The following is a 115,484-nucleotide window of genomic DNA, read 5'->3' on the forward strand; positions in this document are numbered from 1 at the left end:
TTGGGGAAGAGGAGGCTGAGGGGATTATTACTTTCTTCAAATGCCTCAAAGGTGATTGCAGCAAGAGCAGGGCTGGTCTCCTCTCACTGCTGACAGGTGACAGGATGAGGGAAAATGGCCTCAAGTTGCACCAGGGGAGGTTTAGGTTGAGTATCAGGAAAAACAACTTCACAGAAAGGGTGGTTAAGCACTGGAACAGGCTCCCCAGGGAGGAGGTTGACTCACCATCACTGGATATGTTTAAAAACTGTTTGGATGTGGTGCTCAGAGACCACTGTTAGAGTCAGGGTAGTTGTTTTGTTGATGTTGGACTTGATGATCTTTAAGGCCTTTTCCAACTGGAGCAATTCGATGATTCTGTGATTCTATGTAAATTTTATTTAATCATTAAACTTGAGCTAGTCTTGTTACTTTGCAAAATAATTTAATAAGTTAACACATTCACTTTGGAAGAAATATCCAGAATACTGATGTGCTGCTGACGAGTTTCATAATTTTCAGCTACTTCAAGGTAAAAATGTATCTATTTGTGCTAGGTTTCAAATCATAACAGTGTCAAAGTTTAACTTAAATTATGGCAAGCTCAAGTCATGGCAAGTAATGTTATTCATTTGGCTAAACACAATCCTGAGAACAACAAAAAATATGCTGCTGTGCTTTCAGTTTTGATAAACAAATTTGAGAAAGAGTTTAAAGATTAAATATATATATATATATATATATCTGTGTGTGTGTGCCTGTGATTTTGCAGCTCCATTTTCAGTTGACTTAAAAGCATTACTGCTAATTTTCAAATGGAATGTACAGAGTTGACATTGAACTCAAAGTAAAATTGGATCATGTCTCTTTACCAGACCTTTATAAGCCATCTCTTAGCAGAGAGAAACACCTCTCACTTCACAATTGCGTCTTATTCATGGCATTGCTTTTTGGCAGTACATGTATTTGTGAACAATTGTTCTCATCAAAAATCTTTGAGAGCTTACCAAGAATAGCAGCCACTGGCATTGAACCAGACTGATGCCTTAGTTTCAAAAAGCTGGGCTGACTGTCCCACTGGTTTTGTGTTTTCATTGTCCTCTTTTTATATGTTTTAATATACAAATTTATAAAAATCAGTTTTGTTACTTATATACATTAACTATAACATACATTTTAAATGCAGCCCAAGACAATTCCTCTTCACTTAACGCAGCCCAGGCAAGAGAAAAAGGTGGACACCCATGCTTTAGAGTGTTGCATCAAGAGTTTCTAGTGAGATGCTTTCTGCAAACCCAATTTCCCAAAATTTTCCATTTATACTGTTCTAGTGGGCTTTCTGGATGGAGGGAGGTCTAGCACAGTCTCTCTGTGATGAAGGCAGGACAATTTCTGTGCTGCCTTTAGTTGCAATATTATTTCTCACCAGCAGTGGGCTGCTTTTTGCCACTGTGGCTTAGATTTGTGCTGTTCCATTGGCGTGCATATGAAAACAACACGAGTTGTGCAACCCAAATGTGTGCAAAGCCTCTCTGTATTCAGCGTGACAATCTCTGTGACCTTTGTTTACAGTATGTGCAGGCTGACAGTACCACCAGCATACAAGCCCTGTGATCAGCGTACCAAGCCGGCATGGAATGTCCCATGTGGAAATGATCTTCCTCAGCTAGTTTTTAACTCAAGGGCGTAGGACTTTATTTATCTCAGCTGCAGAGGATAAAAACTCCCACAGGGATGATGCAACTTTCAGTTTTGTTATTCCTTGGTATATGCATACTGACTCCCTGAGTATCAACGCTGAGGACAAATTTAGGATCCGTAGTAACTATGACTGATTTCAATGTTTTTGTTAGGATGGAAATTATACACTTGCCATAAATTGTGAAAGGCCAGGAGATTCTGAAATAGCTTTCAAGGATGGCAGCTAGCCAGCTTTAGTGCCTGCCTGGTGGGGACTGAGTATGTAAGCTACATCAGCACTCAGTAAAAATAGGATAGACCCCTGAATGCAACTTTATAACAGGAACACAATATTAATCAGAACAGAATGACTTATAGTGGAGATTAGTTTACTGTACTGTGAGGGAGGAAGTTCCTTTGATGCTACAGAGTGTTTTTGTTTCCTGTGTGATACCTCAGTTGGTTACTGGAGAGTGGGAGAAGAAGCAGGGAAAAAATCTCACTCTAAGTTTTTGTAACAATAATGATGAACCAGGATGATGTTGACACTACTATCTATTTTTTATGTAGAGATGAGGTTCTCAATTGTTTGATAATCAGATTTGTATTAATTTGGTTAAAGAGGAAAATTCTTAAAATTATCATCATGAATAGACTATCCTCCCCATAATTATCTCCATCTCTGAGAACTTGTCTCCTCTGTTCTGATATTCTATTTATACCTAATTTTTAATCATGGATGCCAGAATGGTGTAAAAAACATATGAGGAATGTATCAATGCAATAGAAAATGATGCCTTTTCTCATTTGTGTTTGCTTTCTCAACAACTTTGAGAATAAATATTATCAGTTTTCTTGGAGATACAGTTAGTCATTTATTGCTACAAATATGCTGCAAACAGAGATGAAGCATTTTCTATCTTTTTCTGTGCACCCACAAACTTTATAGCATGAGCAATTAATCTCCAATAACAGTGAAGATAATACAGTTCACGGCTTTGCTTTCAAGTTTGCAAGAATATTTATTTGAAAGTTTTTAATTGTTTGGAGTGTTGGTCTTGAAAGCAGTAAAACTCATACATGCTTTGACCATTCAAAATTCATAATCAGTAATCCAATTAGAAGCCTTCTGAAGTGTGTGAGCTGTCCAAATTACAATGAAATGGAAAATCGACTTTGTAGTCATTAATTACCACATTAACTGGGAACACTTTTACACCTTTAAGCCTTAGAGATTTTATTACAATATTGGAATAAATAACAAATATGATTAACCTTTCCTCAAAGGGAGAAGTGAAGTACATAATATTTTCAGGAAAAGCTATTGCAGATTTATCTGGAATATCCAATATTTTGGATTTCAAGGAAGACAAGTCTTAGCATCAGCCACGTTCCATGAGTATTACTTCCATTTGAGGAAGCAATGTTCCCTTTTAAAATATTTGCCAAATTCTTTGGAACCGATGCCCAGCTACAACATATTTTTTCTATGATGTGCTAAATGTACTTGCTCTTTTTGTTTTTCTGTTTCTCCATATATCCCAAATTAAAGAGTTCGGTTTTCTTCTCATGCTATGTTAGGCCAAGGAGAACTTTCCTAGAGGCACAAAAGGGGAACTTCCTCCCTTCTGTTCTGTGCTCTATGAGTACTTCTCTGTTTTCTAGGAAAGTGCTTTCATAATATCCTGAATTATTTTGCTTTCCTTCTGCCTCAGTGTGTCCACATTTATGAGAACAAGGCTATTAGTTACTTTTAATTCAAAAGCTGGGACTTACTTTCCTTTTATACTGCTAGAATATATAAAAATATAACCTAATTACTATATTTTTTAAGGGGGAGAAGCTTACCACTATGAGATCTATATTCTACTGTTTATCTTCTATTATTAGTGGTGTTTTATTAGAAACTCTGCAGTTTTGGCTATCTATCATTTTTTAGCTGGATGCTGATGCACAAAGCAATGGATTCCCCATTTGCTTTCTAGCTGACACCCCACTCACCTCCTGGTACAACTTCTGTGAGGAATTAATCATAACTAAATGAGGCTCACATCATCTCTTTTTTGATGTTATGCACTCTGCTAGTGCAGGAAACCTCTGCAAAATGGCACAATGTTCTGGATTTTTTTTTTTTTGCTTCTCTTTCTAGATAAGTTTTTGTGGGTCCTTAAGTTATTCTTTTTTACTTCAGTGTTGAACTTTATATTCCTAATTACTCAGTAGATTTGAACTGATACCTGAGTTATCCTTTTATTGATATTTTGAATTTTCAGTCATGTCTGCAGAATTAGGCTTGTTCTGGATTGAATAAATCTTTAATTAATGCTAAACAATAGGCCCAGATTTAAATCTAAACCTACCAGCACTCTCAGTGTTTTCTGAAGTCTTTTAGTTTTGTCCTGGATTTCACTGCTCTTTTTCTTCTTGAGAAATCAAAATTGATTCTCCAGTTTTCACTGGGCCACAGATAGATCTAATGTAACCCAGATAAAACCACATTTCCGTGTTCCACTTTATGACACAGCGATTTTGCTTCTTATATCTCTATACTGCAATTTCTCAGCCTTCTTTGACTTATTTTATCGGGGAATGACAAAATATACCATATATTTCAGCACCAGCCACCATAAGAAAAAACAGCATTCTCAACATCATATTTTCTTTTGATGATACCTATTGCTTTTGTATTCACAGTATAACTCTGTATGAATTTCCTTCACTGTCTGCTGTATATCCAGAGTGTTGCAGATGTGACCGAGCCTTTGGGATATGTATTTTAATTTCATTTCTAGTGTCATGAAACATTAAGTAAACTCTGGGGCACAAGATGCATAGCAGAGAGATATTACATTATGTACTTTGATTCCAGCAGGGCCTGAATTTCTCGAGCTTCTCTATTTCAAACAATAGCACAAATTTCTCAGAGGCACAGTTCTTCACAAGGGGTATCACTAGAAGCACAGAGAATGCAGGGGAAGTTCAGAAGCCAGGGAAACAGGAAGGTTCATGCTTCCTGCTTAGTCCTGTCATGTGTGCATTCTTGGGTAGCTAACAGCAACACCGGTGAGAAGAAAATAGCTGCATTCTCCCAGAAAGAAACAGATGATGCAGATTGTAGACAAAAGAACAGTCTACCTTGATCCTACATGCATTTTCATCATTTTTATTTTCTATTTTTTATAGCTACTTAATTCCATTTCCCTAGTTCAGGCTGAAGCAAATTGCTCTTGGCCAAGGAAAAAGAGTAACCATAGCTCTCTTGATTGAACTGGAGAATTCTCATAGAATCATAGAATCACCAAAGTTGGAAAAGACCTCCAAGGTCATCTAGTCCAACTGTCCACCTACCACCAATATTTCCTCACTAAACCATGTCCCTCAGTACAACATCTAAATGTTTCTTGAACACCTCCAAGGATGGTGACTCCACCTCCTCCCTGGGCAGCCCATTCCAGTGCCTCACTGCTCTTTTGGAGAAGAAATTTTTCCTGATAACCAACCTGAGAAAGAAGCCAAGACAAGATTATTTTTTTACCTTTCTTTCTTATTTTATTCTTTTGTCAAGAGCCTTAAATCCTTCTCTTTTCTTGTGCAATAGCTTGGGTTGGCTCTTTACATCAATTTCCTGTTGTAGTATTTTCCTAAGATTCAAATTACCTTGAAACCCTTCCTTATCCTGTGGCTGACAGTCTCTGACTTATTTCTGGTGTGCTGCCCAGTCATAGAATGCCACTTTTCCTTCTGCAGCTATAGGAGAGTGAGAAAATCCTGTGGTTATGTCAGCAGACTTATCTTCTATTTCTTCCTGGTTACAAACTTCCAAGCTTGCTGCCAGTTAAGCACCAGGATTTTGACATGTGTGCTTTATGTGCAGCCTCTGAAGACTGCATTTAACGTAGCCTTTTTTGGCAAACTCTCTGCTGCACTCTTAGATTGACACTGGAGCAGCTCCACCTCCCCTGGGAATCCTGAAGTAGACTAGGAGCTTGTGTTGCTACCAAAGTGTTGTCTAAACTTGGTTAGCACAGATGAAGCTGGCAAAAGAGAGCAATAGCAACTGCCAAAGACCAGTGTGATGTGACAGTACTGGTTGTTAGCTGTGAAAAAAACTAAAACTCTTTCAAACGGTCTGGTTAATTCTTGTCTTTGTTTCTGCCTATCAGCCCCATTTCCCTCTGTCAGCAGCAGAATTCTATGTCCTTCTCTACTAAAAGCAATATGGATTTCATTTCTGGCATGAATGAATCTCAGGTCAGATTAAACTAAGATTAAGTGGGCTATGTTTTCCCATATGAAGTTTATGAAGTATACTCTGTATGAATGTATTTTTATAGCTTTTAGATGATGATTTTGTTCAAGCAGTCTTCTAAAGAAGAAAAAGAGGTGCATGATCTTTTGAAGACTTTTCCTGTTCCGTTTGATACCTATTCTAAAAACTCAGATCTTTTCCATATGCTTTTCAGGAGATGTTTTGTAAATTGTGTCAAAAACTCATAGAAATATTAAATCTGACACACAAATATTAAGTCTAAGCAAAGCCAGCATTGGATGGGGAGTCTCAGTTCCTAGTTAGACTCTTCAAAGCTGTATGACATTATTCAAATTTCTAAGTCTGGTGACAGTTTGAAAAAGTTGTAACAAGTTCATTTTTTTAGAGATTCAGGATCTGTTTCATTTGTTTGGTGTTCACTTCTCCTGGTCAGGATTTCCAGATGCCCCAGAATCAGTCCCTACTTTTTCCCCAGTAGTACAGTAAGATTAGACATTCCTTCCTCAATTTCATACAAACAGGATGTCAGAAAAAGTAAAACAAATCCGTCCACTCTTCTGTGTATCTTATAAAGAAGGAAGAAATTCCTCTGTGTGCAAATCTCTAGTTTCTTGCTCCTATTGTCATTTCAGGTTGTTGGTGTCTGGAGTCCATTTTATATCAATGCTCATGACTTTAATAGTATCTCATTTTTTTCTGCAATCATAGCCCTATTTTTAGGTGGTAGCATGAAATCACCATAGTAGGGGAACGTTTATGATTGATTGAAGCTGGCAGAGCTCAGAGCTTGGAATGCCTGGATTTGTGAAACTGCAGCTAAGGAGTGCCCATCTGAAGCATCCTTTCTGAAAAATAACAAGGTCAGGAAAAGCTAAACTGAAAAATGGCAGCTTCCTGAACTTTTAGTTTGTATGTTCAAAACAAATAACATTCATTTCTACCTTTGACATCAAGGCAAATGCTCTCACATCAAGCCACATACCTTCAGTTTTGCAGAATAGGCTCTCAAAAGTCAAAGATCAAAGCTGACAGCTCTGGTTTTGGAAACCAGAGATACAGAATCACAATTCAGCTCTTTGCATATTTGAGGTTGTCTCCACTGGATACTCCTGTCAGGGCTGAGTGTGATGGGAGAGAGAAAGCATCACAAGCAAATTCACTGGAGGAGGGAAAAAAAAAAAAAAAAAAAAAGCCTGTCTCTTTCTTTCCAGCAAACAAAAAAGGAGTAAATAAATGACTTTGTCAGGCTTTTGTAAACTTCAGTTTCTAGTGTTCTTCAGAATCGCTGAACAGTCGATTCTGTGCTGTGGTCCTGTGGAACATCACGTTGCCTATCCATTCTGTCAGCACTGGACCTCCAGACTGCAAGAGAACTCGCCCAGCACTTGCACTAAATAAGGCACTATGTAACATGCTCCTTTTCAAAAACAAACAAGCTAACTAACAAACACAAAAAACCTATTGCATCGTGTAAATAATTTATGCTTTTCACAAGCTATTGTTATTTTGGTTAACAGGCAAATTAAAATCAGTGGTGAACCCTAGCAAATAAATTGCCATCCCTAGCTTGGGAGAATTACAGCCATAAAACATTCTGGACTTAATCAAAGTATAAGCTCAGAGATTATAAACTCACAAACTGTAAAAAAAAAAAAAAAACAAACCACAAAACAAAATACTTTTTACTGCATTTTACTGCCTTTTACATGATTACTTGACTGGCTTTTATTGGTGGGAGCTAAAATTTAGAACTAAATGGCTAAATATCTTTCACTAGTCTATTGAATTTACAACAGATTTATTTTGATAGCAAGAAGTCATTAAATTCAGGCAAGGGTTTTGGTCTAAGGTTCATGTACTACGTGTTAACATTACTTGCAAAAAGAAGGTCCTATTCTCTACAGCTTGCCCAACTTCTAAAACTTTGTTGTGAAAAAGGGACTGAAAGATATGCTTGTATTCATACAGCAGTTTTAGAAAGTGTTTGAAATACACTCCATCTTTTGACATGTTTGTTTATTTCTATAAAAAATAAGCATATTAAACTACCTTTGAGTATTTCTTATGCAGATCTGTAGAGTAAGAAGGAGACAGTCATGTTGCATATGAAACTTGAAACTTGCAGAGTAGAGTCTGAAACTAGTAATACATAGAACCTTTTGCATAAGTAGTTGTTTGAAAGTTTTAGCCTAATTTTTCTCCTTGTTTTTACCACCAAAAAAATAGTAATGTTTCTTCATCACCAGTACACAGATCTTCCCTTTTATTTTTTTTTAATCTCCCATCCCACTGTGATACTTCATAGATGCTTCATTTAGAAAGTCAGTGGAAGACAATCTGGGTGATTTTACAGTGTCATATAGCATCATGCTTTATGAATAATAAATGTTGGAATCTGACACATTCCATGGAAACGGTTCAGTTCTGCAAAAAGTGGCACAAAAAAGAGCCCGTGTACAAGTCTGAGAGCTGATAGAAGATAGCAGCAATGAGAAGAGTCAGTCTGGTGTAAAGTCTGAGTTTGACCCTTAGAGGAATGGTGTACTTTTCAGATCTCTAAACGTTTAACCATACTGCTAGAAAAACATGGGTAAAAGTGCCTGTATCATGTTAACATTTGATAAATCAACATTTATCTGTAATTTCATAACAAACCTAAAAAGGCTTCACTTACTCAGAAGGTCATGATGGATAATCTCAGTGTTTTCTTCTGGCCTTAGTGTATGAAAGAATCTATTTAAAGAGCTGTATTTGTCACTACCTATAACAACTGTTCAAACATAAGTTGGCACAGAATAAGGCTGTTCCCAATAGCTAAAATACACAATATATACTGTGTGTGATGTTTACGCTCACCTAGTTTCTCTGTTCACCAACTTTCTATTTGTTTCCAGGGCAGTTCAAAGGTTTAACTCTAATCATACAGAAAATATTCTGCATCATGGTTATCACACACGTCATTTCCTTATGCTCATTTAATGACATCCCATGCAAATATAAGCAATATAAACTAGTATTCTCTCCACCTGACCATTTGCATTCCAGAGGCTTGCAGATGTTTTGATCAAGTTCTGTTTCAGCTGGCCTAACCTGCAAATTACAGAGCTGTGAGTAAACAAGTTATTGTAAATCTAAATGTGGCAGGCAGCACAAATCTCAGCCCAAATGAATTTGTGATGCCTAGTGGCAGAGTGAATTATGTTTCAGTCAAGACTGTGTTTCCTGAACTAGACTGTTTCTGGCAGCCAAGGTGGTTTGGGCACTAGTGCCATATGCTGGTTTCCCTGTCATCAGCTTGAACCTCAGTGAGAGATGGTCTTGTTGGTGGATGAGAAACATCGATGAGAAACTGCTGACAGCAAGATGAAGAGTGTCAAAGAAGTATCTTTAGTACACTTACAGACTTACAGGCACCAGGAAAGGAGCATAAAATGCATACTGATGCAGCAAAACTAATGCTAAAGTTGGCAGACTGCAAAATGAATGGCAGCTTCTCTGTGTCCTCCAAATCCGCAGGTCAGAAGTGTGCATGATGTGCTGGTTATGGCTAAATGAAACCATTATGTAAGACAGATCACAATAGTTGTATTATGATTCTAGTACTATTTCATAGAAAGGTCAGATTAGAGAGATCACCGCTTCTTTTAGATCTTCAAGTCCAGTAATGTAGGGAAATAGATCTGAGGAAGGACCAGAGAACATTCTGTTTCTCTGCATTGTTCCACCTGCTGCATGTGTGCCAGCTGCACTCAAGCTGTGGCAGCTGCAGTAGGCTGTTGGGGAAGTATTAGTGAGAGCAGCCTTGGCATGAGTGTGACCATAAACTAATCTTTAGGGACTGTGTCTGATTGTCTGATTCATTCTGGTGCTCACAGCAATAGGAGAGGTGTGCAGTGGCATGTTTTTGCCTGCAGTTCAGTGACATCTGGCTTTACTCTTCTAAGCTCATGGGAAATGATGCAATGTCTCAAGAGAACTCTGTAGGACAAGAAGGACGAGATGGAAAAACTGCAGAAGCCTTGTGTCATTTTCATGGAATAGGTTCAGTGCTTGAAGACAGACCAGGCAAAACTAAGTAGACCCCATTGTTAGAGAAAAGCATGTAGGAACTCCATCTCCCTATGATTATGATTGTTACAAATTGTATGGAAAGCTGGTGGGGAGAGAGGGCAAGAGGTAGAAAAGGAACATGGAAAATAATTACAGAAAACTATTTGCTAGGAGAACATTAAAAAGATATAGAAGCCCAAAACAAGATGACTAGGAAACAGCAGCAAATGGGCTGTGAGATGGCCTTGTTCTGTGTGATGTAACTGTGTAGCTTAGCAAAGGATCACAGAATGCGGAAACTTCTCTGTTTACCGATAAAAGCAAACACAGATGAATTTGTTATCCTGTCAGATGTTCTGCTTTTCAGAAGGTGGGATAAATAATGAATCATTTTGGTTCTTATGGTACTTAAAGAAAGATGCAAAATTTTGGTTTGACCACAGAGTGAAAGTAACATACTAGAGGAGGACTGTGAAGTAGTGGCTGTGTTACCTTGGAAACAGCAAAAGCCTTCATTAGGTAGGTCGCTGTTAATAAATCGCTAATTAAGAATATTTGTAACAAAGCATAGATCATGTAGGATTGCATCAGACTAACTCAGGGTTTATTACTCTGAAGAGTAGCTCTACTGGGACAGATCATTAGCTGGGGGAAAAAAACACAAAAGCAAAACAGGTTCAGTCATTTTGGAAAACATCAATGCCTTAAAATAAGTGAGAATAGAGGATTACTGATATCAAGATTGCAATGAAAGGTTGTCCAACTCTGTCACATCACAGCAGTATGTACATACCAGGAAGGAAAAAGGAATAAGAAAGTTGGTTATAATACAGTCTCATTCTTAGATATGATGCAAAAACAGCACAGAGTGCCAAGGTTGGAATCAAAAAGATCTCTGGTTAACCAAGGGCAAGAAATCTTTAGTATGTGAATTACAGATCACACTGAAGGACTGCATGGTCCATTTCTTTCACTACTAGATGCCTAGAGAAAGATCAAGAACAGCATAGGTATTATTTTATCAATAAACACTCTTCAAAGCATCAGAAGTTTAGGGTTTGTCTGATCTTCGGATACTTCCAAAACACTTTGGACAGCCTTGCTTAAAAGTCTTTGAAAACAGTTATCAAACTGCTCTTTTATTCTTCTGGACATTTGGCATCTTGTAACAATGACTTTCACTTTTAGAAATCATGTGAAAAAGTATTCTCTTGTGCTTATTTTAAACCAGCTCCCCCATAGCTCTAGTTTCATGAGAAATATACCCATTAACCTAAATACCATCCTGTACACAGGTTCTCTCTTTTCCAGCAGAAAATCCTGTTGAGCTAGCTCTCTCCTCATTACAGAGTTGGGGCTCATTACAAAGTTTCTCTTTCTATTCCATCCTTTCTGAAGGAATGTTATTAATGCAGAGTGTACATTCACTGGGTGTACTATGGATTTATATAGCAGCATGCTGATATTTCTGTTTTCCTAATGAGCTCATCCCAGCTGTTTGCTTGATTACCCTTGAACACTGAAATGGGGTTTTCAGAGAACTACTTAAAATGACTGTAAAATAGCTTCCCTGGGAAGCTACAGTTAACGTATAGATCATATAAATTAGTTGCTTCAGTTATCATTTTATCAGCAAATTAGTCACTACTGTGAAATTTCTGCTGTTTTTTTTTTTTTCCTTCCAGTTGATTCTTGTTTTAACTATTATTGAAGGACTAATGATTTTAGAAGATACTGGGTAACATAGATCCCAAATCAGAGTAGCATTTTCCACCATTTGAAAAGTGGCCATTGACCCCTCTATTTCGTTTTCCCCCTGTTAACCAGCCTGCAAGCAGTAAGAGGACCTTGTATGCTATCACATCACACAGACCTTCTTCCAGCAGTGAGGTGGTTTGAGATTTTGCAAAATTCTCCTGGGGATATGATATGCTGGCAGCCCATTGTCTCTTCTGTGTCAGAAACTCCCTCGTGGGAACACAACTGTTATTTGGGTTTTATTGTATAGAAAGACATAGAGAGGTTTCTGTACAACTTTATGAGAAGGCTTCTTTTCCTGACATAACTCTCTTCTAATAAATTCTACGGAAGACAGAAAAAAAATATCTTATTTCTTTATAATATAGAACACACACAGTTAATGGGTTGCAGTGGCTCGTGGGAAGCTGTGGTGATGACACTGCTACTTCTGTAAAGGATTTTGTTCCACTGTTGGGGGCTGTAGCTGTAGCTGATGATGAGAAAAATGAAAGCATTTCATGCTTGTCACCAGAGAGCAAGGTCTGAGCTTCCTGAAGGAGAATGGATCCTTCATTCCAAGGTCTTCTGAAAACTGTGGCCATCAAATTGATGGAGGTGAGTCCAAGAATAAGGATTTTCAGATTGTAGTCGCAGTTTCTTTCTATAGTGAATAAAGACTGGGGAATTTTACATGAATATTTAAGTAATAGCTCTGCCTTGAAAAATTACTGTCAAATATTCTCTGTTTTAAAGAAAAACTAAGCTAATAATCTTTGTCTGTGCTGCAAGAGATGTACACTAAATGTTCCACCAATGAAAGGCTAAATTAAAATTCAAGTTTCCAGACTGCAGTGCCTCAGTATTTAGCTACAACATAGAAGTTTAACTACCCAAAATTCAGGATCGAGTTGTCCAACATTTCAGCTAACCAACTACAACACATATGGTAAGATTTTCTGGAGAGAAAACTGGGAGAATCTGAGCAAGAAGCCCTCCTGTCTGGTTTGTACTGGAAACACAGGCCTCTAGTTGTGAGAGTTTGGAAGGCCTGAAAATCGTCAGTGGTGCAGAATAGGGGATGGCATATGAGATTTGGTACAGTCCAAAGATCCCTAGAACTCTAGCACATGGAAGCACACAGCTTTTCAAGGGGTTAAAGTACAGCACTAAGGTTGGTTCATTCGTGCTTCGTCAGTCCCACTGAGACCCTCCGTATTTCAGGTCTCCAGTTGCAAGATGACATAACTGCATGTCAGGTGTGCTGTGAGGATGTGTACTGTAACAAGGCTGAGGCACTTGGCTAACACAGCAAGGCTGGCTGTGGAATCGATCTGGGAGAATGTAACCACACAGCTCTGTACCTTGCTGACTGTACAAGGACCTGCTTGTCTTTTTGCAGTGATCCTAAACGATCTTAAATCATCCTCTGTCTTCAGGAGATGCAACTGAGCCCACAAAATATTTTCTGCAAAGCCTAGATCGATGGTAGAACTGATGCAATGCGCCGATGTACGTGAAAGGACAAGAGGGAATGGCCTTGAGTTGCTCCAGGGGAGGTTCAAGTTGGGTATTAAGAATTTCTTCTCAGAAAGAGCAGTGAGGCAGTGGCACAGGCTGCCCAGGGAGGTGGTGCAGTCACCATCATCTGTGGAGGCGTTCAAGAACCGTGTGGATGTGGCACTGAGGGACGTGGTCTGTGGGCATGGTGGGGCTGGCAGTTGGACTAGGTGACGTGAGAGGACTTTTCCGATCTTAATGACTCTGTGACACTACGGCGTCCTGCAGCGTGCCGGGGACGGCTGTGGCACCGCTGCTGCTGGGCACACGCATCTCGGCGTGCACCGCGCGAGCGGCTCGCAGACAGCCGCCTCCTCGGTGCCACGCTCCGTGGCCACGGGCACTCGCGCGCATCCATCCGCACCGAGAACCGCCCCCCTTCCGAGCGTGGCTCTCTGCCGGGCGCAGCCTTCGTAGCGCCAGGGCCGCGCGCCCCGGCACGCGCTGTGCGGCGTCGCAGCGGTACGCGCGCAGCCCTGCAGGGCCGCCGCCCCCCGCGGCGCTCAGCGCGCAGCCAGGGCACGGCCCAGCGGCCGCCCGACGCCCCCCGGCCCCCGGCGAGGGGCGGCGCGCGGTTCCCTCTCCCGCCGCGGCCCGGCCCCTTCTCCCCCGGGCGCCGCCCCTCTCTCTCTCCCGGCGCCGCCCGTGAGTCAGGGCTTTGCCGGGCGGTAGCGGCGGCCGCGGCCGGAGCGGGCTTGCACCCTCCGCCGCGGGGCTCCATGGAGAAGGCGGCGGCGAGCGAGGGCGGCGGCAGCAACAGCAGCAGCCGCAGCAGCAGCCGCCCCACGTCGGCGGGCTCCTCTCCCTCGTCCTCCTCCGCCGGCCGCGGGCTGCCGGGCCGGGCGGCGGCGGCGGCGGGGAGGCTGGATGGAGGCGGCGGCAGCCCCGGCTCGGCTGCGGCCAGCCCGGGGGGCGCGCAGGCGCCGGGCGGCGTCGGGAGGCGTCGGGAGCCGGTGCTGGAAGGGACGCTGAGCAAATACACCAACCTCCTGCAGGGCTGGCAGAGCAGGTAATGCGCCGCCGGGCCGCGGCCTCCCGGCCCCCGCCGCCCCCAAGATGGTGCCCACAGCCGCCGCCCCGGGCCGCCCCCTCCCCTCCCCGCCCTGGGCAGGTAGGCCGGCGCGCTGTGCCGGCCCTGCCCCGCCGCTCCGCGCCCTTCCCGCCGCCTTCGGTGTTTATCTTTGTTTCGTTTTGTTTTATTTTCCACACGAAGGAGAGGCGCACCGCTGTGTGGGCGCGGGAGGCTCCCGGCTCCCTTTCCGCCGTCCTCCCCGGGCAGCTTACCTCCCTCACGCCGGGAAAGTTGGGCGGGATGAGCGGAACGGGTGCGAGCCTCACGGAGCGAGCGAGGCAGGGGTGCCGTGCTCGTGACCGCAGTCACCGGTGTGATTTGTTGGCTTCGGGGTGGGCCGCCGAGGAAGCGGTTAGCCGTGTGCTCGGCGAGCTGCCGCGCTGCCCTTGCTGCGGGACAGGTGCTGCGCCGCGCCGAGGTGGCGGCCGGCTGCGGGCGGGACGGACGCCGTGCGCCCCGCTGTGCGCCCCGCTGGGCGCGGGGCCTCGCCGCGGGTTGTGGGACTGAGAACCGCGCGCTGGGGTCTGTGGAACGCGGGCGGTTCTCCGTTGCTGCTTTACTTCTTGCTGAACTTACTGGGTGGGTGAGGTTGGGTGTCTGTACCTCAGCTTTTTAATGTACGGCGTCGCGGTGGCTGCTCTGAAGAGAGACAGTGGCTATAGAGAGAATGTCTGCAGGTCCAGCCACAAACCTTTGGAAAATGAGACATAAAACCAGAAAACTTTGCTTACGTTGAGTGATCCCAAGCAGTGAGAATGCCGGCATAGCTCTCTCCTGGATGCTCCGGTAGTAATTTTAAAGCATTTCTAAGTGAGAAAATTAAATGGTACAGATGCCGAGGATGCTTTGATGCTCACTCTTGTGGAGCAGGGCTGTAGCAATACTTGCTGAAAAGTTTCAGAAACTGATGTGATTTTGTGCGTGGGAGGACATGCACAGGTTATACCCACTGTGGGTGATAGTGAACATGCCAGGTCCAATATGGATAGGCACTTCTCTCCCTAAACCAGGCACCTTTCACATACACGTATAGGCTGCACTCATGGAGACATAGGGAAGGCCCTTGACCATGTCTTGGCTACTGCTGCTCTGTGCTAGATTTGTGTCAGAATCCTGTCACTGATTTATGCAGACCTTCTGTCGTTTTGTTTAAGAACCAAATAAACACATTTGATATTAAAATGAACAACTGACCCTTCCTCCTTTTTCTTTTTTTTTCCTGGTACCGCCATCTCTTTTGGTAGAAGCAGTAACTTTTTCTAATCATGTGAGTGTTGCTAAGGGTCACGTTCAGGTAACCTGATGGAAATTGCAAAATTGAGGTCTTCGCATGTAAATCTTTGGGTCTAGAACTGCCTGTCTGTTAGTTTGGGGCAGCGTTTAGCACTGATTAGATCTCTGATAAGGACGGTGGTTTAAGACAATGTGTATGATCTACGTATGTCTCAGAAACTTCTGTCTGAAAACATCACAGAGATAAATGTCGCATGAACAGTTCCACTGTAGCACTTGGAAGTTAATATTATTTTACTCTTAGCAGTCTATTGTAATCCTGCCATACAACGCTTTGTCAACCGCTGATCTTATTTTGTGTAAATCTGGCTATTTGACTGCGTGGTTTATGATGAGACAGCTTCTGGGCTAAGTGATGTTTCTAGTTTATTCAGGTGTTCCTTGATTTATGTGTATGTTGGGGTTGGTGATGCCAGTTTTAAACAAAACAGTTGCGACTGGAAGGTTACAAAAGTCGGTCTTACTATAATTTCCAATAAACAAGTATGCGTGGGTTAAAGAGTGGTTGTTTGGAAGTGGAATGATTATAGAAATTAGTTCTGAGTTTACTTCATTTGGAAAAACGCAGGATTGTTTAACTTCATGATCGATACAGCCAGATGGCACGAATATAAATAAAATGGAAAAATAAAGAGGAAACTGATAGAGTTCAGTGATCGTGGCTTTGAAATGTTTTAAAGTACCTTATCCATTAGCCTAAATAATTTAAATGTGTTTAACATTAGCTTCTGCCATGAGGTATTGAAGTAGAAAGGCTTTCTTTCCTAAGAGGGTGACCTCTAAAATTCTGAAGACATTTTTGTCTTGTTTGAATTACAATAAATTGGTGTGGCTTTTTATCAATTGTCCTTTAAGAGGAGTATGCAAGATATTCCTATTTTGGACGGGGCAATATTGAAGCATAACACTGCATTGATGAACAGTAGCTGAAAGAAATGAAGGCCTCCGGTTCAGCCAATCTTGAGAGCTGCATTAATTTCTATTTTAAGAATTTCTGAGGGTTTATTGTCTATTACTAAATAAATCTATTTGTTCTCTTCCAGCAGATTCAGGAACAGCCTGTTTTGGAAAAAAGCTAATACATATATATTTTTAACCCTCACACCAACAGACGAAAGGGCTGGGTTTTTTTGTTTGTTTTGAGGCAGTTTGTTGCACAGTAGAGTTGTCAAGGGGGCTGGGCTTTTAGAGTGTCTCTGCTAAAGTCTGACTTGCCATTGATTTTTCACAGGTGTGAAGGCAGAGAGCAGAACAACCTCAACAACAGACACTTTAATGTAAGAACATTTGTATCTGATCTGAGGTACTAGAATATCTCGCTGTCAGGACAGGTCAATAATTGGCTGCAGGACTGGTGTTAGTGACAGGGGGGCCTGCATGAATGAACAAGGTTCTCCTGGCCAAACTCAAATACAAAAAGGAAGAACAGAGAGGATGAAAGCAAGGTCAGGTAACCTGGAAGGAATGGAGAGAGCAGCTGGGGATGAAGTTAGGATAGCTGAAGTCCAGATAAAGTTGAATCAGGCTAAGGATGTAAAAGCCCTTCCTGTTCCCATTAACAAGTACATTAGTGAACACTAGGAAAATGTTCCTTAATGAAACAGGAGATCTGGTTACCTGAGACAGTGCTAAGGCTGAGGTACTGAATGCCTTCTTCAGCATTTGTTGCCTTCAGGAACACCGATATCAGAAGGAAAGGCTGGAGCAAGGAAGTTGTAAGTTTAGTGAAGGAGGATCAAGTCAGGGAACACTTAAGCAAACTGGACATTCTTAAGTCCATAAGCCTTGATGGGATGCGCCCATAAGTGCTGAGGGAGCTTGCAGATATGATTGAGATACAGCTTTTGATATTCTTTGCTCAGTGCTTCAAGGGAAACTTGGAGAAATGCCGGAAGACTGAAGGAAAACAAACATTGCTCTTATTTTCAAGAAAGACTAGATGAAGGACACAGGTAACTACAGGCTGGTCAGCCTTCCCTTAGTCACTTGAAAGGTGATGAGACAGCTGATCCTGGAAACCATTTCTAGACATGAAGGAGATGATCAGGAGTAGTCAGTGTGGATTCACCAAGACGAAATAATGCCTGACAACCTGATAAGCTTCTACAGTGAAATCACCAGCCTTGTAATTGTAAATGAGGGTGGAGATGTGGAAGTTACTTTCCTGGATCTTTGGTAGTGTGCCCCATATGCTCATCATTGAGAAGCTATTGAAGTATGGTCTGGATGAGCAAATAGTGAAATGGATCAAAAACTGACTGAAAGTCAGCACAGAGAGTAGTGGTTAGTAGTGCAAAATCTAACTGCGTGCAAGTGCTGAGCAGAGTACCCTAGGAGTTGATTCCGAGAACAGTCTTGTTCAAAGTCTTAATTAAAGATGTGGATGATGAAGTATAGTAAACTTGCAGATGTCATGAAACTGAGGGAAGTGGCTTACTCAAAGGAATGTGCAGCCATCCAGAGTGACAAGGACAGTCTAGAGGTAGGTTGATGTCGAGTCCAACAAAGAGAGATGGCAAGTCATTCTGGAGAGTAATAATGCCAGATGTGCTGGGGACTACCCAGCTGATTGTCAGCTGGGTGGCCCCCAGCAGAAAAGGAGTCCTGATAAACACCAAGATAACTGTGAGTCACACATGTGCAGATAAAAAAGCTAAGGGTATTCTTGGGTGCATTAGTAGGCAACATATTGCCTAGGGAAAAAGAGTTTGTCCAACTCTTCCAGTCGCCTTCTGTCTGCTTTCATAAGGTACTAACTATATAGCAAGTGCTGCAGCCCAGCCTTTCTGTTTGTTTCTTCTCTGTCATAAGAGAGGTGCAAAACATGTTGAGGGTCAAAGATTAAATAGTCTAGTTCGGTGATGGCTGCTCCGGGTTCTTTCATTGGTACCATTCAAGGTCTAGGAATGAATTGTGACTTTTTTCCAGTGTAAAAAGCAAGTAGGTGGTTACTGGAGAAATATGACTATACTTGAATATGTTATTGAAAGTTAAGTGTATGTTGCTAGTTTCAAGTAAAATTGAACTTAAAATGTCAAAAATCACTTATTAGTAATTCCTGTTTTAGATTATATGCTAATCATTTTTTTTCTTAATCCGGAAATCTAGGTAGCAAAAATAATAATATTGAAATGTGAGCTTTCTTTTTTTTACTCCTCTATTTCCTTCACTTTTTGCTATTGAAACTTTTTGCTCCTAATTATTTGTTGTTGAAGGTCATTGTTAGAAAAAAAAAAAAAAACCAACTAAAAAACCTCTTTGTTGTATACCTCTAATTTAATTGTAGGAAAGTTAAAATTTTAAGTGAAGATGCACCCTGTCTGTGCTAAGGTAATGGTTAATTAAACCTAACTTGTTTGATCACTAACTGCTTGATTTATCTTGAATAGCCTTTTCGTTGCCTCAAAGCAGATATGTCAGGAGAATGGAGAAGGCTTTTGAAACAGAGGAATGAAGTTAGAGAAGGGCTTTTATCAAGGTAATGGCAGGAAGAGAAATCGATCATTCTGTCTCTCTGCCCTTCAGTGATGCTCACAAGAAACATTTTGAAGAAAAAAACCTTTGAATGTCAGGTTGAAATTCAAAAGGATGGTCTTGTGGTTTGGACTTTGGAGATGTCCGTGGCAGTTCTCCAAGCAATCCACATTTCTCTTGTCCTCGGGCCGGTAACCCAAGTTCTCTGTTCTTTGTCTGCCCATATCACATAGAGTCACTGCTACTTATGCCTACGTAGAGGATAAATTCATATAATGTATGATAATTTACTATGTAAGATGCTTGATGGCATCGTAGGCTTAGGAAAAGTCTGTTTAAAACAAAGGAGACTTGAGCACTTTCACTCAGTCAGTGTGTTTGGGATTTTCAAGTGCACTTCAGAGCTGAGCAGCAGTCTTGGTACCAGAGGGAATGAAGTGACAGACAAAATAGACCGTGGTCTCCCTTTCACCCAGATGTCACACTTTGCTTTCAGACAGTGAAAAGAAGTGGCAGTTGGCTCTAGCACTTACCCTTATCTGGATTTAGTTATTACTAGTTCATCTCACTGCTGTCTTTTTGAATGGAGATCTCTGTGCTTAGCAACGCAGTGATAAATGTGGTTAGAGGGAGCACACATGCTCTTGCTAGCTCATCTGAAAAAATGCACCCGTTTGTGCATACGGATTTGTGTTCAAGTAGGGGAAGTGACAGTAAGTTGTTAAACTAAGTAATGTGCCTTGGAGTCTTTTTGTGAGCATATAAGAAATGTATTCAGGAGGTTTTTCACATCGCTTTATACTTAAAAGCAATTATTAAATAAGAAGAATGCATTTGGGCTTTAGCTTCTCTTTGCCTAAGTAATATAATAATTCTTACCTTGTTCTTTATGATATATTTAAAAGGGTTTATTGTATTTAAAACCTTTCAAGTGAAAAGGGTGCTGAAAATTACTGTCAACTCTTAATGTAAAATGACATATTTTAAATCAGCATTATAATGGATGAAACAGAAAGCATTGAATTTGATACAAGTAAAAAAGTTGAGTTTCTTTTCTTGGCCTAATATACTTCCAGGACTTTTTTTTTTTTTTTTCCCCCATGTATCATGTCGTTATGCTTTAGGTCTTTTAGGATTTTGGGAATATCTTTCTGAGATGGCTGAGCACATTTTAGAACCTCATCCAGAGAGGCAAGGCTTCTTATTTTTTTTTAATTTTTCTTTTCTGTTGCAAATGTATTTCAGTAAACACTGTTGAAATACTACTGTACTACTCGTTCCAAGATGGCGTTTCCATCACACCAAGAGTAACATCTCCTGTATATTTCCATGGAAACTACAAAAGATACAAAGAACACAGTAAGACTGGTAGAGTAAGCTATACCTACAAAGCACTATTTTTTCAGCATACCCACCACCATTAGCTATGAGTTTTCACCAGCGATGAACAAGAGCCAGCATGCCTTGCTTGCTAAAAAAAACCAAAAAAAACCCAACAAAACAGCATGCACCAGTGAGGTGACCTGCTATTTCACAGCTGCTATGATGTTGTTGTTGCTGGGGAAATGTTGCCCATGCAGTTCATCTTCCATCGACCTGAACAGATGGAATTCAGAAAGTGCCAAATCTGAACTGTATGGTGGGTGTGGTAGGACAGTCCTGTACAGATTGGCAGTTAATATGTGTTAACCTTTTATTTTTATTTTTTTTTACTCTAATATTGTTATGTGTACTGTGTAGGAGACAGAAAACACCGCTTACCAAATTTCATTTCCTTGTGCATTCTTTTTGGAATGGTGATGTTATCATTTCTCTGTTGATAGCTGAACCAGTGCAATCTTCAGTGGAGCTGCAAGTCAAGATTCCCAGCAATTTTAATAGTTTATGACCTTATGATTACTGTTGGCTATTTCAGTGCTTTCTTCAAGTCTGGACACTGGAACTGTATACAGTTAATTGTGACTGCACTAGGGAACAAATGCAAATGTAATACATCCCATTTTCTCCAATTCAGTATTTCCTGCTTAAAATGTCCACAAAATCAGCTTTTAAGGTCTCCATTACAGTTTTGGGAAATTAGCTTTGTTCTGACTTGTGAGTTTAACTCTCATTACACGCAACACTGATACTTCATGTTCCCTGGTCTTGCTCTGGTTCTCCAGACAGACACATCCGTACCCCTTCTCTTGCAACTTTCTGCTTGCCTTGCTTGAGTTGTATGTGGTCTAATGCCTGTTAGGGTTTTCTCTAAGCTGTATGTGGTGCTTTTTATTCTTCCTTCTTCTGATGTCCATTAGCATACTCATTTGGGAAGAACTGTGATGCTCCTTTTTTTTCCAATAGGAAGGTGATAAAATGTCTCCCTGCTGTATGCTCTATCCATGGTTAGCACATGGTTTTTCATGTTCCCTAGTAAGTCTTAGAGTTTCTCATGGTTTGTGGATGCCTTATTTTTGTAGGGGGAAAAGTAGTAATTATTTGTTTAAAAACCTTAGAACATTTAAGAATTTAAAAATATAACTGTTGAAACGGATAATTAGTTGAAGAATTACTTTGGAAAAATGTATTAGTGTGAGGATTAGTGTAAGGATGTATATATATGTATGTATGTGTATATATATATAGATAGTGCTTTTCTAGGTCAATCTTCTTTCTTGTAACTACAGCTCCTTTTGTCACTAGATGTATGATTTTTATTTTGACGTTATTAGAATGCATGCTATTTGCTGAGGATAGCTTATTTTCATGTCATCAGCAATCTTTATGGAGATTTTTTTCATCTTGGTCATTGCTAAAAACTTTAAGCCAAGAACTGATTGCCAAGGAACGCTATTATAAATGCGTTCACTTGAAGGTCCTTGTTCAGTTATATTTTGAGGCTGGCTACATCCTTTAGCTGTTTTTCAATGCATTTAATGTCTCTTGCTGAAGTAGAATTGTTCTGGGGTCTCCGTGCTTCTTCTACTCTGGTTATGGGAAGAAAAAAAATGAATTGGCTCATGACTAAGTTACCTAGGTGTAGGCAGGATGGAGCAATAAAAAAAATGTGTTATTCATTGCTGCAAGCATTTGGGCATTTTGCACTGGCACAAAAACCTCTTCTGAAGGTTTTTTTTTTTTTTTTTGGTGCCTTATCACTGTAAGCTTTTTATAGAAGCTCATGCTCTTAAAAACAGGAAAAAAATCTCTCTTTCAATTGGAAGGCTTGCCTTTCACACCATTGGCATAGTTCTTTTTTTTCTTTTCTTTTTTCTTCCATTGGGCACATTTAATCTTACCTGGTTATTAGGCTTTGATTTTGTTACTGTTGGGTTACATATCAGTCTTTTAATCTTATTTTTATTAAGCAAGTGGAAGGAAAGGGTGATGTGACAGTAGAACAGAGGAAGAAAGATGAGGTGTACAATAGTGGGAGAAACTTAGGAAAGGAATAAAAGCAGCTGGAGGAGGATTGATGGAGGGAAAGGGAGCCATGGAGGAGGAGGAAACGAAGGAAGGAATGAAGATGTAGATACAAAACTGAAGACAGTATAGGGGTAGGTCTTTAGAGCAGTTTTTTTAAAACTGCGAAAGGAAGTCTAGAAATCACCTGATATATATATTCAGAATGATGTTGAGGAAGCCTGAGTGAGAAAATTTGCTTTATTTCTTAATTTTAATCCTACTTCTAAGAACGGCACAGAAGAAGGCAGAAATTATTCTTTTCTACTTTGCAGAATGCTCTGGGCAGTGCCAACATTTTTCTGCTTTCTTACCTCTCCCACCTTCTGTGGCAGAGCTTGTTCCACGTTAATAGTATGTGAACTGCAGCCAGGGGAAGCTACTGACAGCGCCCACCTGGATATATAGTCCTGTGCCAGGCTTATCTTTGCCCTTCTAAACACAGTATTGTTCATGTGTAAATTCAAGCATATGTGATGATTTTTCTTTTTAAAGGTCATACAGACCTTGTTTTTGATTAAAGAATGAGTATCTGGGTTTTTGTGCATATATAGGACAGAGATTTTAGATATAAAGCAGCAATTTAACACGTAAAGGTCTTTCAAAGTAAATGTTGCTTGCAGATCAAAATACGCTGTCTCCAGGGGGATCATGGCTAATACTCTGAATATCTCACAGCATATTGATGAAACCACCATTTGGTGGACTGTAGATTCTGTGCATATGTTTCTAAGAAGCGCTGTTGACAAGATGCTGTGTTGTGAAGAGGGCTGCACATCAGCTGTCAAGACCAAACACAGAAGCTTTAACTTCTCATCTTAGTCAATGAATCAACAGTTCCAAGAGAAAAGGTAGGGCCAACCCTATTCAGAGCATTGTCATGGAGAGCCGAGAAATTCCAGCTCTCATAAGGTGTAGCAAGAAAGAAAGATCTGGTTTCTGCAGAGCTTTGTTTGAACTTGTTGAGATGGAGAAGAGATAGAAGTAAGCTGGATAAGAGATGGAAATGAGCCAGCGCAATGGTAACCAGGAAGCAGCTTCCTTACTTTGTATGTCTTAGTTTCATCCATATGATGTATGGAGAAGGCTCAGTGTGGTCTTGAATATGTTTGTAATTTCAAATTGGGTATTTGGTGATAACAGATTTTTTTGTTGTTGTTGTTTAAAGCTAGGAAAAACAAGTTGTAGGGAAGAGAGAAACTGAGAAATACAAAAATTCCAGAAGCAGGACCTCCTTAAATTGCCCATTGCATTATTTAGTTTCATGTAAATAAATATATTTAAAAAAATACAGGCAACTTCCAAAAATGGCATTAGTGTTAACATAGCTGAGTTCTCAGCCACTTGTGTATGAGCACAGAATAAATATTACTTGTTCAACAGGTTCTGTGGGTGAAATAGTATTTTAAATGAACATTGCTGTTGGGAGAAGTGCCAATATTCATGAGGTTCAATTTGGAGAACCCAGATGATAAATTATCATCTTGAAAGTGAAAAATAACAGCTGCTTTAAGCAGTATAGTAATCACACAGAACAAATTTGATGGAATAATATATCTGGTTTTAACTTGCATGAAAATTATTGCCCCAACAGGTGTGTTCAGGAAGTGTGTGTCTGCCTGAAAGTGTCTGATAGTCTGTGTAATCATACAGAATATATTATAATAATTTGTGTTTGGAGTAACTACAGAGAATATACCTTTATGAATTATGTAAGTGATGCTATGTGGAATGAGAGAGGAATGAAGAATTGGTATGAGGACTGCTGTTTCCTGGCATCACTGTGTATGCCTTTCTCCATCTGGAAACTGCCTTTGAAATCTTTGTGTTTATTGCTTTTGTAAGTGGTGGTCAGCTCTTGTTATGTGTTCCAGAGTTGGAAAAACATCTAAAACCAGGCTGTTTCTCCTATATAAATTACATGGGTAATGTACGCAGGTCCACATCTGCATAAAGATCTAGATAAACATGAGAATTATCAGGGGAAAAAAAAAATGAAGGAGCCAAATTCTTGTATGCACCAGATTTGTATTGGCATTACAACCCTGACCTACATGATGTAGACAAGAACATTTCAGATAAAAGTGAATTATGAACTGTTCTAATTTACTGCTTTGCTGGGAATGTTATTATCGCTTGGAACACATTACAACACATACAATTAAAAAAACCTGACAGTGAGGTTGTATCCTTGTCAGCTTTGCAATACATTACTCTGTAAAGTAGTTTCTAGAACTAAGTTGTAGCATGGCTGTTATCTTTTTTTCTTAAAACAACAACAACAACAACAACAAACAAAACTCAACACACACACACACACACACACACACACACAGCCAATATTTTACACTATGGTGTTTTTCAAAAAACAGAAGCCAACCCCAATATTGTCTATTTTATCAGGTAATACCATAGGTCCTCTGTAGAATTTGGGCAAGCCTTAAATGAAGCACTGTCTACTGAGGTTAGAGGAAGAAGCGCTAGATCTCTAATAAAGAGCCTTTCCTTGTAAAATCATTGTCAGAGGTTTAGATATGTGTTTAGGTTTATCTTTTGCTGTAGAACAGAGATCCAGAAGTGGCTCTCATTGATTCTAAGATGATGTGGTTTTCAAATTGAAACATTAGTCTTCCAGTTTACAGGAAAGTTATTTCATCTTGAGGTCTCTTATTCCTTGATGTTCCAGTACATAGCTAAAAACATAATGCTGAAGAGTTGCTGGCTTCTGGCAATGATTCTTGCTGAGGACAGGGCATTGTAAAACAAGGTTGAACTATGAAGGTCTGACAGAGAAGTCAGTGAACTGTGATACAGCCTCCATAAAGCTCAGCTGACTCAAGGCAGCTATATTTATGCTATATTATTTGTTGATGGGATGTGAATATGCTTTGTACCCTGTTGGATTGTGCTGTTGTAATGCAAATACAGTCAGTATGTTTCTCTGGATAGGTTCTTTTTAAGGGGTTGGCTTCTGACTATTGAAAATATGTCAGCTTGAAATCCAGCCAATATGAAAATAAACCAGGATTACTTGTGTAAATACTTTCTTGCCTTTTTTTTTAATGTTAATACATGGACTGCTTAGTCTTGGCAGTTCTCAGTGCAGAATGGCCTGAGAAGAATCATAGAAAATCAGAAAAATAACACAAGAAAAGACCAGAAACTTTTAGGTCTTCAGGTTTCTTCTATCATTAAATAACTTGCTAGGAGGACTGCTAGTTCCAAACCCCCTTCACCTCCCCAGTTATTATATTTTGATAGCAAAAATGTGATTATGCTGGGAAAATAGCACATTACTACTTTTCTTAAGTAAGGCACTAATTGAGATTTAGCATAAGAAGGTAAGAGAACAGCCACTATCTGAAAGCAAAACTCTTAGATGTGGATATATATGTAGGAATTAGTTGCAGGCAGTAAGCAGGTGGTGCCTTTGGGCAGTCTCCTCCAGCTGTCCTGTCTTTCCCAGGGGCTTGAAGTGTCAAATATTATTGCTCAGAAGAAAACCTGTAACACATACTGCATTTCTACTAGGCTTTGGGAGGCTGGAGGATTGTTCAAACGTAGGAAGAACTGAAGGTTCCCCTTTCACACTGTGACTGTGCCACACTGTCAGTGTGCGAAGACTGTTGGGACTGTCTCTGTCATGCATGAGCTGTAATAGAGGGTGCAGACGACTGTGAAAATTGGTAGGAGGCTCAGGTGGGTCTTTCTTGGGCGCAGATGTTCTGGTGGGAGGTCTGTGTTGAAGGATGAGTCATAGAAAATAGCAAGACCTTCTAAGCAGGTGCTGGAGCAGCTTAGCACTGTTAGCTTGATGGCTTAGGTTCATGTCTTTTCTAGTTTTTAAGTGGAAGAATTAAAATCTTGAGGAGAAAGTGTTGAACAGGTGCTGAATCTAGTCTTGATCCTTCCTGTGTAGAATTGCTGGGTTGGCAGTTGAGTCTGAAGGGATATGAAGTAGGATCAGATAAGTGGCATGAATCCACCTGTCGTCTTTCTTGTGTTTGAAGGATCCCTCTCAATGTTTTCCCCTTTATCTGATCTTTTATTTGATGCTGTGGCAATGAGTGTAGGGTTGGTCGGTGTTCTAGGAAGTGAATTGGAGAAAATGCTTGAAAGTAAAGAGATCAGTTGTAAAAATGTTGCATTTTCTAATAATTAGCACTGGACAGACTGACTGTCGGTTCCAGAGATTAGGCCAATGGCTTGAAACCTTTTGGAATTTTATTCCTCTTGAACTTAAGACTGGATTTTTCACAATTTATGTCTGAACAGATTGAACACTAGGGGTGTGGAATAGGTATCTCAACCGAGGGACTTGGACAGCTTAAGTGGAACTGTCAGTGATAATAGAGAAAGCAGCTGGTACAGGAAGAATATACAGTACAGTTTCTCACAGATTGCATTTTTGAGATGGTGTCAGGACATCAAGAACAGATGTCTAAGAGACTGAAAATGCCTACTGTACTCATATGTTGAGTTTTGACTTTCATTACATTCCTTCAACTGGATTTAGTTATTGGAATACTGAATTGCACACTTTTAAAAAGGAAACTATAAAAATTATGGAACTGTAACTAAGTTCTGGAAATCTGAAAACTACTGGAGCTCTGCTTTTGTGCCTTATCTATAATGATCTACACTTGTTCTGCTTGCTTCTTTTTTCCCTAGTAGTACTGTCATACTTTAGTTACTTGAACTAATTATGATGGATCTTCTCTGCTTCAAAGAGTATTTAAACTTAGGAGTTGGTTTATTGCCCAGTGTTTGATGCAGAAGTTCAGTTACGTTGTGTTCTTCTCTTTTTTTTCCCCCCCTTCTCTGTAGTGGTTTCATGGACTGTGTGGTAGGCAAGCTTGTGATTGCAGTTTTAACAACAAGCATGGGTTACTAGAGGAATCTAAGGAATACCTTAGTATTATTTGCAAGAATTTTAGTCTATTATTAAGGACTTCTCTCCAAGTGTATTTAGTGTTTGTATTTTTTCTCCTTCTATCACACTATTTCCTTGCCATTGCTTTTCATTTCATTCTGAGCAAAGAGGGTGCAGTGCTGGATCTGGTGTATGACAAGTGTATGGGAGGCAGTAGGGTAACAAGGGGCACTGCAGAACAGGAATGACCTTTCAGTATCAAATCATTGCTAGGAAAACGTGTTAGTTTTTGCTCTCTAAGTTGAGAAGTATTACTTCTTTACGGTGTTTTCTTGCAAGAACTAATGTGTGTGCAATGATATGGCTGTTAAATGTATGACTTGTAGGTTCTATTTTCATTTGATACTAGCGTTCCATTAGAGAATTTTATTTTCTTCACTTGAACATCTCCAATTATAATGTCTTAGATGCAAGTTGTTTTGTTGAAGAGAGGTCCAGGCTATCTTGGAAATTTCTTTCATATCAAAGCACTAGCATACTGCAACAGTGAGGAATTTAAACTTCTGTTTTCACAATGCTTGATCGTAGTTGTTCATACATCAGTTATGGCAAAGGTACTCATTTGTGTGGGAGGGTGGATTAAATTAGAAATTCCTGAATTGCTTTGTTATAAATGGCATGGCTGTAATGCTAGGAATGACAACAGAAATCATGTTGTGCTTGTAAAAAGTTATTGGTGAGCCTGTGCCTTTTTGTAGAGTAGCCTGATTGCTTCTGTGTTAACTCTTGTCAAATTTTATTGAAAATTGCTTACTTGCTGGCTGCCCAGCAAATACGGTTCTGACCAATTCAGTAAGACATAACAAGGGATTTGACAGAAGCATATGCTGTGTTGGAGGTCCCTGCAAAATGCCATGTTTTCATGACTTTAAAATTGAAATTGGTGTAGTACTGAGTACAGTGGAATCTGACTTGGCAGGACTGCTGATGCTGAGTGGTAAAAATTGTTCTTACAGTCTGCTTTCTTTGGTCATAAAAGATTCATATTAGTAAAGTGGTTGTTAGTGTGGGAGAGGCTGTTTTCAGTGTGGGAGAAAGGTGTTGCATGCAATTGCATGAAAGCTTAGTTTCCAGAAGTCTGGAATAGTTGAGGGTTCATAATGCAGCAGTAAGTGAGCTTCACTGTGTGCAGGACAAACTGAAGTGAGTTCTGCCATGTACGGTACTTGAGATCTACGGCTGAAAACACCAGCTTGTGGTTTCCATGTAATGCTAGTAGCTGGCAGAGGCAATGGACCACTGTCCTACCAGATGGATGATTCTCTGAAGTTCCTCTCCTACCCAAAGACTGACCTGGCAAGTTATGTGCCATCTTTTTCTTTAGCTAACAGTGTTTATTATTGTACAGGTTCTGCTGGAATGCAGTGCTCAGTATTGCTGTTGGCCAGAGACAGGAATTGAAAAACAAAGGTGACAGGCTGGTAGTTCTGATCTAATGATGAATAGAGGAGGGTTTCTTCAGTTGAACTAGGCTTTTTAAGTGGTCATCCTCAGTTCTTACGACTGTTTATGAGACTCTTTATGGATAGTGATAGGACAAGGGTGAATCGTCTTAAACTGAGACAGGGCAGGTTTAGGTTAGGTGTTAGGAGGAAGCTTTTCACACACAGGGTGGTGATGCACTGGAACAGGTTGCCCAAAGAGGCTGTGGATGCCCCATCCCTGGAGGCATTCAAGGCCAGGCTGGATGTGGCTCTGAGCAGCCTGGTCTGGTGGTTTGTGACCCTGCACATAGCAGGGGGTTGGAACTAGATGATCTTTGAGGTACTTTTCAACCCAGGCCATTCTATGATTCTGTGATTCTTCCTTGAGGAGCAGGATTGAGAACTAGAATTGTTTTTCACTTAAGTTTTCTAAGTGCAGTTCACTTTATTTTGCCCAATTATGTGAAATTTAGGAGGCACATTGTTGTTCATTTTTGTACAATTGCTGTGGACTGTGGTGTAAATGTCCAAGATATTGTATTTCTGTTTAAAAATAAGTAACTCAGATTAAAAGATCAACATTAGATATTTAATATTTCCAATTTACTGATCATAGAGGAGTTCTCTGTATTAAGAAATACCAGAGCTACTTTTTTTTTCTTCTTATTTTCAGTGTAGTTGTTTTGGAATGGAATTATTCACGTAGAATCTGAACAATTGTAAGAAGACGATTATGTTGGTTGTTTTTTTCTTTTGGTCGTCTTCCATGGAAATACATCACATGCAAATTAGATGAAGAGTAACTTTTGGAAGGGCTTTGGCTTCCAGCAGATGTCATGTTCTTTGCAGTCTCATGCAAGTGCAGTCTCATACACAAATATCTGCTACTTTCTTCCAAATAACAACGTTTGAAAAGCGGATCAGTGCAAGAGATGCTGTCACCCAGTGTGAGTCCATCAGTTTTAATTTCACTGAGGACAGGTTGGTCCACTGCTCTGCAGGGGCGATGATCTCTAGCAGTGAAGTGGGAGCAGACATAACAGCTTCGCCTGCCTGGAATACATTAATGGCACCTGTGATTTGGAGTCTGCATGTATTCAACAATAAAGGTGACTTTTGATGTTTTCGAATTGTGTCTGTCTGAAAACTTTCAAAATTTATGGGGTGATTTAGCTTCCTGTGTACCTTCGAGTATTTTCCTGCTTGCTCTACCTGCATACATTTTTGTATTTATTTATTTATTGTCTTCTGGTAGTATTTCTGTCACATTACTCTCTCAGGAAGACCAGAGAAAGCTGAAGCTAATATCTCCAGGCTCATATGACATCCTGGCTGTTTCTCATACATCAAAAAAAAACAGGATACTTTTTCTACCTGCTGGTCATTTTTAAGCTTAGCAGAAGTGACATTAAACAGAGCTTTACACAGTGTGCCTGAGGGTGTTGAAAATAACGAATATACTGGATTTGTGCTTTCACTTGTAGGTTTAATTTTTCATTATATATTGTTCTTTAGATTAGCAGATGATAAGCCAGAGGTCGAATAAATAATATAAGGTAGAAATGAATGGGGAAAAGCTTGTGTTTATTCCTCTCTTTGAAGAAAAATACTCAGACAATAATACTCAGTACACAGTCAGTTGAGATTCTTAGTAGTGTTGAATATAGAAAAGTCTAAGCATCAGAATTGTTCTCTGCAGTTTTATCCATGCTGATAAATACAGCAACACAACATGTCACTAAAACAGCCTTCCGATGATACGGTTTCACAAGGTTTTCTGAACTGAGTTAAGAACACACTGTCACCTAAAGGAGGTAAACTTCTTACTTATTCCTCACCGCACTCACTCATGGCAGTGGGATTCCACTTACGAAAGTGACAAATAAACTTGACAAAAAAAAAAGATGAAAAAATTATAAATATATCTTAAATGTCAATATCTGTCTTGTAAAGTACTCCAGCTTCAAGGATAACAGTTACATCTTTGCTGTCACCAAAGTGCTTGCTTAGTTTATTGAAGCTACAGGAGAAAGTCTAATGTTCTGAATAACTTGAAAGAATAACATCAATATATTATCAAAATATAGTCCTAGAGTGGCGGTTTCCCCTCCTCTCCGTCAGTCATCTAATAAGCCTAGGAAGGGGTAACCAACTAGTTCTCATCTTTAAGTTGTTATTGATGGGCTAGTTTTGTTGAGAACTTGTAAAAAGAAAACTGCCTTCACCAACTTACTAATTAATCCCTAGTAGGTGTAGTCCAGGAGGGGACTGTATGCTTTGCTTTTGTTTGGGGGTGGAAGTCAAAGTAATAGTGCTTTATACTCAACTATAGTGTCTCCAGATTTCTGTTTACTTAGTTTTAGGTATATCTACTGAAAACCTTCTGGCAAACCCAGTGACCAAACTGTTCTGCTCGTCTGCTCCTTAATTGTCATCTTCTTCTGCTCTATAAATTGTCCATCGCTCGTTGGCAGCAGAGTGGTTGTGATAAAAACCAAGTTTCTGTCTCCATAAACCATTACATGAGTGACTGCTCTAATTAATTTTCAGTAATATCTTTCTAATGAAAACTTCTAGGCTCTTTTAATAAGAGATTCTACAAATCCCTTCTAACTTCTTGTATTGCATGTTTAAATGTGAGGGAAGAACTAACTAAGAGACAGTCCTGTTTTCCAGTAGGTATTTTTTTCAGTAAGTGTTATCTACAAAATAGAGCAGCATTTATAGCATAAAATTTAACTTTCCTGTGATTTCAGGGTTTTTTACATTCTCTTAAAGTGACCCAAGTATCCCCTAAGCAGTAAAAAAGAATTTACTTGCACTGGTATTTACTCTTCATTCTTTATATGCTGGTCAACTCCCTGAAGTTCCCGGACTAACCACTGTGCTGTACCTGTTTTAAGTGACAGGCTGTCGCTGTAGCACACTTCACCTATTATGTTTCACCTACACAGACAATTTCCATGGCTTTTAACTCTAAGACATTGCAGCCCAAATAACTTCTGAGTTAAGACAACAGATTCCTTTTCTTTGTGAAATTGGCTCAAGCTATGATTGAACAGTATTTCTAATTTCCGTTCTCTCACTGTTAAATTGAACAAAGAAGCAGGCACTTAGAGTAGCTGAACTACTCTATAGCTACTCTAATTGAAGTCAGAGTATTCTTGTTATTTGAGCTAGCTCTATTTGCAGTCCATTTTGTGGTCTTGATTACTTGAATAGTTTCCCAGAGTTCCAACTTGGAGGTGTTTGGGCTTTGGCAGCCAGCAATTGTCTCTTCCTCAGTTTCAGTGCTCTTGCTTATGTTCAGGGTCACTCTCTGTGCCTTTGTTATTTGATGTATTAATATTTCAGTCCCTGAGAGTACTTCATTTCCAGGTGACATCCAAACTAATATCAGATCTGACATAACAACTCAGGCCCACAGTGGCTGTCCTATGCTTAGGTACTTTTCTGCGTGAAACCAGTAATTTTTGGTAATGAAGGCTCTCAAAGTTCAGCAGATGGGTGAAGGTGCCTCCACTAGGCAGGACATAATATCTAGTCACAGTAATGCAGGTTTGAGAACCTTACAGGTTGTCGCAGAAGAGAAAGGAAGAGTTGGGAGATACAGGTTAGAGAAATATTAACCAGATTTACCTCTGCAAATATGGGTTGGATTCATCATGGGCATGCAGTACGAGGGAAGTGATAGGACAGTTCAGGATGGGACAATTGGAAGGTATTGTGTAGTGGGAACCTGTGATAAATATTTACTGCTTTCTTCCTTCCTGCATTTTCTGTGCTTTTGGTAATAGTGTCTGCCTCACTTAACATAATTTAGAGGGCCGGAAAAAGGGCGTGTGGGTACTTCAGTTGGATAGATGTTCTTAGTTTGTTTTCAGCAGTCTTTTTTTGCTGTGTGTATCTTTTGACATCACTGAAGTTTACTTGCAGTGAATAGCAGAGAACTTAGATTATGGATCATACCGAGTAGTTGGAGATAAAATTGTGATGTAGACTTGACTGTCTGACACATGTCTGTGGGATGTGGTTTTCTTTAAATTTTGCTGCATGATCATGCTGACATAAAACCAGCGAAGCGATTTCAGACTTCCATTCTGTGGGCATTGTGGAGATAGGATGCAAGATGTCTGAATTTGCCACTCTCCCACTATGTCGTAGGAAAACCAGCTTGTCAAATGATTATTTTTCATTGATTTATGGATGTTATAATAGCGAACACCAAAAAAATCAAGGTAATGTCATGTCTTCTCTTTCAATCTATGAAGAATCCTGCAAAATGTGGCAAGTAGTTGTCAGAATTCTCTGTAGTGTATTGGCTCTTGGTCAAGTTTAAATTCATTATTGATCTGTCATCATATGTGATCGTCCAGAAAATGCATTCTCTGTGTGCACATCTCTGTGTAGATACTACTGAAAGAATATGGTATAATAGCATCAGTCAGACTTAGACTTGTCAGTTGGAGCAGCTGTGTTCACTGGCTACATTCAGTGTCATCTTTTTTATTACTTTCATTCAAATAAGCCTCTGAGATTCTTAGGTTTTAAGGTCATTCATAGTATGTTTAATGGACATAATAAAGTCTTCTAGTTCAAAATTTCAGCTTTCCACAGTCTGGTATTTATCTTGTTGGAGAGATGTATTTTTTGTGTGTTAGGATATTTTATAAACTGCTTATTTTGTACTGAATTTTTAAGTACTTTGTGGAAAAGGAGTTTGTTAGACACAATGCAATTTTTGATGTGAAGTGTACACACCAAACCTATGAACTTCTATTGATTGTGTTGCTTCTGGAGATGTTTAAGACTTTGTGGTGATGTATGATTCCCTCAATATTTAGGGTTTTTTTTGTGTGTATGATTTATTGTATGATGAAAGCAAATGAGTTGATTTCTTTCTTTTTATGTCTCACCTAGTTGGATCATAGGTTCTCCAAAGAGTTAGTTTGAGTACTGTTATGGCACTTCCCAGCTAGAATATTCTGTGACTAAGCAGAGTACATGCATTGTATTTTCTTTGCATCCTCTTTGTATGCAAAATCTAAACAATGTAAAACCCACTGAATTTTGGGAAAACGGAGAAAGTAAAAAAAAACTTGATCTCTGATGGCTGCCGACTAACAAGATAAACATTTTACTAATAGTTCTTTTCAGGAGGGTCTTTTTACTTCATCAGGGGTCTCTGATAGTCTTTGCATGCTCAGCAGATAGGTGAAGTAATTTATGGTCACAGAGATTAGGTAGATGGAGTAATTTATAGGTAAAAGACTGCAGCTCTTGTCTGTCCAGCCATCTGGAATACCTCTGAGCCTTGAGTTAAAGACAAGTTAGACTCCCACTCCTAAGTGAGACAAGGATATCAATAGGCTTGTTGTGTAGAATGACTACTGGACAGTCAAGACCTGAGTGATAGAAAACTTAAGGAGGGGAAGTTAAGCAATTAGCAATACATGTATTTAGATAGCAACTATTTATGCTTAACAGGTATCCATATGTTTAGTTAAGTGTTGGGAAGATTTGTGAACCTGAAGTAGTGCACGTGCAACTGTTTGCAGGATGCCCACCATTGTAGTTGTGAATAAAATCTGCTTTTATCAGAGATACTGTCCTGATAAGTTATTTGGATATTTCCAACGTTTTCAAGCCCAATTTCCTTTTGGTTGTAGTCCAGCTATTAGAAGTAACATGGAGTTGCTCTGTTCTTGTTTTGTATCAAAGTTGTTTTCCTTGTAAATTTTATTTTTCTATCTGCAAACTCTGTTTTTCATCTGTGATGTGAATAGAACTGGATAATAATACTGTTGTAATTAAGATTGCACTGACCTGTTTATTCCTCCCAGTTATGTCACTGTTAGCCTTTTCTCTGTGATCTGCAATACAAAAGTGAAGTCTGCTAAATTATTAAATAGTGGAAAATTTAGAACAAATTAAAAAAAAAAGAAAGGAATATAGGAAGGATTGTTAAATGTCACAAATAGCATTGGGCAGCCAGCCAGTTCACTGGAGTGTAAGCTCTAAGTGCTGCTTATGGTGTCAATCTCAGTTGTATACCTTTTGTTTATCTGTTTGCTATAAATTGCTGTCCCTCAGTGTGGTGATGTTGGATGTGCTGAAGCATGTATAAATGCAATTAATGTTCTTTTTCATAATTGGTATGAATTCCAAGCCTGATGAGTGAAAAATAGATGCATTATCTTTAAGGCTATATTTTCTTCACAGTCCTAAAAAGCAACCCCTAAGCAAGTCCATATGAAATTAGAGGAGTATGTAGTATTGGCTTATTTTTATTGTATTTTCATTTTACAAAATAAGAGCAGCTGACCATAGTCTGTTGCTGTCTATAGAATTTCAGACTGTTGAACAGGGGAAGGTAATTAGCTGAGGAAGCAAAAATGGAACTTACGAAGCAAATGTAGCTTCTTCAGATGAAAAGTGACATTTCTGTTCATAAAGTGCACTCACTTAGATATATAGAAATTGACTGGGACATGACAAAGCAGTAGAGATTTCTCTTGCGATTTTGTGGATCTGTGGTTAAAATCAAGGAGAACGTGATAATTGGAAACAAGTCATCTATTAACTGTTGAGTAATAATTCTATTTTTTACCTCCATTTTAGACATGTAACGCTTCCAAAAGTTCCCAGTTGCAGTTCAACTTGATTAGTATAACTGTTTTTAAAAATTGAATTTTCATTCTGAGTTGCTCAAAGTCAGTAAGTTTTTAAAGAATACTGCAGTTTTTATTTTTTCTTACTTAAAAAAATGATAAATTGAAGAACTTCAATAAAGGATGTTAAATGTAACCAAAATGTAAGCATGCTCTTCGAACCACCAGTCTTCAAATGATGTCTTCAGAGATGACTTTCAGTAGCAAAGTCCTTGATTGTCAAAAGTGTACGCCAGGCTTCTTTACTGACACAAACAATTCCATTAATCTTATGGCTGAAGGTAAAAGAGGGGGCAAAAAACCCCAACAACAGATAAGTAGATGCATACGTATCTCCAAGGTGGCCTAACAAGACAGTTTCCTAAAAATGAAATATTTCTGTATGACTTTTTTCAGTTAGAACCATAAACTTTCCGTGGATGCAGTCATTTACTTTGTCATGCAATTCTTACATAGAGTTTTTAATTCAAATACATTAAAAAAGGAATTGTAGAATAGTTTGATTATTTTTGAAAATGCCATCTTCTTGAGGATTATTGAAGGACATGCAGCTGGTTGGTAGTTGTTGGAGGTGAATTGGAATGGACTGAAAGGAGAACTAGCACTCCTACCTAGAGAACTTCCTGGCATTACAGAGTAATGAAAACTTATTTTCAGATAGTTGGGTGTGTTCAGAGCAGAGAAAAGATCGTATCTATTATAAGAGGTGTTTTTCTGCTAGAGGCACGCTTTTGTGTGAGTTGAGACTTCTATTCAGTGTCGGCTTCAGCGGGCAATGTGCCATGTTGTGGATGTGAAACTGAAAGTTAAAATGCCTATAAATATATGAGAATACTAAAAAATTTTCATTTAAGTGGAAATGTGTAAGTGATATTTCTTGAAAATCTGTGAAGTAAATAAATTATATGGGAAATGTTTGTATTGTTCTTCTGATAGCTTTAGATGTTTTCAGATCCTCTCAAACTGGGGCAGTATAAGAAGTATGTTGGCAATGTAAGAGTGTTTTTGTTTTTTTTTTCAGTAAATGCTATACCTGTTGTTCTCTGACAGGTTCACATGGTAGACCATTTTTGTCCTAATACACCACAAGCATTTTATTGTTCCCTAAACCAAAACTATTTGTTAAATTCTTCTTGAATGGGGAAGCAAAAGTAAGCTTTCCATAGTTTGCTATAAAAATACACTTAACTGTAAATGTGAAATCCAATTGAAATAGTTGATTTGTGCAGTATTTGAGTCTCTTTTTTTCAGCTCCACAAATTTAGACAGCAACATAGTTGTGCTTCCTAGTGTGTAATGCTTGCACTGCTTGACTTCTATTTTATTAATGAAATGACTGTCAAGGTGGATGGATAGAGGGGTTAGAAATGGAACTGAAGGATGAGTGTCAAGGTAGGTAATTACAAAATTCATAAGGCTTGGGATTTAGTTGGAGAGGAGCAAGTAAAATAGAAATTGTGTTGTCATCAGGCCTTTTTAACAAACTCATGACTTACATTTAAAAAAAATCTGATTGTCAGTCTTTTTTTTTTTGCTCGAGCAGAAATACAATTCTTGATTGCTGAGTGTTGCTGAATGTTTTGCCTTGTAATTGGTATCAGGTTGTAATGCATCTGATGTACTCAGTTGTCAGGTATTTATGGATAATGAGAATTAAATGTTTGAAAATACTCTGCTGTAACTAACAGTAGTACAAGCTGTATCTTCCACTTGTTTGATACATAGTGTACTTCTGGGCGATAAACAAAGAATCACAGAATATCCCAGGAGTCCAATCCTGGCTCCACACAGCACCACCCAAACCCAGTGTGTGGGAGCACTGTCCAAATGCACCTTGAGCTCTGGCACTCGGGGCCATGCCCACCGCCCTCTGGCACAGACCCTGTCCCGAACCCTAGCCTGACTCTCTCCTGACACAGCTCCATTCTCTTGTGTCTGGTTGCCTTCACACAGAGCAGAGCTCAGCGCTGCCCCTCCGCTCCCTGTGAGGAGCTGCAGCCGCCATGATGCCTCCCCTCAGCTCCTCTGCTCTGCGCTGAGCAAACACAGGGACCTCAGCTGGTGAAGTTGAAAGTAATTCCAGAGTAAATATCAGAAATATGGCCAATTCATTTTGTGGAGTTGTGTTCCATGGATGAAGAGGAAATGTAAGAGTTAATCCCATGAGCAGTGAGGTTTATGGCAAGTACCCTGAAGAAATGGGGGAGGGAGGGGAAGATCCATGGTGAATCTCAGGATCTTAATGGAGACTGCTGAGCTGGGGCTGGGCCAGAGGAGCAGGTATTTTCCAAACAGATTTGAGGTTAAAGCATGAAGTCCAGTTTGTATCAAATTTGAACAGTGCTTAAGCAGCTGTGGTGTTAGAACAATAGCGGTGGTCTCTTCTAATGAATATTAATTTTTAAAAAAGATTTTTTTTTTCCAGTTGTAGTGTAAGAGAAAAACTAAGGGTTCTTTTGGAAGTGTGTGTCAGTAAGAGTTATTTTGTAACTTCTGTATGACTCTAGCTGTTTTATGTCTGATATTTCATAACTCAGCTCTGCAACCTCCTGCCTGGCTGTTCTCTTTAGAGTATGCTGAAGTTTTCATCAGTGGTAATCTGTAAATTAATTACAGAAATGCGATGTCCTGGGTAACTGTGTGCTCAGTGAGCAAGCCCAGTAAAGTAATAGAGGAAAAGATGACAAGATTAATCAGTTCTAAGGAAGTTAATGCTGTTATTTCCCTGGTGTGCAGAACAAATGACTTGTGGAACTCAAGTTACAAGATACACTTCTTCTTTTGATTACAGTTACATCAGGCTTCTAAAATGGGACATGTAGCATCATTACTTCTCTCTTGCTTTATATGTATTGCTTTTCCATCCTCAGTTAATGAAAGAGTCTGGTCTCCATTTCTTCTGTGTTTTTCTGATAGGCTTATCTGGATTATTTGTCTTGTGACATAAGAAAATGTTTTTGGAGGCTGTTTCTGTTTCTTCTATCTTCCCCCCCCCCCCCAAAGTCTTGTGTTGCTTGATTGAACATTTATCCCTCATTCCTTCTTCTAGCTCCTTTTTATCACTTTAATCTTTTTGAAAGTGTTATCCACCTGTCTCTGTTGTGAGACTGTAGATGTCTTATAGATGTCTGTGCAGCTCCCTCCTTTTTTTTTTTTCCTCTGGGATACTGCTGTGAGAAAGGTGAGGAGGGGAGTCGTGCATCAAATACTTTTCTGTTCAACTTGAACAAGGTCATGGTTAGAATGGATGACTATGAAAAGTTCCTGAGTTTTTGGCCTCTCCAAAATCAGAGGAAAGCTATTTTGTTGACCCTGAACAGTTTTTGCTGAGTGGTTAGAACTCCTCTTTCTATAGATAATTCTCTTTGCTTTTCTGGCTTTCAGAGTTGTCAGGCATAAAAACTGATTCATCTGGGATGACAAAAGAAGGCACAGTACTTGAAGAGAGTGATGTGAAGGCTTGTGAAAATTGGTTACTCTTTTTTCCATTTAGTATTACTGTCCAAGTTGTACTGAAAATGTTCTGCATGCTTTTACAAGCAACTAAGAAAGCATCTAAAAAAACTGAAGGGATGAGGCCAGTGGTAATGTTCTGTTTTTCTGAGACTATATATATAAAATAGGTTATGGTTGACTAGAAGGTCAAATTAACACTGATGCTATGGCTATGATGACAAGCATATGGAAGAATGCCCATCGCCTTTGCATATGTGGAATTTCAAAAGTTACTACTGCAGGATGTCATAGTGCTGGTGAAAGGGTACTCGGTACATGAATGGCTGGTTTCCTTCTCTGGGGTAGCTTTATGCAATGCAAAGCGTGTCTTTGTGGAGCTTATGTTCATTGTGGGGGTGCTTTGCTGGTCTAATATGTGAAGATTTCTCAACTGAAGTGCTCCTGCTGTAGATGTAACTTAATAGACTCTGTTCTAATAGACTCAAAGGATCTTTTTTCCTTGATAGGAGGAGAGATTTTTTTTTAATGCAGTTGTTGCTTTTTTTCTAAGCTGTGAAGGTGCAGTGCTTTACTGCATGTGATGTAGTTGATAAAAGATGGCCTGATAACAGGGGTGAAGTAAGTGGGGCAGTTATAATGTGGATGTCACAGGCTCAGAATGGACTTGTTTGCTAAATCTAAATAAATAGAAAACTGAGAACTTATCAGTTGGATAGAGGGAAACACTTGCACTAGGTCAAGCGACCATATCATTTTCTCAGGGGCATAGCTTCACTTCTGTCTGCTTTATCTCTGTGAATATGTAACAGATATTTCTGAAGTGGACAAGAAAAACTGAGAGTAAGTGAAACGAAAATGTGCTATGAAATGTGCAGTCAGAATATTGATCAGATGTTTTTCAATTCTGCTGTTTTTACCCACTGTTAAGTGCATCATCTCTCCCTCCAGAGCAATCAGAAGAAGGGAAAAATGCTTTGTAAGTGAGGAAGCAGTATTGTAAAATCATTTAAAAGTCAAACAAAACATGGAGATTATAGATTGGTGTAATAGATGGCAATAAGTTAATCTTTTCAAATGTTGGCAATTTCTGTTTAGAGCTCCCTTATTTTTAGCACTGCTGTTGAAAACATGGTGGTTGACATTCAGTTTGCCATTGCTCTAGTCTTTTTTATGCTGTGAAGATAAACTCTGTAGAGGATAGGTGAAAAGATGATTCATGATTACAAAGAGAGGGTTTCTATTTGTTTAGTGAGGGGAGGGTTGTGGAGATACTTACAGGAGATGGAGTCAGGGCAGAAGTGTGAGCTTAAGATTATTTGAAGCAAGGGTTGTTTATCTATGAATAATTTAAAGTAAAGGTGATCTTTGTTCTGTTTTGGAGGCAGTGGGAGTAGAGTTGTGTTTAAAGGTGGCAAAGGATGCTTGCCCAAGCAAAATGTCTAAAGCTCTGAGGATCTTAGGCTTATTAAGTCTAAGTAGTTACTTATTATACTCAAACTTACTTAGCTGGAAAAAGAGAAGCAGGAAAGAACAACAGGAACGATGGCTGTATTTAAAATAATGTTTCTGTCTCACTTGAACTGCACAAGTAATTTCATCTGTATGGTCTTACAGTCCTAGCAGTTAGTTTATTGTAGAATGGCTGGAGCCAATCGAAGATGAACGAATGAAGACTGAAGTAGAATATTGTTGGCTGTTTACTCTTCAGCAGGAGGCTATTGCTCCTTCCCTTTCCAAAACAGCTATGTTGGAGCACAGTTTTTCATACCATACAAATGATAGATGTTTGGCTTAATGAGTTTAGAAATGAGTAAGGACTCTGATTTTTATACTCATTTGTTTCTAAATGTTTTTTTTTGTTGTTACATGAAGCATTTGTTTTTTTGTTTCAACCTCCCAGGGCTTTCCTTAGAAAATTGCAAAAAGCATTTTATGAATAGCTAATTTGGAAATTAGATGATCATCAAACATAGCACCTTCTGTTTACTTATTATTATTATTATTTGCTCCCACATCTTAGCTGTATTGTTGTAGATAGCTACTGGTACTTCCTACTTACCCAGTGCTTAATGGGAACTGAATGTTCAGTTTCCTTTGCTTGACTTTCAGAACTAAACTCAGAACAACTGCGTGTGAAATGAAATACAATCACAGAAGTGAAGATACATAACTTTAATTGTGCTCATCCTTCTGCAAAAAGAACTCCTCCTTTTCAGAAGACTGGTTGCAGGGAATTAGCATGTATAAAGGTTGTAAATGCAAAGGGAAAAAAACAACCAACAGAAAAGAAACTGTCTCTGTCTTCAGTGCGTCTCTTTAGTTAAAGCCTTCTTTCCTTGCTTTTGTGACTTGTATGAACCTCACTGTTAATCTGGAAGAAACCTGTGCGAAAGAATAAAATTCCTTAAGAAAAAACACCCCAAACCCCCAAAACAACTATTAGTCAAAATAATACTACCTTATAAAATTGGTTGATTTACTAAGTGGCTTAGCCTTGTTTGTTTATGATTTTTTTTTTTTTAATTTTATTTTAAGATAGATATATGCTCCTCTAAGTAACTGCTTGAAAAACCCTTTCACAGAAACTTTGTATTTCTTTGAACAGGTACTTTGTGCTGGATTTTGAGACGGGAATTCTGCAGTATTTTGTGAATGAACAAAGTAAAACCCAGAAGCCTCGAGGAACCTTGTCTTTAGCTGGAGCTATAATATCACCCAGTGATGAAGTACCGCACATGTTGGTGGTCTACTCAGCTAATGGAGAGATATTTAAGCTGAGAGGTACAGTGCTGCTTAAAGTACCAGCTTCCCTTTCTTGCTTCTGCATCTCCTCTCATTTATCTCTTACTTCCCTGTACTGGCAGAAGGCAGTGGTTGTACAGCTTTATTCTTGCATACTACGCTATAAAACACAATGGAATCGTAATGTGGAGTTAAGTAGATATGAATTTACAATGCATATTGTCTATGGGAGGTACCTCAAGATAAGTTCTCTAAGTTCTTAGAGTGGCACATTGATTGTTCAGTGCATCTAGTTCGCTTCTGAAGGAAGGAAAAGTTATTTTTGTTGGTGTCCACATCATAGCATTTGATTTCTAATCTTCTCCCCTGCCACTATCGTGCCAACAAAATGTAGTAGTGAATCTCCTAGAGGGTTGAAGAAGAAAGAATGCCAGTGAAATACTATTAAGATTCTCAATTTTTAAATTTAAAATTTTTCAAGGATGGCCAGGGGATTGTATCTTTAAGAGACATACCAGCAAAATACAGATATAAAGAGAAGTTCAGCTGAACTGCACTGAAGAAGAGTTGAAGTGTCTGCAGAACTTGTAGCTTGTCTGGTTGATGGGCCTGGATATAGAGTTTTCACATATTTAAATGTCCTTCATGGACAGCGATGATTAAAGGAAAAGTCAAAAGCCATCTTGAGGTATTTCTGCTTTTAATATTGTCTGAAACTGGTAAAGAGTGTCTCAAATCAACATGAGACAAATAACAACTGGTAGAGATAACCATGAAGAAGTGTCATAAGCTTATTGTTTCCAACTGGCCACGGCATCTTGAGATTTACATGTATTGTACTTCAGAAATTGCACATACTTAAATTAGAGTAAACTAGAATGTACAGTCCCAACGAGTAAATAACCTCCCTCTCTCTTTCTTCCTTCTCCATTCCCTCTTGTCTCCTCCTCCCTTCATCTTCTGTTACCCAAAAAAGAGTTCTTGTGTGATCCCTTGCATTCTCTTGCTTCTGTTCTAGCTGCTGATGCAAAGGAGAAACAATATTGGATCAATCAGCTTCGATCCTGTGCCAAACATCACAAGGAAGGTAATTCGAAGGTAAATAATTAAGAGGGAAAAGTAACGACTGTTTTAAGTGATGTAGGTGAGGAACAGAATTATCTGGATGACAGACTGGCTGCTGTAGTTCTTTAAGTCAGTTGGGCTTCTTTATTTTTAAATAAACATTGTCCAATTCATGGGAAATTCATGAAGTGCATTTTGGATGTTGTCAATAGATGGTTATTGAAAAATTGACCATCCATTAATAAATACCTGTGTGATATGCAGATTAGTATTTAATGGCTCTTTTTAAGAAGCTTTGTGTATATGTTAGCAGCGGTCAGTTTTGCAACTTCTTTAACAAAGTTGGAAAGTGTCGTCATATGAAGATTAATATTAATTCCTTCTCTTTAGAAGTGATGTCTGAATTTTTCTCCTCAAACAGACGAATGTTTTGAACAGGTACTTTAAAAATAGCAGAATGATGAGTTGAGTGTTCTCTGCCTCTCGGCAGAAATGGTTTTAACCTATTTAAATTCCAGTAAATCTTGAAGGTGAGAGAGATTACAAAATAAATAAAAACAATTTCAGGAAAAAGTTGTTGTTATTTTTATTTTGTGTGCTTTTAGTGTAGATACTGAAAGTCACTTAAAAACAACCAGCAATTTCTGTTCTCACCTTCAGTCTTTTAAACGCTTCTGTTAATATATTTCCAAGAATGAAAAGATTGCTTTCCTGCTGCAAATTGCTTGCTATATAAATAAATAAATGCATTTAACTGCAATTGGAAAGGGCTCTGCCCTGCCACATGATATATCATCATATGTTAGCTGAACAGCTGGATGGTATTTTTAAGAGCATGGCATTCACTGCAGTGTCTGAAGTGAAATAGAAGTATTTTTTTCTGCTTTTTTTTGAGCGATGGTGACTTGGTAGGAAGTTATTCTAGTGCAGTAAAAGCCTTTTCTGAGAAAAATAAGTAACTTAGTTTTTCATTAATCTTTTTTCATTTTTATGCCAGACATTTAAATGTTGTTTTTGTATGACTGTGACCTAGTGCTATTCTCAATGTATTTTATTTATATATACTATATAATACCATCATGTTCTCTAATAATGATATCTTATAATAATTTTGATAATCTTCTTGAATCTTTTGTAAAATTTGTGTTCCTTTACTGAATTTTCCTGAAGTCCTGCAGGTAAACAACACATAGTTAAATCTGAATCTGATTATATCCCTTTCTCATAACACGTTATGTTCTTATTGCAACACAAAACAGTTGTATGAAAATGTTGCTTGCATACTGACTGAATATTGTCTGAAGGTGAGCTGCACGGCTGACAAGTAGACATAATACAAGCTAAGTCTGTTGCTGTGTTCTAATTAAATTTTACATCTTAATGATATAAAAGCAATAAAAGGATAATGTTCTGGCAAATAATACCCGTGCTGTAGGATAATTCCAGTGTTCTCAGTATCCCCATAGAAGTTTCATTTTGCTTAATTACAGAGCACTTAGCCTCCAGAGAGTGCCAAATCACACTCGTTGGAAGAAGTCATCTGTGTCTGGATAGGATTGCTGCTTTTTTTTAAAGACTATTCTAAGTCAATTGGATTGTCCGTGTCTTAATTAAAGTCAAATTGGAGTTTGGAGAGAAAGTGAATTCAAGAAGTAGGCCCATGCATGATTTTTTTTCTGATAACTTCTGAGAATTGTCCAAAGCTCATTCAATTTTCAATTTCTTTTCCCTTCTTCTTGAATGTTTGATGATGGTGGCTGTAAAACCGCTACTAAATACACAGAGAGCTTTTTATACAACTCTTGTAATTTCAGCATATGTATCAGTTGTTGGATTGGCATATATAACCCTTGTTTTTCTCAGCATGTATCAGCAGCGTGGCAAGGAACAAAAGCCTTTATCTTGTGAAGCAGCTTGTGCTTTGTATTGTGGTGAGATGGAAACTCTCACTTAGGCTTGTAGAAGAACAAAGGACTAGACTCCTTGTTCCAACACTCAGCTCAGAGCTGAGCAGTGAGCTGCTGAAAATTGGATGGTGCAGTTTCTTATTTCACCTCATACCATCTTCCAGTTCTCTGCAGCTGCACACAGCAGTCTAGTTCCCTTCCTTTTGCTGCCACCTTTTGTGCAGGTTCTGCTGTGTTTCACGCCTATGGGAGCTTGGGCATAAGAAACTGGCTCGCTGAGGAATCAGGTGAGCGCTGATAAAAGGCAAGCAGGAGACATGACACTGCTTATCATATGGTAAAGCCCTGCTGTCTTCCTCCTCCTGAATGGAGAATGGTCAAAATGAATCTGGCCAGAAACTAACTTTCCTCTGGTTTAGTTTCAGGCTATGTGTTTAAAACTGAGCCAACCGGATGACTGCTTGTCTCTGAGAGATTTTCTGGCTCTCCTTCCTCTCAAGCAGTGTTTCTTGTGCCTGTTACAACCATTGTCTGGCCCTTTGGAAAGGCTGTTTGGTGAACTAAATTAGCAGAAAATTTTGTTTACTTTTCTGTCTCTCCTCTGGTTTAACTCCCTGATGTTGTTGTCATTGGAATCAAATGGGCATCATAGCCTGTATGGAGAGAGAGTAAAGAATGAAGATCAAAACTGCTCCTCCAGGGACAACTGCAGTGATTTATCTGTAATTTAGAAACAGCACCCATAGTAATTTCTGGATGTTTGAAGTCAGTACTTGCCTCAAATAATTGAGGCGGATATGTACTACTTCCTCTGCAGCTGGAAGAATGACTGTCAGATCTTCGCTCTTCTTCAGTTTTCTCAGGTTCCTTTTTGCCTTTCCTTCTGCCTGGTATGCTTTTCCACTTCTCTCTTTCTTGATCTGGAGAACAGTAATAAAGCATCGTGCTTCTATTTAAAACATGCTTTGGAAATAGTCATTGTAGTGAGGCTGAGAAGGATGCACGCTGCTTGACTCTAGGTATGTGTTTTTCATTTCCCTTCAGAACTTGCATGAAGGTAGAGTTGCTCACATCTGTTTTCTAAATCTTTGAAAGAATTCTTGGAGAAAAAAATTCAGGGCTGAACATAAACATGCTGAAATGATTCTTGACAAATAAAATATTTTTATGAGCAAATAAATGTTATTCTCTTGCTTAAAAGCAGACAAATGTATCGCCTTACCTAAAGGTGATAAAGCGTGGTAATAATCTGTCAGAAAAGTTTGTGCTGGAGATAAAGCTCTACACAAATATGCAGAGGATCCCATAAGCTCATCCCTTTTCAATGCTAGGATTTGGATTTTATGTAGTTTGTCATTTGCATTTTAATATTTCTGAATGATAAGAATGTAGTTTAAACAGATCGATGCATATTCTTCTTCAGTATTTGCTTACTTAGGATGCATTGGAGAAAGAAATAGATAGGAATTAAAATACTGAATGGTGGTGTCTCAGTTGTAATTACTTTCTGACTGCATGACTTCTCATTGCTTTAAAGCTGTACACAGGGATTTGTGCTGTGCTGTATATGTATACAGAGGAGTAGAGGAATGTCATTTCAGTATTTATTATTCTGTAGAAAACATCTGTGGCACGGTGCCTCTGAAGCAGATGATGATTATCATCCATAAACAGATACGACAGTTCACTTCAAAAATTAGTTTATTGATCTCTGGAACATTGCATTTGCTTTTGAAAATAAACAAAACTGTTTGCTTCTGGTAAATGGTGAAAAACTCTTCTCTGTGAGGAAAAAGAGTAATCTCTAGGGAAAATGAGTCATGAAACATTAGCAGAGTTGAAACGTTAGTATAGCTGGAACTTGCTGTACTATGGTTACATTATTTAATTGTTGGGATTATTCATATCCAAATTGAAGCATTCATTATATTGCTTTTTTTCTCTTGGAGATGGACAGTCAAAATAAGGAGCTTAACCCAGGACTGTATTAGCTAGGTGTACTTTAGAGAGTTTTAGGTCATAAAACAAGGATGAATGTGAGTACAAATAACCTTTTATTATCTTCTATATTTTTCTTTTATTGAGTTCATTTTATTAGCAGTCAAAGTGTTGGAGCCATGATAAAGTGTAGCCTCAGGAAAGGGTATTTGTAATCCCTTTCAGATGCTTCAGCTTGTGGATTTCCTGGCTCATTACTAGCACCATGCATTACTAATTACTGAAGTGCTTACATCTTCTTTTTGTCTGTCTTTTCATTATTTTTTTTTCTATCTACTTGCAAGCCAGAAGGCAGTGGCACCAAAGAAGAACATCTATGGTAATAGAGGAAAGAGCAGGAAATTAGGAATGAAGTTCTGTCAGTTTGATTTCCTGGGAGAGTGAATTTGGGAAAATGACTGCTGCAGTATGTTGTGTAATTAGATGGCTTTCGGCTGTTTAAAAAAAAAAAATTATATTGATTTTAACATTTTTAACAGCAGCACTACAGTTGATTTTTGCACAGCTGTGTGTCTAAATGCAAAAGAGATGCTTTTCATTCCCAGTTTTTAGTTTGAAGAAGTTCTGCAAAAGAAGAGTCAAGTACTTGGCTGGGATGTAAGTGTTGACAACGTGTTGTAAAATTAGAAAGTACATGAAGGGCTGAGTGTGTCATTCCAGGAAAGGTCTCTCCTGGAAGTTGCAGGAAGAATCTGGCAGAAGGAGTTGGCAGAAGGAGCCCCATGTCCTTGGGCTGAGTATGCACAGTGCTCTGCTGCTGGTACAGATGTCTGGGGTGGGTCTGCTGCTTCCAGCTGCTGAGGAGTGCTGTTCCACTTCAAAAGGCTTTCTTGAGTGATTGTAGAAACTGCCTACTGCAAACATTCATCTGCATTTTGCATCTTTAAGTGTTTCACACTTACTAGTATCAGTTCCTTGCAGTTCTGTGTCATTTTGGTCATTGTTCACGTTTTGCACAATCTCATGAATTAAGGCATGGAACAGAAAAAAGGTTACTTGCAAGCTGAAGTTTGATGTCTGTCTTTGGGATGTGCTTAGGGTGAACTTTCTGAGTAGCCATTGGTTGTAGTGTAGAGTTCATATGGGTTCTGTATGTTGTGGACATCTTCTAAAGAATAATTCCAAGATTAGATGCGAGAGGATTTGTATGGTGGGCTAGCTGCAGCTTTTGTGCTAATGGCGCCCTATCAAATTTTTGACTCCCAGAAGTACGTTTGGTGAAAGGGGTGTTGTGTTAGGAGACACTGTCAGAGAGAGCGTGTGGTGTCAGCTGCATTCAAGGGGCCTGGGAACACTTTCAGCCTGTTTTGATCCATAGCCCAGCTGCAAGCAAGTTGCAATTGTGGTTTGCAACAAGTCTTGAAGCAAAATAAAATAATTGTGTGAAATACATATACAAGTAAATTTATGAATGTCTCTCAAACCATGCAAGTTAAATGGGATTATTTGGACTACTGTTTTTTTCTGAAAGCTTATTCTCTCTCATTCCTTTCTGATTCTGTGTTTAAACAGAAATAGTGCATGGATTTTTCCATATTTATTTTATGTTTCTTTTGTTATTTACAGATCTATATTTTTTTTTTTCCCCAAAAGAAAATAAAAACATAATAAAACTAAACTTCTCGTGGAGTGTTGCTTTCCTTCAAGTGAAACTAATGGCTGGACTCACTGTTTTAAATTGCTGCTGCTTATCTATGTTTTGTGATCAGTGTAGCTATATGAAGGTAGCAGTCATGGATTTTTTTTTCATATTGTGATAGCATGATGCTAGAACATCAGTGATTCTCAGAAGATTTAATTCTGAAAATAACTTTTATTAAACTGAAGGATACGTTTATCTTATGCTGAAAAGTGAGATTATTGTGTTCTTCCTCAGCGCTCAAAATTTCATTTAGAAGTATTTTCATGCTAGTCAATTTAGAAAAGAAAAATGAGTAAATATGTTCTGCTATCATGCTAGGGGTAACCCTTTTCTGTGAGACTTCTATTTAGAAAGAAAATCCGGTCACATCCAGTTTTACTCAACTGCTTTTCCAAAATACCTTTTTCTCTGTTATTTTAAGTTGTAGTTGTTTCTAAACAATGCTATTTCATATGAAAGATGAATTTAAAAAAATGGCGAAACTCAGTTTCCTTTATGATAAATTCCACCCCTGTGCTCTATATTTGACAGTGGGTGGCAGGGGGAACATGCAACATAGTTAACTCTTTCATCTTGTCAGAGCCAGGTAGTCTACCTCATCATCTTCGGTCACTGTAGTGGTAACATAATGCATGACTTCAATTCCAGTGCTAGCTGACACTTGTCCACTCCTGTATTTTGTCTTCTTTTAATAACTAGAGAATTGCAGTGCTTGTGAGTAACTTGTTAATGTATAGGGAGAAAGACTGTACTCAACTAATACTTGTGTGCACTTGCCAACAGACTCTAGGAATAGTCTCCCACAGTAACTCTCAGAAATGTTGAAGGCTGCCATCATTACTTGTGCAGAGCTGGTAGGAGTTATTAAATGTTTTTTCACCCACTGCACTGTGTATTTACCTCACTTTCTTAAAGTGCTGGTAAATGTCACTCTCTGAATTGGCTTCTGTTTTATGAGGTAGAAGTTACTCTGTTTCAATTTTAACCTTACAGATGCAATGAAAAGTTTAAATAGAAGAGAAAAGCTTTTTTATATTGCACCCATATATGATATGTCAAAGTGTTCTAGTGCATATCTGAGCTTGGCAACAGAAAACAGACAGAGGTAGCAACGCTGATTAATGATAAGATAAGAACGAAGAAAGTTCTTGAATGTTGAGATGAATTTTATAGGTTGTATGTAAGAAGTATTCATGTTGCAAACACTGTTGGAAACTTGTTTCTAGCCTTTTTTATTGTATTTTCTGTTTATCCTAAGCTCACTCCAACACCTGTTAACAATTTAAGCCATACTTTGGATAGGTCATATTTAATTGAATGCATTGTGCATTGGCTTTGCCAAAATTGCAGCTCTTTTTGTGGTAAAATTTCAGCGCTGTACTGTTTCAAAAGCTTATCAGGTAAAAGCATTATTATAAGATTTCTTCCTTGCTATTCACACTCAATAGTTTGAATTATGGGTCAGCGTCTTCATTAAAAAATGTTTGTGTTGACAAATGTTATTATTTAGTCTTCAGAATCCTTCCTAATCTTTCCTAAAAAGTGTGCTTGTAGGAGTCTAACAGTGTGTTCTCACTTAAGATTTTGTGGAGATTTTTGAGGAGGCCAAGTTCAGATAATTCTAGAAAGGCAGTGGCCACAATATTTCTGAGAAGATCTGTGCTGAGCAATGCAGATGTTTCAAAAGGAATAAGTCAATACTGAGCTGTTAGATTTCCAGGTCCAAGTCTATGAGGAAGGTAGAACACTGCAGATCTATAGCCTGAACCTCAGATTAGTTATTTGCATAAAGATTATTAACATCAACATTCTGTTGCTTGTTTTAGAGCATTTCATCTTCCCGAAGTAGAAGCTCATCTCTGCTGCCACCTGGGACAGTTAATTCTCCTAGTGGCCAGAAACATATGAATCAAAGTGGGCCAACTGTTGTTACCATCACACATCACAAGTCACCTGCAGCTGCTCGAAGAGCTAAGAGCCAGCGTTCTGGCCAACTCCATGAAGTTAGAGAGGTAAGAAAATCTGATAAGACTTCTTGCATTGCTTTGGAATAAACAGTCTAATCTGACAAGTCAATACTTCTCTTTGTTTCCTACTCTCTATAACTGTTTTGTTTTGATCCCTTTGCTGAGCAAAAGGCTCTCTTTAGTTCTGGTTCAGCTTGAAGTCTGGTGTGTATAGGCTTTTTATTCTTTGTGCACATACATTAAAAGGTGAAGTAGCACCCAGACTTTGCAGTGGTGCTTCAGTGCTGGAGGAACATCTCTTTTAAGCTGCATGCAGCAAAACTTCAATTGGAAAAAGGACCATAAAAGATCTAAGTGTAACTGGAAAAGAATTATTCTGATGAATGAATGTGAAAGAAGGAGCAGCTGCCCCCCATCAGCAGTTTGTCTCTGTACAGCTGCGGTCTTAACTTCGTTGACATTTTGATGTTGTTGGTCTGTGATGGAAGAATGCTGTGTTCTTAGGAAACAAATAAAAATAAAAATAAAAATAAACAAAAACAAAGAAAAAATGTTTATTTAAATGTGTGTCTACCACAGTTTAAAAGCTGTAACTCCTATACTGATTTAAGTCTGTCTTCTAGACAGCAAAAATAGTACAGAGATAAAGCTTAATGTGGCAGACATTCACAGAACTCACTTTCATCTTTCATCCCTTGTTATTTTTGTTTTGTCTGAACTTCTTGCTATTCTCTAATAGTGCCTTTGTAAGTCCCCTTCCCACCTTTTCTACCAAAGAAACTGTTGGCAGCCTAACTTTAAAGCATTCTTTTATCACATTAGTTTAAAATATCTGCCTTCATCCTTTAAGTTACAATCTGAAGAATCTACTTTTAAGTTTTGTCTCCTGGAACGCTTTATGAATTGAGGACTTTTAAAATAAGAATTTGAATAAATTGTCTTTGTATGCTCTAATAGTGAGGACTTGGATTACACATTCTAGTGAAGAATGCTTTTTTTCTGCTAACAGTAAAAGTGAGAATTTCCCTTGCATTCGGTACTGTATTAACAATACTTGTTCCCTGCCCTGAATTCAGTAAAGTCACTGATTGTCACTGATATTAACTTTATATTACAGAGAAAACACATCTATTTGTTTTTCATTAGCATACCCTGTCTTTGTCATCTCCTCAAGTTGTTTCTACCCTACTAAATGTATTTGTTCTTATAGGCTGAATCCAGAGAGTACATTACTTCAATTAATAGAATAAACAGTGGGAGCTGTAGCAGATTCATTGAATAAAACTGAATGAGACTGAAAGGAATTGAAAAAGAGAGATTTAATGTGTAGTGTTCATAATAATTTGGAAAGGGACAAAATCAACAAATCTGAAGAACTGTATTTGGGAAGGAAATGAATACTAGCTTATGTTAAACAGAAAAAATGTCACGATACTATATATACAGAAAAGGCCTGGTGAATGCTGACTCATTTGTTTATAGAATATTGCAGTGTGATGTCATTGCTTAAAGGTAAATATGACAGGACTTTATTTTGTAATTATAGATAATAACTTCACTATATTTTATGTGAGTCACAGCTCAGGTAGAGCGTCAAGTCCTGTGAGAAAAGCTTAGAGAGCAACATTATAAAGAAAAAAATGATAGATACAGAGCACGTGATAAAAGTTCAAAGAAATGAATATTTTTCAAGGAGAGAAAATTGAGCTAAGATAAACATAGGAAGCTTTTATAAGGATGTTTTTGTGAATTAAGAAATGTGGCCAGAGGCATTCACAAAACTGCCCTTAAATCTGTTCTGGTCCTTTTTTATGTGAAGAAAGGAAAGGTAGGATGTAAAAGTGCAGAAAGAGAGTCAACAATCTTTGCTTTTTATTTGGACGTTGGTATGGTTACAGTGATAAGACAAGTCTGCAAGAGGTTTACAGATCTGTGTGTTAACGTTCCCTCCCTGATGAAGTAATTGAAACTTTGACATCCAAATAAGCCTTTTTTTTAATGTGCTATAAAGAGGACTATATTAGCATATTACATCTTGTAAAATGCAGTAGTTGAATCAATGGAAGGAGCTGATGTGCTTCTGGAAAATGAGAAGAAGCCTTTTTCCTTTTCTTTAGAGAAGGGAAGTATTTTAAACAGTGTTATGGTAATGCTGTGATTTCATCTGTGAGACCTCTGAAAAACGGGAATGCAGCAGAGGAGGTCATCCTTCACTTGGGATGTACACTCTTCACTACCTTGTGTAATATCCTTGGAAATTTGAAATTGTTGCTCAATTCTGGACCAATTTATTTTGATTTGATGAAGTTATTTGCAAACAGTGAAGTGTATCTCTGTGTAGCAAATAGGACGAATAACTCTGACATTTTGCAGTGATATTTGGTAATACGTGGTTGTTCTTTTTCCTTTCATAGTTGAAATTAACAACAGATTGTTTTCTGTTGTTGCTTGTTCCGGCTGACTTAATTTTTTTTTGGACAAAATAGAATACTATACCAAAGAGGACTAATTAGAACCAAACTGCTGTGCAAAATTTTATAAAAGTTGTAAAAGTGATCATGTAGATACCCAAAATGACTTATGCAGTAAAGTGTTTCTGTTCTGAAATTAGAAGTTTTCAAAATCAAAAATTAGATCACTTTTAAAAAGTTTTGGTAAGTGTAAATCTAAGCAGTAACCTGGAGCTTTTGACTGCCATAGAACTTAATACTTCTGCATAGTGCTGAGTTGAAAAGAAGCTAAGGATCATTGGTTTTCATTATGATGTATTTTTTAATTTAAATTCTGTTATTCTCTTAAATGAGATCTTTAACTTGATCCTTATTGTCCAGTCCAAATTGATTTTAAAATACTTCATCAGAAGTGAAATTCATCATGTATTAACTTGGAAGAGCTGGTATGTATGTGTATATATAAATACATAGTTCTGCATATGTATATATGCAGAATTATTCAAGATCTGACCTCTCTATTTGGCCATAACTTACCATTAAAGGAGTGATTTCGACGACTGTTTTATAGTAATCAAAGTGTGTTTAGTCTTGACATCACGTTCTGTTTTTTAAACTGTACGTATCATTGTCCTCTTTGCAATTTGTGGTAAGAGCTATATCTGCAGAATTCTTTCCTATAGGTGGTTAAAATTAGCTGGAACATAAAGTCAAGTGGCTGCATCATGTTTCTTATTAAATTTTAGCTGCCACTGAACTGAGTAATTGTGGCACACTTTATCTTGGAACAGTGTTCATTTTGGCTGAGAATAAGTGATTAGAATCTAACCTCTGCCAGTGTAACTGCTGTTGTTGAAGAACAAGAATTGCAGTATGTGAACGTTTTATAACAACATACGTTAATAATTTACAGATCATTGGAGAAATTAAATAGGGCTAGCCAGCAGAAATCTAGAGAAATATTTATTTTCCATCATTTTGAGGAGTTAAAAGAAAACTTTGGATCCCTCTGGAATATGGTGTGTTTAACAAGCTATGATACTGTATAATGGACTTATCATTGGCATGTGTTCTGAGCACCTGTAGTGAGATCTGGATTTCATTTCATGAGGCCTCCACCAAGGTGATATCCATTGCAAGTAGAAGTCCCTGACTTTGGTGAGGACTGCTTTTTGGCAAGATTACAATCCTGCTGCTTCTTGCCTCTCCATGGCCATATATTATTATATTATATATTATTACCTTTTGTTCCCTGCGGGAATTACACAACTGACTAGTAAGTTATTTGCTTCCTCTAGAAATCTGCGTTCCTCATACAGAATCACAGAATTGCCAGGGTTGGAAGGGACCTCAAGGATCATGAATCTCCAACCCCCCTGCCACATGCAGGGCCACCAACCTTCCCACCTAATGCTAGACCAGGCTGCCCAAGGCCCCATCCAATCTGGCCTCGAACACCTCCAGGGACGGGGCATCCACAACCTCTCTGGGCAGCTGTTCCAGCACCTCACCGCTCTCACTGTAAAGAACTTCCCCCTGATGTCCAACGTAAATCTCCCCTCCCTCAACTTAAAACCATTTCCCCTTGTCCTGCAGTTATCAACCCTTTCAAAGAGTTGATTCCCCTCCTCTTTGTAGGCTCCCTTTAGGTACTGAAAGGCTGCAATGAGGTCACCCCGCAGCCTTCTTTTCTCCAGGCTGAACAAGCCCAGCTCCCTCAGCCTGTCCTCATAGGGGAGGTGCTCCAGTCCCCTGATCATCTTCGTGGCCCTCCTCTGGACCCTCTCCAACAGCTCCCTGTCTTTTTTGTACTGGGTGCTCCACACTTGGATGCAGTATTCCAGATACAGTATGAGAAGTGCAGCATGCTGCACTTTCTTCCTAGCTGTCCAACAGTGTTGGTGTGATTAATTACTATCTATGCTGTTGTAGACAAAAAGTTAAATTAAACCATGTAGGAACAGATACAATTATTTGATGTCTTCCAGGGCAGTTTCTTTGGAGACTGTTTGATTTGTCTGTAGATGTGTCATCTCCTAAGGCTGTTTGTTCTACCTCAACTTAGTGTTGCATAACTTAATAAAAAAAAAAAGTCTCCTTAGGGAATAAATGGGATGCTTAAATCTCTGTGGGTATCAGGCTAAGTAGTAAATGTGCATGTGCTTATAAAAATTACAGTACTATAAATCAGTAACTATTAAGTTGTATAGGCAAGAGTGGAATACTTTTATTATGCAAATCTTCACCTTGCCTTTGTAGTTCAATGCATACGAGTTGCACCTTTCTAAACTACACTTTGTTCTTAACTTTTCTTGAATATGAAATCAAATGCAACGTTACCTTGGACTCCAAATACACAAGCAGGGACAATTAAGGTTGCTATGGGAATCACAGAGCAAATATTCTACTAAATTACACCATTTGCCCATGTGAGTAATGTCAAGAGTGAATGTCATTTGTTATCTGTTTGATTTTGTTGTTGTTCCAAATCTGAAAAATATTAATGATGCAAACATGGCTTCTTTTTATTAGATTTTTCTCAACCAGTAGTTTAGTAGTAATTGAGTATGTGGAAAGATGATCATTTTCAATCACTTAAATGGCAATTTTCACTTAAATGGCAATTTTATAAATTATGGATAATGTGTGTATGATAGCTACGTTTGGAGGCTGCTGCAGCATTTGTTTTCTAAAGCAACTTTGGAGTTTTTAGTTCTTAGAGCATTTTATTAAATTTTAACTAAACAGAAAGCTTCTAAAGGAGCTTTAGAAGTGAAATTTTAGGGGAAAGTTGGTCTTCATCATCTTCACGCCTTCAAAATTCTCAATTAATGTTGAATATAAAGCAGAATTCACCTGCTCTGTGTGAAATAGGGTTGTACCCATCATATGCTTATCTACATTTTGAAAACCAACCAGGCTGTTCCAATTTTCAAATGTTAATTACAGAAAATATTTAAGTAAATGATCTCCAGGAGAAAGTAACCATAGAAATGGCTCATATATTTTGTGTAGTGTTCAATTTATATTATTATGTAAATTTTGGAAGGACTTACAACCTTCAAATCTTTGCATAACACCCAAGTTCTGCCTGCTGCACAAATAAATGCAGGACATTTTGATTTTGCAAGTGGAAGATGGTAAACAGTGTAGCTCTCATCTTTAACAAAGACATGATCTATGATGTTTGTGACATGTTCATGTGATTTCCTTTGCTTAAGCTTGGCTTTGAGGTTTTCAGTGCCTTTGAAAGTTCTGTATGTTACACTTACAGTTTTAAGAAGCTGCTTGTCTGCTTCTTCATTACAGGTCTCCAGTTTTTGATGGTACTTTTAAAATGTGATTAATATGCCAGATGGCTAATGTCCATTGGGCTAAAAAGAGCTATATCTGGCTAAGTTTGAATGCACTACTTTGTAACTTTGTTACAGCTATTAGATGTATCATTGTAACTGATGTGTAATACAATACAAAAATGGTTCCTTTGTTTGTCTGGCTCAGGAAACATAGTCTTAGGTTCTTTTAGTACTTAATGCCTGCTGTGTTCTGGGCTGACTGCTTGCAGTTTTTCTTCCCAGAGATTCCCACTTATCCAATTGTTTGTTTTTGGTAGGTCTAGGCTGGTGAATGCAAAGCATGTGAATTTGCTTAAAAGTTGCAGTGTAAGTACAATACAGCTGTATTATGGTGCGTCACAAACTGTCTCAAAACCATGGCAGTGCATGTTGAATCACTTCAGTGCTGTGAAGCTGATGTTATCAAACCAGTTGACAGTCTGCTTTGGGACAGTGGGGTAAGGCCAAGGGTGGATTTATTGTGCTTTGTCTCTGTGTGACTTGTCATAAGCCATAGGGATATGCTTTATCCAGGGCTTCCCATCTGGAGTTCAGAAATAGCAGGTTTAGATAGCCTTGATAGTGACAGTTGACTTGCTTTTCAGAAAACATGAGCTGAATAGATTGCCAGATGGGGAGGTAGTACCTACTTTGATGAAAACTGAGGGTCGTTCCGCTGTAAACTGTGCCACCTCTGAGAGTTGTTTAGAGAGTACTTAGTAATCATAAGCAAATCTTGTTGTCCTCTGACACAGAGGTTTTCCAGATTATGAATTTGATGTGGGATGTGACAGAATTAGAATTTTATTTTGCACTTACTACGCCCTAAGTAACCAACTGGGCTGCGGGTGAAAGGAAGTAAATGTAAGAATAGATACTAAAGGCAAGAGCATGGTGCCCTAAATCTCAGGGTTGTTGCCTTGGGCCCCATTAAGGTCATCAGTAGGATGCAGTCCTTCCCAAGTTTCTCCAGTGCGGGTTTGCAAGGGTTCTTTCAGGACCAACAGTGATCCAGCATAGGTCCCTATGGGCGACAGCTCCCCTGGCCCTCCTGGTGCACTGCAGGCTCCTCTCCACTGGCTGCTGCTCCTGCCGGGGCTCTGCATGGGCTGTGCCTCCTTCAGCCTCATCCACTGCTGCACCACGGGCTCCTTCATGGCTGCACATGGAGATCTGCTCTGTGTGGTGCCCACAGGCTGCAGGGGGAAAGCCTGCTCCTCCATGGGCCTCTCCTGGGCTGCAGGGAAGTTCTGCTCAGTACATACAGCACCTCCTGCCCTCTTTCTGCACTGACCTGGGTGTCTGCAGGAAGTTTCTTCTGGGGGAGTTGGCTCACATCTGGCATGGGGCAGCTTCTGTGCCCTTGCCACCTAAACCCATTATAGACACATTAGAAATCTCCATAAGAATTACCTGTATGGTGTATTGGGCTACTCTATATCACCAGAGATGTTTCTGTATATTCTGAGGTGAAATTGAATGTTTTTCTTTTAAAATCCGAAATTGTTAGTGATGTGTTCTGAGAAAATCACCTTGCTTAAAAATCTACCTCTGAGATGTATAATTTATCTTCTAGAGCAATGCAGCTTACGTTACCAAAAATAGCTTTTGTCAATAGTATGCTATACAGTGATGAACTAACAGAATATTTCTGTGATTGCTGATGTTAACTTAATGACTAGCAGCAACCTTTTAGGTGTCCTTTTAAATGCTTAAACAGTCACAAATGTGCCTTACTTGCCAGTAATCAAAATATGTTTTCCAGTTTTGTGCTGTAACTATTAACTGATCCTTATTTAATGTAGGAGAAACTGCGGTTTGGAAGAGCTCATAGGATAACACGTACTTGTGAGTAACACTTAATCATTAACAGTAACAGCTTTCCTCACAGATTTTGAGCTAATCCATATAGTGAAATGAAACAATCTAATTTTCCACCAGAAGCTTTTCAGAAGCTGTGTTCTCAGTGCTATGTTCTGTGGTTTAAAATACAACAATGCACTTCCTGCTTGGCTGGATGGCAGCCTTTTGCTGTCCAAGATTTACTTGAAATTGCAGGCTTCTTCCTTTTGCTTCTCAGTTTTTGGTTCTTGATCACTGGAAGCAACTTGGGTGAAAAAAATCCTCAACAAAACATCACCAACCTTTGCAACTGCTACGTGCTTTTATTCTTCCGTGTGCTTTTGCCTCAAGATCCATATGTTCTGCTCCTCTAGAATTATCTTTAATGGCAAATGTTAAGTCTAAGTAGGTGACTGTTAATGGGATATAGTTAATTTAACAGGTAGACAAACAAATATGCAAGGAAGGAGCTCTTAAGATAGCAGGGAGAACCTGGTAGGTACTGTATACTAGTTGTATTTTTTGCTTCAGTCTTATGTTGGCAGCAAATGGCAAGCATTACCTGTAGATGTATAGATTATCCAAAGGGAGCTTTAATAAAACAGGCAATGAAGAAAACCGGTCATTATCTACTGCCATAAAATAGATCCTGATGCTGAGACAGCTCCCTCCAGTGGCGAAATGGCCTTTGCTAGATTAATGCTGTGTGTTTTGGAGAGAGGAAGAAAAAAAACATAGTCCACGCACCCTGATTTGTGGAGAAAAATAGTGCTCATTGATACTGTTTGTCTGAATCATGTTTTTTCACTTGAGTGTTTATTACAGAAACCAGATCTTAGTAAAAAGCTTTGACTTCTCACCCAAAGGCTTGCTTAGTGGCTCTTTGAAACATTCTCAAGATAGCTGATGCTATCAGAACAATTCTTTTTATTTCAGTTTTTTAGTACTTTAGTTTGTTTCCAAATCTTCCTTTTATGCAAGGAAAAGAACCTGAAGTGTATGTTGGTTTAGAAGGGAGAGCTGTTGTCCTCTCTTGATCTTAAGGAAAAAGAAGAGACTGAGAACTGGCAATTTTTTTTTTAATAGCTCAGTAGGGAGCCAACAGAAGGTAAATATCTCAGGATATTGATTAAGGTGGAAAGTATTTCCTCTTTCCATCTTTCCCTATCTCATTTCCCAGGTGAGGAGTAGGGGCAGACTGTATACAGAAAGCATGTATTTAATCGTAAGTCTGAAAGTGTGATCTTAACAAAGTATGGTAGTAAGTCTGCCTGAGACAGCAAAGGAAAACACCTGATGTCTTTTGCCCCGAAGTAGGTGGGCTGTTTTACTGAGATTTCTGGTAACATTCTTGGGAATTCTGCCAGAATTGCTGAATCCTCTCAGCAAAGTTGCATGTATGTTGCAAAGGCTGTGAACCACTCTCTGGCAACCTCTCTTTTTTCCCCTCGGATCTGTCTTTGCATGTGGAGAGAAGCAGAATTTCCTGGAAACTCAAAGTATTTGCATCCAAGTAAAGTATTTGCACTCAAATAGAGTCCCAGAGAACATTAACAATTACAGATTTTCATATAGTTCTTAGTAAAGAGAGATCTGTTGAGAATATCCTGTTTTTTTTTTTTCTGAACAGAGAAATGCTTTTATAAAACAGGTGGCTAATCAGCTCCTTTTCTTGCTGAGCTTGTGCGTGTTTTAAAACTGAAGGAAAGGAGGAGGTAAGTCCTATATGCCCAAGTTGCAATAGTCTGAGAATTTGTCAAGGAAGAGGATTACTTTTTCTCCTCCTGTGCTGGAAGCAATGTTTAGAGCTCCCAGATCAATAACCAGAAAATACTCTTCTCTCCCTTTTCCTTTCTCACTCTAATAGCCAACAGCCTTCTGGGCTTAAAAAAATTGTTGTGTGCAGACCTGCTAGATACAGTCAGATTGCTGTAAATGTACAATTAACAGCAAATTAGCTTGAATATGTGAATAATAAGCTAGTGGAGAAGAGGTCAAAGAGTAAGAAGTCTGTAGATAATCAAGTAACGATTCATGTTTTCAAAAAATGCAGTGATATTGTCTTGTAAGGATATGTAGCAAGTGACCAGGTTACGGAACTTAAAAATATAAACCATAGATTGAATGTGTAGTGCTGGTGAAGAGTGGAAAATAGGAATGTTTGAACAGATTAACCAGTCAGTTTTGAAAGTAAATGGCAGGAGGTGGCAGTTAAGAGCTAGCTGCTCCTTGGTGTGTACATCTTGTGCCATGGTCCCTGGGGAGCTCACAGCCCCTCCTAATGGTTACCAGTGGAACAGTGTCCTCATCAGTGGAAACAGCAGATTGGAAAGAGTAGAGCAGATTGGAAAGGGAGGAAGCAACCAAGTCATTGTTTCCTACTGGTTGTCTTAGGCCCTGCTTTCAGAATCGGTCCAGTCTAATAACATTTGTTCCTCTGTTCTTTAAGGGTTTCCACAGAAGGAATCACCCTGTGGAGTGCCCTGCAAGAAGACTGAGCAAAAGAAGCAAAACAAAACCCTAAAGGAAATTATGCTATGTCAGTGGGGACAATAGGATATGTAGCAACTGGCTTTTCCTGCAACAGATTATGTGAATTTCTGATTTGGGAAAATAGAACAAAATAACAGATGGGAGTGGGGAGGCTTGTGCTTTTTATTTTCATTTTATTTTTATTTCTGCAAGGAAGGAAATAGAATTGTGGAAAAAGGGGCGAGGACTGCAAGGAAACCTTGTCCTGGTGGTTAGCTCCTGTTGCAGTTGTCAGAGGTGTAGTTCTGTTTGTTCTGTCGCTTCTTGTGCCTCTGTCTGCAAATTATGTGCCAAGCGAAAATTAACTTGCTCCTTTGAAGCTGCTTTGATAGGATGTGTGTGTCTAAGCCTTAATAACTATTATATAACAGAGTCATTTCAGTTTTACTCTTCCTTGTTTGCATCTTTGGAATAATTGAGGTCAAGCTGGTTGCTATCCTGAGGTGACAATAATGGAGAATTACGTGCTTTTTCTTCGTAATGGGAAGGGAGTATTAATCAAAAAAGGGCAGTTGATATGGATGTCATTATCCTGTTCCATCTTTCCAAGATGCTTTCAGAATATCTCACTTAGTGTCCTAGGATCCTTCTGCAAAATATTTTTTCTCATTAAAATAACAATGTTCACAGAGGCTGCTGTGTGTTTTTATCTAGATTGAAGCTTTGTGGGAAGAATTTCTTTCTGTCTACAGCTCAAGAAAGCCCTTTTTGGTCAATAACTGAGTTTCTTATTGTAAGCAAAGTATACAGGTCTGTTAATTGTGGAGTAAGCATGTCTGTAGTCATATGGTCTTGTGTACCTTTCTACACTAAACAGATTCAGGACTGAAAAGCAGAAAGTTCCTTAATAAGAGATTGGCGTTACATATTGCAGCGCCTTTAGCAACAACTCTTGTATATAAATCTTTTACTTCAACTATATATTAAACTCAAATTTTGCTTTTCTACCTTGCATACTGTCTATGGAATCCCACTAGAATATTGATGGATGTGACTTTACTGAAGGGGTAAAGCTATAAATCCTTGTCAGGAAATCTTTCATTAAGTAGGAAGGTGCATGTATCGAGTGATCATGAGTAAGTTGGAGGAGAATTTTCAGAAGTTAGGCCCAGGGAAGAAAACTTCTCTTTCTCTGCAGTGGTTATAACTCAAAATAAGAACATATCAAATGGGGAAAAAAAAACCCCAAACTCCACATTTCTACTGCAACTGTAGAGTTTATCTTCATTTGACAGACATTTCAGTAGGAGAGGTATACTTTCTGAGCTGGTGATTGGCAGCACTGAATTCTCCAGATGTGGCTGAAAACAAACTAAAGAAGGAAGTAATATTTGTTAGGTTGGGTTTTTTTTTTTTCACATGTATGTTTATGCTCTTTCCTTTTTCAGAATAAATAATTGAAAATAGGAAAGCTTCATGGAATACCATGTGGGAATTGTGAAGCTGAGGTGTTAACCAAAGTGTCACATGAGTGACTGGCATGATTACTTTAGTGACACTGGAGTTCCATGTGTTTGTATTACATTTTGATATATACGGTATATGAATCTCTGTATTATGCTTTGATATAAATTGATTGACTGTTCTAACTTCTAATTTTTGTAATATGATGATTGATATTGTTATTGATGATATCTGGGTCAAGATTGTTGATGATACCTGGATCAAGCCAGGAGTCCTTGCTTAAGGTCAGAGTCAACTTTATTAGAATTAAATAACAATCAAATGTATTTGATTTACAACAACTTAGAAGGTTTTTATTTCTGTGTGGGCTTGGTTCTTCCTTCATGCCTGCTTTTCTTTTTAAGAAAAGCAATGCTTTACATTACAACAAAAGAAAAAACCAAAAACCCTGTGGAACACACTTGTTTAAAAATGAGAACCAAGGTCTGGACTCATATCACTTTGCACCTATTCTCAGGAGGTTTCAGAAACTGACCTCTCCTTTTGTCCTTTCCAAATGTATTTCAAAATGCTTTTCTTCTGTTGTGATTATCCAAAAGCAGGAAATTGATGGTATTAGGAGGTATTTGGGACACTCCTCTCCCAAACACAACTTGATATATTTCTGGTATTTAAAAAAAAAAAAAAAAAAAGTGATGTGCATTGAATTTCTGTTACGTAATTGTCTTTCCCCCGTGACAGGTGTCTTTTTCTGTTGATCACTTGTTTATTTCTATGGATGCTCTGATTTTCATATGAACACTGTTGTTTATTTTCCAATTTTTGGGGGATCGTTTTCAGCTGTGCAGCCGGCAGTGGAAAAGCTTTAAAATAAATAAATCACTGCATTGAATCTTCCAGGAGAAGTGCCCAGAGGTAACTTGGCAGACAATGTGCTGCTAGCAGTAGTATTGCTGACAGCCCACACAGGGAATGCTGAAGCAGAGAAAGGGCGCTATTAACTGACAGAGCAAAGTGAGTCCTCAATGAATGTGCCATGATCCACATGGCCTTATGATAAAGGGAAGGTGTCTGCCTGCCCTTTGAGGTAAAATGGCTGATGTCACTCTTTGTTTTCTTCAAGGAGCTTGAAATCACTGTGTCTTAGGTTGCTGAGAATGCTTGTTTGCTGGAATGGTTATTTGCTTCTTTGAGTCAGTTTCTGTTCTTTCTTTTCAGTGCACTCAGTGTAGCCTTTTTTATCAGTCTATTTGCAACAGTGTAGGGAGGTCACAGGAAGCATACTATACGTCAGAAATGTAATGATCAAAAACCTGATGAAGCTCATATATATATATATATATATATTTAACGTGGTATTAGCTTGGACAAAATGAATTTGAATCTGTAGTTTACGAATCTTTTCTTTTGAAAGCTTTGATCATCTCAAGTGTGTGTGTGTGTGTGTGTGTATAATATATATTTTAGGGGAAGTATTCTTTTTGGAAGATACCGTGTTTAAAACACTTTACTTAGCAAAGTAAAGTTGTGAACATCTCAACATCCTGAATTCTCCAGAGTGCATCTAGCTTGCTTTTATAGTCAAGCATTACAGCATCACAGACTGCCTTTTTTCAAACTGTGACTTTGCATAGCAACATCTTTCATATCTATAACTATGTTATAACTTTCTTGTGGTCAGTGATAGTGTCTTGCTGGTGTCCTCAGGTGCTCTGATCTGGTGGGGTTAGTATTTACTTGCATTAGAGGAGAGATGATGACTGTTGTGTTAAATGCTGCATATATGTAGAATAAGGAGAATGAAGATAAGTTAACCCCAAATTGAAAGCACCTACTTCGAAAAGCTTTCTTTGGAATTGAGTGGATTTACAAATTTTTGCATTAAATAAAAATCCACATCGTCCCATAAATCTTGTAATAATTAAGCCAAACGTGTTTGTCTAAGCTTGGTTGGAGTCGGTGAGCTAATACAGGAACATTGCAGTTAACATTGGTAAATTGCACAGTAAATGGGTTCAGTGCTGACCCATTCTGTAATCTCAGCCTTGTATGATTCATTCACATAGCTGAAGGAGATGGACTTTGATTTATCTCTAGTCATGTTTAGAATTTGAACTTTAGATGTGAGATTGAATTAGCATAATAAACCTATTAAGCACTGATCTTTTTTTTTTCAAGTTTGTATTCTTCAAATAGCAGTTTCTTAGATTACGTAAAAACATCAGATTTAGCAAGACAGACTCTCTGAGAAGGGAGGGAAGGGGGATGTAATGAAGAGATGTTTGTGGAATAAATGTCATGTTTAGTTTAAAAAATCCTCCTATAGGAATACATAGAGATGAATAGAGTAAATGCGTTCATCTCCTTTTGGGAAGAATGACTGGCACATGATTATCCTTTATTTTTTTGAAAGCTGTTTATGAGATGCTGCATGCTTTATAAAAGGACTTTTCTCTTGTATCGATCTGGCAGAGGATGGGTAGGTTGTTTGTACTGTGTCCACCTTTTAGAATCATAAACTTGCAGTTGTACTGAAAGTAGAAAGAAATGAACGTGAAATTTTTCAGGAGAGGGAAAATGATTCAACACGTGGCAGCCATTAATCAGTGTGGACTCTCACAGGTAATTGAATCTTGGGTTTATATTGATAGGTTTTGCACCTGCAGGAGAAAGGGATACTGAGCAACTCAGTTTGTGTTAACTGAGTTGTCTGTCTGGTAGTAGATACTCTTTCTGCTGTATATTGCCAAAGGGTGAAGAGGGGGAAGTGTAATGCTCCATCAGTAAAGAAGTATTGCAGAGGCTTAACTAAAGTTGTTGTCTGAGATGAGGTATATGAACTATCTCTTTAGGCATAGGCTGATAGTATCTCAGGGTATTAAAGAAAAAAAATCCAGAGTTAATTTGAGTTTTGGCCCAAGTGGGTATGATTACAGGCATTGATATGATTTTTTTCAAAGACACTGCCAGATGCAGTGTGATACATGAAGGTGGCTTCTCACTTGAAGGAAAGGTAAGTGAAATAAGGAGGCCTGTCGATGTGCATGTACAGTTTGCTATGGACTGTAAAAATAGAATTTTTATAAGCTCTTTCTTTTGGTTATAGGAATGACTTTGGAAACTTGCCAGTTTATTTAAGAACAGCCTACTTCTATCTTGTCTTTTATCTTCACTACTAGCATGCATTTTGTCTTCGTCTGGTTTGTCCAAATCTAGAAACAGATTAACTTTCTCCCTGACAGCTGGTATTCATATCTGACAGTAAATAAGTATTCTAACTTGCATCCCATGATAATGCTTATAAACTTCCAAGTCACTGTGTTTTTTAAGAGCAATTCCTTACTGAAGCATGAGAAATGAAAAATATCAGTTCTTAAACTATGATTAGATGTTTTATGTAGGAAAGGAAGAAGATGGATGGTGTATCTTCCTTGGGTGTCTCAGATCGTATTCCAAGGAAAGAAAATGTAAATCTAAATTAGTAATGGAGAAGGAGATAGAAATTTCATGTATTTCCTTATGAAGACTTCTGAACAGTGTGAGCCATTATTTAATCTATAGTGAACCTACTACTTTAAGTGACTGTTCTCTCTAATGTAGTCTTGAAGGTTTGATAGGCTTGTGGTAGTCTCAAGCCCTACGTTTTTGTAAGTAAGTTGATGGTTTGTTTGGATCGTAATGTTAACATTCATTTGAGGCAGCTCTTTACATTTAGTCGTCATATTGAGCTGTAGGAATTTGTGATATTCCTGTGACATCAGATGTTTTTGCACCTTTACAGATGATGAGCCAAGTTGAGGGACAACAGAAGAATCTTGTACAAGCCATTGAAGCTCTCCCAAGTTCTGGCCCCCTTTCTGCCTTGGATCAGGACTTGCTGCTTTTAAAAGCTACCTCTGCTGCCACCCTGAGCTGCCTTGGAGAATGCCTGACTCTGTTACAGCAAAGCATGCATCAAGTGGGCCAGCACCATAACAGGACACTGTCCTCAGGTGAGCATAGTCTCTCTTAGTTATTTTTTTTGAGTGTCTTAGTTTTTTGTTTTTTGTTTTTTGTTTAATTAAGCTACTAAAGCAGGCAAAATGAACCCTCCCTTAAAAAAGCAAGTTGGATGGAGCAACTCGTTACAGAACCTTACATCAGGCATCAGGATTTTTCTTTTAATTTAAAAAAAAATTAGCTGCAAAATCAGTTGGAACGCAGGATTGGTGGTCGATTGTTTGGTGAGCAGTTCAGGCACTTCAAAGCCTTAGGAGGATGGAGGGAACTGCAGAATACGATAAATACACTTGGAGATAAAAATCCCATCAGTAACCTTGTCCCCAATCTGAATGAAATAGATCCTTGGAAACAGAAGAGGGGAGAAAAAGATGTCTTGAGTCTTCCCTGGGGAGTCAGATTCTGAAGATAGAAAGGCAGAGAAGGGATAATAATAATAACAAAACAAAACAAAAAAAAAGATGGTATGGAGAACAGGTACATAAGCCTGTATTCTTAATGACAGTGCAGAACCTTTTTTTTTTTGTAGAGAGTGAAATCACAATACAGATTTGTTTGATAAAAATGCTGGTGTTTTCTAAAAAAATCATATTACCAGTTTTCCTATGTGAAAGGATCCTATTCAAGCGGATTTATTCCAGTCAATGGTTTTACTTAAATCTAGGAGGAGATCTTCTTGCTACTATTAAGATATAGATACATATTTGGCAAATTTTTATGAGCCTAAAATGTGAAAGTTAGATATTGCATTTAGCTCTGTAGGCATGAAGCTCTTGATCCCCATGTAGCACAGTTTTTTTTTTTAGTTCACGCAGTTCTAGAACTCTGTCCATAATATAAGAAGTTAGACCTTTCTGAAAGGGTACTTGTTACTTTCTTATTGCACTGTCTACCTGAAGCACAGGACCAGGAGTTGATATAAGAGGAAGAGCAACAGCAGTATTCTGGATATGGGGATTCTGTGTGTTTTCTGAGGTGAATCAATAACAAAACCCAACTTCAAGTAGGCCCTTAAAAAAAAGATTAAGTCCGAAAAGGCAAAACATTCTTACTTTTACAGTAGGTTTGCTTCTGGGCAAATACACCTTCAGAGCTGCTGAGACAACTGGTTAAGAAGTCAAGCCCTCTACAGAGTTCCCCTGTGGAGAAAGTAGAAATATGAGAGGATCAGCTGAGAAGTAGGGAAAAAAAAGGGAATTAAAAACTGTTATGCCTATACTGTGGTGTATTATGACTTTCCCTAATCCAGTTTCTGATGTTTCATAGGGGACCAGGGGAGAACAACAAAACTCCTGTTGTCTACATTTTGGTTTTAATTTAGAAAATTTGTGTACATCTTCATAGTAATGATGAAGGGCATTTAGTAGATTTCTTTGATATAATGCCATTTCAAAACAGCATGGGTTGTATCAAAGATGAAAAGCATCCTTCAAAGAAAGGTCAGTTTCCAGTTTCAAGTTCTCTGGATGTTGCTTCCCATGTTCATGTGATCTAAGTGAACTGTCAGAGATAGATGACTTGAATTGTACATGCTCTTGAATTTGTGTCCAACTAATGTTCTTTTAAATTGGTGTCTACTTTGACTTAATAATGATTTTTGTAGATATGTGCACAACGGGGAAAAGCTGTGGAATTCCTTTATTAAAGTTTTTTTTTAATCCCTCCTCTAAAAAATTCTGGAAGCCACTACTGTGAAGTATTTTAAAAAGTCTAATAAATGTGGTTGTTTGTTTCTCCTTAGACTTTAAACTTATACGAGAATTCTTTCAGGAATTCTGTAGCACTTGTTCATACCAGAATCTTCAGTGTAACTGTGAGAATCGAATACAAACAGTTAATTCTTCAGTGTGTAGGTGTGCTTACCACTTGGTATGTAATTTAGAGGGAAGAAGGGGGAGAGGAAGGGGCTAAAACCTGCTGAAATATTTAGTCTATTCTCCTTAACCAAAAGTCTGCAAAAATTATTGTATTTTTTCCCTTTTCCCTGGGACTTATTATGCAACACAGTTGCCTGAAACATCATGGCCTGAAAGTCTTGATTACTGATTTTCCTACACTTAATCTTTTTCAGATGTACTTTGATGGACTTAATGTTTCTACTGAGTCGGTGGAGTTTGAGTCATCAAAGCTGCATAAACTCATACCTAATCAGACTAGTGCTTTAAGTAATCTAGGAAACTCTAATTCTGAGAGATAATATCTTTCATTTTGATTGTGTCCTCCTGGCGATTTTTTTAAAATTGCACCAGAAGGAGCAACCAAAGAATCACCTCTTGATGCTGCCAGGTGAAAATCACTTCTTATTTTAAAGGCCTCAGGTTCCTTTGATAAGAAGTCTAAAATACCTTTCCCATGTGATATGATGGTGCTATGCAATATATTGCCAAATGTTTCCATTCAGATGCTGTCTAATTACCTGCTACATGAGGTCCAAGATAATGCTGAATAACTTCTATGAGAAGGCAGTGGGTATCCTGGGCTAGAATCTCCAGGCTGTTGTATTGCCATACGAGATATAGGTATTTGATAACATGCTTGTCTCTAGCCTACAGTTCATGAAAGTAGTCCAGCAAAGCAGAGCAGTACTGCTCGTGTAGAGTGTGAGAAATAAGCAGTGACTTAGCTTTGTTGAATTTAACTTATCCTTGAGGTTACCTTTACTTCAGCATCAGAATCTCTCACTGTTATGTTCTAAATAAGGAGAACTGTCTGAAGAGTAATATGTATCTATTTGCTGAACAACTTTACTCTGCTTCTGTTCTTGAAATTGTTACGGCCAGTTAGATAAGGATTGTTAACTTCTCCTCTGTGCGTTGTAGGCCTTACAGTCTTAATGCTTCTACAGCAAGGACTTAAGGTAGCTGAATTTCTGACATAATACTCAGGAACTTCAATCGCAAAGAGAGTTATTTAGTAATAGCTACTTTAAACAGATTTGTGGGCTGTTATTGTTAAAAAGAAAAAAATCTCCTTTTTAAATGTAATTTATTTATTGTTTTGTTTTCCAGTTGTGTAAATAGAAGGAAAGCATTTTAGCAATCAGTGCAATAAAATCATATAAAAAAAATAGAATTATGTAGGTTTTTAAATATTTTATGATATTGTTTGGCATGGAATAGTTTAAGGAAGATGTGATTTTCTGCTCTTCATTTTAGTGTTTCTCACAAGTTGTCAGTCACATAACTCAAGTCTACAAGCAGTTTTAAAGATTAAACTGAAATCTTCAATCTTTTTTTGAAGGGTAGTCAACACATGTTTTAGTCTTGCTGTAAAGATTCAAGGAAAGGTTTTTGTGATTCTCTTTTTGTTAGTGCTTGATTTTTGGAAATGCATCAACAAGAACAGTCAGTGAGACAAAAATCCTGTCTGTTTCTACTTTTGAGACAAAATAATGGCAAACATACCTAGCTGCCTTTATTAAAGGTATGTGTATTGATCTCTGGCTAAGTTTTCTCATTTTTTTTCTTTCACTGAAAGACATGCCGGAAAAATGTTATTAGCTTGACGTATTGTATTGAGTTTTGGGTTTCTGTTCTCTTTGTAGGGAGGAGAAATGTTTCGAAGATTTTCTTACATGCTGTCTAGCTCCAGTTTTTGGAGGAGATGGTTTGACATTTAAATATCTGTATCTATCTATCTATATATATCTGGAGAAAGACTAAGGCAGTAAAAGAAGACAAATGCTGTCCAGTTGATTTATTGCATGTTCTAAGCAGCTGAGAAATATGGGGAAGATGGAGAAGTTAGTGATAGTACAGAGTGAAATCCTAGCAAACAGTTTATAAACAGGGGATAGTCACCAACAGGGATAAGCAACGCCTTGTTGGTTGCATGACCACCCCCATAAGCCAGCTTGAATGCCCAAAATGAGCAACAGCTGAAAATGGTTTCTCCTCATCACCCAGTCGCATATGTTTCTCTTATTGCTGTGCTCATGGTAACCGTTAACCTCAAAAGCTTGTCAAGCAGGTTGTCTCAGATGGGTGCTGCTGAACAAGCTTAGAGCCAAAAATTGTTCCAGGATGTCACCTAACAGAGTAGTGTGTACTACTCAGCATTAAGTGCCATATGACAAGATTGAGTTTATTTAGCATGCAACAGGAAACAGATGGCTTTCAAACTAAAACTACAGAGAACAAACTTTTATCTCTATTTAAAACCTTCAATTCTTTGGTGTTACTTTCTTCCTAATGTGTAGCCTTTGGCAGAAGAGTATCTCTAGAGCCTGTTGACTGCTGTGGTGAATGTTCTTTCTTCTATTCCAAACTAAGAACGCAGCAAATTTGAGTATTTGTTTTAAAGCTTATTTATCACCTTACGTTGTGCTTTAGGTCTGTTCTTTATTTTACTATTTTTGCAATTGGAATCCTGCCTTGCAGTCATCAGCAGCATGTACGGATATATCCCTTATTTTGAACAATCTTGCATCACATGTTCACTTACTGAACAAAGCATCTACCAGATATGAATTCTTTGACATATTTTTAAGTCTCTCTTGCCCACTTTTCTGGATAGAAAATATAATGTTTCTTATTTTCTTCCTTTTTGAGGGGTAATTTTTGTTTTCTCTTCTAAAAACAAAAGCCAAAACCCAAACCACAGAATCGCAGAATTGCCAGGGTTGGAAGGGACCTCAAGGGTCATTAATCTCCAACCCCCCTGCCACATGCAGGGCCACCAACCTTCCCACCTAATGCTAGACCAGGCTGCCCAAGGCCCCATCCAATCTGGCCTCGAACACCTCCAGGGACGGGGCATCCACAGCCTCTCTGGGCAGCTGTTCCAGCACCTCACCACTCTCTCTGTAAAGAACTTCCCCCTGATGTCCAACCTAAATCTCCCCTCCCTCAACTTAAAACCATTTCCCCTTGTCCTGCAGTTATCAACCCTTTCAAGGAGTTGATTCCCCTCCTGTTTGTAGGCTCCCTTTAGGTACTGAAAGGCTGCAATGAGGTCACCCCGCAGCCTTCTTTTCTCCAGGCTGAACAAGCCCAGCTCCCTCAGCCTGTCCTCATAGGGGAGGTGCCCTCCCTCCTGCCCCTCCTCCCCCAAAAGCCTGAAGGTGCAGGAAAGAATGAGGAAAGAAGACAGGTGAGAAACAATTATTACCTGTGTAACTTAACTAAATTCCATAGTCAGTCAGGTCTCCTTTAAATGTATCAGTGCTAGACTTGCTTCTGCTGGGACTAACCAAAACAATTTGCTCTTCTATCTATATGCTAATACATTATTCCTTACGTGCTCATCTTGCTTTGCAAGATAACATTGTTTTCCAGCCCAGCAGGGACCAATTTTGGCCTCTCCTTGAGAGCTAGCGTAGAATTCTTAAGGTAATATTTATTATAGTGTAGTTACAATGTATTGTAAGAGTTTTATCAATAGTTGTTTGTTTATGATTGTGCTAAGGGAAAATGATGTTGTTTTTTTCTGTCTATAAGCCAAGAGCAGAGAACTTAGTCTCTTTTGTTATAGAATTGATGTAGGTGCTAAGCATATTTCATACATCAATTGCAATACAGAAACATAGTTTGAAGGTACATAGGAATAAAAAAAGAAAAGAAAATGATAGTGCTTAACTGAAAAATCTCATCCAAACCTCTTCTTCTGGTAGAACCTCCTGCTGTGTGCAACTCTTAAGGGGTAAAGTGTTTATCCTGAGGACACTTCAGTAGAATACTCCGTATTGTGCCACCTGAAATGGTTGATTTTTCTGAACTGCGGCATTGCTAAAGGGAAAGAAGATCAGGTTGTGTCTGGGTGCTGCACTTAGCTTCCCTAGAAGTGTTCTTCTCTGTTTTGTCAGAAATTACCTGCTGCATGTTAAGTGCAGTAGAAATTTGAGTCTTTTTTAGGTACTTTCTATGAGAGCTATCATATTGTGTGTACGTATGTGCTGAACTGCCAGAGTAATTGGGCTTAGAATTGGCTTTCTCTTTTGGAACCCAATGCCATACAAGTGGAAGAGATCTAGTTGATTATACAAATACCATATTTAATATATCCGTTCTAATTTCTGCATTATTTACTATAGAGTAGTAGATATTTTGCTTTAATTAGCATTGTGCTTTTTGTGTCCTCTAACTTTCTATGTGTACAGATTATATTCTTATCTTACTTGATTTTCAGACTTTTTCTAATGATTCTCTCTTCATACTCTGCATTTGTCTGGGAAGTAAAGTTCTATAAGGTACAAAGCATCTTCCTTGGAATGACCCAAGAATATGGATGTGTCAGTGTACATTTGCATATTAAATGTGATGTTATTAGATGTGATTTATCCTTTGGACCTCTTAGCATCTTCTTGTAAAATGTGGTTAAGATTGTTTAAAAACTTGACTAAGCTGACAAGATGCATCGTTCTCTGAAGGAGTATCACTGCCCTTGGGACAGATGGAAAAACATGCTGGCATACTGCTAATAGCTGCTATTTCTGTGATAGAGTTTAAAATGTGCAGAGAAAGATGAAGATAAAATAATCTTTTTTTTACTAGGTGTGTTTGTACTGAAAACTGATCCAGTGTTCTAAAAAATATGTAAACGACAGTTAAGTAAATGTTCACGCTTGCAAATTTCCCCTGAAGTGTGGTGTTTATTCAAATGGTGTTTTCTTATGGCTATTTACAGAAATGAGCTTTTTAAAAAATGTTAGTTAAAAAGCGTAATTCTTCACAGCGAAGGCAAAATAGATTGTGTGTGAAGAGAGAAAATTGATAGCCCAAGGAAATGAGTGGATGACTTATTTTCAAAGAGTTGCATAAAGAACAGTCAGTTCAATTTTTTTTTTAGTTTCTCTGTAATAGGAAAATAACAGTAATAATTCAATATTCAGCTGCTTGACAGGGAGAAATGGAAAAACAGATCAGTTACCACATTACAAAGTAATGAAGAATAAGAAGGATAGCTGTGCTCTATGAAACTGTTGAAATGAAGCAAGTTTACTTTAACTTCTTGATGTGGTTTTCTCTTTGAAATCTGTATCAATTAACATAAAGAGTTTAAAAAAAATAATTATCAATTTATAGCCTCACACATTCCCTCCAAGGAACTAACAGTTTATGTAAAGTTTTCTGACTTCATATAAAGTTTTTCTAGGTTTTCTAGATTAATCTTAAATGCTAAAGGTATGCTTCCTTCCTTCCTTCCTCCCATGCAGAGTCCGTTTTGGATTTGCCAGAACAATCATCAGATTATCCTCTGAATCAGAGCTTATTTTGGGGGATCTGGGATTGCCCGTTCTTCCTAACAAACAGAGTGCTGCTATGACTGCAGTCACTGAGCTCTGCATTCCTTGCTATGTATACCAGTATTGTGTAGATTTAATTCAGATTGTTGAAATGGAAGCAAGTGTTGACTTTGTAGTGTGTTGAACTAATATATATGGCACGTCAAACAAAGACCATTTTTTCCTAATGTATTCACATAACTCTGCTTAATCTTAAACATATCTACTGACATAGTACTCAGAATTACTGAAATCCAGAAGTCTTTGCAGCATGTAAAGGTAAAGGCCTGATATTAGAGCCCCAGAGATATTCATCCTTTGTTGGTGGGAAATTTGAGTTGTCTGAAATACGTTTGATTTTTTTAATGTTTTATTTTCTCCCTGCTAATTTATCTGATCTTTGGAAATCATATTACAGATCATTTGCTTATGCTTTCTTCAAAAGGTGGTACAAAATCCTGCTAAGCAAGTAGATCTGAAGTTTTGTCATACTATTATAACTTGGTACCATCTGAGATGAGAGGAATGTTCTGTAATTGTTTTATCTTTGGAATTCAGGGGATTTCAGCTATAGGACTTCTGACCCATTATAAACAATACAAATACTAAGTTAATGTAATAGTACCCAGATTATCTCACCAGATCAAACTATTTATCTTAATTAGGAAGGAACCTCTGTTAACCACCAGTGATATGGAGAAAAAGAAATAGCATGATCTTTAATGTACGTTTTGTTCTTTAAGATCATCTTAAAATGTTGGCAGTGATGAGAGGAAGAGATCCTCCTGGTGACACTAATTGTATTGTCATGCACTTATTATGGTAGTGACTGAAAAAACACAATTTTCTTATCCATATCTCTCTATTTTGTAACAGCATGTAATTGATAGCTGAAATTTAAGCACAATAGTGAGGGCTGCAGATATGAATGGTGATTACTGTGTTTTAGAGCAGTGAGGGAGGAAGGACATTGCAGCCTTCTTGATAGGTTTTTTCTGTCTTAGCATCCCTCAATACTGGCCTGTCCTGGAAATTAGGTGCCTCCAGAGGTAGGGGTTGTCTTGATGTCTAGTTCTGTTTGATTCATGTATAATGTGCCTCTTTCTAATGAGAACTACTCTAAACTGTCCTCTTGGTACAAGGAAAGCATTTTAGCACTTAATCTAGGGAAAGCTTTGGGGTAAGTTCTGGCAAAAATGAAATACAGCTGTTAAGCTTAGAACTCTGGTTTCACACACATTAAATGGAGAGGTGGTCAGCGTATTACCTGAGCTAGTCCTGGGCCTGGGGCCTGATGCAAAAGCTAGATGGTTAGTCATCTTTATTCTGGTACTGATCTATGTTTAAAAGATGTGGCAAGCACCTGCACTGTATTAGGTGCAGTAACGTTGGATCATTTCCTAACTATTAAAATATTGGATAGAGAATGCTTACTTAATTACAAAAGTGTGTCAGATTGAATAATCTTTATGTATAATTATGTATAATACTTTATGTATAATTCTGTCTGGCAGTAAGAATAAAACTGTAAAATATTCTTCCTTCGTTCATTTATTACAGAAGTAAAACTGTGCATGGCAACAGGGAATGAGTAGCAATTCATTAATATGAATAGAATGCTGAGAGCAGTGCAGAAATCAGTCATCTGCCTCTTGTAAGTTGATACCTGTTTTCTGCTTCAGATGGTATCCTGGGATGGCCTGGTCCCAAGTCACATTCCTCAGAGCAACTGAAAAATGGTGCCCTCAGCTCCTTATCATCTGCTAGTGCCAACATCACATGGGCCATAGTTCCATCTGCAGCCCAAGATGGGCAGACACTACAGCCAGGTACTGAGGTAAGCAGACCATTTCTGTTGTATTTGAGACTAGACATTGATTAGATGCAAAGATGTGCACTAGTAGATGCTTCTATGAATTACTTACTGTACTTTTTATTGTTCTGTATGAAATAATTGTTAAAATGGTATTTTATGCAAAAATGTACTCTGAAAACTAGAACAGAATGTTTATGTATTGCTCTGTGCTTTTGCTTCTCTGTGATACTGAGAGACAGTGGACCGTGGAAAGCATATAATCTCCTAGTTGTAAAACCTATTAGTGGTCTTCAGTATATGTATCTATCTTTGATGATAGAATAAGCTGTTTGGTTTTTATTCTGCTTTGAGACAGGAGACATTGGGACCACAAGGTTTGCTTGCTACCCATTTTTCTATGTTGCTAATTGCTTTTGAATGCCTCTGGGCACAGCTTCTCTGAGTTCAAAATTGTGCATTGCTTTCTGGCCCATTTTCATGTTAAGTGATTATAGGCAAACTTGTTCACATCACCTGCACCAGCCTGTTGATTTGTGCTTTTGTGGCATTTACTTGGTAAAGGGCAGTTCTGAAGCATCGACTCTTTGAGGAGGCTCATAGCTGCGTATCAGGCATCTGGGGCACTGAAACTCTCTCACCATGTCAAACTTCTCCAGCTTCTGCTGTCTGCTTTGGATACCAGTGCTGCCCACCAGGAAAACACTTCACACTGAGACTTCACAGATTGTTGGGCACCTGGAGCACACAAGACTTGGAGAACTGGAAAGACGTTTTTGAGAGCTGAAGAAACCCTTTAGTACAAGTGAATGCTCTGGCAATTGGAATTGCTTAAAATATATTGCCTTTAACAAACTTTGTAATGGCTGGGGTGATCAATAAAGCTGTTTGTTTTTTCTAGGTCTTTTGTAGTATCTTGAGTTGAATATAGTTTAAAAAATCCTGGGCTAAACCAAAGTAGATTTTTTTAAATATTACTTGTTACTTTGGTTCTCCTTCAGTTCTTTGTTACTTTGGTTCTTTTCCAGTTCTGTCCTTAAAAAGCAGTTTCAAGTTCTGCTATTTTACGGTGTCCAATAATCTCAGTGTTTAAACGAATTATATTTGCTTTTTACTAGGAGGTTGTATAATTCCTTTTTTAGATGAGCCAACTGCAATTCTTACAGCATTTTCTTAAGAATATTCTTTTGAGAGCTTTCTGTACTCACTTTATAAATATATAATAAATAAACATGATTTTTAGAGAGCATCATTTTTGCAGTTGAATCGAGCCATTTATGATTTGTTTTGAATTACAACTATTTTTTTCAAAGACTCATCTCTTCTTTTTTTCTTGCTAATGTGAAATACTGAGTTTTGCATAGGGCTTGAGGTATGGGAGCTTATCATTTGTGGAGGAGGGAATACCCTTCCAGAGATGGATATTAGCAAGGGAGCATAATACTAGTTTTAATACAGAATACTTGGTGCTTTGTGGACCATCTTTCTGAAATCAGCAGCCTGCATTTGCATCCCCTGGGGGCACTATCACTTAAAAAAGGGAAGAAAAAAAAAGAAGAAATAAAACAGATTACAGAAAGTTCAGGATGTTGGCTTTGGCACAGGCAGTGTTTGGAAGTTAGTAGATTGAAGCAACAATAAGCATCTTTACTTGTGCATGTAATTTTTGTTAGGGTAGTACAATTTCTCAGGCAGAAATTCTCTTTTGCCCCAAAAAAGGACCTAAATCAGGACTCATTCCTGGAAGCTCTTTTCAAAGCTATATTCCTTCCACAGAATCTTTGTGGTTCAAGTTGTCCAGGGTTGATACTATTGGCTCACAGATAGAAATTGTCTTCCAAAAGGGGCTGATAGATTTTCAATTTTGATCAAGATATCAGTGTATTCTTGGAAGGCTGAAGCACACTGCAGTTGGATTTTTTTTGTTGTTATTGTGTTCAACTTCAGATCTCGCATGCTGTCATGGCCTGTTAAAGAGGTTACACATGTCTTGATTGCTGTGGTCAGATTCTTTACTGGGACAGATGCTCTCAGAGAGAGCTGCAAGTTTTCTGCCCAATTGTGTAAGCTGAGCAAAGTGTCAAGTAAAAGACAAAGCTTTCTGTTGCTGTGACTATAGAAAGGAGGGCTGGCTTTGTGGAAAAGAAAAATAGTTTGAGTAGCATAACTGTTAGCCCACTAAGGATGCTATCCAGCAGTTACCCAGTAGATGATATCTGACTTTTAAAAAATTTGTCTATTTTTTTCCCCAAGCTATCAAAGATGTTCTGCTTAAAACTCACTTTCACATGTACTCTTGATATGCTGTGTGTCTGAGGCAAGAGTGAGCGACACCGAGTAGTGAGTTCGCGTTCAAAGGTATAAGAAGCAGAGGCTCAGCTAATCACTTAGTATGTGAGATTATATATAAAAACAATTGCAAGTCATCACGCTCCAATTATTTCCTAGTGCAGATATTAATTCCTTGTTAGTAACTGTCGTGGCATCAGTAGAGAATGAGATAATCCATCTATAGGTGTCATTGTTAAAGAAACTTGTGATGTGGAAGACCATGACTTCTCATTGTCTAACTGGCAGTTGCTCTTAGGTGTGGGAGGAAAAAAAGAAGAGGAATCCACAAAGCGTCATTCAAATGATGTTCATTTATCTCAATGGCTTTCTTGAAAAATTAAACAAAAAACCCAAACCCTCACACCAAAAAAGAAAAGCAACAAATTGAGCCCTGGCTGATCTTCATCTCTGAGCAAGTTGGTAGTGTGTAAGTTGGGCCAGTTTTCAGAAGTGCCTTAATTTTAAAGAAGTTCTGAGAAGCGAGTGCTGTTTCCTCTTTCAGTGCTATCAAGTTAATTCTGGTTTCCTCTTTGGCCATGCCTGGATTTTTATGAAAGAATACTTTATTTTTTTGATAGTATCTCCTCTGTCTCTTAGTCAGAAGCTATGCCCCAAAGGAATGGGAGAGAGCTTTTTGGCCGACATTCAGCAGAATATATTAGATGTAGCAACTAAACAAATTGTGAATTGACCTGTAGTCTGAAATAGAAAATGCCATTAAATTGCTGCCCTTGAGGAGCAAATGACTTAGCTGCTTATGTTGTAGGATGTTATTTATAAAGATCATTTTAGGTATGTGAATCAACAGTGCTTTTTAAGAAGAAAATAGAGATGTTTGTTGTGTTGGAAAGAGATTGCTAAGGAATTGTTCCCAATAGAGAAGGCTACAAACCGGCAGCAGTTCTTTGGCTACAAGGCCAAGTTAGTGATAGTTAATTCTCAGCATAGTAGGTAGACTCTTTGTAGCAGTGCATTAAAAAATGTCATTAACGCATATAAGACAATTTCTTCTTTTTAATGTTTACAAAGAAAGCATGGACAAGATTTATCTGATGCAGTTTTAATACCTAATACCTTGAGGAGTATAGTAAGTTGCAGAGCTGGGTTTTGATGCCACATATAACTAAGGGGAAAAAAAAAACATTCATTTTTGTTTTGCTGCCCAATTAAGGTTTCAGGTTCCAATTTCTCCCCTGGTGAAACAGTGTAGCAGCTAGAGAGTCTTATTTTTAAACAATCTGTTGCTGTTTACTTGCTTTTGTTATTTAAAATGTTTCTTGTTTCCAAGTGCAGGGAGATGTCATTTGAGATACTTCTTTAAGTAGCTCATAGGAAAGGAAAAGATCGTGTAGCAGAATTCATTTTTCATGTGTATTTACTTGCTTATTTTGTCATCTCCTTTGTTGTTATTGTTGTTACTACTGCTTTTTCTACCTACATGAGAATTTCCTTTCAAGTTTGTGTTATAAAACAGCATTAGGTTAAAGCCTGTCTTATCAACTGGAAGAGGTAACCACTGATAGTGAAATGCCAGATAGCTTTTTCATATTGTTTTCATCAGGGCTAAGGGCTGATCTGAACAGAGCTATTCTACATCTGATGTGAAATGACTTAAAATACTTTTGTGCAACCCCTAACGAACCTGCCTGGAGTTCTTGGTATAAGTTATAAGGTATTTTACAGAGTTTTCCCCTTAAAGCAGAAGTGGACGAATATGCCTTTGTACATCTTTCATAGCTGTGATGTGAACTTGATCTCTGTAAAGTCTGCAACAAACAGTGACCTGCTCATAATTGTTTACAACTTGGAAATTCCTTTTTTGAAGTTCTGAAATTGATTAATTTCAAAATATTGAGTTTTGTAATAAAGTTTGTGCCTAAGTAGAATAAAGCTGTGAATCACTTCCATGTGTGTGCTGCTCTTCCAGTTCAACTAATTGTAATTTGGGGTGTCAGAAGTCCCCCTCTGAGCAACAAGAATGGGACCGCAGGCCAAATGTTTCCCCTGGTAGCCAAATACAAATGGTGGTTCTTAGGGGGGACCTGAGAGGGAAATCCTAATTTTCTTTAGATCTAATAGTTTGATTAAGAACTATTATGTTGTAATATGCTGAATCTACATCTGCAATTTAGCTCTGTTCTTGTGATTTTTTTTTTTAATTCCTTAACTTGCCATGCCAGCTGATTCTTGCTGTCCTGGGGATTTGGCATCTTTGCAGTCTCTCTGCTTTCCTGTCCCTAACTTTCCTTGCTTACGTGCCTGAGGAACTGTACGCATGTTCCATACCAAAGTATGTTTTTAATAGGATTGAAGTTTCAGCACTGTAGGATTTTGAGGCTTAGCTCTGATTATCTAACTGGTAAACCAGGTTTTCATTGTGTTAGTGATTGCAAGTGTAGTCAAGTCCTGATCATTAAGGATATTTATGTCCCCTGGATGGTCTGAACCTTGATGTTTTCAAATGCAAGAGGGAACTGCAGTATTTGTAGGAGGCACAGAATTGTTTTCTTCTTAGTTCTTGAAGATATGTTTTTGTCCAATCGGTTCAGGAGACTGTGTCTTTTAGGCTGAAGTTGCTTTCTGTCTTTAATATGGATCCTAATATGATGGTGCTTCATCCTCTGTAGAGTCCTTTCTCTTTTAGAGCCATTACAGGATGATTTAGAGATGGTAAGAAATAATTTCATGCATTTCTGTCATTTTAGAAGCAAAACTAGATAAGGGAAATAATTTCTAATTTGGTATTACCTTTTCTGTGTACGTCTGTCTTGAGGCAGTCTTGCCCAAGACTCTGAATTATTTCCTGGTATCAATTTTACCTAGTGTTTCCTGTTTCCTTTTTGTACTTAAGTGTTTGTAATCGATGCTGGGAGGTCAGCTTAGCAATGAACATGCAGTGCTATCTACAAGTGCAGTAATGGAAAGAAAACAGATCAGTGTGGGAAAGTAATATTAGTGGTACTACACAGTCGCTTCTCACTGTTAAGCATCGATGTTACAGAATTGCTAAATGTGCCCTGTGTTTTGCTTTCTGTGTGATTAAGTACTTTTGGGCTGAAGAGCACAGTAAATGAACTGTAATGACTTAGATAGATAAATTTAACCTCTAGGTAAAAATGGTACCATTAATCTATTCTCTATCAGGCCATCTGAAAAATGAACTCTTGAGATAATCGACTGAAAACTTCCAGGGAAAGGTATGCTTAGGGATTAAATACACAACTATACTAAAAGTAGAATTATGACATAGACCTGCTACAGCAGCACTGACAGAAAATGACTAAGATAGTCTAACCAATGTTGGTTTTATTTTTTTTTATAACCTTCTGGAGTAATTACTGTGTCAGCAAAGAATCTAGTAAATCTGTTTATGTAAATAACAGATGCAAATTGATCTCCAGCCAAAGCCATTGCGTTTTGTCAGCTGAAGGCCCCAAATACATGTATTCCATCTCTGTAAAAAATACTCAGGAGTAATATTCTGCTTAAAACAAGAAAGGAGGCTTTAATACAAAATTTATATTTAATATGAATAAACATGAAGTTCTGATTATTTGACATTTCATAATTAGTAGTGAATTTCAATGCAAATTCATCATTATAAAATCAGATTCACTTGCAGTAAGACTTAAAAATTAAGTTAAAATAGACAGATAGCTTATTCTACTAATTATAAAACCTGTGCCCCCTTGCAAAACTATTTCCAAAGGCAATATCAGTTTTATTTCAGGATTGTGCACTAACTGATTTGTTTTCTGAGTCACTTTGTGCTGTCATTTTTGCTTTTCTAGTGTGCAGATTTGGCCACACTGTCCATTAGTAAGCTTACCCATCTCATTAAGGCTATCAGTAGCTTGCCTAGACTTCAGTGGAGTGGATTGAATTTTTTCACAGTATGTATTTGTCTCAGGTTGGATATGCCTTATCTTTTTAAGTGAAGTGTCATTTGAACTGACCTCAGCTGTTCCATCTGGTCTTGCTAGAAAGAAGATTTTCCACCTGTGATGATGTTTTTAGTGGTTCTTTATTTGAAAAGCTCTGCTTGTGGAAACAGATGGGATGAAAGTGCTTAAGACTAAAACTTTACCTCAGCTGAGGAGAATGTGAAGTAGTCAGGACTCTTTTACTTATAGTGCAGACTGGCACTATATGATTTCTTCATGGTCAAGAATGAACCAAGTGATTCATGAGACTGAGAACAAATCTGTGCAGTTTTTCAAGTAGAGTTCCACCGGCCTCAAGAATGTAGCCATATAAAAGGTGGTAGTTTTCTAGGCTCAGATTATTTAATATATGGATTGACATCCTCTTATGAGGATGTTTTGAAAGACTCAAGCCTGTCTTCTTTATTTCCCCTCCTCTTTTGTGCCTGTGTGTGGCAGCCATGAGAACGTATGTGGTGGGTGGGACAAAGAATTTGAGGGGGAGAGGAGGAATCGGAATGGTTTAATGAGTTTGCTGCCTTGGAAGGATTGTTAACATTGCTTGTGTTAGCATCATTTCTATTTCGTTCCTCTGATAAATATCCTGGCACATGATTCTGCATAGAAGTAGTAGCACTGCAAGAAATGGAGATGTATATACATATAGCATCTTGCCAGACCGGGTGATTGTAAATGTTAAATTTATAATTGTGAAAACATACCAGAAAAAAATACAAATCTTCTTCTGGCTTTTTTTAAAAAGATGTTGTGTATATCCTTTAAGCTGTAAAGAGAGTGATTTCAACTATCAAATATTAGACCTGTATTCTTTTGACTAGTGACTGCTTGCTCTGGAGACTGAAAAAGTAACTTTTCTTCCTTAGTATTTCTCTGGTCAAAGTGAAATACTGAAATTGGGATTCTATCAATATGAGCAAAAGTTCATTTGAGCGTGTTGGCTTTCCTTACCAGTGTGCTGTATGGGATGGTGGATAACTAACATTGCCTGCTGAATCCCTTACCAAATAGTCTTACTTTGTGGGTGTAAGAGAGGAGTTACTCCAAGTTTCTACGCAGGGATCTCAGTCTAGTGAGGATACCTTTTAATACAGGAGGAAATCAAGAGGGTAAAACTTTCTGCTATGCTTTCATCCGTGTTTGTTTCCCTTACCAGCCTGCTGCTCTGTGCAGTTTTTTCTCTTTAGCTCACGAACAGTCACAGGCAGACGACTTTCAGACCTTTCACAATCTCTGAAGTTTTGCCTGGATGTTGCTGGGAGTCTTTATAGGCTTCCAAAAATTGGAGTTTACAAGCTTGTAAATGGTTAAGAACTTATTTTGAGTTGCCAAATGCTGTATTTAAAGCCATCTTGATTCTAAAAAATTAATTCTCAAAAAAAAAACTTACAGGAAGTTTTTCTTCACTAGTGTCTGTATGGCATTAGATGATGTGATACTGTATTGTTTTTCATGTATTTTTAGGTTAGTATAAAATTCACTATTGTGATTTATTGTAGCCTTCAAGATTTTTTTTTTGCCTCAATTTAGGACAAGTCTGTAGGGCTTTTCTCTTTGAGCATTTTCTTTTTAGTATGTTGTTCTAGTTGCTGTTCCTTTTTACTATTTCTGATAACAGTGATGAAAAATATTTATTCCCTGTTCATACTGAATTTATGCAATATTGCCAAGTTCTCTGGTGTTTTACGATTCACATTAAACAGCGTCATAATTCAGTTGTGCTCGCTTCATGATGGATATTCACAAGATGCACGGACTGGTGCTGATACTTAATCTTTTTCTTTCCAGTCTGTGTTTAGGAATGAGCTGCTTTTCAGCTGATTTTATGTACTGAGTACTTATGGTTAAATGAAAATTAAGATAACCAAAGAAGAATTTTCTTACGAAGAAAATGTGTTCATACAAGGGGGGGGTTTCAAACTTGATTTGATGCTTGAAAGGGTTACAGTGCTCTGAGTAATCCAAGTAAGGATCTCTGCATTTAAAAGGGTATTGGCTCACTGACTACTTCTTTAATCTTAAAAGATAATCATTTCCATAGTTTGTTTCCAGTACTTTTATCTGAAAGCTTACGAAAATGCCCCATGTTTCATTTACATTCATTTTGTTCTTACGACACATCAGAGCTTTCCATTCTTAAATTTCTTATGCTGTCTGGTCCTTTACACTACTATACTGTTATATTTACTGAGTTTAAGCAATTATGCAGTGTAGGAAAGGGAAGCTTTCTGAGCTTATTTATGTGTAAAAAGACCTCTGTTCCTGAGATACTTGGGGGTAGGGGAGGGAAGCAAAGCACATTAGTGGAACTCTCAAAATAGTGAATATCCAGATAATGTTCTTGCCTCAAGATGCTTGTCAGATTGGTTTCGTTGGGAAGAAAGACTGCAGATTAATTTGTAACCTAAGGAGCTGCTTTTGTAATTACTTTCTTTGCTTGCACCATCTATATGTCAGCTTGTCTGCATTTACTAAGTGGTTAGTATCAAGATCATCTCTGCAAAATGGACTTTGCATACTTCGTAGTGAACTATCTCATAAAATTAGAAGGGTATTACTTTGTTCCATAAATGACTGCAATTACATGTTGTATCTAAGGTTTTGTGTAATGGAAAGGTGGTTCACCTTGCTGATCTCTGATCCTTGCACTTGCCCCTTGCTGGATTAATTTTACGGACATCCAAGTGTGTAGTGTATTCTAACAAAACAAATCACAATAAACCACAAAATACCAAAATATCAATTATCCATACAAGAAATTTAGATGTTTTATCATTGATAATTCATCTTTGAAGAATTCTTTTTTCACTCTGGAGATCTGAATTAACTAAAATAACGGCTTGGCTAAGAAATTAATTTCTAGGCACTTTGTAGGCTTCCTTTCCTGATGTATGCTTTTTCCTACCCAATTTTCTTTATTTAATTGTCAGTGATGAGCACTGTATCCCAGCAGCAATTACTTACCTATCTAGATGTTTTTCTTGGTACCCATAATATAAGGTAAGTAGAAAATCCACTTATTTTCTACTTTTTCCTTCATGCAGTTTGGAAGAAAGAGAAATAGTCTTGTTGATTGGATCTGTATGTAGATGACTGTATCAAAGCAAAAAGAAGGACGTTTTTGCTTGCTATACTGTTAAGTTATGGTGTGCACAGTTTTTACTTCTAAAATCTTTCTCATTTGATTGTCATCCGCTGGTATTTACATCTATATTTAAGAAGTTATATTTCTTCAGTATTAGCTCTAAGCTATAGCAGTTGAATTCTAGAAAAAAAAGTGTTTTTTTTCCCTCATTGAGGTGGCAGACATTTTGTATATTAATACCGTGGAAAATTTCTCTTAGCAATCAAATCAAAAGCTCGTAACAAAGGTAGTAGAGGAAACAGCTTTATGAAATATTCTGAATAAATGAAGAAAATCAGCTAAGCCCCCTACTTTTGTTGCTTTTAAGGGACCTTTTTGGGTGCAAAATTGAGGTGTATGGACTATAATGAGTTTTGCTTTCTAACTTCCCCATTTAAGCTCTGTTTTGTATGTATGTATTGTTAAGCCGTATTTTAAATAAGTAAATAAATAAAATGCTTGACAAGTGGGGACCCTTATATCTCTTTGAAAGTGGAATTTTAGTATCCAGGTGCCAGAGTTGCCATCAGAATATAAGGCATTAGGGCATTTGAAGTTTCATCGTTCATCTACTCTTTCTTTGCAACAATCAAAGTCAAAGGCATTACCAGGAGCAAAACTAAAGGCTTGAGTTAGATGGAGGCTAGTGCTCAAGCACTGAATAAACAGAATTCACTCTAGCACTGCTTTTCCAACCCTCTCATTTCTCTTCCTTCACTGTGTGCTTACATTGTTTAATAGCGTGATGGTAAGTGCTGAGAAAGGTATTTTCTCTTCTGTTCAATTTGGAGTGCTCTCGAGGAGGAGAAAAGCTTGTTTAAAGAGAGATTAGAATCTTCCTGGATATATTAAAAAAAAGAAAAAAGAAAAAAGAAAAGAACATAGTTAAAAAGTGTAAATGTGTAAATGGCAACACATTGTAAGTTAGAGAAGTGCATAGAAGATGGTGATTTCTGTCTTTATCATGGGTTTAAAGTAAATGTGTCTGCGCGTTTTCTTTCAAGATTTAGGTTAATGTCTGAACTGAAATCTTACTTAATTTCTGTTCAATTCAACATTTTGTATGAGAATTACTCCTTTCATAGCATGCTAATAAACTAGTCTGCACATGAAATAGTTTAATAAAGCTTTTACCGACAAGCTGTATTTATCTGAGATTCAGATCACTTCCAATAACGTATGGGGTGATGTAAGCTCACATGTTTTCCTGGCAGGTGCATGCCACAACTGATAGTAAATGCAATTAAATATTTCAAAAGTGTACCTGCTGGAAAAAGACAAGTGACCCATGCAGGTTTGTGCAGTTTTTGTCAATTCTAATAGAGTGCCAAGTCCTGAAAGAAGCCAGCGCCTAATTATACAACACCACCCACTTTTGGGGTGTTGTTAATGTATCTACTGTACAAAGAGAATTCTAATTTGGGAATTCAGTGTGGTGAAAATTGTATGGAGTCAATTTGTCACGTTAGTGTAAATATGCTAAAACTCTCTGGCCTTACACGGAGTTATATTTAATCTTACACCCACAGAAAACCTGTTTGCGAGCTCTCAAGTTACACAAGTGAAAATGTAACTGATATTTGCAAGCCTCTATCATTATGGAGGGAATCTGAAAATTAAAAAGAAGCCTTTGACTTTTGTGTGCAGTACTAGGACTAATTGTAATCAGATGACTCTACAGAAAACATGTCAATCTTTGACTAGTCTGAGAATGCTAATTCTGTTTAATGTCGGTTCTGAACAAGTCTTGCAACTAATTTACTTCACCTTTCTCTCAATATGAAAGTGTTTCAGACTCTTACTCTGTAGTATCATTTGCCAATTTTTTTTATTATAGAAAGATTTAATGACTACTTCAGTTGGAACATGATGAAATTCTTATCCAAATGCTTTAAGCTTTTCAGATTCAAAGTGTTGCACCTGACGAGAGGTGGTTTTGTACCACATTAAACTTTTCCATTCCATATCTTGATAAAAATTCCTAAGATTCTTTGGTCCAGTTACATGCAGAATTGCCTTATGAGTCCTGTACAAGGCGTCACTGTGTCCATGTCAGGATACAAATGGTCTCTGCTTATTACTGTGCTGGAGTACTTATTGCTATGATGGAAGAAAGGCTGAGTTATGCCATGCCTTTCTTGCCTCAGACTTTGCTCTATGACTGGCCTTTGGGATTGTCGGGCCTCTGAGGAGATACTAAGAAGGATATATATACCTTTGCTCATGGAGGACCATATTAGGGAGCACGTAAACTGGATGCGCATAAGTCTGTGGGGCTCCACAGCGTACATCTATGAGCATGAAGGTACTTGGCTGTTTTAATTGTGTGGCTACTCTCTGTTATTTTTGAAAAGTCATGGTGATTGGAAGAGGTTCATGAAAACTGAAAGAAAGCAAATGCCCTTCCTATCTTTGAATAGGGCAAGAAAGAATATGTAGGGAACTGCAGGTTGGTCAGCCTCACCTCCATGCCTGGAAAGGTCATTGAATACCTACCCCTGGAAACCTTTTCCAAACACACAGAGGACAGAAGGGTGACCAGTGTCAGCATATGTTTACGAGCTTACTCGCTTAACTGTCATGAAAGCCCTCTACAATGTGATTGGCTTGATGCATATGGAGAAAGTACTGTGTGTTGTTTAGTTTCAGGTTTTTGACCCTGTCTTCCATAACATCTGCTTAGACAGATGGGTAATGGATTAAGTAGTGAAGTGGATCAAAAGTGACTGAATTGCCTGTCCCAGAGGGTTGTGTTCAGTGGCACAAAGTCCAGTTGGAGGCTAGTACACTAGCTATGTACTAAGAGTCAATGTTGGGGCTAGTGCTGCTTCATATCTTCATTAATGACCTGGATGATGAGGGCAGAGTGTACCTTCAGCAAGTTTATAGATGATACAAAGCTGGAAGGGGTTGGCTGATAAACTAGAGGGCTGTGCTGCTGTTGAAACAGACTGTCACAGGCAGCATAGAAAGGAATGTCTTCATGTTCAACACAGGGAGGAGCAAAATAATGCATCTGGAGCTATCTGCAGATAAGCCTCTGCATTAAAACAGTCCCAGGAGTCCAGGTAGACAACTGTCGATGCACCAACAATGTACCCTTATGACAAAAACAGCAAACAGCCTCCTGGGCTGCATTAGGAAGAGTGCTGCCAGCAGGTTGAGGGAAGTGCTCCTTTCCCTCTGCACAACACTGTTAAGGATGGTCAAACACAGTGGCACAGGCAGCCCAGAGATATTGTGGAGTCTCACTCTTTGGAGATCTTAAGATCCCATTAGGACACAGTTACGAGCAACTGGCTCTAGTCAACCCTGTTTGAGCAGATGGGTTTGGACCAGGTGATCTGGAGAGATCTCTTCTAACCTAATAATTGATGCAGTGATTCTGTATATTCCTTTTTCTACACTCCTTTCTTCCAAATAAACAAGATCTATGCCATGCTTGACAGTACTGTTACATGGTGTAACTTGTGAGCATGTTGGAAACTGAGCCCTGAAACTTGTAACAGGACTAATCGTCTAAAATTAATTTGCAGTAAACAGTTACAGTTTGAAAATTGAAATGTGTGGAGTAGTCTTTGGGAGAACAGCAGGAGTTTTGCCCTTTGACAGAAACATAATTTCTAATTCTTTGATTCTGTCCCAAGTTTGTAGAAATGTCTTTTTTCCAGAAGAATGTTTTTAATTGCAATATTTCTTTCAGAAGCAATTTCCTACTTCTTTCCCAGGATGTTTGGCTTGTTTAAGAACATGAGTTTCTTATCCCAGGAGATGACCTTCCTAAATTCCAGTTCTAATGAAGTAACTTGTTTAAAATAGATCTCTTCCAGAATGTGTTTTCTGCTTTTAAAGTCTAAAGTAGTAAGCTTCAAAGGGTTTTCTAGAAATTGTGTTTTCTGAAAAATCTTGGTAGTTCAGACCAGTGTTGGAAACATACACTGATGGTAAATAGAAGTGCCTTCTTGGTGTTTGTTTGTAAGTGGTTCTGTCTGATTCTCAGGTTCAGCATCCATCTTGCTCTGCTATTTGTTCCCAGGCTGAGTTGCACAGCTCCAAAGCTTTTATTTTGTGCCCCAACCACTCAGGAATGAAGCAAATCACTGCTTTCCTACCTCAGCTATGCAATTATATTTAATGGGGAAAAATCATTTATGTGTCTGTCTAATAATTCAGAAAAGCTGCCATTAAGGGATGATCAGTCAGTGTAATCCCTTAGATTTTACTGCATGCTTACGTATAGGTTTATACTGAACTGTATACTATTCTCTGTTCGAAGAAATAAAAACTCGGTGGCACTTAAATGACATTTTGAAGATAAATTATCTTCTGTATTTTGTGGCACTTATAGCGTTGTATTTTGTGGCTGTCTGTGCACACACCATGTATCGTACTTACATGGTGGATTTTTTTGTTTATTGGTTTGTTTTAAAGGAAGTTTGCATTTCTTAAAAGAGAAGTCTGTTTTCTACTCACCTAAAAGCTAATTCATTAATTATGTGGAACAGCAAATGGGAAGAGAAGAAAAAACGTGCAGGATATTGCTGCTGAGCATGACTATTCAGGTCTGATGACATAAGTAGCAGACTGCTACTTGTGTTCTGATTTTCTTGGAAAGTGAGGAAAGCTACAGAGAAGTGATGTCATTCTGCATGCATAAAGATCACTGTTGAGCTGAAAACTCTAGTAGTGGTAGAAGGACTAGAGGATTTTCAGTGTCCTTATATGTCCTTATGCTACTAAAATAGTTAAGATAATGAAAAATACAATCCTTGTTGCAGAATAGTCATTAAAGATGATTCCAGTGTATTTATTATCCTCCCTAAGGAGCTGGAAGTCTTTCACTTGAAATAATGCAAAAACTATTGCCCTGAATACCTCTGTTGATTCTAGAGCTGCTCCCATCCACTTTTTGTGTTCATTTGCTCCCAGGAGCAATGGGAGGCAAGTGGCATTTTGCTAGCAGCACTTTGAAAGGCATGGAAAAATTAATACCTGTTTTAGCAGGCAAGGAAGAAGTATTTCTGTCTTTGGCTGAGTGTGCAGTCTTGAGGAGCAAAAGAAAATTATGTTATTTGTCTTTTAACTGGTTGATGTGTAGCTTTTTTATTTTCTGATGCTGGCTGTTACTTGCAAGCTTTCTCTCTCCCTCCCTCATCCACCCCCCCAGCCCAAACCTGGAGGGCAGCCCAGTGGGATGTCCTTTGGGAAACAGCAGCAGTGTTTTCCCCACAGGAGCCGCTTGCAGTTAAGCTCCCTGATCCCAATGTCACATGACTTGCAATGCACGGAGCAGATTGACGTCCGGCACACACGCTCAAACTCTTTGGATAGCCAAAAAAAAAAAAAAAAAAAAAGAGAAGAGGGGGTGGGAGTGAGGAGGGAGGTTCCCTTGCTTTTCCCCAGCACTATTAATTCCGGCTGGAGCTTGTTTGCCGCGAGCTTGTTTCATGGCAGTAACGAAGAAGCAGTGCTTACCCAGTAGCTCAGTGCTCTCAATGAGGTCAAGCTGGATCAAAGGCAAAGCTCCTGTGGAAACGCCTGCTGTAAGTTCTGCTTTTTCCACAGCCCCTCTAAATAAAACGTCGCCTCGACAACAGAGCCGGGCTTCGGTGTTTTATGTCTCCCCTGACTGATAGTTTTGTGTGAGGTTGTCAGGTTTATGTTGATTGAACTTGTCAATAAGGCATCAGCTGCTGTGTGCTTTGGGAGGAAAGGGATTATTGTTCTGTCTTTATTTTCTGAGGGAGTGGGAAGAGGAAAGTGTGGTTTTGTTCTTTTGAAAAGCTTTAAGCTGTTGAGGTTACAGCTCACCAGATCTTGTTTTATGTAAGCTACGTGTTCTACTGCCTTAAATAAAGTAATTGCGGGGTGTCTTTTAATTGTCCTTGGATCTCACCAAATAGATATTCTTTTGCAACTAGTTACCTAACATGTATTTAATTAAAAAGAAAAAGAAAGTGGAAAGGGCTTAATTAAAATCTTGAAAAGGTGCAGCAATTAAATTTCAGCAACATCCTCCTTACACCAGCTGCTCACCTGCAGGGTCGCTAATGTGATATTCAGAAGTACTTCCTTTGAAACCTAATTCTGCGCATCAGCTTTTTTTAATGAAACTTTCACTTGCAGAGACTTTCAGTGAGCTGAAAATGTTTTCCTTCTATGCAGCAAGCTCTCTGTTTCTGTGGGAATGTGCTGCTTAGCATGAAGGAATGCTAACTTCTGCGGGTAGTGTTGGCACATTTGCAGCACGGACTCCTTGGGGAATAATGAAATTCTGGGCTGTAAATTTTTGACTGTGTAACCCAACTTTCAATAAAGAAAAAAAAATACTGGAAGGCTTGTGAAGTGGACTGAACAAAACTTCCTAGCACCTGTTTGAGTTAGTGTTGTTAATATATTGTAGAACCTCAAGGGAAATAGTGTCACAAATCATGATCCCTATATGCTGTCAAGTTCCTTTTGAAGGGAGATGGCATAATGTCTCTTGAGCTTCAGCTAGTGTGTCTGCAAAATGGGCAGCATTGCCACTGTTACACTGGGAAGCAGCGTAATATTGCAGATGTCAAAGATTCATGGCATTGCCTTACCTCCAGTCATCCCTCTCTCTCTCTCTCTTTTTCTTTTTCTAAGATGTATGCAGTTTCTTTATCTTCTTCAGTTACTGTAGTGGCCAGTGGGCGCTGGTTAATGTTCTATTTGAGACTTACTTAGGTATCTAACTTTAGAACTCAGATAAAAGAATGGGGAAAAGAAAGTGTGAAATCTGGTCTTGCAATATCTGGGTGATACGTGAATATGTGCTGAAGATATATGTGCAACGAACTGCATTTGTGTACTTCTGTTTATTAAATAGCTTAACATGCTGTTACTTAACATGCGGTGATTTTTTTAATTTTTTTTTTTTTTTGCCTGACATCTGACTGCAATATAGATAAGAATATAATGTGTAAATTAGCATCTGATACTTAATGCTGGTGTTCAGATGAAAGGATCAAAATATTCTGTGAATCCATCACTGGCTTTTTATTTGTAACTTTCTTTTTCAACAGCTTGTCTTTTGTTTGAACAGCTTCATTTTAAATATATGTAGTAGAGAAAATTATTTTTTCATTTTGGATGGTGATATTCCTTTTCATTTCAGCGTTCAACATCTGAGTTGATCTTAGTTGAAGATGAAGCGACGGATACAGAAGATAATGAAGAGGAAGATTTAGGAGTCATGGAGGATCAACGTAGTGTAATTCTCCATCTCATCTCTCAGCTCAAACTTGGCATGGACCTTACCAGGGTATGGACACAGTATCTTTTTCCTAGTGTGTGTTTGTGTGTGTGTGTGCGCGCACTTAACCCAATAGACAAAGATGTTTACCTCTTCATAAAAGGGTGGTTCTGGACAGCTGTGGACTCCTATTGTCTGCTAGGCAGGCTTTCACATGAAAGACATTATTAGGGGGAAAAAAAATGGATTTTTTTCTTATTTTTTTACAAATCTTACAAAACAACTGTATATATCCCACATGTATATTAAGTCAGAGTGCATCAAGCATGTGAGGAGCCATAGTGTCAATTTTAACGAGATTTGTGGTTGAGTTACTGCTTTGTGGAATGAATCCCTTTTAATTACTTGGCAGCTTCAATTAATTAAAAAAAGAAAAAGGTAATGGTAAACAGGGCAGTCTTCATTGTATCACAGTGCATGTCTGTGCTAAACAGCTCAGCAGTTTGACATTCTGTACATCCTCCTGGTTTTGGAGCCAGTATTGTTATGAGCTTATCTATATAGATGTGAACAGAGAAGTTATGGTTACTGAGAGATTTCCCATAAGTAGCTATGAAGTAGCTGTGCAGGAGATTATTTTCATGGGCATTTGTGTGTTTTGAAGAATTGCATCTGCTTTCTTTTTAATCTTATGTATTAATCAAAATCTATTTTTACTATTTTGTATAAAGACTTTTTCTATGTAGTCTTCTCTGCTTCTTCTAGAACAATTGACACTATTTATAAATACTTACATTTTTAAGACTGAGCAATCCTGTGATCTGTTGCTAAGTATAGCTATTGAATAGCTACTGGGAAGTTAATGTTTTGTTCTAAAGAGGACAAATTTTTCATCATTTAATTTGTTCATAATTTATACTTGTCACTTCTTAGTACGTCTGGTGTTACATACAGTTCATTTTTGTTTTGTTTCTCTGTCATTCTTCAATCATTAATAGCTCTTCCTCTTTTCTGTTTTCCTTGGCTATGGCTGCTGGAATCTGTGATGTTTAAACTAGACTAAGATTCCTTATCTGTTAGTTTTGTGTGCGTTAAAACATTCTGTCTTCCTCAGTGAATAAGGCTTTTCTTTCTGATTCCTGGTGTCATCTTTTTGTCTTAAGAGGCAAAAATCCCAGATGCACCAGTGATGTAAATAAATTTCTGTAAATAAGAGAAGTGTAGACGTGTATGAAAAGTAGGTAGGTAAATGAATACGATAACCTATTTCTTATGCAACGTTCTTGGACGGTGGTTTTTGAGGGTAGCAATGAGTATCATCAGATCTATGCTACGGCAGAATGTTAGTGTGCATGAATGTGTGTATAATGCCTACAACCTGAAAAGAAGAGCAGGCATATGGCAGAGTTAGATCTCTCTCGTGTGTGTGTGATGCATGACTACACATATGATGAGCGTTGATGAGACGTGCCACATGTGCACGTCGCTTTTCTGACCATTTTAAGGATTAAAATAAAAAATTACAGGACAGCTGGCTGCTTTTTTTTCTTGTTTTTTATTAACTTTGCTAACTGACATGAGGCCCTCAGGGCCACAGATGTGTGACAATAAAGCTCACTTTGTTGGCTGTACCGCTTACTGTTCATTATTCCTGTGGAAGTCAGATTTCAGATAGCCTTGGTGCTAGTCAGCTTCTGCTGGAAGTGCTTATGACACAGTAGTTGCTAACATCAGAGGATATTTTTGTAAGTTTGCATTTTCCTCTGCCTTCTTCCCTAGGGCCGTTTCTTTAGTTCCTTTTATGAGCTAGGACTGTAGGATGAGGTACACATGAACGAACAGCTCTTCTGAGCCCTTGCTGACTTTTGGTTCTGGATGCGTAATCATTATCTTCTTGTGTCATGTCAGAGGAAACAACATTACATTAGTGCTGGCCTTGCCTGCAGTGACACCAGTCTCCTACAGTGATAATAGCCACATTTAGCATCATAGAGGTGTTTCACTTTTGAAACGTGTCATGCTGCCATGCCTTTTAATGAAGAATTAAACAGTAAAACATCGTTGTGAAATAAAAACCCCACAACAAAGAATCAAATCTGCATGGGGATTTGCTAGAACAGACTAAGCCCTGTGGTGGCTAAATGGACTTCAGTTCAGCAGCTGCTGGAGAGATGGGGGAGCAGTTTGTGGTGGCAGAGCACAACACAGCACCAATGCCTTGGACTGGTTTCAGACTTTACACTTTGCTTAAAATTGGCATTTCTGAGAAGGAGAAGAAAAAAAGATAGAAAAACAAAAGGAAATCCCTGCCACACTTACAAATTGTTTATTATTTGGACTTTTCAAAAACAAAAAACAGTACCATAAATCTCTTATAGCCTAATAAATGTGTTGGCAAATGGCATCCGATGGATTGAAATTAGTGCTAACAGTTTGTAGAGATGGGTGATTGCTCACCCCATTCCCTTACCTTCCCTATGCATCGTAACTGTACTGAAAAATAAGGGGCTGCTGTTCAGAGTAGAAGTGTTGCTGGTAGTTCTGCAGCCTATCGGCCTGTTGTAAACTAGTTCTGCAGTTTGTTCACAATGTCTTACGTTTTAAAATTGCAAGATAAATGCATATTGTAATTAAAAACGTAAGTGGACGGAAAAGACCCTTATTTTACTCCCACAGTGATGCAGATGACTGGAGAAGGCTTTTGTCCCTCTAAGGTAGTGAAAATCCCAGCATGGGGTGTGCTGGTCAGGTTTCTGAAAGTGTGTTAAGTGCTGATACCCATCTTTTGCCTCCCAGTAAATCATGTGATGGTGATCAGTATCTTTACTTGTAAGAACTTATGCTGTACCTTTCTCAGTTGCGTTCAGATCTGATTAAGTATGTTGAATTCAAACCTATCCTCTTTTTAACATCAAGGAAAAGGGAAGGATATCAGTTAAACAACTTGCTTTTTGCAGAGAGACCAAGAATGGAAATCAACATTTTAGTGCACCATCAGGCAATTCCTTGCTTGAGACTTGGCAACTTGATATTTTATTCTGAAGAGATTCTGCTGTCTGTTTAGTTGTTATGACAGCTTTTTCCTCGTAGGAAAATATGAGATAGTGTTGACCGAATGTAATTAAAAAAATGAGCAAAAAAAAAAAAAACAAAAACCAAAACCTGATGTAGTCCAAACCCAATATAAACGTAGATAGTAATTGTATTTTTTTAGACTGAGTTCTGTTTGGCTGCAGAAGAGTCCAAAACCTCATTCGTTTGAAAGGTAGAGTGAATAGTAGCAGAAGTGCATGGCAGTCCAGTGCTGGCAAGAAAAATGCAGTCAGTATACCTTCCAAACTTGTTTGTTTGTATTTGTTTTTTTTTTCTGAGGAAATCAAGAAGGAATTACAAATTAAAAAATCCTGGTGTGATTTTTGTGACTCTGTTAGAGGGTGATGGTGTTGCATATTGAAGATTCCAGGCAATGAGATTACTTTGTAAGAGGCAGTGTTTTATAGATATTTTTGTAAAGCACTACAGCTTTGTAAGCTTTGAAACTCAGTTTTCATATGTACTTATGCCTCCTTTTGAGGAAACATTTTAATTACTCTGTTTTGCAAAGGATCCTTACCTGCTACAGTTGAGGGTGCATTTTCTGTTGTAATTGGGGCTTATCAAAGCAAGATCATGTGAGCTGGCTTTCAAATTTCAAATTGTTTACTGAAACTGAGTAACAAAAATGTCCAGTTTTTCATAATGTCTCCTTAGTGACTGTGTTAGCATGGCTGTGTTAAGTGTATAGATGAGAAGCAGCTGGTGTCTGAGAGAGTGGGTATGGGGGCTGTTTTCAAGCCAACAGGATGAAATCACAACAGTCTTAATGTTGTATCATCAAATTTGCATAATCTTAAGCATAGCCCATTGCTTCCATTTCTACTCCTCCATTTGTGCTAATAAAGGTCACTCTTAGAGTTGGCCAGTTGGATATGAAGAGAGATGCAGTGCTTTTTATTCAGATGAGTTTCCCTGCCCTTTCTGTTCTGTACAGTGATAGCCACTGCTGGCATTTCTAGACACCAGTGGTAGGCTTTTTCTGTTACTGGCAGTTTCCCCTCTGATACCCTGGTCTTTCAGTGTACAATTCATATTAAAATGAGACTCTATCACTAACGCTGAATTGAGTTTTTAAAGATGATATCAGAAAACGAATATTTGGTCAGAATGAGAATGTTACAAGGAAGAGGGAGTTGTTTCAAGAGCTAAAAATACTGTAAGAAGATCTCTTTGTACTTTTACTTCCAGATTTTAACTTCCACCTTTAAAAAGCAATCTCCTCAGCTACTCCTCCACCCATCACACAACCACAGGGCACTGAGGACGGTATTTGGCACTCAGTAGATTACTGTGAATAATGTAAAATTAAGGTCTTGGCATCTTTTGGGGACTCATTAGTTTAGTAATAGAAACTGTGTAGAGTGCTCAAGTGTTACAGAGTCTGAGGAATATTACAGAGAGAACTTCACTTGATTTATGTCTAAACTTGTAAAAATATTAGCCTAAGAATGACTGTATTATTTATACTCACACATGCACAGAAGGAGAGAGAAAATGAGCATGCATGTTACCAAATGGAGCAGCGATCTGGTTTTGTTTTGTGGGGGTATGATGACTTACTGTGAAGGAATTAAGATTGTTTGAGCCATCATGAAGAGTATTTTTTTTCACACTTGTGAGTTTTCTTTAGAAAGAACCAAGTTGTGAATAAAAGTTTGATGGCTTCTGTTCCATTATCCGTGGGATGCATAGGTCTGAACCGTGCTTTGGTTCCATGTAGAATAATACGATGAGATGAAAGGGCAGGCAAATATATTTGTTTGAAAAGTGATTCTCTGTGTGTTCTGAATAACTCTCCCTTTTGGGGAGGGGAACAAGTAAATATGGAGGAGAGTTAAAAGGGAAAAGGAAGCGAGCTGGAAGAGGAAAGCTCTCCAGAGGGATATCTGTGCCAGAAATCTCTTGGCTACACAGCAGTGAGCTCTGAGCTTCCCTGAACAAGGTGTGGAGGGCGGGGGGAAGAGAGAGTGTGGAAAAATGGAGAGAAATAAATTATTCTAGGTCACTCCAAGAAGTTTTATTGAAAAGTTCCAACAAAGCATTATTCCTAAGAGGGGGGCATTGGTGACATCTGTGCTGCCAGATGAACCATTCGAGATCATGCCCAATTCACTCGGGACAGCTGCCTGCCATGCAGCCTGACTCACACTCAATCCCAGCATCCCTCTAGGCCCCATGGGCCTCTCTAGTCCCAGGACACTGATGTAACAGCTTGTCCACTTTTTGTTTGTTTCAACTTGGGTGAAATAAGGTAAAGGCACGCAGTGGGTTACTGCAGTCATGTGGTGGGGGATGAAATGGAAGAGGAGTGCCACATGCTCTGGGGTGACTGGAGAATGGAGTGGGAAGGTCAGGGGGATACAGTGACACGGTATGGCAGATATAGTCCAACCTGAAGCACTTTCCTGCCTTAGAACCTCTTGGGAAAGGCCTTTGGTGTGATTTTATCCTTGGAAACACGCTTAAGATTTATCTTGGGTTGGATCTGGTTGGCTTGGTTGGAAGGGACTAAATGGGAGCAGAGTTACATATGTATGCACATATGGCAGAGGACCAAAAAGTGAAACTGGGAGCCCAGGTGCTTGAGGTACTGGATAGCTGTACACATTATACTGTCCATCACTTATATTAGGACGCATATGTTTATGTACAAAACCCATCTTCTTAATGGTTCAGGAAGGTATGCTTTTGTTTTGGAGGGTCATAATCAGTTGTGTCTGTTGATGTTAGAACTAAATCAGTTTACATCAGAGCATGGGGTTTTTCTGCCTTGTGAACTAGGAGAGCAATGAGAACAGTGGTTTGTTTATTAACTGAGAGGAGAGGAAAAGGAGAATTTCCATGTGATCGGAACAGCACATCCCTGTTGCATGAGCTACTGTTGAGAATCATAATGAAATAGGAGGCAGGCGGTGCAGCTATCAAAGCTGCTGCTTTTTCCTTTACCCATTATATACAGTGCAAAGGAAGGGAAATTGCTGTTACAGAGGGGAGGAAAATACATTATCCTGAAACTTGGCTAGGCCAGATTTGCAGCTGTCTTAACTGTTCTCCCCCCCCACCCCTCGCCATAGTATGATCATGGGGAAATCATATCTGCCTTTGTCTGCTTTGCATACAGGTAGTGCTTCCAACATTTATTTTGGAGAAAAGATCCCTGCTGGAGATGTATGCAAATTTCATGGCCCATCCAGACCTGTTTTTGTCAATTGCAGCTGGAGCCACTCCTGAGGAAAGAATTATCTGCTTTGTGGAGTATTATCTAACAGCTTTTCATGAAGGCCGAAAAGGAGCGGTTGCCAAGAAGCCCTATAACCCTATAATTGGTGAAACGTTTCATTGCTCATGGGATGTGCCTAAAGATAAAGTGAAACCATTCAGAACTAACGGTGCCTCTGCGGTTTCTAAGGACCCAGCCAAGGAGTCTGGCCAGGACCAGTCCATGTGCTACAAGCTGAGGTTTGTGGCTGAACAAGTGTCCCATCATCCGCCAGTATCTTGCTTTTACTGTGAGTGCAAGGAGAAGAAAATGTGTGTGAACGCTCACGTATGGACCAAAAGCAAGTTTATGGGCATGTCAATAGGTGTTTCTATGGTAGGTGAAGGTAAGAAATGTGATTTTATTTTATTTCTTGAGCTAATGTTATTAGAGTCAAAACAACAGAAATGTATATTTATATGGGATGGTTAATTATATCTGAAATATGGAATCATAGAATCCATAGAATAAAAGACCTCATCTTGTCCAACCATCTACCTACCATCAGTATTTCCCTACTAAACCATGTCCCTTAGTACAATGTCTAATGTGCTCCTTAGTCACCTCCAGGGGTGGTGACTCAACCACTTTCCTAGGCAGCCTATTTCAGTGCCTGACACCTTTTTCAGAGAAGAAATTTTTCCTAATATATGGTCCTATGTTAAGCTGCAGTAGCAATTGATTGTAGATAGTATGTTTTGTAAGAACAGTTTTAATTTTCTTGTTCACTTTTAAAGTAATATCCAATTAGATATTGGAGATTTACAACTGGAGCAAGGAAATAAGAAAAGCATTTGTATTTAAGCTCAACATTCTTTCTCATAGTTTCAGTAAAGAATCATGGCTTGGTAGTGCTTAATAAAGTAGCATATTGTCTCAAGCTTTGTGATAAGCCAAATAGTTGAGGTATTAATCACAATTTGCTGTTTCATATATATACGCATTCAGCTTTGTGATAAACTGCTGCTCAACAGGAATTCAGAAAAGCAGGGAGTCAACGAATTATTAATGTGTGATATGAACTGATAAGCATGCCTGTATCCATCTTGTTACTGACTGCTAATTTATTAATTTAATGTTTCAAAACAGTTTAGTCCCTCTTGATATTTGGGGGTAATCTCTGTCTGTGGTATTTATTCCTTTTTGTTAACTAGGTTTTAGGCAGTACCCTATTAAGGAATAGGTAATCATAGAAACACCAGAACAACTTAGAGTAATTGTTTATTTATGCCATTATGCTAAATAATATCAACATTGAAGATAGTAACAAAGGAGGGTGAGGACAACCATTAGGGTGCTGAAAAAAAACTCACACCCTGATATCTGAGAGCAGACAGATATGTTCTGTTGTTCCTGTTGGAAGTAAACAGCAGAGTCAAGCAGTAGACATGGCTACAGTAGCTTCTTTCCTGATGTCAATATATTCACTTTTCGTACCTGACCCTTGAAACTTGAAACGCTGTTGGATCTGATATTATGGTTGTTGTGATAGTTTAAATCTATAATCGTGCTGCTGTTTTCTTTTTCCAGAGATTTTGGTATTTTAATATGGGGTGAAGTGAGTGTCAGAAGGGAAGCAGGTCCTTTTGTCCATCCCCTTATTGTCCTACTTCCAGGCCAAGTCATTGGTTTCACTTGTCACATTTTTCTGGTACATATCCAAATCTGATACTGTTTTCTGAGTGAAGGGAGCTGTTTAGTAGAATTACAATCAAAAGCAAAGCCTTTTTAGCAGTGAGGAAATTTCTTGCTGCTAGCACACAGTTCCCTGGGATTGGGGGTGTCTACTGTGGGGATTATTTAAGACTTCAAAGTCCTGATGTGTCCCAGTTTTGAGAGAGAAAAGGGTATAGGAATTAACTGCTTCCCCATTCCAATGATTGTTTGGTGTGTATTTGTGAGAATAAATTCCCTTCCTGTGTGATCCCAGAGAGGTGCCATCAGTGGAGGCGTGCTTTGGGGAGCATCCGTAGTGACAAACCCTTTTCGTGTAAGGTTTACCACTGTCTTTATGATGAACATTTGTGGAAGAAGTTTGGGGTTACCAATTTATAGCTGTCATTCATCTTTTTTGTTCACATAAGTAATACAGAAGTGTGTGGACTCATGGTGACAGCATTTCTTTGAAGTGATGGAGAAACGCCAGTACAGCCCAGGCATTTCTGTTGGGTGTTGAGAACCAGCAATAAGCAGCAGGAAATTGTACCAGCGAATCTTTTTTATAATCTGAGAACAGACAGCTCAAATCTGGCAGCCTCTATTGAAAATGTTTGCTTGCTGTGTGGTTTCTTCACTCAAGACTATACTTTGTTCCAATATAGATTTTTTTTTTCTTTTATTTTAGTCCCAGGGAGATCTTCCTGATACAGTTGGTGTATAGATTTGTCAAGCTGTGCAAAAATGAAAAGCTGCTGCAGGCTTCTCTTTATCATGTCTTACATAAGTACAAATTCTGTGTTAGATTGAGGTCAGCATGAATGCTGGGGAATATATTGCTGAACCAATAAAAAGTAGCCACTGGGCTTATGGTGAGGAAGACTGTTTGTATTTACATGTCTGCTAGAGCAACATGTTTTTTGACATGAAACATCAGTTGGAGGGTTCTTGATATTTTAGGATGATGTCCACATTGCTGCATTTCAAATGGAGCTTGTTGTCTAGCAAAAAGTAGATGACGAAAAGGCACATTATTACTCAGAAATTATAGAAAGAGGTAGTTGAGAGAGGTAGAAACTACCAGGAGGGGCTTTCTGACCATAAGGTTGGCTACAGGATTGTATAACCTTACTATTAGAAGCTGTTAAAATGTGATTCATCAAGTTTCTCGGGAGTGATTTAAATATGACTGCTTCTGGGGAAGGGCAAATTGACATCTCGTGAATCATTGAAATCCCCGTTTGGTGTTTTCTTGTGCTTCTTTTTTTTTGTTACTCTATACTGAATGACCTAACTAATCATGTTATGTTCATACGTTTTTTTTTTCTGTCCTGCTTTTTTTAATTTTCATTATGAGCATTCAGCTTTTTTTTCCTTGCTCTTGCAGGATATGCATTCAGTGATGTTGATGTGTATTTAAGATAACCTATCAAGTTTACTTCTGTACACGTAGATGCCTTTGAATATTTGCTAGATTAGTTTGGATTCTGGATTCTGAAAAGGCAATTTTCTTGACTTCCCATATGCGTATGTCCTTTCTGAGATGATACTCAGATCATTCTGGTGCTCATATGGCAGTTTCATTATCCTGTGTATTCATTCAACACTGCTTGATGTATGTGGGGAAGAAAAATCCTTCCCCACAGAGCAGCAGAGAGACAAACTGTGCTGAATTCACATAATTTAGTGGTAGCAGTGACTATCTTACTCTACTTAAGGTATTTAACAGAATCCTTTTGTTTACCTTCTGACTTTGTTGTGACCTTAGCATTGAATGCAAATAAGCGTGGTGTATGTGGAAGCTGCTATTGCCTGAAGGTTGTTTTTTTGTGGGTATGTGGCTTCCAAACATCTGAGTTTTGATATTGCACTTCGCTATTTAGATAGGTAGTGTAGTACTGAACGTTTGGACCTATATAGTGTAAGGAATATGCTGATAACATTTCCGTGGCTCTTTTGCAAAGTTGTGTTTTCAACTTGTCACAGTGTCCTGAGATGTGGAGCACATGTTGCTTTTTATGCCTTGCTGAAATAGGATACAGCAGAACTGCCAAGGCTTCTATAGGAAGTTAAATAAAGAGGGGTTTTGACAGCAGTATGGTTCTGTCATACAAATGTATTCAAATTGTGCAAGTTTTAGTGTATGTTGGAATTCAAAGTTACTAAGATTTTCTACTATGATTTTTGTTTATTAACTCCAGAGATGCAGAATGAGTAGACAGGCAATGCTGGAAGTCTGTAAGAGAGGCGTTTTTTTATGCTCGACCTTCATCTTTGGTTATGAGAGCTCCAAATCTGGTTTGCTAAAGAGAATTCTTAACTTCTTCACTGTATGACAAAAGCATTCTTCAGAGCAGCCAGAGCTGAGTTTCCCCAGGAGAAAGCAGAGTTGGAAGAGAGAGTATTTTGCATGTAAGAATTCACGTTGCATGCACAGTCCCTAATTCTGATTAATGTTAATTATGTACTAATGAGAGAGCGAGGGAGGGGAGGAGGGTGTAATGAATAGAATTGTATTAGGATTTAAATTAGCAGGGGATGGAAGAGTCAGGGTAAATATTTAATGTGCTTTGCATGGTCCAAGGAATCTTCAAACAGATTCTGATTGTAAGATACCAGAAAACCCTCACTGTGTGCTCCTAGTCTGTCCTTGTTTTTTGTTGCAAAGCAGCAAAATCCAACAGAAAGCGTTATGTTTGATTCACGGGTTAATTTGCAGCTCAAGCAGTTTAAGTGGATTGCTCTGTATAATCAAGTGGCTTAGTTAAATCTTGTGTTTTTACTTCTTTTTTGAATGCCTTAAAAACTCCTGAGATGCATGCTTTCAGAAATTATTTCTTAAAACTGAAATCAGCCTGGAAGAAGATTGATAGGTAGGGAAAGACTCAGTGCTCTTTCCAGGATAAATACAAATGAAAGCAACAAGTGCTGGTTTTTTAGTTTTTTCCATTCACGTGAATGTATGTGCATGTATTTGTGCATGTAACAAAGCATATCACTTCCCTTCCTGAGGCATTAGTGACTTGTTAATTCACCAGCTCTGCTCCATGCAGCTGGAGCTAACAAAATATTTCCCTAGTATTAATTTTTTAAATTAATATTTTTTAGCCTAGTGCTGTCAGAACTTTCTGTATGACACAGTCTTCATTACTGAATTTAGCAAATGTGTCCAGCTTCTGGAAAACAAGCAGTGCAGAGCATCTTGCTAGAATGTTTGAGACAAGGGCATCTTGTGTGAACTGTGGTGGCTGCTGATGGGCTGCATCCATGTGTGCTTCATCCCAGTGTGTAACTCACTCTCATTTGTGCCCTGTTATGAATAATGCAGACTGTGAAGAGCCAGTTAAATCAGGAAACTGCCCTCGGCCATTTATGACCCACATACCATTTGTTGTTCAGATTGATCTCCGAACAATCAGTGGGAAGCATTAAATTTCACATGCCTCTTCTGCAGTTATTGATCCAGAGTCTCCTCTGGGTATTCCGTCAATACGTGTTACTGGAAAATCAATTCACAAAGCTACAGCATCAGCAAGGGACGTGTAAGAGTCAAATGGGCAAAATGATATGCCACGAACATTGCTTCCTTTCACGTGGGCTGGGGAGGCATGGTAAGGAGCGTGTCTGTGAATGTGTTGCCTTAATGAAAGCAAGAACAAATGGTGTTGAGGGTATTGCAAGGGGAGATATCAAAATTCAGCACTTGTTTACAAAAAATTCACCCTTCTCTATGGGATTTTGTTCTAATCATACGCTAGATTACTAAATCCACTTTTCTTCCCAGAGTGCTTATGTGATGCATTCTCCCCCTATAGTAGCTGCCTATAAATACTTAATGATTTCTTGAAAGAATCTGCAGTTTCCAAAATTACTGTTTGATGTGAGAGGAGGAAAGTTTAGTTTAAAAAAAAGAAAGGGGGTGGGGGGGAATCTTTTGACGACTTTTCGTGTATATTTGTAACCATTTTTAAAAACTCAGAATAAATGTTCCCTTATAGCTGGGGAGCAAGAGAAGAAACATAGCCCACAGATGACCTACCTGAATTTTTTGAAGCTCAATCACAATGAAATGAGACTTAACAGCAGATGTTGAAAGTACAGAACCCTTTTAAAAGTAGCTGCTAGGTTTTCTTTTTAGTGCTTTTTAATTTCTCAAAATAAAGTTGGGGGGCTGAAATGTGAACTCGAATGGTGGTAGCAGTTACATCTGTTGTGTCTTGGCATCCCTTTGGCTGCTTCTTCAAAAAAAGATGTGGCTGTTAGCTCAGGCCCAGTGGTGCAGCTGCAGTCTGTGTGTTGCTTCAGGCATGTGAAGTTTTGCAGGTGGACTCTGCAACTGCTCCAATGGGAAACTGGTGGTCACCTGTTGGTGCTGAAAGCAGTATCAAGTTGTGGATATTTCACATCTTTCCTTTGTTCTTCTTTAGGTTGTAATTATTGAGCTGGAGCCATGTTTCAAGAGAGGTAGCACTTCGTTAAAGAAATGTATTTATTGAGATGTTTAAGGAACTTAAGAAAAAAAAAAGTGAAGCTACTAAATGCTGGAAATACTGCTAAGCGAGCTGGTTCAATTTTTAATATATAACCTGCTGTGGTTGTTAAATGTTTACACTGAAGGTCATCGCTGTTATTTGCCATTCACTTTTCAGTGTGCTTGGCCCTGATCATTAGAACTCTGCATCCCTCCCATTCCTGCATGGAGAAGTAGAGCTATTGATCCCATCAGAGTGATGAAAGCAAACCTGTGCCAATGCAGTTTTGATCCTCTCATGTCAGAGGAGGGTGCCTGGGCCCTGAGAATTAGAAGGCTGTGGGAAGCTTCAGCACCCTTTTGCTGGCTGACAGGCTTGGATCTAAAACCTGTTACAATCTTCCATTTGGAAACTGCAACCGCAGACATTTATCTTCTGTGTATTTGTAGCCATTACAGAATCATAGAAGCAAAGAATCATATAATATTCAGTGTTGAGATCCACAAGGACCATTGAGTGCAGTCCTGGCTGCACACAGCCTCTCCCAAAACCCAAACCCAGTGTCTGAGAGCACTGTCCAGATGCACCTTGAGCACTGCCCTGGCTGTTCCATGCCCACCGCCCTCTGGCACAGACCCTGTCCCTCACCCCCAGCTGCCCCTCCCCTGACACAGCTCCATGCTGTTCCCTGGGGCCCTGCTGCTGTCACACAGAGCAGAGCTCAGCGCTGCCCTGTGAGGAGCTGTAGGCTGCCATGAGGTTGCTATTAGCTTGCTATCCGATTTTAATATCATCTTGGTAAAAGGCTTCTTTGTTGTTTTTCATTCATTTAATGTTGTTATAGAATCTGTTCAGTGAGTTCTGTGTTAAGCACAGCCTGCCTTTTGGGTAGAAATTCTTCCTGTCAGCATCCAGGATGGGTTATGTAGCTCAGCCTTCCTGCAAGGTGTTTAAGCTTGCTTTTACTTACAGGAGTGGAACAGAGGAGACCTGAGGCAAAATGTGTGTCTGTGTTCCAGCTGTGTTCTGTCCATTCAGTGAGGTGAAGGTTCAGCACATGACACAAACAACTTGTGACTTGCGAAGGCAAAATGATGAAAGGCTCTTCCATTGCATTGCTGTACTAGGTTCATGCTTTTGCACTCTCTGGATTGTTTGTGTCAGACTTGCTGGAATAGGAGTGCTGGTTGCATTGCTGCTGGCTGGCTGCAGTTGCAGAGATCCTGAAACAACTGGAGAAAGCTGTGAGGTTACTGGAAGATGGAAACAGCAAGTTAAGAAGCTTCCTGTAGCTATGTTTTGTTCTAGCAGGTGGAGCTGGTATTTAAAATGGTGATTCTCATAGAGCACTGTACTACTGTACTTTTAAATTCTGAATGTCACTTAGGCTTGTGTTTTTGTACAGCATTAAGGGCATATTTTTATGTTGACAATACTAGTGGTGTTCCTATTCAGTGCTTTTTCATCGTTACATTTCAGATCACTTTGTAAGATGCATCATTATTATCTTCAACAGATAGACAGACTAATAAATGCATCTACTAATGTGTTGCAATTCTTCCCCTCTCCACCCCAGGGCGAGGTAAATTGGCTTATGCTCATCTTGTTGCTGAACTGTTCTATTACTTTCTGTATGTCAAGATAATTTTCCTGATATTTTCAAAGGTTTCTGGGGTCTAAGTACTTCTCATGATGGGTTAGTTTTGTTCCCTGTTGTGAAAAAATACTTTCAAAGTATAATTTTGCTTTTAGCTAGGTATTAAATGGGATATAAAAGAGTGTAGAACTGTAATAAAAAGAGACTACCCATAGTTAGCATTACCTAATTCTTTGAGCAAGGTTTGAAGTGCTCTTCACCTGATCGTAGGTCTTATGTCCCATTCTTTGCCATCTTGAAGACTGAAGTATAGCTGTGATGGGAATAGAGCTCTATCAGTAACCTGAAGGAAAGCTGATTTGATCTTCTCATCAGATATGGTATTAACTTTGTAGGTCCAAATAATACAGGAAACTGTGGCTGCTGCTTGTTTTGTTGTTAGAAACCATTACAGAATGAAATAGAATTGGCAGCAGTTTTCTTTGCATAGTAGAGAGTTTGGTGTCAGTGTTAACAGAGAAGTGGCCTCCTGGTGGTTACATAAGACTTTTTGGGCACTTTGAAAGAAAGGAGCAAACTTCTAGGAAATTCCAAGGTTACCTTAAGCGTGGATCTTGGTTGCACCCAGCCAGACCCAGAGTGAAAGTTTTGTTCCCACCAGCAAATTAGTCAGAAATAAACTAGTGGAGAGGAGCTGGCAGTACCCTCCTTCAAGGCAAGTTTCATGTTGTACCCTCTGTGGAAGTGCATTTTAATGATAATAATTGATCAGTGACTCTCAGGTCTTATCAATGAGCTTTTACCATTTCACTGTCAACCTCCTTATGTAGGTGTTCTCTACTTGCTGGAGCATGAAGAAGAATACGTTTTCACACTGCCCAGTGCCTATGCTCGGTCGATACTTACCATCCCGTGGGTGGAGCTCGGAGGCAAAGTCAACATCAATTGTGCCAGGACTGGCTACTCTGCTACAGTCACATTCCACACCAAGCCCTTCTATGGAGGGAAAGTCCACAGGTATGGGAATTACTGTTGCTGACTTGCTACTGGATTTCAAGGAAGGACTTAGTTGATCATTTCTTTTGTTGCTCTATTGCACTGCGTTGTAGATAGATATCTAGATATCTAGATAGAATTTCTTTCTCTATTAGTGTCTCAGGTGGATTACAGCTTTAGAGCTCAGTTTATTGTAGTTGCGCATTTCATGCCGTTTAACCAAATTAGATAAATATCTCTCACTGATCTAAAGTTACCTGTTTTATAACCTGTATACCTCTGCACAGTGCAGGATGAGAAAAAAAATATATAGAAGAAGCAATGTTTCTGCTACACCAGCTGCTGTTTCTGTGCAAGAGCTGTTAGATGAGCTGATGCTGCAGGTGGAGCCAGCTTTTATTCCCCTAAGGAGCATCACTGCCCATAGTAGTAGCTCCACACTGAGGACTCCCATTTCTGCACTGAAATTCTGGATGAAAGTATTGCTCATCTGTCTTTGATTGCCCTTTATGAGAATGTCAGGAGTGTCAGGAAGAGCTATGCAAGATAGCTTGTATCTTACTTCCATCCGTAAGTTGGTGGCCTGATAATTAAAACACACTGCTCCTTTTCCTGTTCTGCTGCAGACTGTAGCCATTTCCATGGCTGTGCTACCTGTTGGGAAGGTGTGCTTTTGCATGGTTGCCTCTGTTTAATTACATTTGATCTTACTATTCTTCCATATGTGTGCCAACCATTTCAACATTGTGCTCTGGCTAATAATTGACATGGGTTGTTTTGACTGGGCTTTTTCTAAAAGGGACAGATTAATTGGTGCTCATCAAAATGGGGAAGGCTGTGATAGTTTAATCATCTAAAAACTAAAGCGAATTTGCAGATTATTTAACACAAACTGCTGAGGCACACAGTGTGCTTGTTCATACAGACACACATAGGAAACTCCTTCCTGTTTTAGCTGGGTCTTTTGGAGAGCAGTGTCTTTATGCTTGAAAAACTATTTCATAGATGTAAGAACATGCTTGTAGCCTTAGCAGTGGTACAGTGGTAATGCTTTCATACACTGATAATGAATGGTACCAGTTATTGCTTTTGTGATCTTTTTTTTTCCTTCTTGAATTAGGGTTACAGCTGAAGTGAAACATAATCCCACTAATACCATTGTATGCAAGGCACAGGGAGAATGGAATGGCACGCTGGAATTCACTTACAGCAATGGAGAAACCAAAGTGATTGACACTAGCAAACTGCCTGTTACCAAGAAGAAGATTAGACCAATAGCGAAACAAGGCCCGTTGGAATCAAGGTAAGGCAGGGGAATTACAGCATTCTGCTTCTGAATCCCGGGTGAGAAAACAGAATGGTGAAGCAACCTGCAGTTATCTACAGCGTGGTTCTAAAAATCCTTGCTTTTGTTTAGCACGTTAATCTAGGTGCAAGTAGCTGAAGCCATGTATTGGCTCTTTGGTATACAAATGACACTGTAGTGATGTAAACATGAGTTTTCTAGTGGGGAAAAATGCTCACATGCATTTTAATGAGCATTTGAAAATGGTAATGCAGTCTTTTATGTATTTCTTAGATTGTAACACAGCAGCCAAATTAGTGAATCTGTTGCAGGTAACTTTGCATCTTATAATTCATGCTGGCACTGCACATTTAATGTATTTCATACATATATATGTAATATATGTGATGTGTGTATATACAGAAATGTAAAATATGATGCAGTGCGACAGAAATGCACATGCAGGTGTTTCTAGGCTGTCAGAACTGACGTTATGTGCCCAATCTGATTCAGGTATATTAGAAAAAAACTCGTTCTGTTATTCTCTGTCAATAACTGTTTTCACTTATCTTCAGAAAAATCAATATTTTTATTGAATTTAGGAGCATTTTATGAAACATTTTATTGGAGGATTTAAAAACACAAGTTGAACTTCATTTTATAATCTTTAAATATATTTCTTTATTGTACAGTGGTGTATCTTGAGGCATTGTGCAAGGTCAGATGTCATTTTTTTTACTTTCTAGACATATCTGTTTATCACAAACACATTTTTCCCTGCAGTTTAATAACAAGGAAAGGTTGAAGTAAATAATGAAAGCAGTAACTCTGCAGTGTATTTGTTGTATTTTTTGACACTGGTAAGCAAATTACAGCTATCTAGTGTTTCTGCAGGATGTGCAGTTTATCAGATTGTCAACAAACTCACTTAAACACCCCTGGAAATATGTGGGAGTTGCAGTCAGTTTCTTAGTACATTTTGGGGCCAAAGTACTGCTCAGTGAACACAGCATGAGGAAGCATTGTATCTCAATACTGTTGGTGGAAAAACAAATCTGGTTATGTACTGATGGTTATTGTCAACTGGAAATCAGTGCATAGACCTTGAAGGGCTTCTGAGCATCAGTGTGTCAGTGCCTCTATTAGTAAGCCAGTGGGAGCAGTCAGTGTCCCGTGTTAATGTTCTCATGGCTTCTGTCTTACATTCCCATGTCATTCCAAAGCTGGCTGCAAAGACACGCAGAATAAATGCTTGTCACCTGGGGTAGGTCATCAGTAAAGGATTAGAACAGGAAATGGTGAAAACATTCAGCAGTTTTGAGGAAAAACAGTCAGGTTGTGAAGAGTCGAGGAACAAAAGCTGCTGAGAAATGTGACTTGTGGTAGATTGCAGGGAACTGGGCGTGTCTGAAGATGTGGTCCACAAATGGGTGTTGTAGTGAAAGTGGTGGTTCAGCACCCATGTGAGTTGTGGAGATGGCATGGCAGCGTGGCACTGGCTCAATGCTGGCTGCATTGCTGCTGTAGCCCCGTGCCTGCTTGGGGCACAGCTCTGACTGTCACGTGTGCTCCTTCCCCATCACACAGGCACCTCTGGCAGCACGTCACCAATTCTCTGAAGGAAGGCAACATCGATGCAGCAACGGAACACAAACACCACCTTGAAGAGAGACAGCGAGCAGAGGAGAGGCAGCGTGCGGCTCTTACAACCCCATGGAAGCCAAAATATTTTGCCAAAGAGGTACTGCATTATGTTTTCTTTTTTAAGACCAGTAGCATCTTTGTGCTTGTACAGATGGACCTTTGTGGTTTTACCATGTGCTAGTGTTCTTATGTATCACTGACTATTTTATTCTTAGTAGAATCTGGCTTTTAGAGAGACGCAATAGATAGTTCCACTTTTATTTTGTACGTTTGTTCGCTTTTGTTCAATTAGACTGAATTTAACACTGAATTTTTGGTACCTAGTGTCAGGCACCTAAAGCTTTGCTTTTTACCTTGAAATCCACAGCTAGATTTGCAAGTGCTCTGCGCTCACCTATCCTGATAATCTTGTTCTTAGCATGGCAAGGTGAACATGCTCTTAGGGACTTGTGTCCACTGTAAGTAAGCAGTCTTGGGATTCATCTGCTTGAAATGAGATTTTACAGAGTTCATCTTTGTTCTTCCTTAGAGAAGTGGAGAAAGGGAAATAAGATGTACTGAGAGAATCATTACACAAATGTATTTAAGTTAGCCAGTGTGTGCAGCTATTTAAACCAGTAGTTTATCTGCTGGTTTTTCTCCTTGGGAATTTCCTTCTATTCTGCAAAAATTACTTTTAAGTTCATTAAGCACAGAGTTTGCAGAGGACAGGAATGGTTTCTAGTGTCGATTGGTGGCATTTTAGCTTTTATGTGGACGTATGCAGATGCACTATGAATAAATCTTGTTTGTAACCTGTCCCTAATTTTCTTACAGGGAGATGGTTGGCAATACTTGAATCCTCTGTGGAAGAGCCTTTGACAAGATGCAGGAATTGTCTTATAACTTTACCTTAAAGGCATTATAAAGATACAGTATATAACTTGTAAAATGTTGCTGAGTAGGTCTCATTATCAGAAGATACAAATGAGAAGCTATATACTGTGAACAGTGCATCTCAAATAACCACAAGCTCAAGGTGATTCAGGAGCCATTTGGTGTGTATGGATACACAGACACACGCACGTGTACGATATACACAGACATAGACACACAGTATGCATGTGTGTTTGTGTGTGTGTTACTTACACTACACATAAACAAAGTATAAACACTAATGGTGATTTAAAGACCTTATCCTTTAAACGTTAGGGCACAGAACTCTGGCTGCCATCAGCTGGGGTTCCCAAGTTGCGTGCTTGCAGGATCAGGCCCTGTGCTAGTATTTAAAAACCACTTTTTTATTAGTACTGGTTAAGGTTTTCTATTTTTCACTTTTGCCAAAAATGTTTTGCACTTGAAATGTGATGTCACTTAATGGCAGTCATTCCGTTCCAACAGTCATGGGGTAACTCACTTTGACGTATGAATGATGCATTGACAGCGCTCTTTGGGATGCTGATTTAAGAGCATGTTTCTGTCACTTGCAGTGTGAATTTTCTGCTCTTACAAGAAGTAGCAATACCTTCTCAAGAACGTTGTTCGCACTAACCCGGCGTGTCCTCACTGTTTCGTTTGTTCCTACTTCAGAAGTTTCACAGGTCTCTGGTTGCTCCTAGCCAGCTGCTTTTGGTCTTGCTGTGTGATGTTCTTTGGCTGTTGTCATGCCGATGCGTTTGGTTACATGTTTTGCTAAATCCCTCCTGGCAGATAGAGCTGAGGGCTTCAAACTTATTTGCCTCAGCTTCCCTGCCCCCCCGCTTTCCCCAGTCTGTGTCTGAGGAGCCCCAGTTCACAGCCCTGCCTTTAAAATCAAACTGCTGCTGATGCACTTGTGCAGAAAGGCCAGGCTGTGAATCTGGTGCGGCTGCTGCAGTGGGTCTGAGCCTCTGAGCTGCCCATGCCCACTGCTGCTGTGGAGTCAGAGCCCCTCAGTCCTTTGTCAGGCAGAGCTGTACCTTCATTTTTTCTTGCTTGTGGCCCAGGTGATCGCTCTGAATGGTTCCTCATGGGAGGAGATAAGAAGCCTTTTCAAATGAATGATTTTCTGATGTCCAAGTAACGATTTAGTAAATTACTACACTGAAACAAGAACTTTATTAATGAAATGAATGAAATGGGATGTAACTTGTTTTGTAAAATAAAAGAGTAAACAATCCTGCAGCTTGATCTTGCTTTGTAAGATAACCACTGTGACACAAAGAATGTGGATTCTATATATTTCTTAAAACTTTCATTGCTTTTTAGTTTGTGTTTGTTACAGTTGAAGATGTGTTTTTGAGAGGAGTGACAGCAAACAGCTGTGAGATGTGCTGACTTAAGCTCAGTGCTGCTCTAACAGCACTCTGCAAAGAAACCCCTCTGTTTCTCACCCCCTGGCATGGGGCCCTGTCTTGCTGTAGTGCGGATCATGTTGTGCTTTTTGTCTGCTTTATTAACAGGATGACTTTTGCTTTGCACCTATTACACTAATACATTTAGGTCAAAGTGTTGCTTATATCTGTTGTTGTGTGTTGTGCATTTTATAATGCTTTATTTTTTGCTGGATATTAAAATCTCTTGAGTAACTCACAGCCATACAGATGTGTGTGTGCAAGGAGACATTAGTTCAGTGGACATAACTCTTGATAGATCTTTCCATGCTGAACTTTAGAACCCTATGTAGTGAAGCACAGCCTTTCCCTCATGAATATTTGTCTGCTTAGATATACTTTCTTTTCTTTTTTTTTGCACGTTAGAAAGATTCATGTTATGAGTGATTTAAATACTATTTTTTAAGAAAAATGTGGACCGAATGAGCTTAGTTTTGTAACTGATTGTTATTTTTTTTTAAAGAAATATCTTATTTTTAGCTATAGTCAGTGTTTCTCTGTAACACCACCACAGTGATGCAGTTGTGGTAATCACTGAATACTACCACCAGAAATTGTCAGGAAGATGCATTCCTTACCACCTGCCGACAGTCTGCCTGTCATGGTTCTACTCTTGTTTCAGGTTAGTCTGATAGCCAACTAGAGCTATCAGTGCAGTCTGTAGCATCATCACAAAGACCACTCTAAATGCAGAATTAAACAAATGGAACATTTTCCCCAGAACCTTTGACTGTCACATGCTCACTGAAAACAGCCATTGGAAACTTCTTTGTGAGGTGCCAGCTCCTGCTAGGAGAAGAGCAGAGCTTTCATGGGTTTGATGGCATCACTGTCGTAGCTGCAGAGATGCTGTAGTCATTCTCTTAGGACATTTGAGTAACTTCATGCTTGTAATTCATTGAAGGTTTTTTCTGTCTGCATGGTTGGTTGGTTGTGCATACTGAGAACGTTCCACTTGTGCTCTGATAAATGTCTGTTTTGATGCTGAGTCCTCAGATACCATCACTTTTCCCAAGTAACTTGGGAGAGACAAACATTAAACAGTCTCTTATTTAAAGATCCCATCAGCAAGAGATTTCAGAACGACATTCAGAAGTGTTATTTTATTTTTCTGATGGTTGTATGTTCAGTACGTTTTGCAGGACTGAAAACGAAGTATTCCTAAGCCTTATTCTGTAGGGTGTTCCAGTAGCTGTCCTGGACTTGCAAGTGATTATTTTCCATTTTAAGTAGCCAATGTATACACTCGGAATTGTAATGTAATACATGTACTTCAGATTTCTGTTGTGCACACCTGTGGAAGGCCTATGCAACTTTTTTCTTGAATTAGAAATGATCAGAAAGAAAATTTTTACCTTCATCATTTTAAAAGATGCTCTGGCAGTCTCTTCTTATTTGCCTTCCTTTCATGATTTGTGAAGTTAAAATTACGATGCTTGTGAATAAAAGATGTTTCATTTAGTAGTGGGACGCCCTCTCTCTTTCCACTGAAGAATTAGTTAACGAGGAGCATTTATTCCCAGGTCCAGGGCTACCACAATACTGAGGGCACATGTGACCCATTTCTGTGGTTCTGATAGGAGTGATTTGTCAGTGGAGCACTGCCTTTTGTTTATGAACTTAAGTGTTCCCTCTCTTGCTACTGCCAGACACCATACAGCTGGTGTTTAACTTGGGCAGTGCTACACAGAGAGCACAGGGCTGGGTAGCAGTGGTTTTGGAATGGCTGGGAAGCCATTGTTTTGGCAAAGAAAAAGGAAAAAGGTTAAGATGTTCCCTCAGTTCTGAAAATCATTCCATTTAAATTTCATCATTAACAGAGATTATCTTAAAATACAATTTTGGATTACTGCAGCACTGGACACTGGCGTGGTCTGCATTTCTCACTTGTCGGATAATATGTCTGGTTTGTTTTAAATATTCATCCACATTGCTGGGAAACACCATGCCAGAGGACTTTGTTTTAATGCAAAACAGAGACCAACCCTGGCTGTAAATGAGACAGGAAATACCATTCAGTCATGTTCCTCACCTCTCATTGCATTGCTTCAGGGCCATGGCATGTTTTAAGCATCGTTACTGACAGCTTTAGTCACAGCCAAATGGGATTTCATTTCAGTTTTCACTCAGTGGCATTGATATGTACAGAGGGCTGAGTCAAAGCATTTAACTGGTGCTTCCAAGAGTAATCTATCAAGATAGGTACTTAATAAACAGCTTCCCCCTCCTCTTGTGGAGTTGCTTCCACAATTCAGAATGTTTCTGCTGGGATAAACAGCAGTGGTGTCCTCCTTTTCATAGCAGTGCCCAACTGATGCTAAACTTGAGCAGCATCAGCTATGAGTCCACAGGTGTAGTTCTTCAGCAACTGAAGGGCTAAGCCTGGCTCAAAAATATTTTTCCCTTTAGATTTTTACTCCTTTGTAGCAACTGTGCTTCAAACTCTATCACCCTTGACTCAGTAGAGCAACAAGAAGATTGCTGTAAGTGAGGATGCACCCCAGGATGGAAGGTAGGTTTGAGAATGATGAGAACTGAGCGTGCTGCCCTTTGCTGGTACAAGGGGGGGTTCAGCTCTTGTAAGAGCACCTGCAATGTGCTGGTTCCTGAGGGACTGAGGAAAGTCACACAGTGCCTGCTGTTATGTTGGAAAGTCTTTTTTCCTCCTAATGATGTCAAAGCAAGTTTTTGTTGTAATGCAGACTAGTAGTAAAAGCCTTGAAGTCAAATTAGATTTAAGAGTGCTCAGGTAAGTAGCAGTTAAACTTGGGCCCAGGCTCGTCGAGATTCCCAGAGTTAACTGCTTATCCTTTCATGTTGCTTTAAAAATACTATAAAATTAGTAGTTATTTCTGCTCTACTGTAAGAAAATGCTGACAGCTAAAATAGAAAACATTTTTTCACAGAACTGTAAAGATATTTGGAGATGGGAGGGTCACCTCTTAAGCAAGGCTGTATTACAGCTAAACAGGAGACTGACCAGCAGCACCTGTTCAGCTGACTTTTGCACATTCTTTCAGATGCCTGACTGCTTTTTTCTTATCACTGCTGAGCAGTCAGGCTGTAGATCTGCTTGGAATACTACAAGTTATGCATCACCCTTCTGCTTGTATGTAAGTGATGGCAACGTGTCTCAGGCTTCTCCAGCTGCTGGCAGTATTCATTGCAGGGAGTGTTCCCTGAAACTATCACAGCTGCATTGGATTTCCTCACAGTGGAGGTCCTGTGTTTAACTCAACATCCTTCTAGCTTTAGTAAGTAGCTGCTGTGGATTCACTGCAGCAACTTCCTGAGGTCAGTAACTTTGCATTACCCAGTCTGAATGCATGAATTTATTGCTAGGACTGTAAGCGCCACATTACTGAGTAACCACAACAAAACCAACACAACACCCTTATTAACACAAAACTTGAATTAACTTTATTTTCCCCTACAGTCAACAACTGGTCTGCATTGAACTTGAAAGCAACAAAATAAATGAAATCTTCAAATGATGGGGCCAGAAATCCAGATTTAATTACCTCTGTGAAAATGCTGCAGCTGTAATATTGGTCT

General features: G+C 38.7%; 1 protein-coding gene across 3 annotated transcripts; it reads left to right on the forward strand.

The window, feature by feature from the left end:
- Nucleotides 1-12,246: 12,246 nt before the first annotated feature.
- On the forward strand, nucleotides 12,247-115,226 carry OSBPL10 (oxysterol binding protein like 10). 3 transcript variants are annotated; one of them, XM_090142512.1, is made up of 12 exons: nucleotides 12,247-12,334; nucleotides 41,646-41,821; nucleotides 42,801-42,880; nucleotides 50,221-50,406; nucleotides 65,706-65,916; nucleotides 74,828-74,982; nucleotides 91,496-91,642; nucleotides 97,791-98,274; nucleotides 106,484-106,670; nucleotides 107,770-107,952; nucleotides 109,522-109,675; nucleotides 110,395-115,226. In XM_090142512.1, exons 2-12 carry the CDS (start codon nucleotides 41,776-41,778, stop codon nucleotides 110,437-110,439), a joined length of 1,878 nt encoding a protein of 625 aa, XP_089998638.1. In that variant the 5' UTR covers nucleotides 12,247-12,334; nucleotides 41,646-41,775; the 3' UTR covers nucleotides 110,440-115,226. The 3 variants fall into 3 exon arrangements, with proteins under 3 accessions (XP_089998638.1, XP_031446120.1, XP_089998637.1); XM_031590260.2 differs by lacking the exon at nucleotides 12,247-12,334 and adding an exon at nucleotides 13,952-14,285; XM_090142511.1 differs by lacking the exon at nucleotides 12,247-12,334 and adding an exon at nucleotides 37,700-37,731.
- The last annotated feature ends 258 nt before the right edge of the window (nucleotides 115,227-115,484 follow it).

The sequence above is a fragment of the Phasianus colchicus genome, chromosome 6 (genome assembly GCF_987193195.1).
Source record: "Phasianus colchicus chromosome 6, bPhaCol1.hap1.1, whole genome shotgun sequence".
Taxonomy (NCBI): Eukaryota; Metazoa; Chordata; class Aves; order Galliformes; family Phasianidae; genus Phasianus; species Phasianus colchicus.

Excerpts from the sequence above, each read along its gene's own strand:
- OSBPL10 (XM_031590260.2), top strand. The coding sequence starts at position 13,996 with ATGGAGAAGGCGGCGGCGAGCGAGGGCGGCGGCAGCAACAGCAGCAGC. Across the intron at positions 74,983-91,495 it reads CACTACAGCCAGGTACTGAG|CGTTCAACATCTGAGTTGAT; the intron begins GTAAGCAGACCA and ends TTTTCATTTCAG. Across the intron at positions 107,953-109,521 it reads CAAGGCCCGTTGGAATCAAG|GCACCTCTGGCAGCACGTCA; the intron begins GTAAGGCAGGGG and ends CCCATCACACAG.